Source organism: Marmota monax, unplaced genomic scaffold (genome assembly GCF_021218885.2).
Source record: "Marmota monax isolate L192 unplaced genomic scaffold, Marmota_monax_Labrador192_F-V1.1 WCK01_AAM20220418_F8-fsc00789, whole genome shotgun sequence".
Classification (NCBI taxonomy): domain Eukaryota; kingdom Metazoa; phylum Chordata; class Mammalia; order Rodentia; family Sciuridae; genus Marmota; species Marmota monax.
This window is the reverse complement of record NW_026694154.1, coordinates 34,042-155,134: the sequence shown is the minus strand read 5'-3', so window position 1 is coordinate 155,134 and position 121,093 is coordinate 34,042. Positions and strand designations below refer to the sequence as shown.

Here is a 121,093-nt window from a genome sequence, read left to right as displayed (position 1 = left end):
GCCTTGCATGCATAACGCCCTGGGTTCAATCCCCAGCACCGCAAAAAAAAAAAAAAAAGATGTTGGGTGACCAGGTTCTTTTCCATAGAACTGAAAGGATGTCCTACTTGCTAATACTGAGCCTTTTTGGTAGCCATGGTGCTAGGCAATTTCCTTAAGCATTCGAGGTGAATTACAAAGGTTCTAAAGGGAAATTGAGGGGGGAAATGACCTCTACTCTTACCTTGTAAAGGACATTGGGAAGAAGGGGTTTACCTACCTGGTCAGGACATCAAAGATACCCCATTCAGTACCATCCCTGCATGAACTTCCCATTTCTTGTTTCAACTCCAAGGCCTGATAGTCCATAAAACAAGTTCTGTCATCAGGATTGATTGGGCAGAGCTGGAGGATTAGACAGAGTCATGGTTTCTGTTTTGAAGTGTTGCAGGTCATGGATGACACCGGCCTCTCCATTCCTCAGTTGTGGGCAGAGCTGAGCCCTTGCATGGCTTAGGTATAGGGTGTTTTGGCAACTGGTCCTGCACCAGGGGTTCCTGTTCAACCTATCCTTCCCCACTGAGTGCCCATTTTCTTTTCTGCCTCCAGATCATCGATCCCAAGATGCCCCGGGAGGGTCTCCTGCACAATGGTGTCCCCATCCCTGTCCCCCCGCTGGACGTGCTGAAGCTGGGAGAGCAGAAACAGGCAGAGGCTGGAGAGAAGCTCTTCCTTGTCCTCTTCTTTGACAACAAGCGCACCTGGTGAGTGATGGCACCACTTGGGGCCATCAGGTGAAGGGAGAGGCGTTACCTACCAGCAGCTGTCCTGTATTGCTGTGTTAATGATAACTGGCTACTAGTATTAGTAGTAACTGAGGGGGTCACAGATGGGACTCTCTGGGAAGCACTCCGAGGTGAAGCTTTGCATTAGGAGGCAGGCTATAGAGAGAGCTGTGGGGTGAGGGGCACAGCACTGGGCAGAGGAAGAAGTCAAAGTGCAAAAACCTTGAAATGGAGGCCTCAGCTCATCCTCTGAGGAGCTTGGGAGGGCTGTTGGGAATTGGCACTGTGTCTTTGTACCTTCATGCCAATTTGTCCCTGAATGCCAGCTGTCCCTGGAGAGGGCATGACCTTGGGCCAGGCAGCTCCCTTGGTGGATGGTTCCTGGAGAGAGAGACTCAGCTGAGAGCCTGTCGGCTGCCAGCACTCCCTGCAGCTGTGGGAACACGCATCTCCATCCTGGAGAACATCTGGGTGATGTGAACCCTCCACAAGGGAATCACTTGCCATGGTTTATGAACACCTTAAGGTTCTTCTTAACACTAGCAGGAGAGTGTTGTCACCTCTGCTTTTGTAAAACAAGGAGGTGGAACTGGTTGGTAAAAATAATGATAGCAATAGCTGCTGTTTATTGAGTGCTTACTCCATGTTCTTATGCTAATTGCTTTACAAACATGATCTGGTTTATTCTCATTTAAATCCCAGTCCCCTCACAATTCATTTTTTTATATGAGGAGGCTGAGACTCAGACAATACCCCTGCTGGGCATGTTGTCTCACACCTGTAATACCAGTGACTCCGGGGGCTGAGGCAGGAAGATTGCACGTTCAAAGCCAGTTTCGGCAACTTAGTGATGCCCTAAGCAACTTGGCGAGACCCTGTCTCTAAGATATAAAAAAGGCTGGGAATGCTGAGCGCGGTGGCACACACCTGTAATCCCATGACTTAGGAGGCTGAGGCAGGAGAATCGTAAGTTCAAAACCAGCCTTAGCAAAAGCTAAGCACTAAGCAAACTCAGTGAGATCTATCTCTAAATAAAATACAAAATAGTTCTGGGGGTGTGGCTCAGTGGTTGAGTGCCTCTGAGTTCAAACCTTGGTACCTGCCCCCCCCACACACACAAAAAAAGAACTGGGGATGTGGCTCAGTGGTTAAGTGCCCTGGGTTCAATCCCTAGTACCAAAAAATAAAAGACACCTTGACCAGAACTGACATAGAAACCAAGATCTGAAGGCTGTGCTCTCAGCCACACATTAGATCCAACTAGGGAAGTGGGGATGGGGGTAGGGGGATAACACACACACACACACACACACACACATAAACACAATGTAGACACCAAGGAGGTCCATAAATTCCTGGCATTGCCTCTACTTCCTAACCACAGCTCCATTTCCTAGCCATAACTCCCTAATTCCCCAAAGCATGTGAGGATCAAAGTCCTCCAGGGTCACTCAGCCTGCCCTCTGGGACAGCAGATGGGCCTCTAATGGCTCTAGGGCCCTGACAACCCTCAGAGCAGAGTGAGGGCCCAGGGAAGGACCTGGCTGCCAAACAGATCCTATGCCCTCCTCCCCACCCCTGCATACTTGCTGCCCTGTCCCACCTGGTTCTTGGTGGCTCTTGCATGAATTTGTACCAATCTAACCTACTCTGCCCTGTAACCTCTCTCCAGCCTTGCCTGTTCTGGGCAAGTGGGCCCAGAGGAGCCCCTGGACCCATTACAGTCCAGCTTTTTAACTGTGCTTGTATTTCAGGCAGTGGCTTCCAAGGGACAAAGTTCTTCCCTTGGGTGTAGAAGATACTGTGGACAAGCTCAAGATGCTGGAAGGCCGCAAGACCAGCATCCGCAAGTCAGTGCAGGTGGCCTATGACCGTGCAATGATCCACCTGAGCCGAGTCCGGGGACCCCACTCCTTCATCACCTCCAGCTACCTGTAAGGATGAGGCTGGGTTTGCTTCTGGCTGCCCTGCCTGCCTCCGTCCCATGGGGCACAGAGAAGCCTCTTCTGCCCAGCCAGATGTATGGCCGGCAGTTCCCACTCATGGCAGGCCAGGGATTGGACTGTGTCCTCACTTAGGGCAAGGCCTCAGTTTTGACCAATAACATGGTTTCCCTGGAGGGCCTGCTGTGTGCCAAAAACTCCCACCTGAGGTCCATCAGGGCCATTCCACTGAAGAACCACTTAGAAGTAGAAACAGCTGTGGGGCTTGGGCCCAACAAGGAGATGGACCTGGCCCAGAAGGCGAGAGGTGCTAGGCTCCTTCTCAAGGGGCTGCCTGGCTCCTCCAGCCCCTTCCCAGCTAACTACACCTCAGGGCAGGCGAGGTTCTGACACTGATCCCAGAGATGCTGTGGATGCGCCAGGGTCCCTTGGGGAATCCCACTGAGCTCCCCTTCTCCCCCTCGCCAACCCATTCTCAACCTATCTTGTCTTCACCCTCTTTCCCTGTTCCTTTCCTTCCTTTCTCTCTTGTGCCAAACTGACAGAAACATCACCAAACTTGTCTTTTTCTTTAAAGTCTCATTCCCTTCCTGGCCGGCTGCTATGCTGGGTGGATGTCTCTGCCAGGCCCCTCAGGGTCCAGGCAGGGGCCAGCCCACCCGTGAGAACCCCACCCACCAGCACACCTCCCCATCCCACTGACCTCTGCTGCTGCTAATAGGGCTGAGCCTGGCCATCTGAGCATGCCCCAGGGTGAAGTGGCCCTCTTACCCTCTCCCTGTCTTGCTGTGTCATGGGCCCAGGCTGGAGTGGGCCCCTATCAGCAGACCAGGCTGATTGTGAGAGTATCCATCTGTCCCCTGAGATGCCATGGGCAGTTGGGATGGAGCGGTGCCCATCAGCTGGGTGTGCCCTCTCCCTCCTCCCCTCTCATGGGCTTTTTTGTTCTGTAACTGCAGCCTTAAAGCTCTCCACCACCGTGGACAGCATGGCGCTGCCTTCGCACATCCCCCTGCCTGCACTCTGCCCCATGGTTCTGCCCCATGGCTCTGCTGCTCCCTCCTCCCAAACCAGGGAACATAGCCCTTGAATTTCATCCCCTGTCTCCTTCCCTCTTTCTCTTCAACCTCCTCTCCACCACCTTCCCAAAAAATGGAAGGGAAAAAACAATACAAAACTGTGAATGGGGAATGCTGACTGACAAACCAACGCAGCTTTCAGAGGCTTCTATGTTTGTTCTCTGGACATTTCTTTTTTCCTCCTCTTAAACACCAAAGTCGCAGGCCAGCTTGCAGGCCACTGACCGCCATGTTGATTTTTAACTTGACGTTCTTTTTAATTGTTTTAAATTTTTCATAGGGGAGTTTTGGACAAAACAAAGTCACTGGGGAGATCACTGCCATTTGTACACACTCAACTTTTTAAAAATACAGCCAACCACACACTGACTTCTTATACATTTGGGACATGAGCCAGAGTTTAAAAGGGAACCAACTAAACTCAATAACATAAAGGATGGGATTTTGGATTTTGTACAATAAAAACAAAAAAACAAAAAACAATTCAGCATATGGCTAGGGAAGGACATGGTGTATATAATTGTAAAATACTGTTCTAAATTATTCAGGCCTATACTGTCCATTACTGGAGTCCTCCATTGTGTGGCCACACAGTGTGGTTTATTTAAAGGAGCCTACGCGTCCCCTCTCCCCGGGTAGTTGGTCAACTGTGGACTCTGTGACCTTTGTCTAAACCTGTGTTGTAAGATCTTGGAGCTCTCTCCCCACTCCCCCACTCCATGTCTGTCTCTCTCTTCTCTTCCCCTAGCACTTTCTTTTCTTAGTCTATTTTTCAACCTCTGAATCCTTCAGTCTCTCTCTGAGTCTCATTTTTAAAAATGCTCTTTTAGAACGCGAAACGGCTCAGATCCTGCTGTGGCATGGGGCCTGTGTGTCTCTGTCGCGTCTGCTGTGAAGCACATGATGCTCTATTTATTGTAGAAAGTGACTTTATTTGCTTTCTAGAATTGTTTATAACAGATGGTATAAGAGAGGTAATAAACAGAGAAAATCTATGCCTGTAAAGAATACAAAAGTTAATTTTACCTACTATAATATGACTGTCGGAAACTTATTTTCTCTCTGAGAAATAAATGTTCTAATGGGCAGCAATTGCTGTGTTTGATGTGGTCAGTGGGGGCCCCTCTTCCTAAGACCTACTCAGTTGCTCCTCAGAAGGCCAGAGCCCTTAAGAATGGGGGTTGTCTGGCTGTTGCAGGCCCCTGGCTGGAGAGAGCTCTGTCTCTTGAACCTTTGGGTAGGCATGAAGATGGGTGCTGACCTTGTTTCCCTCCCAGATAGTGCCACCTGGGAGCCACGGAAGGGCCAGCCCACCTTCCTATACCTCAGATTCTCTGTGGCCATGTTCCTGTAGGAGCTCTGCTCCTCTTCAGTGGGAGGAGTGGCCATCCGGACACCCACAGCACCTCAAGAGTTTTAAGACGCTCTCTCCTTTTGCCATTATTGCTGGTCTGTTCTATAGATGGGCAGCTGACCAGGCAGAGCCCAGCTCTTCTTAGATTTGGAAGGGATCCTTGAACCTGCCTTGCCCCCAATTCACAGAAACAAGGAACAAGGCCAGCAGGAGTGAAAGGCTTGACCAAGGTCCACGAGCTAAGGAATGGTGGCAGAGTCCTGGGAGGAGGATCTGGCCAGAGCGCCCCGTGGGCTCCACGGCATTTCAAGGTTGCAGTGGCCTCTTGTATTCCATGCTCCCCATTCTTGGTGGTTGTGGCCTCAGCCTTTCTGGAAAGGGCATTGAGAAGAACGGAAGCAGCAGGAGGATTCCCAGGAACAAACTGCTTGGTTGTTGGGCCTCAAATAGCTTTTCCCATCCCACCGCCTCTCTGGGCCTGCCCAGCTCCTGTGCCTGTCTAGTGTGGCAGAGGACATGGGTCTCCTGACTATCTTCTACCCAGGCCTGTGACATTCTTGATATTGAGGTTACTAATGTGTGAAAGTCAGTTCAGCTTAACACTAAAGAGGTTCCTCCTTTGTGCTGATGATCCTTGTGTTGCAAAGAGCCTGGGTCTCAAGGTTCTCACAACCTGATGATAAGACATCACAGAAATCTCTGAACGAGGCCAGTACCAGAGTCCCAGAAGCCTGGAGAAGTTTGGGAGACTTTTTTGGTTGGAGAATAATGAAACTTTCAGAAGAAATAAGCAATTCAAGCCTTGAAAAATTGTCAAAAAGTCCTTATTTATGAATTGAATTTTGAATTATGAAATAGTGTAATGAAATTATGAAGCCTATAAAATATTTTAGAAATAAGGAAAAATGGCCAAGTGGGTGGGATTTAATAGGCACACCTGAAGATAGATGAAGCAACTTGTCCTGGCTAAGGAAGGAATTGTGCATATACTGACTAGTGACCGACTAAAACCCCTTTTGACTGGAAGCCAATAAGGTGGTGAGGCAGTGCATCAGGCTTAAAAACCCTGTCACTCACTGGCTGTGTGACCTCAAGCATGACAGTCAACATCTCTGAGCCTCTCTGAGACTGGTGTAGTGGAGGACCCCCAGGGCAAGGCATCAGTACACAGAAAGTGGCAGCATCCACTAAGGACTTGAACAGGGAAGAGATGATCAGAAAGGAAAAGAAACAGGTGTTTGAGACAGGGTTGCTGGTTAACTGTGGGGATCAGGGAGCCTGGGAAGTTGGAGGGTGCATTTTGCTGCCTATGGAGCTTCTGAGAAAAACCTCTAGTATGCAAGTGGGAGTTGGACCCGGAGTTCAAGAAAAGGAATAGATGACGAGGAGGTGGGCAGTTAGCAGAACGGCCAAGGAAAGAGGAGGTGACAAAAGACTTGAGGAAAGTCCCATGTGTATATAGAAGGCAGGGAGAGGATGGAGACAGCACCCTCAGAGGGCCTTGGTCCCCAGGGGTCCCTGTGGAGAATTGGCAAGCCCTAGGGATCATCCCACAGGTGGGGATGGGGGGAAGACAGCCAGGTGTGCTCAGCATCACAAGGCAAGAAAAGGCGGTGCCGGAGCAGAGCCCAGAACCCAGCACCACCTACTCCGCAGACCCACCCCTCAGAGCCTTCCAGGGGAACAAACATGTCCTTAGTAAGTTCTGTTCATGGTGTGATTGGACTTCATGGACTCAAGTCTAACACGGTGTTTAAACCTTGGAGCATGCAGCAGGGGAGGTCTGACTTGGAACAGAGAATCCTGTTTTCCTAAGAAGTTTAAAAACACCATGAAGCCGGGCGTGATGGTGCACACCTACACCTGTAACCCCAGCGACTTGGGCTGCTGGGGCAGGAGGACTGCAAGTTCAAGGCCAGCCTCAGCAACTTAGCGAGACCCTGAGCACCCTGTCTCAAAAAATAAAAAGGACTGGGGAATGTAGCTCAGTGGTAAAACTCCCTGGGTTCAATCCCTGGTACAGAAAAAAATCAAAAAATTAAAATATCACTAAAAGCATTTGCCAAAAAACCATGGTGGGGGTCGGGGGCTGAGATTGTGGCTCAGTGGTGGAGCACTTGTCTAGCATGTGTGAGGCCCTGGGTTTGATTCTCAGCACCACATATAAAAAAATAAAGTTCTATTGACAACGAAAAAAAATATTAAAAGAAAAAAACAACAACAAACATGGTTGGCTTGGCCACTTCCGTTACTGTTGGCCTTACCACTTGAGCGTGAGTTTGCCTCTCAGAAGGGCTTGCCTGACCTGGCTTGGCTCAGCCTTGACTGCCGGGCTATGCAAGAGGGTGCTGAGGGGGACATGGACAGTGAGGCCTTCATGAGCCCCGGGGCTGCAGGCCTCCATCAATGCCTGTGGACAAGCATCAATCATGCGCATCTCTGGTCCTGCCAACTGCAGCCAATCTGGCCTTTACCGGAGTCAAGAGCAGGGAATAGTTTCTTTAAAACAAGGGGTAGAAGTTTCTAAATGACTGCAGGGGCCAGGGAGGTGTGTGTGTGCTGGGCCAGAGCAACAGGGAACTGGCTCCATCTTGGCACTTGGGGTGTCCTGTTTGCCCTTCCCCTTCAAGGGCCTCAGCTGGTAATTGGAGTGGACAGGAAAAGAAAAAAAAAGAAAGTGCTAAGGAGAAAATAAGAACTATCCTCAGCAATAACCATTTTAACATGATTCCTGAGAGTCTCTTGTTTTCTCTAGGTGAGCATGTGTTTTAGTTTCTTGTACTTGGTGGCTGAGAAATCATCGGCCCCGTTCTCCGTATGACTAGGATGCGAGCCTCCCAGCCTCCTCTGCCCACAAACGCCTCCTCCTCACTGGCCTTCTACTAAAACTATACACCCCAGACACTGCCTGTCATTGTTTTCCTTCATTTTGTTAAAATACCGGAAGTCTCCATGGCATTGGAAATCAGACGGGTGCAACACATCTCTGTCCCAACAACTTTGTACATTTCCATGGGAATAAGTCCTAGACCAAATTATGCCCCATTTCCAAAAGTCCATGAACAAGGAGGCATCACAAGACCACATCATCCTCTGATTCAAGAAACTCTCAATCTGCCCTTTAGTACAGCCACCAGCATCAAGAATGGAAGGTCATTCTCAGGTGGACACGATGCTCTTCCGAGGGCAAGACCTGGGGCTTGAGTGGGTGGGTTGGGAGCAGGAGCAACTGAGCTCTAAACTTTGAATCTTTTTTTAGATGTAACTTTACCTTGAGTCCCATGAATTTGCACATGTGCAGGTCAAAATGCAGAATATTTCCAGGGCCCCAGAAGTTTCCTCATGGCCCTTCCCAGTCAGTACCCCTGCTCCAAAGGTGACCGCCTATTCTTGAACTTGGTGTAAATGGCATCACACAGAAAGCGCTGCTTGTGTCTAGCTTCTTCCATTCAGCATCATGTTTCTGAGCTCTCTCCTGTTTGGCCTGTAGCTATAGTTTGTTTTTTGCTATTTCTGAGCAGCATTTCATTGTTCAGACACCCTGCAGTCTGTCTGTGTGTTCTCCTGCTGACGGACACTGGGGTTTCCATTTGGGGGCTGTTAGGCCGGCACTGCTAGGAACGTTCTTGTATGTGTCTTTGGTGGACATAAGCACTTGTTTCCCCAGGAGTGGCATCGCCTAGCGGTGGGGCAGATTCATGTTTAGCGTTAGTCCATTCTGCCGGATTTCCATTGGTTGTTCGTTTTACACTCCCCAGTGACACAGGTCCGCAGCAGAGGCACAAGTCCAGGTGTTCCCCATCCATGTCATACACGGCTCCTCGCCCAGGGCATTTGCTCTGGATCTGGTTGTTGAATGGTTTCCACTGAGCTCCAGCAGGCAGCCATTCTTCTTCCTTTACAGTGCTACCCTGCTCCAGGGTGTTTTCAACTGGGGAACCCCCAACTGAAGGGACTGGTGGGGAGGGAAGCTGAGCGGGTGCAGTCTGCAGACGCATGTGCCCACCCGACTGTGCTGCCCTCTACCCTTGGCACCCACCTTGCACCATGGCATCTCTGCACTGGCTCGTTGCAAAGTGAGTCATGCTGAACGGTCCCTGGCTCAGAGTATACAGCCCTTCCCTGGCTCTCCTCCTCACCCCTGCCCACGGGGCTCCAAAGGACACCAGCCTCCAGCACTTCAGTCTACCCCCAGCACATCGTGTCCAAATCCTTCCTTGCCCACAGGCTGATGTCCCCAGTTCCACCATTAGCACTCCGTGCTTTTACCTCTCGAGGCCATGACCCACTGGCTCGACCCCGGTCAGAGTGGGTCCATTTCCCTTTAAAGGGTTGGTGACCTGGATGAACAAAGGCAACCGGAGCAGGTCTGCATGAGGCCATTGACAAGGACACTCAGACCTTGAGGGAGGATTAAAAGGAGAGGAGAAGGGCCCATGTGTCCTTGGCTGACCGTGTTCAGAATCAAGCAGGAGAAGGCGCAGAAGTCTCTGAAGTGACTTCAAAGGACTCACTCAGATCTCTGGTGGGGTGAAGGTCATTGGAGATAAGAATGCAGGTCAGGGGAAGAGACTGGGCAGCCTCATGAGGGAGTCAAGCTCTGGACACACAGGACTGTGGATCCAGGGTTGACTTGAGCAACGCTCTGAAGCTGGCCTTGTCCTCAGGCTCAAGAGTATCATCTAGGACTGGGGGCAGGGGTGGGTCCTCAGAGGCGGGTGAGGCCACAGGCTTTCCTGAGCTGGATACAGGGCTCTGGACATATCCAGGAATGGCAGCCGGAGCCACAAAGCCAGTTCCCCTTTTCCTGCCCCCCAGCCTGGGACCTGGATTGGGTGCCTCCCCTCCACCCTTCATCTCGCCCTCCCCCTTGTCTCCCTCTCAATCTTCTCTCTTTATGACTTTTTTTTTTGAGAGAGAGAGAGAGAGAGAGAGAGAGAAAGAGATTTTTTAATATTTATTTTTTAGTTTTCGGCGGACACAACATCTTTGTTTGGGTGTGGTGCTGAGGATTGAACCCGGGTCGCACGCATGCCAGGCGAGCGCGCTACCACTTGAGCCACATCCCCAGCCCTCTTTATGACTTTTGATTTCCATTTGTTATATGATTCAGAATTCCAAAACTCCTCTCACCGTCCTCAGCCAGAGGATTTTACCAGCCACAGATGCAACCTTCCAGAGATCCTTTAGTATAAGAATGTGTGCGTGTGTGTATGCACACGCATGCGCACGTCTCCGTTTTGTGTACGTATTATAGCATATTGCACACACAGTTTTGAACCTCATTTTTAAACATTGGTCTCATTAAGTATTAAGCAGATATAACAGTTATATATAGAAATTTATTTTTTTTAATTTTTTAAAATATATATATTTTTTGAGATGGACACAATACCTTTATTTTGTGTATTTATTTTTATGTGGTGCTGAGGATCGAACCCAGGGCCTCACACATGCTAGGCAAGCGCTCTACCGCTGAGCCACAACCCCAGCCCATAAGATATATATAAATTTAAGAGACACCCATGATACAATGAACCCACCTGGTATCTGCAATCTGTTTTAGACAAAGAGGGCTGACTTTCCTTGCTTCTCTTTTCTCTTTCTCTTTCCTTCTTTCTTCTTTTTTCCTTTCTCTTTCTTCCTCTCTTTCTCCTTCCTTCCTTTTACTCCTTCTTTCCTTTTTTTGTACAGCCTATGTTGCCCAGGCTGGCCTTTAAAATGCTCTCTGTGCCCTTCCCCAGCCCCACTGCTCTTCCCCTGAACACCTCCCCAGTTTTATGCCTATTATGCCTTTTTCCTTTGTAATCTTGTCATTTATTTATAATATATTATAATAAATATGTATTTACTATAATCAAATAATCATAAAAAAGTAGTACATTCAGTAGATATAATAAACATAAGCACTGTATATAATAAATATAATAAAATGCTGCAAATACATACTGCATACTTCCTCAACCTTTTGGTAGCCCTCTCTGACTTTTATCCCAATCATGACTGTAGTCCCCAGACTCAGGGTGCTGAGAGGAAGCTGCAGACTGATCATTTTCTTTTTTACTTCCTTCCTTCCTTCCTTCCTTCCTTCCTTCCTTCCTTTCTTTCTTTCTTAGTTGTGGCCTTTGTTTTATTTATTTACTTGTATGTGGTGCTGAGGATGGAACCCAGGGCCTCACACGTGCCAGGCGAGCGCTCCACCACTGAGACCCAGCCCAGCCCATCTTCACTGTTGCACAGAATTCCATGGCATGGAGACACTGGGGTTCATTTCCGTCGTCTTGTTGGAGCACATTTGGGTTGCTTTCTAGCTTTTGCTTCTAGGCAGAGCAGGGGTATGCATGAGCCTAGTTGTCTCACTTGGTGTTTGTGAGGGTTGAGTCAGAACTTCTCCAGGACCTGGGCAGGGTCCTAGGGAATGAATGCACAGGTGACTTCAGTAGATGCTGCTGATCAGTTTTCTAAAGTGGTGGTGACTTTCCACACACCTGCCTGCGGTAAGAGTTCCCCTTAATCACCTTTTAAACCTGCCAGACAGATCCAGGTCAATCGTCATTAAGTGAGGTTAGGTTTTCATTTCCCTGATTACGCACCTGGCATTTTCTTTTACTTCAAATGCATGTTGGCAACGATTCCTGATCAGAGCCGTGAGGGCTTCCTCCTCCCATCTTGGCTGCAGAGGGTGCCATCATATGACATTCTCCTGACTGATTGCACCATTCCTTACGAATGGACACCTAGTGGCCTCCAATCTTTAACCATTGGGCAGCACGTGACTGGGGGTGTGGAGAACAAAGTGCACCTGCGCCCGAGGTGTGGGTGGGCAGGTCTGGACCGGGAACCTCTTGAGCAGTTTAGATGGAAGACAGTTTGCTTTCTTCTATGGCCTGTGCCTGCTTATTTTCAGCAAATTTCTTTAACTCCTGGAGCCCAGGGTCGGAGCCTCATCCACCTGCTCTCTGCAGGGCCACCCTGTCCCATTTGCCCTGCACCCCCACCCCTTTCTCTCAGATGATGAGTCTCAAAGGGGCCGGGGCAGCACATGCGCAGAAACAACCAAATATAGGACACGCCCTGGCCCCCCACCTATGTGCTGTGCCACCTTGGCTGAATTCTCTGCCCTCCCTGAGTCTCAGCTTCTCCCCACCATGAAAAGGTCAACAGCACTTACTTTTCTGGGGCTGGGAGTGGACCAGGCCAATGCTACTGAACCACTCTGTTCATGCGCTGGCTCCCTTGTCATCCAGGACCGTTCTAGTTCTAGGAAGCTGTGATGAAGCTGGAGGCTCTAGGGCTCCTGGAGGAGGCCCAGCAGAGCCCCAGATGGAGGGTTGCTTGGGGAGGGGATATTTGAGCTGCTTCTGTCAAGTCAGGCATCACTGAGGCAAGTATGAGAAAGGGCATTGATGGGTTGGGAAGTGAGAATCCTTGGACAAGACACCAGGCAGCCAGACTCAGGAGAGAGGGTGGAAAGGTTGGGATGTGCTTGGGGGCCGCTGAGTAACTGGGAAGATGTATTGGGTAAAGGATGTGGGACTTAGAGCCCTGAGTGCCTCTGGGGCTCCCTCTTGGAGAGCTCCGTGGGCAGAATGGGGTCCAGGGTGGGCCCAGGCTTCGCCATAGTGCCAGCAGTTCAGATGCCCGCTCCTACCTGAACTTGACAGCCATACTTGACAACTGCTGTTTTCATCTGCCTGGGGAGGTGCAGCCCAGGACAAAGGGCTGTGGGGTTCAGCAGAACTGGACCCCCTACCAGAGAGCTCAGTAGCTAGTCTGGGGTGTTTGCACTGGGAGAGAGCATGTTGGGGGGTGGCACGTGACTCAGACCAATGCCCTTTTCCAACTCAGCTGTGACCTGGTAACCTGCAGCATGGGATTCCCAAGGGCTGGGTGCCAGTGACATTGCCTGTGACTAAGCAGCATGTCCTCCAGGGAGTCTGGAAGCTGATCTGGAGAGTGGGAAGCCATGACTTCTACAACAATCACGTTCAACTTAGTGCTTGAAACTCGTTAGTCTCTAACTCCCAACAGACCAGGTAGATTGGAGGCATTATGATATTATCATGCCTCTTTCAGGCCCAGGCTGAGTCTCAGAGAGGTTGAGTAACTCAGGCAAGGTCACATAGCTGGGAAGTGGCGGACCTGCACAATTACACACTCTTCTGGGTGAACAGCTGGAATTCTTACGTCCGATTCTGGAGTCCCACTCTCTTCCTCTTCCTCCTTTTTCTTTATTCTCTCTCTCTTTCATAGATATTGCATTTAAATGGCTCCAAAATCAAAGGACACAAAGGATATGCAATGATATTCCTACCCCTATTTCCCAGTTTTCCTTCCTTGGAGACAACTAAGGGTGCTAGTCTGTGATAATTAGTTTTAGAACATTCTCTGCTCATATAAATAGGTATATTCTATAGATAGTCTTCCTTGCTTTTTTTGTACTGTTTTGGTCAGTTTTTTACCTCACTTAGTATCTCTTGGTAATCTTTTCACATTGGCTCACAAAGATCTTTTCCTTATTCTTCATGTAGCCTGTTTATTCAAGCCCCCTCTAACTAGCAGATATTTGGGGACTTCTGACCTGCACAATTACACACCCTTCTGAGTGAACAGCCTTGTGCTCAGGTCATTTGCATGAGCAGGTGTGTCTGTCATGTGATGCTCTGGAAGGGGAACTGCTGGGCACACTTGGTGCCATTCATTACCTTCTCCCCAAATCTGTCCATAGACTTCACCAAAAAAATGATTTTTCCTTCTACAAACGGACTCCCCTACGTGTTCCTCTGATTGTCCTTTCTCCTGCACACTGAGGCTCTCTGGGCTCAGGTCCCGGCTTCTGGACTCTGCAGGGAGGGGACAGGTGGCACTCCCCAGCCATGTGCCCAGCACAGTAGGAGGTCACTCAGCATGGTGAGCAGCACCCATCTTCCTCATGTGTCACCATTTCCTTAATTGGTCCTCAAACAGCCTTGTGTGAGCCTGGCAAGAATGACCATGCCCACTTTACAGGTGGGCAAGCTGAGGCTCCGGAACAACCTGACCTGCCCTCCACCTTGAGGCCGAGGAGGAATCCCAGGGCCTCCAGAGCGGCACAGCCCCTGCCCTGGGGCCACACCGCCTCCCAGTGGCAGCTGGGCAGCAACTAGCCCAGGCAGGAAGGCTCCTCAGCCTTGTTTGTCATTCCCCAGTCACAGGCTTTGAAATCGGCTTGTTTGTTTGCCAACAAAGATCAGAGAGATGGAACGGGTGGCAACGTTTGGGGTCCGCGCAGCTCCTCCGTTCCTCCCACCGGCAGGGGCAGGCGCAGACGCCCCCCCGCCGGGGTGGGGCGCGGGTGAGGGCGCAGGAGGAGCGGAGCCCCCCTCAATGCGTCCCCGCGCGGCCCTCGATGCAGGGCAGCTGACAGATCATCTCTGCTCTGGTGGCTGTCGAGTTGCCATTATTCCAGAGACGACCGGAAGGTCCTCACGCATAGAAAACGAGCCGTCACCTGCAGCTCAGTGCCGTGCGTGCGACAGGCACCATTTGCGCTCTGAGCCTCTGGCTTCGATCCCGGTGCCCACAGGGTCCTTCCCGGCGTTTCTCAGCGTGTTGGTGCCTAGGCAGCGTCTCAGGACGCAGGCGGCTCTCTCCTGCCTGTTATTATAAAAATGAAAAGGGTTTCCCCAGATGGAAAACGGCTGCGCAGCTCCATGCCTGCAGGGCTCCGCCTTGTTTTTTGGGGGGGGTGTGTGTGTGTGTGTGTGTGCTGGGGATTGAAACCAAGGCCTTGCGCATGCGCACTCTACCAACTGAACTATATCCCAGCCCCTGGGGTGCTGCTCTTGGTGTCCCTGTGACTTTCAGCTGCCACCTCATGGTGGTTGGTCCTGCCTGGGTCCTCAGTGGTTCTCTATCCACTTACCTCCCCAGCGGGTGTGGCCCTGGCCACCTGCTTCTTTGACCTCCTCTTCCCCAGTACTCGGCTTTCCCTGTCTCCCCACTCCATCCTCAATCAAGCCAGAGCTGTCCAAAGAAGCCAGTGTTAAACCTCTTTCTAGTTAGATCCTGCTCTCCACCAGCACCATGGTGATTTTTTTGTTTTCTTTTGTTTGTGTGTGTGTGTGTGTACCAGAGATTGAACCCCCCGGTGCTTAACCACTGAGCAACATTCCCAGCCCTTTTTATTTTGAGATCTTGCTTAGGGCCTCACTAAGTTGCTGAGGCTGGCTTTGAGCTTGCAATCCTCAGCTTCCTGAGCCACTGGGTTTACGGCATGTGCCACCATACCTAGGGTTCACTGTGTATTTTACTTCTTATTTTGCGTACCTCTGTCTACCCCCCTAGCACATGAGCCCCACAAGGGCAAGGACTATATCCACTGCTCTTTTCAGCACCTAGAGGAGTGCCTGGTACACAGTAGGTGCACATTTGTTGAATGCATTTCTTTCCGAGTGTGGAGAAGGCTCCGAGAGCCAAGTTTACACTAGTACCTAGGAAAGAAGTGGAGGGCGAAGTCACTTTCTATCCAAGAGGCTGGAGGAGGGTTATGTGTGTGGGGGGGGGGGAGGTGGCGCCAGGATGAGGAGGACAGACTCCAGCTCTTTGCCCAATTAGCTGTTCTTAGCTTGGGAGGTGATTTTGGGAGTGTTCTTCATTCTTGAACCCAAATTACAGGATTTACCTTTGCTAAATGGTTGCTTCCTCCTGTCTCAGTTACCTAAGGTTTCTAAGCAGATGATTGAATGGAACCCGCCCCCTGCCCCGTCACCTCCTAAATCTAAAGCCAGGGGCGACCCAACCCATCACCTCTTCCAACCCCTGAATTTTGCAAGCAGAGAACTGAAGCCTGGATGGGGTGCTGGGGGGTAGAGGCCGGCCTTCAGCCCAGGCCTCCTGCCCTGCAATTGTGTCTGCACCACAAGCTATGCTGCTTCACCCTGCTGCCACATGCAGTCATTTGCCCAAATATCCTCACCCCTAAAAGAGACAGAGAAAATGTGTAGCACAGCCCACACTGAAATGTGCTGTTGAAGAGGTTGACGGATGTAACCCAGCCCCAGGGTACCCAAGGGATGTGCTCACCATGTGGCAACACAGTTCTCGGTGCTCTACATGTGGCACCTTGTTGAATCCAGTGCCAACGCCAGAGGAGGGCACCGTCACTGTTACCTCCCTTGTATCGGGGCTCAGGAGGTCACATACCCACACACACTATAGGAAGTGACAGAGCCTAAATCCAAACCCCGCTGGGCTCCAGAGCCCCTACTTGCGTCTTTACTCTCTGTCTTACATTCCACACCAAGTGGCTTTTCCAGACAGTTGGAGTCAGCCTGGAAGAATTCAGTCCTTCTGCAACTTTAATTAATTAATTTATTTTGCGGTTCTAGAAAATACCCAGAGCTTCCCACATGCTAGGCCAGCCCTCTACCACTGAGCTACAGCCCCGGCCCCTGTCCTCCTCTGACACAGGATGAGGTGTTCTGCTCGAGGAATTGGATGCTGGCTGTATATCCATCCTAGAAGTCCCAAGGGAGGCAGCCGTGGAAGGGGACCCTGTCCCAGTTAGTGCCAGGTGCTTCTGTATGTTTGTTCTCCTCAATTTCCACAATGGACCTAGGACCTAGGATCTCAGAGCTAACAGGTGGCAGAAGTAGGACTTGAAGCCACACTTTTCTACTCAAGAGACTCCCCCAAGGCTTGTGTTAAACAGGATGTGACTGAACAGTGTTTCTGGGTCGTGAGCCTGGGCCTCAAAGTCATCTCAGTATGTTCCAGCTGAGGTTCTTATACTCTTCCTCTTACTCCTTGAGAACAGAAAAAAAGTCATGTAGACTGGAGTTTCCACTGAGATGGGTAACAGAATTTGAACCAAATTATCACCAATTTTTTTTTTTGTACCAGGGACTGAACTCAGGGGCACTCAACCACTGAGCCACATCCCCAGCCCTATTTTGTATTTTATTTGGAGGCAGGGTCTCACTGATTTGCTTAGTGCCTCACTGTTGCTGAGGCTGGCTTTGAACTTGTGATCCTCCTGCTTCAGCCTCCGGAACCTCTGAGAATATAAGCATGTGTCACTGCACCGGGCACCCATTTTTGACTCCAGAAAAGAAGACAACTACTTTGCCAAGCCTTAAATCAAATACATTTGTGTGTGTGTGTGTATGTGTGTGTGTGTGTGTATGTGTGTGTGGTGCTGGGGATTGAACCCATGGCCTTTACATGCGAGGCAGGCGTTCTACCAACTGAGCTATATCTCCAGCCCTCGAATACAATTTTTAAAAACCAAATTGTCTACAGTATGCCATGCTAGACATTTTGGTTTTTTTTTCAAAGATCAGCATATTAGTGTGAGGTGTCCAGATAGAGGCAGACCAGTGTGGACTGAAGGATCACCTAGGAGTGAGGGCTCTTGAGTTCTGGGTCTGGCTCTGACTTGGGCTTGCTGTGTGACCTTTAGCAGGTTGCAATGACTAACCAGTTTTGAGCACATCTTGAGCAGAGTCACCTTCTTTCCCTGGCCCTCTGTTTAAGCACCCTGGAAATAAAGGGCAGGGTCTGATGAGTCCTGAGGTCCCCTCTAGATCTGAAGGTCTAGGATAGGAAATCAGGTTCTGGGATTGAGATCACTGGTGTTCAAAGCCCTGTTTCATCACTTACCAGCTAGTAAATGAGCAAGTTAGACAGGTTGCTTAAGTACTCTGGGATTTAATTTCTTCATATGTAAATCAGAGATCAATAATAAGTCTGTCATAGAGTTGCAAAGATAGAATGAGAAAATTCATGTAACTTGCTTGGCCTGGGGCCCAGCACAAACTCAAGATGTGTTCAAAACTGGTTAGTCATTGCAGTGATGAGAGAGCTCTTTGTATGGTACTGAAAATAAATAAAGAATGAGATCACAAGAATCAGACCCTCCACAGATAGTTACTGAGCACATATTCTTCATTTGGGATGAACACATCAGTTTGCTCCAAAACCATTCCCAGGCCCTTCTTTGCCATTGCATAACACAGAGATTGAAACCCAGATGTCTTCTCCCCCAGCCTTTTTCTGCCATGTGAACCACGTTTTGGCTATGAAATGTAAGCTAGTGGGTGCTTCGGGGAAGATTTTTGTTACCTGCTAAAATGGACAATCACAGGAGGAAAGCCCTTGCAGCCTCTTCTACTGCTTCTTACCTTAAGTGTGAATATGCTATTTAGAGCTGTGGCAGCAGTCTTATGACCACGAGGCACAATCACAAGGAGAAAAACTCCAAAGCTGAGGATCTCCTAAGGCTAGAAAGAGTCTGGGTCCTGGGTGAATTTGCTGAACAGACAAGCCCAGCTGCAGTGGCTGCTGGATTTCTCACTCTGTGAAAATACAAACCATATTTGTTTAAATCAGGGTCAGCTTCTTGTTCCTGGTAGGTGAGTTCACCCTATCTCATGCACCACTCAAACAAACAAACAAACAAACATTAAGTTTCCACTAGTGCAAAGCACTATTCTAAGCATTAGGCTTGCGAGAAGGGATGAGACATCTTTCAGGTTTTGTCGTCTATTCAGATCCTTGTTGTTTTATTGCAACAAAAATGTAGGAGGTGGTCCATTGGAAGGCTTCATGTTAGCACAAGGGCACAAGGCAGATGGCAGACTTCTAGACTGGAAAGACTTTTAGCACTTCTCCAGCATCAGCCTTGCTTACAGTAGATGCTCAACCAATGCTTGGTGAAGCTGCCCGCCCTATGCAAAAGATGATTGTGTGCCTATGTCCTTTTTAAAGTTCAGTGTGGCCGTGTGACTTGCTTTAGCCGGTATGATGTGAGCAGAACTGATACATGTCAATTTCAGGTGGGGGCATTAAAGAGTTACTGTAGATCTCTACTCTCTCTTTCTGCTGCTGCCATGGCACAGAAAGTTCAGTTGATGCCCTGGCCATAAAAACACATCATTGTGAAACTCTTTGGTTGCAGAAGATTAATTGTTCCTGCAATATAACCTAGCTGAACCTAATGTAATGAGTGAGTGATTAATTAAATGAATGAATAGTGGCAGTGTCAGGAATGTATGAAAAGGCTGGCACGGGGGGGGGGGGTCGGTGCCAAGGCAGGGATGTTTGAGGCAGATAGAGTTGGATCCACAGTAGAAGCTGCCCCTTGACCTCTCTCCCTTCTTCTGGAAGAGTCTGTGTCCCGCTATGGTGGCTGTCCCAGCCTCCGCTGCAGCTAAGGCATGGACATGTGAGCCCCTCCCAACTGGCAAACCCTGAGGGAAAGTCTTCCCAAGGGCTTTCTAGACAGGATGCTTCCTAAATAGAAAGTGTAGACTTTCCTCACAGCACAAGCCACTCCATGTTGAGTTTTCTTTTACTTAAGGCTGCAAGTAAAAGATACAGCACTGATAGCTGCAATGGTGCAGTGGTCCCTGAGGGAGACAAGGAGGCCCTGGACAGAGGCCCTGAAGGGACAGGGAGTTCGGGAGAGCTGAGGAAAGCTGGGAAACAGAACCAAAGGGCCTGGTGAGTGATTTGGAACAGGGGCTGGGCATTGTGGAGCGCAGAACAAAGATTCCTAAAAACCCAGACACCGATGCACGTATGTGGGGGGCCCTGTGGAAGGGACAGGTGCTTAAAAGAAATTCAGCTCTGTCCAAGGACCAGAGTGTGCAGTAGGAGCTGGGAGAAGGGAAAGGAGGGTGGAATCAAGAGGCCCAGTGGAGTCAAGGAGGCCGGGTGGGGGGAGGCTGGAATTGAAGAATGGCTGGGCTCTCTGGATGGATGGAAAAGATCATACTAGTCCAGGTTCACCCTTCCTAATGTAGCTGAGGCCAATTTTTATAGCTGGTACGTCACAGATAATCTTGTCTTGCAATTTTCACTTTTAACTTTGTTTCAACATTTTTCATCTATTGAGTGGAAAGGCATTCAATACCAAATATACTTTGAGCACAAACATTTAAAATATGGCTACTTACTGTGTCACTAGCTGTATCATTAGGTATATCATTAGGTATAGCCGTGAACTTGGCCCGTCACAGGGGCTGAGGCCCTTGGTAAGCAGACAGAAGGGGCTGCTCATGTGCTCCTCAGGGACAAAAAGGCACAATCCTAACAGAGAATACAAAAAGATGGTCAGTGGGGTGCTAAGAACTTACCTCCCAGTTTGGACACCGAAGGTCTGAATCACTGAAAACCACGACACAGTATCAGAACAAAGAAGAGCACTGTCTTTCCATAATCATGTAAATGTCATTTTACTTCTCTGAATCTCATTTCCTTGTCTATAAATGGATTTTTAAAAATCTCTCAGTATTGCTGTGAAAACCAAATGAAATGATTCTGTGAAGGTCTCTGAGAACAGATTAAGAAGTTTTTTGTTAATTAGTGACATACAGCTAACACCTGTATTGTCACTTGTAGTTCTCAGGAGTCTTCTCAAGCTCCAGTGTGCGCGTGACTCACCTGGGCTCTTGTTGAAGTGCAGACCCTGATTCAATAGGCTGGGATGGGCTGAGACGCTGACGCTGCCCACATCACACTTTGAGTAACGGCAATTTGCAAACCTGAACTTTCTGGTAATGCATTCCCAGCAGACTTCAAGTCACCAATTTGGTCAAAATAGACTGTAGCCTTTGCTGTTCTACAGGTGATAAACTTGAATGATGCAGATTTAGAAGACAGAAACGAGGGTCTACACCAGAACTAAGCATGCTGGGTGTGTCGATAGATATTACTTGGAGAAGATGTGGTGACATACATTTAGTGAACTTTGGGGCAAGGGTTATGATGCTTTCTTTCTCATATAAGTAACATAGAACCCAAACAGAAATAGCTTAAATAAAGACATTTTCTTTTTCTCCCAATACAAGAAATCTGGTAGCAGAGAAGTCCCTCGGGCAGTTAATCTAGTGGCTTGATGACATCATTAAGGACCCAGGTCCTGTTCATTGTCTTGCTGTGCCATGTATGGCATAGTGCCTGGGCCTCGTTAGGCCAGCTGTCCTCATAACTGTGGCGAAACAAGCACCACATCCTGATGGTGGTAAAGGCAAAGAAAAAAAGGGCTATTTTTTCTTATTGGTCTCTTTTTTTCAATTGTCACATTCTTAGTTCCAGAATTTCCATTGTGATCTTTTTATAGTTGCTGATTCTCCCCTTGGATTTCCTATCTTTTCATTCATTATGAACATACTTTCATTTATGTTCTTGAACATGGTTATAATGGTTGCTTTAAAGTCTTTGTCTTTAATTCTTACATCTGGACCATCTTGAACTTGGTTTCCGTTGACTTCTGCTTCTCTTTCTATGGGTCCCATTTTCCTGTTTCTTTTCATGTCAACTACCTCTGGATGGTATCCTGAGCATTGTGTCTTTATAGTGCAGGGACTCTGGATTCCTTTCATTTTCCCAATGAATATACTGCTTTTTGTGTTTGTTAACTTGGCTGAATTCTCAGACTGGAAATGCTGTCTCCCCTCTGTTGGATAGGAGCTGAAATCTTAATTTAGATCTTCTAGACTTGGCTGTGCTGCTTGGAGTCTATACCACACAGGTGGGGTTCAGTGATGTACAGGGTCTAGACACAGAATCTGGAGTTACCTGTTTATGGCTTCATCTTTGCAGGGTTTCCTGTCTCACTGTCCAGCTTTGTGGTCACCAGAATTCTGTCCTCTGGTTTTTCATGCCAGGACTACTGTGGGCTTAAACATTCACGTAACCTTTGCTGGTGGCTTTCCTTAGGCAAAAAGCTCCAAGAAAATAAAAACAAACATCCAGTGCTATTCCCTTCCTCCAAGCTTTGACTGCTCCCCAGTATCCATGCTGTTTGGATCTTTCTCAAGTGTTTTCATAATTGCGTTTTATAATTTTGTCATGTGGGAGGTTTTGGCCCAATGGGAGCTACTCAGCCATCACTGGATGCAGAATTTTTGTGAGTCTGTTTTCAAAGAACAAAGACAGCTTTCTCATAATCCCCCAGCAGATTTCTTCTCTTATTGGCCAGAATTGTGTTTATCTGCTCTTTTTTTAATCTCCCTTGTTCCAGGGCCTGCTTTCCCTAAAGGACATAGCTGCCCCAAGAATGTAAACAGAATTAGGATTTGTTTAACCAGGAAAAAGGAGAAAGAATAAGCCAGAAACCAAGGCAAACTGCCACACAGAACTTTTTAGTGCCTTTAATATGGAGGATGGCATGGTGACTCTCCAAGGGCTTGTCTTTCTCTCCCTAGCTCTTGTGTGTGTGTGTGTGTGTTTTTCCTGGGAATCAAATCCAGGGCCTCTCACATGATGCTAGGCAAGCACTCTACCACTGAGCTGCATTTCCAGACCTTTTACTTTTTTTTTTTTAATTTTGAGAAAGGGCCTTGGTGAGTTGTCCTGGCTAGCCTTGAATTTGCAGCCCTCCTGTCTCAGCCTCCCATGTGCAGGTCACTGGATTGTGGGCATGCTCCACCATGGGCCAACTTCATCTGCATATTTCTGAACTGTATTCATTTGACCAATAGGTCCTTTATCCACAGAGCTTACGCAGAACCGTCTGAACTTCTGGAAGCCACAATCAATGTTCCAAAGCTACCTTTTGGTCACAATATTCAGTGGGCTTCCCTCATGACAATCTGACTAGCAGCCTCTTGTCTGAACCAATATTCCCAACTCAATACTTGTTTTGTGCATCAGAGCAAGAGTTGCTACCAAACTCAGGTGTGAACCAATGGCTGGAACAGACTCCCTGGTGACCACATATTTCTTTATTTTGGGTCAATCAACTCCTAGAAGATGGTGTCTCTTGAAAAACCCAAGGTCATGGAGTCTTTCCTTGTAACACAACAAAACATAGAGCCAGGGCCTTTGGGGTCAATTATTTAAGCTAAACTAAGCTGAGGAAATGGGGACTTTCATGGGGTTACTGTGTTGCCAATCATCTGTTCCCTGGGCCTAGGGAACTCTTCCCAAACTGTTGATGGATCCCTGAGAACAGTGTAAGTTTCATTTTAAGGAAAAACTGAAGAAATGATACAAACATAACAGTGAAGATCATTTTGAAAAAGAAAGATGGCCCAGTTGCCCCACACAGTGGTTTTCACATGCCCACCTTTTTTTAAAATCTACGATGTTTCCTTGATTCTAAAATACCACCTATTTGAAGACTCAGCCTCAATTTAGTAAAAGCTTTTTAGGGGGAGGAAAAACTCCAAACAGAGCTACCGCAACCTATTAAGAATGACTATTGACAGCAAGAAACCTTAAAATTTGAGGGTGGGGGCAGGACATGATTCTTAGACTTAAGGAACAGAGAAGAGAGAAACATTTGTTTTAAAACCAGAAGGCATTTTAAATTATTTAATTTTAAAATCAGAAACACATCTGCTTGGTTCTACATTGAGAAGGCAGAAGTATTATCAGGATTGTGTCTCCCTGCTGTCACCACCCTGTCCCCTTGCCTAGAGGACACCAACATTTTTGGTCTTTTGTGAATCTGTCAGAGGTGGCGTATGCTTATAGCTGCAAGTGGATTCTTAAATCCTTTGCTCTCTTTTACACAGATGGTGACATCACACACCCTCCTCTGAACTTTGCTTTATCACTCAAAATGTCATAAACAGAGATCCATCTCACGGCCTGACCATTTTGATTTCTTTTGTTTTTCTAAAATTACATCACAAGCATTTCTCCACCTTCCTATATCACCATTTTAATTGTCCTTTGCCATGATTCTTCTGTTTTGTGAGGTGATGGAACCACAATCTAATAACACGCTCTCTGCTGTTCCACATTTAGATTGTTTCCAGTCTTGCCTGTTGCAGAGAGCACCACAGTAACCATTTTCTCATGCGGCAAATATTCATGAACTGGAATCCTGTGGGACCAACTCATTTTAGAGGCGAGTAGCAGGAATGGCCCTGGACATAAGCAAGAATGCAGACGTGATCCTGTCCTGCAAGGGACCTCTGAGCACGGTCTGTGCTCTGCAGAGCAGGGATCTCAATGGACTTAGTGACACTCATGGGCAGCTTATTTATTGGGTTTGTGGGTTTGGTTAACGTGCATCCACCTCAGACACAGATTCAGTCTCTATGTGCTGATCATACCACTGTCCAAGTCCCCAGCTGGGCTGAATTTACAAATAAATAAGTAAAAACAAGTTAACAATTAATGTGTACCAGGACAAGTCCCTATGAGTACGTGCTTTTACAGAGGTATTATTATTCTCCCATTTTTTAATAGCAAAAACTTGCATCTAAATAACTTGCCAGGTGTGCCATTCACACGGCTATGGCTTGAGCTCAGACAACCCAGTTCCCAGACTGGCGACACTGTGCTGCCCTGGAAAAGCCAGCAGGACTCAACTGCATGTCTTGTTTTTGCTCCATGAGGCCGCCCGGTCCCTCTTCCTCCTTTAGTGTCAGCGGGGTGACCTTAGATGGCTTGCTGCTCACTCACTGGATGAGCACTTTCCCGGGTTGAGCACCACTTTTCTTCCTCTCCAGAATTGCCTGCCAGAACCTCCGAGGTTGGGCTCTCCTCCTCCACAGGGAGAGGGGTGCCCAGCTTCTTCCCTCCACACAGCCACACACTGCGAAGAGACCCCCATCCTAGAGCCAGCCCGGATCTCGGACCTCAGGAGCCCAGGTGGATGCTCTCAGCTCAGATCTTCAATCACGACCCCCTGTGCCCCACTCCATCCCATCCACCTCTGTGTCACAGACAACCCCCACAGAGGGAGGCTGTTCACCCTTCCTGCCCTCCCCAGACATCAGCAAGCCCAAACCTCATCAGCAGGGTCGCGACCAGCCCTGCCCTGGGACTGGCCCACAATGCACCTGTAATGACACTGTCTAGGAGACGCCCACTCCCCCGCCTGTTTCTAATGATTCGATTTCTTCTTAGCTGTTGGAACAAAAGGCCCCCTTCACCTCCGACTATTCCAAATGCCAGAAACAATAGCTACTGTGATCTTCCAGAGGTTCTTCTTTGTTTGCCAGAATGGAAGCCACAATGAAAACCACCCATGATTTTGGCAGTGGCAAATGGGTTTCCCTCCACCCTCAAGCCCTGTCCTCTTGTAGCCTCCTTCTCTCAGCAGTTTTATTTTTGAAATTTTACATGCATATACATAAAGAAAAAAGTTTCCCTTTTAGACATAAATGGTAGCATATTATACTTACTGCTTGGGTCCTTTTATTTCCTTCCCTACTTACCAATACATCTTGGAGAACTTTCCCTATGAGCACATCCAAATCAGCCTTATTCTTTTTTGTAGAGGCAGAGAATTACATTATGCAGCTATTCCATAATTCATTTAACCAGCTTTCCACTGAAACTCGGATTCCTTCTAGATCTTTGCTGTTACAAATGATGTTATTTAACAATCTTGTGCATACATTTGGTGATGGGGTGGGGGGCTCCTGTGAATGTTTCTGCTGTATAAATTCCGGCAAGTATTGATTTTTAAATAAACGGTGCCAAATTGCCCACCAAACTGCTGCTTTCCTATGGAGACAGAACAATAGCTTAGACTTTGATGGTTAAATTATTTAAAGTAACTGGGATTTTATTTTATACGGAGAGCATCTTAATGCCTTCCATAAACCATGAAAGAAAAGACTGATACATTTTATTATATTAAAATTTAAAACTTTAAGGGCTGGGGGGCTGGGGCTGGGGCTCAGCGGTAGAGCACTCACCTAGCATGTGCAAGGCGCTGGGTTCTATCCTCAGCATCACATAAAATAAATAAATAAAATAAAGATATTGTGTTCAACTACAACTAAGAAAATATTAAAAAAAAAAAAAAAAAAAAAAAAACCTTTAAGGGATCGGGCCACAGCTCCGTGGTAGAGTGCTTGCCTAGCATGTGCAAGGCCCTGGTTTCAGTTCCTAACATTGCAAAAATGAAAATTAAAACGTTTTGGACCACAGAAGACAACATCACAAAGTTGAAAGAGAAGCCACAAAGTGGGAGAGGATATTTGCAGTGCATTGAATGGAGCCAATATCAGTTCCAAAGTTTACACGTTATTAACAAAGACCAATTGGCTTCCCACCCAAATGGGAAGAGGTTAGCAAGCGACAAGAAGGGCAGAGTGAAATAACAGAATGACCACGTGGAATGATGCCTGGCCTCACAAATATGGTTATTTGTGGGAAATACACATTAAACACCCAGGAGGTAGTGTTTCACACCCCTCAGATTCGCAAATTGTTTTTCATCGAGTATTATCAAGAGCAGTGAGGCAATTCAACCTCAGCTAGACACTCGGGGGAACTGGTGCAGCCAGTGTAGACAGCCACAGGGCAACGCCCCGTCAAACCGAAGGGCCCGGATATGAACCAGAGTTTCTTATTCTGTGCGTTCTCCATGCTCTGGCACGTGTGGCCTCCCCGACTGGGGAAGAGACTGCCCCTCCCAAGGCTTGCCAATTCTTGGAGCTGGCAAAGGGCTCACGACAAGCCCTCCATGAACTAACCAATCAAAGTTCTCCTCTGGGAAACTAACCAATCAGAGCCCACCCCTGAGCCACCTCCTCCGGCGGGCGCCTACCCTCTGCCCTAAGCCCTGTGGCCTAAGCCCGCCCACGTCATTCCCACTAGCCAATCCTAAACTGCTCCCTGCCCCTCCAGGCCTTTCTCAACAGATTCTTCTGGGCTGTGCTCACCCCTTCTGCCTCCTGATCAAACTTGGTGAAAATGTAAACAACAAGATGTTTTATCAATGGCATTAGCCTCTCCGTGGTGTAACCCAGTCACTTCTGTAAGTTGAAACCCCAGGGGTACAACTGATACACCCACACTGGGACCAGAGAAATTCCCATACAGTGCAAAGTATGTTCTCTCTGGTGTCGTTGGCTGTAGCAAAGCACTGGAGACAACCCAAGCATCTATCATGATAAATATATTATCCCAAGGTTTCAAAAGGCAGGACTACAGAAAAAAGACCAAACCACATATCATAAGGCTAAATGAAAACAGAGTTGCAAAATAAATGCAATGTAGTCTGTTTATGTGAATGTAAAAATATTTATAAAACAATACTACATGTTGTTTATAAAATATTTATGGCTTTTTTTTTTTTTTTGTACTGGGGATTGAACCTAGGGGTGCCTAACCACTGAGCACAATCCCAGCCCTTCTTATTTATTTATTTTTTTTTTTGACAATTTTTTTTTAATTTTAATATTTATTTTTTAGTTTTTTCGGCAGACACAACATCTTTGTTTGTATGTGGTGCTGAGGATCGAACCCGGGCCGCAAGCATGCCAGGCAAGCGCGCTACCACTTGAGCCACATCCCCAGCCCCAGCCCTTCTTATTTTATTTTATTTTTTGAGATAGGTTCTTGCTAAGTTGCTTAGGACCTTGCTAAGTTGCTCAAACTTTCGATCCTCCTGCCTCAGCCTCCTGAGCGGCTATAAAAAAATTCATGTAATAAAAGTATGAAAACATGTAGCACATACCTATAATCCCAGCAGCTTGGGAGGCTGGGACAGGAAGATCACAAATTCAAAGCCAGCCTCAGCAAGTTAACCAGACCTTAAGCAAATTAGCAAGACCCTGTCTGAAAAATAAAAAAATAAAATGGGCTGAGGATGTGACTCAGTGGGTACTGGGTTCCATCTCTTGTACTTGAAAAAGAAAAGTGTGAAAACATGGACAAGAAAGATTCACTCACTAATCTGGAACCTGGTTTCCCATGGAGGAAGAGGTGAGATTGAGATCAGCAAAGAGTTCCAAGGAGGTTTTGCCTCCATCTGTGATGTTTCATTTCTTTAAAACCAAATAAATATTTGGTCAAAATGTAGTAAAATGTTACGATTCGTTTAATCTGTCTGGTGGCTACGTGGATGTTAGTTGTACTCTTTTGGGAGCTTTAATGTCTGTCTGAACTGTTTCACTAGAAGAAGAAGATACTGTTAGGCTGCATGGATGATTTCAGTTCATACAAAAGGACATCCTGATGGAAAGTTAGCAAGCTCTGTCCTAATCTCAACTGGGCCAAAGTTTGCCCCCCTCTCTCTCTTTAAGTCGTATATTTTTAATTTTTTTTTGTAGTTGTAGATGGACAGAATGCCTTTATTTTATTTGTTTATTTTTGTATGGTACTGAGGATTGAACCCAGTGCCTCAGCATGCTAGGTAGGTGCTTTGCCACTGAACTGCAGCCCCAGCCCCTTAAGTTGTACATTTTAAAATTCCTGACTTTTAGAAAAGTTTTGAACACTCGCACCTCACAGAGGATCCGCCTGTATGTTTGTTGATCAAGTATTCAAAAATTAATTTGCACACCTCAAAAGGCAAGTTACAGTTTTAGAGGGCCATTCAATTAATTGTGACAACCGTATTTTATTTTTCAGATAGGGGAGGAAAGAGAAAAGAAGGAAAATCTTCCTGAGGCACCATCGAGAGGGTTTTCTCCTAAAAGTGGATCTCTTCAGCACTTGTAATGGTCAATTTGAATTGTCAACTTGATCGGATTAAGAGATACCAAGGATTAAGAGGCTTATGGGTGTGTCAATGAGGGTGTGTCTAGGAATGTTTGGCACGTGGGATAGCCAATTGAAAGGGAGACCCTCCCTAAGTGTGGGCAGCACTGACCAATAGGATGATGGCTTGGATGGACTAAAAGTTGGAACAAGAAAGCAAGCACCTATGCAAGTTTGATTCTTCTTGAATGGTTCTTGATCGATGCTGGGATCATCGGAGGACATTGGACTCTCTGCTTCTTGATCACCATGATGTGAGCTGCTTCCCTGTGCCACACTCTCCAGCCATGATGTTTAGCTTCATTTAGAGCCTTGAGAAATGGAGCCAGCCTTATATGGACTTCTAAAACTGCGAGCCCGCAAATAAACTTTTCCTCCACTACACTTGTTCTGGTTAGATCCTTTAGTCACAGCAGTGAAAAAAACTGACTAAAACAGCACCCTTAGCTGCAAAGGAGGCTGGGGAATTGGGTCTCAGCCTTCTCAGTTGCTCTACAGAGATTCAGACAAGGAACAAGTGTGCAGGAGGCAGCTGCTGTGTAGCCAGCCATGGTTTCTGCCAGTCCTCCCCACAGTCTCAACTTGTCCAATTATTGGAACCCAGAAGCATTTAACTTGTTCCTTCATATTTGGTATATATTGGGAACAGGAAGTTAGGCCTCAGATTCAGGTTAAATATTTTTGTTAATAATATCGATTGGTGATGCTGTGACATTCACACTCTTGTATCAAGTAGCAACCAGGTTCTCCACTAAATTTCTGTTTTCAAGATGTGAGCAGAGGTGATGTACCATCTTTGAAAAGCCAACCTAAACACACCCTCCTTCCCAAGAGCAATCCCGCAAGTCTTCGAAGACCTTATGCGTAAGTCTCATATTTATGGCAGCTGCAGCCTCTGTGCATTGATTTTGGGTTGTCTTGGAATTATATGCAATAAGCAGTCTTGTTTCTTAATATGACCGATGGGTCATATGAGAAGTGAGAACTTGGTTTTAAAAAACACCTGAGAAGATCACAACACAACTCTTCAAATCAAATGCAGAAGTGTCGGGAAGTGATTCTTCCTCGATGTCATTCCCTCGAAGTTCTGAGGGCCTTGAGTGTGACACCAGGAACAAGGGGAAGTGAGCTGAACATTCTCCATGGTCTCACCCTGAGGGTCCAGGGTAACAGCCCGGGGGGCCTTCTCATGGGTACAGTCGTGGGTTCCTGGTTTACTGGCACGGAGGCCATGCCTCCCTGCAGCAGTGTTGAACACAGGCCACCGCAGCCGGGTAGAGCAGGTGGCCTTGCTTCTGGTTCACTGGGACTGTCAGGAGGACCTGGAAGGAGATGTTTGTCCATAGCCATCTTGCCTTCAATGGGACCTCGTGCTCACCTCCACCTGCCTCTCCACCCGCTTAATGGCAGTGTCCCTGTCCCTCACTCTGGAGCCATCCCTGCCACGTCTGGTTGCCAACTTTGGACAGTCTTATAAGTAAAATCACCCCCATCCCCCGCTCCCCACCCCCAGTTTCTCCAAGTCTGACAAAGGCTGCCTGCCCCTCCCTACCTTCGGGCCCAAATCCCCAAATCCTAGCATCAACTGTGACTCACCCTGCCCAGCCACCCAGCCTCCCCACTCCCGGGAGTCTTCTGTGGCAATGGCTTCACTAACTGGTCTTCCTTCAGCTGCCACCCTGGCCTGGCTGCCACGGCCCTCCTTCCTTCTCCAGCCCTGCTCTCACCTCTGTCCCAGGAGGCTCCAGGCTCCCCCTGCGTGTGGCTCCTGGACACAGCTTTCCTCTTTCAATCTGTTATTCCACCTTATCTCCAGGTCCATCGGTTCCAGAGGCTTTGGACTTTACTACTCTCTGATGACAGGCACACCACCTGCCAGGCATTTACAGCCATTATCTTTCCGCTTTACTACCGCGGAGCACAGGAATTATTGTCTCCTTAGCAGACTAGGAAAACCAGGCGTGGAGAATCAGAGGGATCCCACTGCCTGGAGACAGCGGAGCGGAGCCTTTCACCCTGTGACTCTGCGCCCCTCAACATTTCCCTCCTCTGTAAGGAGCTCATGATGATCCTTATCCCAACCCGTCCCTCCTCCCATCCTCATTAAGTCCCCCAGCCCACAGCTCCTCACACTGCTGGCTGATGGTCAGCCCACACTGCTCTCCTCCCCTCTTAACTGCCGGCAGCCTCCTCAGCCTTGCACAATTGAGTTCTTAATTACAGATTGCCTTGGACGGGGCTCTGGTTCTTCCACTTTTGTGTGCCTGTCTCTGAGCTAGGGGGCGGAGCTTCTGCTCGGGCTCAGGCCTTGCCCCACAGATTGCGGGGGGGGGGGGGGGGGCGGCTAACCTGACTTTCCCAGGAAGGGGGGTCTGCTGTTCTGAAAGCCAATGGCCACCTTGTCACACTCCCAGTCTTCATCCCAGATGTTTGCCTTGTATCTGCTGGCACGCGCAGGCACGCGGGCACACACACACACACACACACACACTTTCTCTGTTGCACACATGTCTCATCAAAAGCTCTCTTCCGAAACTGAGGTAATTGTATCAATACAAGACAGAAGATGCCCTCCTAACTGAATCCTAGCCACTGCCCTCAATGTGGAAGTCCGGTTTAGACCAGGAGGACACCAGAGCTGGTGAGGCTCCCAGGACCAGAGAAGGCATTGACCTCTCCTCCTCCTCAGAGGCTGGCCTCCATTGGAAGTGGGTGGGGACTTGCTGTCTCCACTGTAGTTCTGCCCCTGCCACTGTGGTCTGGGGGAGTGGAGAGGTGGAGAGATGTGGTCTTTCCACATTAGTGCTTAGTGGTGAAATCTGGGGGCCTTTAAAGAAGACCCATCCTCCAGGGAGGGAGGACACCCCTGTAGCTAACCTGGTCCCCACGCACCATCTCCCTTGCCAAAACATCTCTGCCCTGACCCAGGGGACCCACAGGGGACCTTCCAAGCTGTTCATCCTGGGGATTAAATATTGCCATCTCCAGCTTCTCATTTCAAAGCGGGAAGAAGAGCATCCCAAAGACTCAGAATGATCTGGATTTCAGGTTGGTTTCTTCCTGCACACTTAGAGGTAGCCTGAAAGATCAGTGAGAGAGTACTGCCCTAGAGCCAAGGGGTCTAGGACTTCAGAGGTGGAAATGTGTGGTGGTCTCAGCCCTGAAGCCAAACTTCTCTTCCTTTACAGTTTTGCCTGTGGCGATCCTAACATGAGAATGAGAATAAACAAGTGAATAAATAAAGGGATGCTTATGTAAGAACAAATAAAAATAATTATAAAGCACATCCCATAAACCACACAGCCTGGAGGAGCCAGGGAGGGGCAAGGGGCGGGAGGAGCGTGGGAGGTGGGTGTCCCACACGGGCAGCCTCGCCTCTGGGGGGAGGGGATGCTGTCCTAGAGGGAGGTGGCTTGTGACTCCTACACCACAGCAGCGCATCAAAGAGGGAGGCGCACGCGGATCCACTGGCAGAGGTTTTGCAACTGGGTGTGTAAAGCCTCTTGTGGAGGGTTGAGTGGCATCCTCCTGTTTGGGCATGGCCCTGTCAGGGAGCCGTGAACACTCCTAGGTGTTCCAGAGACAGGCAGAAGGCTGGGGAGCCGGTGCCAGAGATGGATCCAGCCAGGCAGTGAAGCCAGCCGCAGGGTCGCAGGACCAGGACCCTGCTCATGGATTTGGAGGACCTTCTGCACCTGATCCTGAGTTAGAGGCCCCTTTCCAACCTTTGAGACTGCCACCTGGCAGGGTTGAACAGGCCCGGGCGGTAGCTGTCTGAACCACCCGTGGGTTCCCCGGGCCAACCCAGTAGAGACGGCCACATTCCAGGCTCTGGGCTGGCAGGGAAGCTGACAGCGAGTTCCCACAGGGATTGGCAGGCCAGGCTGAGGCGAGCAGGCTCTGAACCGTGGTCCCTCCTTCCTGTGGAAGGCCGGAGGCTGAGGCAATGGAAGAGCAGGTGTTCAAGGGGGACCCAGACACCCCTCATTCCATCTCCTTCTCGGGCAGTGGATTCCTCTCCTACTACCAGGCTGGGGTTGTGGATGCCCTTCGGGATCTGGCGCCTCGGATGCTGGACACAGCCCATCGCTTCGCAGGGACGTCAGCAGGTGCTGTGATAGCAGCCCTGGTCATCTGTGGGATCGAGATGGGTAAGGGCTTTGTTCTGGAGGGAGGTGTCCAAGCAGAGCCTGAGGAGGCTTTGGAGATGCTTTGGGGACAAAGCCAGGCCTGGGAGGCAGGAAAGGAGGAGGTGGGTCAGTGGGACAGTGGGCAGTTTTGATGTCTGCGGGGTCACAGCCTTTGACCCGCTGGGTGAGTGTGGACCCAGCATCTCTCCTTCTCCTTCAATGTCCTTACCTGTGAGCTACCCTGTGACTCAGGGCCCAGGGTGAGGGAAAGACAGAATTGCTCTCAAATATCCTGTGTCAGAAGTCATGCCAAGGGCTGGGATAGAGCTCAGTTGGTAGAGTGCTTGCCTTGCATGCACAAGGCCTGGGGTTCAATCCCCAACACCATAAGGGAAAAAAGTGTGGGGGGGTTACAAGGAGTTATGCCAGGACACAGTCAGGTAGGGTTTTGTGGTCTCTTTTCAAATGTAAATACCTTTGGGAGGGGTGACAGGTCAGACCTATCAGGTGAGGATGGATCTTTCCCCTTTTCCAGGTGGCCGGAAAGATGTGACTTGAGGGTGGGGGCCAGGGCAGGAGGGGACCAGAGGGGAGAGACTGGAAATCAGGGGTCAGGGCAGAAAATGGAAGCTCTCACTTCACCCTCTGCCCTGCTGATCCATGGTCCTTAGAAGGAAGGGGCCACCCTGCTAACCCAGAGGGAGGACCACAGAGCCACGCCTGGAGCAGTCGCCTCCCAAGGGCCCCCTGGCCACTGGGCTGCAGCAGGGACATTTGCTCACCTTCCAGGTCCTCATGGAGCAGAAATTCTAGGAAAAAAAAAAGAAAGAAATATAATAAGCATTCAAACAAGAAAGCTTCTAATGTAATGTCAGGAAGTGATAGAATCTAGAATGAATTACAACAGGACAGGGACAGAGGATGAAGTGGGGACCATATTTCGTTTTACATCATTATTATCATTTGTTGTAATGGTAGTGCTGGGAATTGAACCCAGGGTCTCTTACCACTGAGCTGCATCCCCAGACCTTTTTATTTTTTACTTTGATAAATTATGAATTGCTGGCCTTGAACTTGTGATCCTCCTGCCTCAGTCTCCAGAAGGGCTGGGATTACAGGCTGCCACTGCACTTAGCCGGGGTCTATAAGTGGTTAGCGGGAGGTGACATCCAAGCAGTGACCTGCCGTAAAGAGAGAAACAGCCCAGAGGCTAGTGTTGGGGGATGGAGGAAGACAGTGGGAGGGGGGATTGAGGGGCATCTGGGCCAGCTCAGGTGGCCACTGCAGCCAGCTCTGACTTTATCTGGCTCCTGTGAGCACTGGCATGCTGGGATGCAGACAGCGTGGGCAGGTGGCAGAGAGCATGTGCATGTGCTCTACAGATGGGGTCCAGCCCTGCTGTTCCGGGACCTGGGACCTGGAAGAGAGTACTAGAGCTGTCCGTGCCTCCGTGTTTTCATTGTAGAAGGCAGATCTGAATATGGCTCCTTCCCAGGGCTGCTTAAGGATTCAGTGGGCTCACATGAGTGAACGGCCCATAAAAGCGCCTGGTATGTGGGCAGGCGCTTGGGACCTGTCCACTCTCTGAGCTGGGCAAGGTAGAAACTAAGTTGAGGGATGAGTGTGGCTGGCCAGGAGGACGGCTAGAGTGATTGGATTTGAAGGGACAGCCGTGAGACCTGCTGAAGGCCCAGCTGCACCGGGTGAGGAGGAAGGGGTAGCAGCCCTACCCCAGAGCAAGCAGGGCGCCTCCCTGCTAGGACCTCACTCTCTGCTGGCTAGAAGTATTTGCTTTTAGAACAGTAGCCATGCCCATTGACTGGGGACCTCGTGTGTGCAAGATGATATTTTATTTTTCACCTTTCACAAGGAATAAGTGAAAGTCAAACAACAGGAAAGTATATAGAATGGAGAGAAAGCCTCTGTTCAGTCTGCTGCCCCGAATCCCACTCCCCCTCCTGTGGCCTGTTCTGTCAGCGTGGATTGTTCCAGATCTTTTGTGTGTGTGTATGTGTGTGTGTGTGTGTGTGTGTGTGGTGCTGAGGGTTGAACCCAGGGCCTTGTGCATGCGAGGCAGGCACACTACCAACTGAGCTGTCTCTCAGCCCTCAGATCATTTTTAAGCACAGAGTTCTCTGTGAATCAGTTCGTGCCTCTGTCACCCAATGGACCAGCCTGTGACAACAGTGGGCCACAGGGACCCTTTTCACTGAAACCTGGGAACAGGCCTCCTCTCTGTGGGATCAAGGTCCAGAATGTGCGCTGCTCCTAATGATGCAAAGTTCAGGGAATGGGTGAGGTGCGGTGGGCCTCGCTCCCCCCACTCAGGGCCTGTGAGACTCATCCACGTCCCTCTAGCCTGGTTCAGGCACTTGAACTGCCGGGTAATTTACTAGTAACTGGCCCTTCCTTTGTATCAGGCGCTGTCCTCTGTCTCTGGCATATTAACTCATTCAGTCCTCACAACAACCTCTGCAGTGCAAACGGTTATTATCCCATTTTATAGAGGAGGAAACTGAATCACGAAATGCTCACATCACTTGCCTGAGGTCGTACGAGCAGGACTTGGAAAAGCTGGAATTTGAACCCAGTCTGGCCAGAGTCGACACTCTCCCCTTTAAGTCATGCTGGTATGTCAGGGCGGGCATGCTGGCTGTGTAGACAGCAGGTTCTGGATCAGCTCCATCTAGCTGAATGACTCTCCAAAATAATTGTACCAATTTAACCCCAAGAAGCCTGTAGGAGCTCTAATTGTCGCCCCCAGAGTCATTTTTCCTTGGTAGTGTCAGACTGGAAAGTTCTGTGTCAATCTAACACACCTGGAATGATCTCAGGGATTTGGCTTCCGGATTGCTCGTGAGGGTAAGCCTCTACCTGTTCACCGACCCTCCTCCTCTGTGACTTGCCAGCTCATGACCTTGCCCTGTTTGGGTTTTGCTCCTGAGTTACCCTTTTCTTTACCTTCTAGGTGTTCCTTATGAATTCTTACACTGGTTATCAGCTGTAGCCTTGCACCTAGATTCCCTACTATGAGGCTTGCCATTTTCTTTGTGCTATATTTTGTCACTCAGGAAATTTTCACAAAGTCAAATGGACACAGCTTTTCCTCTTACAGTTTGTATTTTTTAACCTTCATTACATGGTTGCTTCTACGTTGTCTTTCAAAAATTTTAAGTCTTTCCTATTTAGGTTCATCCATCTGGAGTTTATTTTGTATGTAGGATGAGGGAAAGACCCAATTCCTTACTTTGCTGCTCACTTAGAACACTGCCTTAGGTGTGTTCAAGTGCCTGCATTCCTATGAGACTGTCCTTGGAGTCTCTCAAAGTTTCTTTGTCTAAGTGGCCTAATTTCTGGACCAAATGACACTGTGTTAAACATCATAGCTGTATAATAAGGACACATCTCATATGGCAAGCCCTTCCTATTCCTTCTTCTTTATTTTGCAAATATTGCCTTCATTCTTTTTTTTTCTTTTTGGCACCAGGGATTGAACCCAGGGTTGCTTTAACCACTGAGCCACATCCCCAGTCTTATTTTTATTTTGAGACAGGGTCTCACTAAGTTGCGAGGCTGGCTTTGAACTTGTGATCCTCCCGCCTCAGCCTCCAGAGTGCTGGGATCTCAGGCGTGCGCCACCGTGCCCAGCTTCCTCTATTATTCTTGTCCTACCCTGAGAAACACTCTGCTGGGATCTTGATTGAAAGTGCTTCTTCCTATTTATAAATAGAATCTGTCTCTCTATTCTGGTCTTTTTGTCCTTCAGTAAAGATTTTGTGTCTTTTATTGGATTTGTTTCTGAGGGTCTTATAGTTTTTGTTGCCACGAGTTTTTTTTTTCTGAGGCATTTTCAGAGCTAATGGACTATCACTGATAAAAGGAAGGTTGACGGGTTTTGCATACTGATCTTGTTTTGAGGGACCTTGTTGAACACTCCCGAGAGTTCTGAAAGTTTGTCAGTAGATCATCTGGTATTTTATGCATAAGTAGTAATGCTATATGCCTGTAACCAGAGTTAGTGTCTCTCTCTCTTTCTTTCTGTGGTGCTGAGGATAGAACTCAGTGCCTCATACATGCTAGGCAAGTGCTCTGCCACTGAGCCACAACCCTAGCCCCTTAGTGTCTCTCTCTCTCTCTCTGGTACTGGGGATTTAGTCCAGGGACACTCGACCTCTGAGCCACATCCCCAGCCCTACTTGTATGTTATTATAGACAGGGTCTCATTGAGTTGATTAGCGCCTTGCTTTTGCTGAGGCTGGCTTTGAACTCACGATCCTCCTGTCTCAGCCTTCAGAGTCGCTGGGATTACAGGCCTACACCACCACATCTGGCTCTTAGTCTCTTTTTTTTTTTAACAAAATTCTTAAACTCCTGGTTCCAGGGACTATCCCCTCAAGGACACATCTCTGTCCTTTGTTCCCAGACTGAGCTCTTCTGTCCTGAGGCTGTTTGTCCCTGTGAAAGCTGACTCAGTGAAGGGTCCAACTCCTGACTGGCCGGTTCTGTGACAGGGCTGATTTGGAGGCTTGAAACCCTTGGTAAAGTGCTTAACACAGTGCCTGGTTTTCTTTTCTTTATTTTTTCTTTATACCTTTATTTTATTTATTTATTTTTATGTGGTGCTGAGGATCAAACTCAGTGCCTTGCATGTGCTAGGGGAGAGCTCTACCGCTGAGCCACAACCCCAGCCCTCTTTCTTTTTTACATTAGAGCAGTGTAGTCGTACATAATAGTTGAGTTCATCCTGACAAAACCATACATGCTTGGAATTCGATTTCAGTTCATGCCTGGTTTTCACCAGAGATGCAGCAAATGTCCATTCATTCATTCATTAACCTGATGACCACCTGATTAACATGGTGGTCTCCATGACAACTAGTGGGCTTCCAAAATTTCCAATCTGAACTAGAATTAAAAAAATATCTCCAACTTGTATTTTTCCAAAATACAACTTGTATCATTTTGAAAAATAACTTTTTTCTTACTGAAGAATAGATATTCGGTAGACTTGAAATCCCATTCTTATTTAAGCTACTGCTTGTACATTTCTTCCCATATAAATCGCATGGCAAGACCTTGCTCTCTCCCTCCCTTCTTTCCACAGTGATAGTTGAGCATATACTAGGTCCTGCCAAGGATGCAAAGATGTCAAACCAAAAGAAACTGCTTTGCCCTCAAGGCGATGACAGTCTACTGGAACTTGAAGGCAGCCACCAAATAAGCCCCCCCCCCCACACACACACACAACAAAGTTCCAACTGGATATTAGAAAATTAAAAGGCAAAGCAATAAGCAAACACCTCCAGTCATGGAAAGCCGCCTGGAATTAACTGATGAGCTAGTGATGGAGGGTGAGTGGAAGCTAGACAGGTAGAGGCAGGTTGGGCAGGAACCCAGGCCTCTGAGCAAGAACGCGGCAGGACAACATGACAAAGCCATTCTGTGCGGCAGCATGGTGTTACTGCGTGGGGGACAGAGCAGGTCAGCTGAAGTTGGGGTTTCAGGGAGGTGGGCTTGGGCCCAGGGACGGCTGCCCCAGGTGGGAAAGCCTCCAGAAAGAGAGCCACGCCCCGGAGAGGCCCGAGCAGGCTGCAAGGCCCCCTGCCACTGCTCCAGGTACCCGAGGTCTCCAGCTCATGGCCTGAAACCCACAGTGACAAAGCCTTGCTTATATTGTGACTGAGTAAACATAAGTCTAAACGGAGCCGTCATGACAGGATAGTCAGCATACTCTGGGTCACAATTTTGACATTCTTTTCATTTTGACACTGACATTCAATGGAAAACTGTTCATCAGGACCCTATATTGTTGCTTCTCAATCTTTTATTTCTTCTTCTCCTAGAGATTTTTAAAAATAGTTCTTAGTTGTAGATGGACACGATATCTTTATTCTATTTATTTATTTTTATGTGGTGCTGAGGATCGAACCCAGGGCCTCCCACATGCTAGGCCAGCGCTTTGCCGCTGAGCCCCAGCCCGATGCTTCTCCATCTTGACTGCACATAGAATCACCTCCACTGCCAGGGTCTCCCCTCACTAAGTAATCTGGGGCAGCACCGGCATCCCTGGCTACGAAGGCTCCCCAGGTGGTGCCCATGTGCGGTCAAGGGGGAGACCAAGTCCTTTTTGGAAAGCCAAGCTCTCTCACTGGGCGAGGTTCCGTGAGTCTGAGCAGGCGGTGGAGGTGAGCCGGTGGGGCCTCTCATGGAACAACCCATCACATACTGGACCAGCCACGTCTCTGGATCTGATTATTAATGGGAAGTGGGTTTTTTCAGGGTCGAGAAAAACAGCTTCTCTATAGCAGCGTTGGGTTGGATGGGTTTCTGAGAGGTCCTCTAGGTGAGCAGGCCCAATGGCTGGCCTCCAAGTCCCCTTAGCCCATCCCCACACAGCCCGCTTTGAGAAACTGTGGAGTCGTGTGGTACAGAGGCTCCTGTGGCTGTTTCTCTTTCTCTCCCCTTCCCCCACCACTTTAAAAAATAATTTGAATGAAATATAATTCACATACCATCCAATTCACCCCTTTAAAATATATAGCACAGTGATTTTTCACATATTCACAAAGTTGTGAAATCACGACTACAATCCATCTTAGACCATTTAAGTTATCCCCAAAAGAAATGTTCTTTAGCTGTCACCTCTTAACTCCTCCATTCCCCCAAGTCTCTGGCAGCCACTCATCTACTTTCTGTCTCTTCAGGTTTACCTACTCTGGACATATATTATAAAGGGAGTCATATAATATGTGGTCTTGTTTCTGGCTTCTTTGACTTAGCATAATGTTTTCAAGGTTCATCGGGTCGTAGCAGGGGTCAGTGTTTTAATCCTCCTCATGACTGAGTAATATTCCATTGAATGGACATACCACATTTATGTATCCTTTCATTAGATGATGGACATTTGCTTTGTTTTTACTTTTAGCTATAATGAACAATGCTTCTGTGAACATTCATGTCCATTTTTAAATTTTTAATATGGAAAATTTTTAAACATATTGCACAGAACAATATAACAAACCTCTATGTCCTTTATCACAGTTGACTATATTGAAAAACCAAATGTCATCTCTATGTACCCAACATTGCTTTGTTTTAGTAGAGAGGTTTTTAGATCATTTTTATTTGGAAATCTAAAAACCTAAAACTCACAAAGAAGTTGCATGTACCTTCTCTTGGCTTTGCTTCTGCAGAGCTTTCATTTCTCTCTCTATAGATAAAGGGGTGTGCCTGCAGAGTGGCCCCGGGGGGGCACAGGTTGGTTGGTGTGGATGCAGCACACAGTTGAGCAGCGCAGGCAGCTGTGCAGTGACTGGTCCCCTGCTGGGGGAGGGGAGGGCAGGACTGAGCTGAGTTTTAGTCAGTTTTTTGCTATGTGACTAAAAAAACATGACAAACACAACTGTAGAAGAGGAAAAGTTTATTTGGGGCTCACAGCTTCAGAGGTCTCAGTCCATAGGCAGCCGGCTCCATTCCTCAGGGCTCAGGTGAGGCAGAACATCATGGCGGAAGAGTGTGGGGGAGGGAAGTGGCTCACGTGATGACCAGGCAGCAGGGAGAGACTCCCCTCACCAGATACAAAATACATATGCCGGAGGCGCGACCCCAGGGACCCACCTCTGCTGCCACACCCGACCAGCCCTCAGTCACCGCCCAGTTAATCCCGTGGGGGGTTGAATCCACTGACCGGATTGAGACTCTCACAACCCAGCCATTTCTCCTCTGAACCTTCTCTAGGTCCAGAAGAAGGGCAAGATGTGTCCCCGTGTCTTTGTGCACGCTGTCCCCTCTTCTAGAGGTCTCATCCCCTCACTCCTCTGTCTTGGCTCCTTCTCTCTATCCTCAAGGCCCCCCTCCCGTGTCCCCTCCTCTCAGGCCCTCCCAATTGCCATCAGGCCCTTAATCCATCTGCTGTAGGGTGGCCGGTCTTTGCCCCAAAGACCAGAAGGGCGCAGACCTCAGGACAGCTCTCTGGATTCTGAGAACAAAAGCTACAGAATTTTCCTGCAGTTGGATCTTGTGCCCGACTGGCCACGCACATCACTCTCACGAGGGCTTCTTGGGGGAGTTTAGCAATGAGGGTGTTAGGGTTCCAACCTATGGTGGCCTGGCCCCAGAAGCCACGCTCCCTGCACCCCTTCTTCCCCCTCTGGTTCCAGGAACCCCTCGGCCTCCACCATCCTCAACTTAGCCTCCCCTCCCACAGCCTCCCTCTGGGAGGCAGTGGTGCCCCCAGGTTTGGGCTGCAGAAGCTCTCGGCATCAAACCTGAGGGGCTGATGGTCAACTGCCTTAGTTGGGTCCACAGAGGCTTCACCAAGACAGAGGGGGGCTCTTGGCCCTGGAGACTTTGTCCTCAGCCCCCCACAGCTGGTGTGGCCGCTGTGCAGTGTCAGGACCCAGTCCCCTCCCATCACCTTGCTCACAGGTGTGGCCTCTTCCTGGGGTCCCAGAGGGCCATGTCCTCATTCCAGCAGTCAGAAAGGGGAAAGGGAGGGCACACAGGGCACACCCCTTCCCTCCCTGGGCAGGACTCAGAGATGATGCGCATCCTGGCGGCCCACATCCCAGGGACCAAAGCTTAGTCACAGGCCCTACCTGACTGCACAGGAGGCTGGGAATGCAGATGTCGCTTTGGAAAGCCACGAGTCCAGCCAGCCATTGGGGGTTCATTGAAAGGCGGGGAGAATGAACATTGGGGACAGCTAGCAGTCTCTGTCACAAACCATAACTGGTCATCTAAAATGATGGAGACACTCTGTCCCCTTCCTGGGGCCAAGACTGTGACTCACGACCACAGGATCAAGTCAGTCTGTGGGCCAGCGGGGGCTGACATCACCCACCTCACCCGGCTCCTTCTCTCGTTGCTGTGATGTCCAGTTTGCCCACAGAATCCGTCCACGTATCCCCAGCACTGGCTGCTGTCCTGTTCTGATTGCTTCAAATGTTCTGTCTCGTTTCATCAACTAGATGAAGGGTTGGTCAGTCACATCTGCTGGGCCCCATGGCTCCCACGTGCTGCCCGTAGAACAAGACCTGCTTGATTGCTGTCTGTTGGCGGTGACAGTGAATGCATCGCTCTGATTCCTATTTTGGGGTTTGCCTGGCTCTTGGAGAATATTCTTCAGTTATAGATGTGACATATAACCCTAGGATGTTGAAGAAGGAAGGCCCATGGATCTGATTCCCTCGTTTTTCAGGTGATTGTATTTAGATTCTGGTAGAGGAAGTGACTAGATGGAAATGGACCTCACTTAGGTCAATAGTTTTCAAACTGTTATTCCAAGAAGTACCAGAGTTCTGTGCATGGGGAAGAAAATCAGGAGGAGGACACACCTGAAGCCCTGGCTTCAACTTAATATAGACCTGCTATTGTCTATCTCATACATGGAGTCTCTTTCTAAATTAATTTAAAGAAAATCTTTTAGCTTTTTTTTTTTTTTTTAAAGTTTGAAAACCATTTGTTTCGGTCAGGTTTTAGACACTGTGTGAGAACACTTGAGACTGAGTAATTTATAAAGAAGAGAGGTTTATTTGGGCTCATGGTTCTAGAAGTCTAACAGCATGGCACCAACATTTGCTTGGCTTCTGGTAAGGGCCTTGTATTGCTTCAACTTATGGTGGGAAGTGGAGTGTGTGAGAGAAAAAGAGACTGAACTCTGCAGATAGATAGCTAACCCATTCCCTCAATAAAGACATTAATCCATTCATAAGGGCTCCACCCCCGTGACGCACACATCTCCCACTAGGCTCCACCTCCCAACCCTGCTGCATTGAGGAAATAAGGTTCTGACACATGAATTTTGAGGGGAACAGTAAACCCAAAGCACCACTTTCTGAGCCCTAATCCCTTTAAGGTGCACAGAGGCTGGGGGTCGGTTTCTGTCTATCTGGCTGTGATGAAATGGGCCATTCATCCATTCACTCTAGGGATCCAGCCCTGAGCAGAACAGGTGGTTCCTGCCCTCAGGAGGCTGACCTTCTGTAGGTGAAATCAAGCCACAGACAACTAAACACACAGAAGGCCGGGGGGGGGTGCTAGGGAGACACCAGGCAGGGTGACAGTGGGAGGTGATGCCGGGTGCAGTTTCAGGTGGGCTGGTCGGGGTCGGCCTCTGGGAGGTGGGTGGAGGGAAGAGAGTTCCAGGCTGAGGCCAGCAGGTGCCCTCGCTGCCGGCCACACAAATAAACCTGCTTGCCTTCTCAGGAAGCCAGCTCCTTCTTCTGGACAGCAAACAGGCTTCAAATGGGCCTTGCAAAGTCAGGGGCAATGGGGGCCCCACAGGACCCAGCACGACTCCTTCCCTGGAGGCAGAGGACACGGCAAAGGTCTTAACCAGCCCCCAACCTGGCTCCGGTGCTGCCCAGGCAGCTCCTGGCATCCTAGGCCTCCCGGGGCCTGGAGCCAAGTGTGGCTGAAGTTACTGTCAATGGCTGGTGGCTCAGGTACACGCTGGGCAGTGCATCCAGTGGGCCTCCAGGGAGGGTGCTGGGAAGACCAGGTGACTCTTGAGGACCTTGGCTTTGGTCATTCCTCTCCCTGGTCATCCACGTGCCTGTCTTTATCACTCAGTTGGAGAATGAGACACCGTCAGGTCTGATGGAGAACCCAATTCTCAGGAAGGGAGAGGGCAGGGCTGGAGTTCTGGCCCTGCCACCGAGTGCCCAAGGTCCCTGAGTGGCCAGTGACCCGCCTCACCTTCTGTTTACCCATTGATAACTCAGACATTTCAGTGAGGGACAAAAAATGGGCACCCCTGGTGCCGTGCCAGGCCAATATCAGTCACAAAATAAGTCACAATAGGCTTTAGACACCCAGATGTTGAGTTCACGGGTCAGAAAGTGGAGAGACGATTATCTTGAAATCAAAGCACAGGTAAAGAACATTTTCAAACTGAACTGAACCATATCCTAGAAAATCTATTAAACACATTAAAACAAACCAACACGACTAGAATCCAACCTGGGCCCAATTAATGCGTTTCTGATTGCAACAGTGAGCTCATCTGCTAGAGGAGTTGGGTTTTCTGTAGGAATTCTGTGTGGCCTGAGCGGTGGAAGGCTGGATCAGAGCTGGCTTGTGTGGGCCTAGGCGGGGCACCCCAGGGTCATCACCAATTTGGGACCAAGTTTCCAGTTAATTCCTTCGGAGGTTGTTATTAGTTTAAGTTCTAAACTCCATGTAATGCTGGCATGCAGCTTTGGGGGGTTCCGTTTTGGGGGGTTGACTGGTTTTTCACCCAAAGCCACTGGTGCCTTTCAGTGGTCCAGCAGTGTGGGCAGGTCCAAGCAGAGGTCTGTTGGACCCCACCCCTCTGACCCAGCTTCCAACCAATGGTCCGGCCCTGCCAGTTTCTGGTCCGATCATAGCCCCATAGTCACCAGGCACGTCATTCCTTCTCTTGGCACCAGCTGTCTGGTCCGTCTTCATTTCTTTCCTTTCTTTATGAGTTCAACCATGACTTGCAATTTTATTTGCACTTTATTTTAATCTGAGCTTTAAGCTGTTTTCCCAGAAGCTGCGGAGGTTCCTTTTAGCTCAGCCCACCATATTGCTGAGGCTGAAAGTCTCTCCAGTGTTCTTTAAGACATGAATGAGAACCTCCATTTATTCCTGTTGAGTGTGTGTGTGTGTGTGTGTGTGTGTGTGTGTCCCAGATGTAACTTGGATTTCAGTCCTGGCTGCTGAGTACACTTTCAGAATCAAAATGTCTTCATTAAAAATCATCCCCAGAGCCAGAGTTATTTATCTGCCTGAGATGGCAGTGTTTTCCTGCAAAAAAGATATTCTGTTCCCATTCACATTCTACCGTCATGGTAATAATAGCTATTACCAAGTATTTAGAACCTCCAGCACTTAGAATGTGCCGGGTACTGTGCTAACTGCTTTAACGCACCATTTATTTTAATTCCCTCACAACCTTATTAAGCAGGTACCACATTTACAATCATTTTACAAATGAGGAAATAGGGATTAGAGAGATTAAATCATCTTCTCAGGTTGATACCACAGAGGCAGCCCTGGGAATTCCTCTAAATTCCTAGGGTTTACATCCTCTCTAATCACGATTTCAGAAGTTGCTTTGTTAAGCAACATGATTGCTTTATTTTGTCATATATATATATATATATATATATATATATATATATATATATATTAGATAGACAAAATATCTTTATTTGTTTTTATGTGGTGCTGAGGATCAAACCCAGTGCCCCACACTTTCGAGGCTAGTGCTCCACCACTGAGCCCCAGCCCCAGCCCCATGATTGCTTTCTTGCTAAACTCCAGAGGTCAAGCACTCCTTTACACATTGGTCAAGAAAGTGAACTAAAGTGGCATGACAAATACAACAAGGGCTTTTTATAAAATGCTATAGAGATGGTGTCACTGTGTGGTTATAACTACACTGGGTTCAGTGTCTTCCAACTCACTCATTTATACATTTATACATTTAAATCTCTCCAACCAAATGGATAAAGGTGTATTTCCCCCAAATAATCCTTTGTATGTATTAGGACTTGGATGGAAGACCTGGCAAAGCTCTGCGTATGTCGATCACACAGGAGGAACATCCATTTGGAAAGCACCTCCCTAGGGCACAGACGCTCCTAGCATGAGCCTCTGAGCACCAGGCACTGTGTGTATAACAGCCTTGCTTGTTATCTGTGGTTTTTGAAAATTTAATAGCAATTAACTTTTATATATCTGTGTATATATACATATATATTAGTTGTCGATGAGCCTTTATTTATTTATATGTGGTGCTGAGAATTGAACCCAGTGCCTCACACATGCCAGGCAAGCGCTCTACCACTGAGCCCCAGCCCCAGCCCATAGCAATTAACTTTTTATTTTGAAATAATGTTGGATTTACAGAAAAGTTAAGTAAGGATGCAGACTTCTGTATGTTCTACACCTAGTTTCCCTGAGTTCACACCTGAAATAATCACAGTACACCTGTCAACACCAAGACTCCAGTGCTGGTCCATTACTATTAACTATTCTGCAGATTTTATTAGAATTTCACCTGTTTTTCTACCAACAGCCTTTCTTTTTCCCTGGACCTAACCCAGGACCCCATACTGCATTTAGTGCATTCATTTTTAAACCAGTGCACTTAGTATTATAATAAAATTGTTTTCTGGGGCTGGGGTTGTGGCTCAGCAGTAGAGCGCTTGCCTAGCAAGCGTGGGGCCCTGGTTTTGATCCTCAGCAGCACATTAAAAATAAAGGCATTGTGTTGTGTCCATCTACACCTAAAAAATAAATATTTTAAAAAATTGTTTTCTTTGCTTCACTTTGGGATCAAATCTGAAAAGATAGTTGAGCTTCGTTTCCTATTCTGTGGGCAAAACACAAGTGGTAAAGAAACTTCCAGACTTCTTGGGTTGCTGTGGCAATTATGTTTTCACTCCTGGGTCCTGAGAGGGACCCAATGCCGTCCTCCTGACTCTGCCACATAAGGAAACCTCCACTTCCCAGCCCAACGCAGGGTCTATGTCCATTCACGTGGGGCAAGAGTTAGAAGCAGGCTTGATGGACGAAGGGCTCTGTGGTTTGCCCCACTGGACCCTGGCCAAGTGGCTTTCCGGAGCCCCCTCCCCCCGGCTCAGGACAGCCTGAGATAAACTGTGCAAATCACAAGCACCAGATGAATTGTCCAGGGGAAGTGGAGAGAGCCAAGAGTGGGGAGACCAGGGAAGGCTTTATGGAAGAGGCCGATCTCAAGCTGGGCTGAGGTTAAGGTCTGAGAGATGGCAAAAAAAAAAAAAAATAAAAGTAGTGGGGCAGGGATTTTGCACAAAGTGCTTTCTGATCAGAGAAGACACTGACCTGAGCTGGGAAAGGGCCTTAAGCCTGAGGAGCCCCTGTGAGGAGATGGGATTTGGGTTCTGGTTGGTGCTCTAGTGAGAGGTTCCAGGACCACTGTAGTCTAAGGAGGTGACCCTACCAAACCCTGGAAGAGCAGCTCCCCAGGGGCCGTCACCTCACAGTGGGAACGGGAGGCTCTGGGGGATGAAGGGAGTGTCCCTGGCGGCCGAAGCCCACCATCATGGGAACAGCGTTGGCTCTGGGGCCCTCGGGACATGGAGGCCAGCTCTGCAGCTTTCCCATTGCATAATCTTGGGCAGGTGATCAGCTGAGCCTCGGTTTCCTCATCTGTGAAGATGAGGTAACTGCAGTACTACCTGAAAGGAGTGTCATGAGGATTCAATGGGGTGATGAGGCCCCAGAGCCTGGCACAGTGGCAGGCACCAAGGAGGTACCAAAAAGGGGAGCCCTTGAGAGCAGCGAGCAGCCGAGGTAGGACCAAGGCCCGTGGTTTCATGAGGGCTGAAAGATGGGCAGCAGATCCCCCCAACAGAAGCTTCAGGCAGCTGTGGCTGTCAATCACTCCCATCAGCAAAAAATGAGCCCTAATTCTCATAGCTGTGGGAGAGGCGGAACCCTAGTTCCGCAGGGAGGCCTGGGCCTATCTTGGCAGTGGCACCTGATTAGAGAGACTCCCGGATGAGGAGGTGCTGGGAGTTGATGTCTTGCATGGCAAAGGTTCACCTGCAGGTCCCTGATTGCACACACGAGACCAAGGAATGCCAAGAGTAGGCGGGTGACGTGTTCTCAGCTGTTGCTTCGTGCCAGTGTCCCCTCAGGAGTCCGGGGAGAATCTGGGCCCAGATGGACTTCTGGGCCCACCAACCAAAACCAGGAGAAAATAAGAGGGGCAGTGGCCCTAAGAATATCATGAATTCCCAGAGAACTTTCTAGACACACTCCCTGTCTAGCTGGTTCGCTTTGGAGTGATCATTAAGACCCCGTGCAACGAATGTGGGGAGGTTGTGCCTGGATTCTGAGGAGGAGGCTCCCTGGGACAGGGTGGAACCTGAGGTAGGGAAGAGGCCTGGAGACAGGTTGCTGGAAACCCAGGAGGTGAACCTGCCAGAGGAGCTCCTGTTCCCACCGCAACCTGACAGGAGAATAATCCAAGTTTTTAAGCTCAATTCCTCAGTCAGGTCTGTGTGGAGGATTGTTGCTATCCACAGACACACAAAAAGTATTGCTTTGATTTCGTTTTGTTGTAAGTACTAAACAGGTCAGAGCTGTTTTACTTTTGACTAAAGCCTATGGTGCATTCAGAACAGAACAGGAGAATGTTAGTTTTCACACATAAATTCTAGTTCTGCTTCTGCCAACATAGACTGTGTAATCTAGGGTCTCTCCATCCTCCATCCATCCATCCATCCAATATTTATTGAACTCAACCTTCATTCTGGGCTGGATTTCCCACCTGTAAAATGAGAGAAATAGTCTGGATTAGTAGTTTTGACCTTGCTTCTTAAAATTATTGGCCTTTGAGGGACTTCCAAAGGAGGCGAGGGGGGCGATGGGACAGGGTGTAGGACCCCAGCTAGCTTCACCCCTGAAGTCATGTGCCCAGGTGTTCTATATATTGGGTTTCCATTTTAGATCTCTTTGAACAAAGGGCTCCCTGACTACTTGCTGCCCAGAAGGTGCTATGAACCTTCCAGTAGTGACACTGTAGCTTTAAGCCAAACTGTTTTTAAATCCATGCCTCTACAGTGTCAGGTAGAAATAAAATGTGAATAAACTGAGGTCACTGCCCCTCAGGGGCTAGATGTCACTGTGAGGATAAACAGATTATAAATGTGAAAGCCTGCTTGGGAAAACCACTGTTGTGAGGATATTAATAATAATTATTATTATAGAGGAGACGGGTAGTCAAGATATACCCACAGGAAAATGCAGACGAGAATTCAGCCTGCAATTTGGGAACAGGTAGGAACCGCAGCCTCCCAGGTTCTCCATGCAGGGATTCTGAGAATTTCCAGGGCTTTCCTGGGAATGCTATGCTCACAGGCACCTTCCCGTGGGGCTGCTGGGCCCGGACCTCCCCTGCGTGCATCACTGGCGCTGCTATCGGGGGTGGGGGTGTATGCAGAGGGTGGGGGGAGCAAGCGAGCCGGTGGCGTGGTGCCTTGCGGTGATTGGATGAGCTGGAGGCTGTTGCTAGGTTACCAGTCCGCCGAGACCTAGACCTGGGGCCCTGCAGCCCCATCCTCCACCGCAGATCCATCCCGCCCAGCAGACCTAATTCGGGCCCTGGGAACGGGATACCCAGCAGCTTAAATTGCCAGACTCTAAATGCCAGACTTTCTAGGATTTTTCAATTAGCAGGAGGCCAGGCCGTGTGGAGGCGGGGAAGAGAAGCCCTCGGTTTTTACCTTCTAACTCATCTCGAATAGTTACTTCTCTTTCCGGGCCTCAGGGTCCTTCGATTGCTGACATTTATTTATTCCCTATTCGTGCATACATCTGTGTTTATTAAGTGACTATCTATGTCCCAGGAATGCTGGGGATAAGAGGGTGACCAGACCGAGCCCATTCTTGCCCTTGTAGAGAAGAGAAGCATTGCACATTTAAAGAAGATAAACACATACCAGATTATTCCTATCCTTTTTCTTTCCTTTCATTGATTTTTCTAGCCCTCGCTTCCCATAGCAAGCCTGTACACTAGTCCCCCAGGTTGACAGAACAGGAGGTGCAGCCAATGCGGCTGGGCTGCTCTGACGAAGCACCCCCTCTGGGACTGGGACTAGACGGTCCAGAGTCAGAAACATCCAGCAGGCTGGTCCATGGCCATTTGGGGAATCACTGGCCTAATCAATATTGAATACTTACTAAAAACTGTCTGCCTCATCACCCAGTAAAGTGGGGATCCTTATCCCCCATTTTACTGAAAGCAAAATTGAGGTTGAATAAAATTGTTTAACCCAGATAGCATGTGGCGAAGCTGGGATTGGAACCAAATCTGCCTGAGCTCTTTCCAAGAAATAGATGTGGTCACAGAAAAGCATGAAACTTCCCGAGTGGTTGAAACCCAAGTGCCCTTGCAAATCTCCCTGCCCCGCATCTTCTTTCCTTATTTTTCCATTGAAGTTTCTTGGCACAATAGACTCATAAAACCTGGTGAGTCGGTCACACGGATCTATTTAGTTAATTCTGTTGCTTATCCATCTATCAGGGATGACCTTGCTCCAAGCTTTTATTGGGTGATTAAGTCAAGTATCTCTTCCCTGGGAACATCTCTGTCACCCTTAGGTGTTGTTTTTCCTCTGTTCACACACTGAGCACCCATAAAATGTCCCAGGACACTGGGTGGCACAGACAGCATGGCCCCTGGGGGATTCCCAGCCTGGAGGGAAGGTTTCTATGGGCAAAGCACAGTGGCGGCCATTGAGAAGAGAGGGAGTATCTCCTCTGAGCAGAAATGGACGTGACTAGTGTGGGCTGGGGCTGTGAGCAGCCAATCTTGAGTTTCCTGACCAGGACATATCAGGCCAGGGATGCTACTTTTGAATGACACCTTGCTGTGGTCACTGTGGGTCCCTGCATCCCACAGCCCGGAAGCCTGCAGCTTGGAAGGAGGCATTTTTAAGTGGGAGAAGGTTCTGGAAAGCACACAGATGCATAGAGAAGTGAGCTAAATTTATCCCTCCTCTCAGAACCCAGCAGTTACTGTGCTGAACACTTGCTTTCTACCAATGGAGAACTGTCTGACCAGAAGATTTCGTTATTTCTCCCCCAGGGGGGAAAAGAGAGGGGGAAAGGAAGGAGTAGAAGAGAGAGGAGAGAGAGAGAGAGAGAGACCCAGGGGATACAGTCAGAGACTCCAAAGATTGAGACAGAGACTTGGAGAGAAGCACAAAGATGCAGAGAGAAAGGTGTCCTTTGGTTCGTGGCTCAAGTAAACAGCAAGAAAGAATTTGAAGCCGAGCCCCAGACTGGGAGAATCAGACATCTTGCCTCTCTGTCCCCCCTTGGCCACCTGACTCGGGCTGTGGCATTGCTAATTTCCAGGTTGGACCATTTTCAGACATAAGTTCTTTGGGAACGTCAGTACTGTTTCCATTGTCTTGGCTGCTCCCTGTCACCTGCCCCCACCCCTGAATAGCTGAGAGTTGACAGGAAATGAATAATATACTAAGCCACAATTGAATAAGCCTTGCAAGGTATTAAAAATGCATACCTTTGACCCAGCATTCTAGGAATTCATCCTCAGGAAAACAATTAAGGACTTGGGCAAAGAATTTAGGTTGAGATTGTTCATCACGGCATTATTTAGAAAGGTCAAAAAGCCAAGAAAAAAGGAAACAAACTAATTAGCCAAACCCCCTGTAGGGGACCTGCTCAATAAATACTGGTATAATCTTATAAAGCTTTCCACACTGTTTTTAAAATTACATTATAAGTAGATATTTATTGACTGGGAAAAAACACAATATATTGGTTGGAAAAAGCAAATCATAAATAGTGGACATAGCATGGCTTCCTATAAGTTAGAATAAAAATAAAATCGAGAGTCTAAGAAGAGAGGCCAAGTGGTAATCTCTGAGTGGAGGAATTCTAAGACATTTTGGTGTTTTTTTTTTTTGTTTTGTTTTGCTTATCTACATTTTCTAAAATTATTTTTTCCACCATGAGCAGGTCTGATCTGTGTGTCAAGAACAAATATCATTTCAACCATCCCAGCGGTGCCTCTGTGCCTCTGCCAGAAGCCAGGCACGGCTGAATCAGGGTTCCTGGCCCCAGGCACTGGGAAAGGTCATTGACCTTTGCAAGGTGGTAGACGCTCATTAAGAATCCCCAAAACAGTGTCCCCATCCTGGTTTGACTCCCTATCCCAACCGGTCTTGCAGGAGAGATCTCAGTGACCCAACAGCTTGGTGTCCAAACCTGCTTCATAACCTGCCCCTGAGTCAGCGACACCCTCCCTGGGGGGAAACACTGCCGCTGAGCCAGCTGGCACTGCAGGGCTCCCCACCTCCCGGGAGCGCTGTCCCTGGTGATGGCTGCGATGTGGGTTGCTTGCTCAGGTCCGTCCCTACCACACAGATGCAGGTGCGATGCTGAACGCTGGCAAGAGAAGGGCGTCACCATGGCAACCCAGGCTCCCCCCAGCCTCTCCATCCCTGGGATCAGTCCAGAACCCAGGGGGTTTGCAAAGACTGGGTTTTGGAGTCAGAAAAACTACTGCCTGGTGTCTGGCCTCCCGCAAGACACTTAGCTTTTCTCTGCTTCTGTTTCCACATCTATAAAACGGTCTTGCAGCGTCTGACCTTGCCCACCCCCAGGACTGGCGCGGAATAAGCTGTGAATTGGAAATCATGAGAGGAGAAGCATCCCTGTTCGGTTTGTTCCCACGGCTGGGTCTGACCTAGGGCAACTCACTTAACCCCTCTGGCTCAGCTGCTCTATGGAGGAACAGGAGACTAAGACATACTGTGGGGACTTCCTGGAGACATGTTGCAAGGTGCCTTGAGAATCTCAAAGTTGGAAGGACTCCTCGCCCTCTGCCCATGCAGGAAGCCTTTCAATAAGCTCTCCGACAGAGGTGCTTATCCAACCTTTGCTTTGTTACCTCTTGTGACAGAGAGCTCACAACCGCACAGCTCCCCAAGTAGCTATTACATGACATTAACTTTAAGAAAGGTCTTCCGTGGAGGCCATCTTACCATCAAATATTTGTTGAAGGTCTGGCACTTTGGCTTATTGCACATATTGATCATGCACAGGGCCCTTTGAGGCCCCGGGTTCAATCCCCAGCACCACCACCCTTGTCATCCCCCCCCCCAAAAAAAAATAACTTGTTTAAAAAATTTAGCAATCCTTTTCAGAGCTATTTCCACCCTGATTCTAAGTTGAGAGAGTGTGAGAGAACGCAGCCTCTGATTGGAAGGTTTCTGGCATCCTCTACTGCCATGATCTCCCCACCTCCTGCTCCTACCAAGCCAACCATAGCCGATCCCCGTCAGAGAGCTGGAAGTGTGGGTCTGTCTCTGTCACAGCCTAGCCTTGGGCTCTCTGGGTCCAGGGGCTTTGCTCACACGCACAGTGGCCCATTCCTGAGAGCTCTGGCCTTCTCTGTTCTAGGCTCTCACATTATCAGAGGTCACTCAAGACCTCTCCTGGCCGCTGGCCACAGGCCCTGGGTGAAGCCGCCCCCTCTCCTCTGCTTCCTCCACAGAAGTGTACCTCAGGTTCCTGAACAAGGGTCTGGCCGAGGTGAAGAGGTTCTTCCTGGGGCCTTTGTCCCCATCCTGCAAGATGGTGCAGATGATGCGGCAGTTCCTGTACCAGGTCCTGCCCGAGGACTCCTACAAGTTCGCCTCCGGGAAGCTCCACGTGGGCCTCACCCGCTTCACGGACGGAGAGAGCGTGGTGGTCTCCGAGTACACGTCCAAGGAGGAGCTCATCGAGGCAAGGCCCGGGACTTAGGACGCCACGTCGGGTGGAGGAGGCCGCCCGGCTCTGCACAGCCCGGGTGACCCCCGACTTCCTTCCTTCCTTCTCCTCCCACCTCCCCGGTCCTCCCTGTCCTGCCCGTCTGGCATCTCCTCTGCCAGGAGCCTCGTTAGACGGACACAGAGAGACCTAAGGCCAGCCAGGTGGCCCTGTGCTTGACTCCCACGTCCCGGGGGGCTCCGCCGTCCTCGCCGCTGCGCGCCCAGCCGTCTGGGCTAATCCTGAGCTCCTTCAGGACACCCGGCCTGGTGGCTGCTCCTCCTGAATTACCCCCAGTTTGTGGAAACGGTCAGGCAGAGCTTCCCTCCGTGTCCCCCTGCACTATCACGTGGCAGGAGGTCATCACTGCCGGGTTCTCACTTGCAAAGTGCACACGCACCCCGACAGCCACTGCGCTGAGCTCACCAATTCAGATTTTAGTTATGAATCACTATTGCTGGGCTGTGCAGCGAATATGCCCAATTTTCTTTCAGGACAAAGGGGCTATGCCTCAGGGCCTTCCTTCTCCCAATCAGGGCCTTGCTACCGCACCCTCACTTCCCCTTCCTGGCCCGATCCTGGGGCGAACAGGCAGTGGACCGCTGGTGTCCCCCTGGGTTATCACCCTATTCTTCTAGTCCTGCCCTCTCAGGCCCAATTCCCACTTCATCTCCTACTGCCATGATCTTCTCTCCCTGTCCCCACCTCCTGCTCCTACCAAGACAACCATAGCAGACCACACCCAAACCAGGCCCCAGGGCCTTTGCACCTGCTTGCCCTTTGTCTGGGCTTCCTTCCTGCCTGCCTGCCCTGCTTCCCCATACAAGGGCACTTTCCTTCATCACCTCCTGCCCTGCCCTGCTCTGCAACCTTCTTTGGGGCCAAAAAGCTATGCTCACCTCCCTATGAAAATGCTCACAGACAGTGTCCTCCCTACTCCTCCCTGTCTGTGAGCATTTCCACCCCTCTGAGTTCAGGGCCTGGCCCAGGGCAGACGTAGATTAATGGTAACTGAATTCCACTGGATTCATGGAAGGTTGGCATCTGCTGGGATCCTGGTGATATTGAGGCCACTCTCTCCCTTTCAGGCTGGGTCATCAGGCCCCAATTGACCAAGGAGGTCACCAAGGACCCAGCTAGTTAGGGCCAAGCCAGGAATCGAACTTGGGGTTCTGCTTCCCAGGCTGGCACCTGCGCCCCAGGCTTAAGGAAGTGGGGCTGGGGGTGGCTAATTGACCAGTGGCCTCCAGGTGAGCCCCCCATTTCCAGGGCCTGTGGCACCTCAGCCCTGCTCTCCCCCCAGGCCCTGTACTGCAGCTGCTTCGTCCCCGTGTACTGCGGCTTCATCCCCCCGACCTACCGCGGCGTGGTGAGTGCTCCTAGTGCTGAGAGGGACGAGCGGGACCCAGGGTACCTTGGGGTCCGGGTGACCCACATCTGGGAAGGCAGAGGGGTGGTCTCCAGGCCCAGCAGGAGGCCTCGAGTTGCAAAGTGTCTCCCCTCTGAATTCCCCATGTGGGTGGTTTTGGGGTTTTAAGATGAGCCTCCCCGACGGGCGCGGCTGCTGTCTGGGCTCACCAGCCGTCCAGAGCCGGCAAACCAAGGCTCGACCTTGGGATTTTCCCAGACTCAACGGACGGATCCTGGGACTCTGGGACCTGGGAACTTGAGCGATGGGGATCTTTGGAGCTTTGTGAGCCGGTGCCCAGAGAGCCTTCCACGACCCTCTGAAATCCCTCGGAGGAGGATCTCATAAAACCAGCCAGACTCTGATCCATGGTGTTTGGGGAGGGCCGAGAGTCTGTGCCTCTAACCTGCCCCCGGGGACCTGGCGCTGCTGGGTCACGGGCCAAACTCTGAGCACTGAGGGCCCAACCCACGCCCTCCTCTGTCTAGAGAGAGGGAGGTTCAGGGAAGGCCCTAGGTGGCAGACAGCTCCTTCTCAGGCCCCCCCGTGTCCGAGCCTCTGTCCTTGTCCTGCTTTGTTCAGTTCATAGAAACAGAAGGCCCCAGAGAGAGGCGCATGAGGCTGGGCACCGCCAGGCTGTGCCGGGAGGCAGGGTCTCTAGCTTCCCACTCTCAGGCCTGGGAGCCCCATCTCAGCACCATTCAGATGACTGAGCAGAGGGTGAGCAGGGTCCGAGCACTGGGCTAGGAGTCCAAGGCCACCGTGTAGCCACAAGTGACCTTGGGCACATCACTGGCCCCAGGCATCTTGGTTTCAAGGCTTGTCCCTAAGGCTCTTCTGGCCCTGCTGTCCCATGGTCCCAATCCCTTGGCGCCCTCCTGGTGGAGGATGAGACTCGACGCCTCAGACAGCGTGTCTCACTCCCCCAGAGGTACATCGACGGGGGCTTCACGGGCATGCAGCCCTGCTCCTTCTGGACCGACTCCATCACCATCTCCACCTTCAGCGGGCAGCAGGACATCTGTCCCCGGGACTGCCCGGCCATCTTCCACGACTTCCGCATGTTCAACTGCTCCTTCCAGTTCTCCCTGGAGAACATCACCCGCATGACCCACGCCCTCTTCCCCCCGGACCTGGTGGTGAGGGGCAGGAGGGGTCTGGGGCGAGAGCGCGGGACCGGGGTGGGACGGCTGCGGGGTGGGCCACTCAGGGTCCACCTCCTCCCCTGGAAGAGCCACCCACTTCCTCCAAGAGCCTGCATCCTGGCCAGGGGCTGGCCACGGGCGGCCCCAGCCCCGAGCTCTTCCAAACCCAGCGTCCTCCCCTGCAGAGCAGCGTGATGTTAGCAGCACTGATGGGGGGACCTGATGGGGGGACCTGATGGGGGGACCTGATGGGGGGACCACCTGCGCTCTGACATCAGGGTGCCACAGCCGGGCTCAGCAAGCCGGAGCCCAGGTGGCCCAAACCAGCCTGTCCCTTGATTCTGTGCAGCCCGGGGCTGTGGGTGATTTTCCATTTTTAAAGTTCTGCTTAGAAAAGAATAATAATAACAGAAGGAGAGCATGTGGCAGAGACCATGCAGCCAGCAAAGCCCCAGAAATTAACTAGAAAAACCCTGATGGGCAAAGCCTCAGGAAATCAACCCTCCAGCATCCTCTGCATAGATGCTATGACTGTCGCCATGTTACAGACGAAGAAACTGAGGCTCTGAGGGGCTTCCTGTCACACAGCCAATAAAAGGCCGCACTGGAGCTTGAACCCAAACTCCAAATTCTGCTCTTCACGTGGCCTGAAGGCATCTTCTCTGTATCTCCCAGAAACTTTTCACCCTTTCTTTAAAAAATTTTTTTAAATTTGTTCTTTTTAGTTACACATGACTGTAGAATGTGTTTGACATATCAGACATACATGGAGTATAACTTCCCATTCCTGTGGTTGTACATGGTGTGGGTTACACTGGTCGTGTATTCATGTATGACCAGAGGAAAGTTCTGTCTGATTCATTCTACTGTCTTTCCTATTTCCATCCCCCAACCTTCCCTTTATTCCCCTTTATCTAATCCAAATTACTTCTATTCTCTCATTTAGCCTCAGACTTATTTCATAGTCTTCAGATTCATCTATTTACTGGCAAATGCCATGATTTCATTCTTCTTTATGGCTGAGTAATATTCCATTGTGTATATACACCATATTTTCTTAATCCACTCATCTGTTGAAGGGCACCTAGGCTGGTTCCGTAGCTTGGCTATTATTCTCACCCTTTCTTGCCAGGGGAGGCTGGTGATGTGCTGTGAGGGGAGGGACACCCTAACACGGCATCCCTAGGGACCAGGATCAGGAATTGCTCCTCGGTTCCTTGTAGATGGTGAGGGATGGGACACTGGATGAGTACATTCTGAAGAGCCCACAAGTAAAGCTCAGGAGCAATGCAAGTGGCTTCTCTTGGTGGGGAGGGGACCATGGCTCTGTCCATCACTGCAGCCTTGGCTATTTTCTGGTGCCCACCCCCAGATCCTGCAGGATTACTACTACCGAGGCTACGAGGACACAGTGATGTATTTGAGAAGGCTGAGTAAGTACTTGTGGGGCCCCAGGGGAGGGAGGTGGAGGACTGGAGAGGAAGGGCTGAGTTGAGGGACAGTGCCCCACCTTTGTGGCCTGGAGAGATGGAAATGGGGGCAAGGCTTGACAAAGGTCACTGTGGCCACAAATAAGGATCAGACCCCCGTGGAAAGGGGGCTGTGGGGCTGACTCATGGGACGGGGCCTGAGGCATCTCCAGGGCCTCTATGAGTCCAAGAACCATGTCTAGGAGCTGCACAGCCCAATCTCCCTGGAGAAGTTTCTTTTCATTCTATTCCTTCTCTTCCACTTTATTCTTTCCAATAAGGTCATGTTGTTATTGAGAACTAGAGGGGACTAGAGATATTCATGGAAGACGGAGCACAATCCAGAGAGGAGAGGCCTTGCCCTGTGCTGGTCCGGAAGGGTGGTCCCTGCACCCGGGTCCCTCTGTGCATCCTCAGGGTGGTGGGATGATTCCAAGGACCTGTGTGAAATGCTCTCGCCCCAAGAAGGCCACGACAAATGTCTTTGTTACAAGAAATGAAAAGAGCCAGGAGACTCAGGAGGCCAAGGCAGGAGGCTCCAGCCTTGACAACTTAGACCTTATTTCAAAACAGAAAATAAGAAGGAGTGAGGATGTAGCTCAGAGGCAGAGCACTTGCCTAGCACACACAGGCCCTGGGTTCTTTTTCCAGGACTGCAAAACCCAAAAACCTTCAGGGGTGAGATTAAGGGTTGAATGAAATTATCTTCCTAGGATTCGTTCACTTTTTTTTTCCCCTTCTTCAAAGTAGTTCCTACATTTTCCAGCAACTCTTGCCCTATGTCTTTACTTTATCCTGGATCCTTTCTCCTAACAAGGAGGCCCAGGAGGTTGGAAAGAACTGGACAGAACATGGGCTCAGGAGGCAAGTAGCCCTGGGTCCCTCCTATCCCTGCTCCCATGTCAAGCTGTGTGATCTTGGGAAAATCACTTTCCCTCTCTGAGCCTTTGCTTCCTAATCTTTTTTTTTTTTTTTTTTTAAAGAGCTTAGGGACTGAGGTTTTGGCTCAGTGGTAGAGTGCTTGCCTAGCATGTGTGAGGTACTGGGTTTGATCCTCAGCACCACCTAAAAATAAATAAATAAAATAAAATAAAGGTGTTGTGTCCATCTACAACTAAAAATATTTTTTTAACAAAGGGTAGAGTTTAGATCCTAGTGCCCAACACCTACTTGACTGTAGGATCTTGAGAAGGTAACTAATCTTCTGGGGCCTCAGTTTTCTCATCTGTAAAAGGAGGCTAATCTTGGAGCTTAGCTCAGAGACTGACTGAAGGATTAAAGGATTGGAGCACACAAGGCCTAAGCCCAGTGCTCAGATCGGTGGTGGCACTTACTGAGGACATCAGAGCAGCAGCCAATTAATCCCACTGCCCCCTCTGGCCTTGGTTGGTGAAAGGCCTGCTTCTTACCCTCTGCAGGACAGATGCCACCTCATGTGGACTCCCTCTGACAGCCCTCTCTTCCTCACACTTACTGTGGTGACAGCTGGGACGATTGGAGCCCAAGGGTCTGAACATAGATGACCCCAGGAGTATGGGTAGGGAATGGAAGGAGGCTCAGTGACAGAGCTCGGCAACAGGAGGGGTGGCCAGGCCCCCCCCAGGATCCCCACCCTTTCTGAAGGGGTGGTCGGTGTGGAGGACTTGGAGTTTGAAGACCCCCTCATTTGGGGCTTAGATCCTGGAGCAGATTCCAGTCCCCGGCCCTGGGAGCCCCCTCGACACCTGCCCATGGTGGCATCTCTCCCCTGGAATGTATTTTCTTTTTCTCTCAGGACGAGTCCTAGGGACAGTCACAAAGTGGCTCTGCAGCATCATTAGCCGCCCCCTTGTCGGTGGCCCTTCTTGCACCCTCTGGAGGGACCTCAGGCCCTCCACCCTCCTCACCCTCTGCCCATGGCTGGTGCGGACATTTGCACAGGTTTGACTGACAGCTTTAAACCCCACGGATGAAACCAACTGGTGGGATTCCAGGCGTCCCTGGAACGCTGGAGGCAGCGCAGTAGAGGGTGGCAGCGTCTCCAGTGGCCCTGGGATCACACCAAGTAGGAGCAGATTCAGTTGGAGGCAGGAAAACTTCTCACACCAGCTCCGGCTGAGTACAGGGCTCCCTCTTCCAGTGTGCGCATGCGCGCCTGCTCTCGGGCAGTGGGGCCCCCAGCTCCAGCTCCAGCTCCTCGGGCCGGGGCGGGACTGGGCTTTCCTCCTGGCCCTGGATGTGACCGGAGCCACGGACACGTCCGGAGACACTTCGGTTGGTGCCACCTGCCATCTGGGGAGCAGCCTGGCTGCTTTCTGGATAGGGATCACCTCTGGCAGGAAGCCACATCCCGAAAGGTGTCCCGGCCAACTCCCCATGTCACCTCCTCGCGTCCTCCTTCTCCTCCCTCTCAAGGGCTCACATCCTCCTCCCCATTCCTGCTGCCAGGCTCCCACCCTCGGCCTCCCCTGTAGCCGCCCCCCCCCCTGCGCTGGCGCGCTCAAAAAGCCACACTGTCACGCAGCCGTGGGGACAGGGCGCGGGGCGAGGTTGGCACTCCGTGGGCGCCACCTCCAAACGCCCATGGGACACCTGGCGCGCCCAGCCCTCCCTCGGCTTCTCTCCTCCTTCCTCCATCTCACAGTTTGATTCTCTCTCTCTCTCTCTCTCTCTCTCTCTCTCTCTCTCTCTCTCTCACACACACACACCACACACACACACACCCCTGTGGAAACATCACCACAATCAAGGCAGCGAGCCATCCAAGTCCCCTGGTGCCCTTTCAGGACTCCCCCCACCGTCCTTCCCAAGCAATCCCCGTCTGTTTTCTGTCATCACGGGGAATTTGCATTTTCTAGAATTTTGATAAATAGAATCTAATAGATCGAATTCTCTCTTATCTGATTCCTTCACTCTGCAGAAGTATTCCGAGGTTCACCCATGTTCTTGCAAATAGGAACAGTTCACCCCGCCCCCCCCTTTTTAACTTTCCCTTCCCACCCACCTTGTGAGCACACCCACAGCTCGCTCCTCCATTCGCCTGCTGATGGACAGTCAGGTTGCTTCCCGATTTGAGCTGTTGTGAACGAAGCTGCTTGAACACTCCGTGAGTGTCTGTATGGACACTCGTCTTCATTTCTCTTGGGTAAACAATGGAAAACTGGATTGTGTGGTATGTGTATATTTAACGCATATAGTTCTGTTGTTTTTTCTGGTACTGGGGATTGAGCCCTAAGCACTCGACCACTGAGCCACATCCCCACCCCCTTTTTTTAAATATTTATTTTTTAGTTTTCGGTGGACACAACATCTTTATTTTATTTTTATGTGGTGCTGAGGATCGAACCAGGCGCCCCGCGCATGCCAGGCGAGCGAGTTACCGCTTGAGCCACATCCCCAGCCCCCCACCCCTTTTTTTGTATTTTATTTAGATTCAGGGGTCTCGCTGAGTTGCTTAGGGCTTCACTAAGTTGCTGAGGCTGGCTTTGAACTCGTGATCCTCCTGCCTCAGCCTCCGGAGTCGCTGGGATTTCAGGCATGTGCCACATAGAGTTTAACTGTGGAAAAATAACTGTAAACCATTGTAAGTACACAGTTGAGGTTCATATTGTTGTGCAACAGAACGCTAGAACTTCTTCATCTTGCAAAACTGAAACTCCAAAGCCACTAGTCGCCAATTCCTCTGTTCTTCTCCTCCGGCCTCTGGCCACTGACTTTGCTTCTACATGTTTGGCTACTTTAGATATCTCATAGACGTGGAATCAGACAGTGTGACATAAGTGACTGGCTTATGTCACCTGGCACAGCGTCCTCGGGTTGGTCGTGTCGTGGGAGGTGCAGGGTTCCCTTTCACCTTTAAGCTGAGCCCATCATTTGTACCATATTGTCCTTATCCATTGATCTGCTGATGGGCCGCACGTGTTCCCCCTTCCTTATTGTGAATAAAGCCATGATGAACATGAGGGGTATGAATTTCTCTTTAGAATCCTGTTTTTGGTGCCTTTGGATCTATAATCAGAATGTGTGTTTGACTTTTAAGAGGTTGCCAAATTGCTTCCCAAGTCACTGTACCACCTTCTGTTCCCCACCCCCCTGCAGTGGGTGAGAGCTCCAGTTACTCCAAATTTTCTCAAGTTAGTATGGTGGGTCACTTAGCTTCAGCCACTCCAGTAGGTGTGCGGAGGTATCACTGGGGTTTGATTTGCAGTTCCCTAATGACTAACCATGTTAAGCATCTTTCATTTGCTTGTTTGCCATCCTTATCTTCTTGGTGAAGTGACTGCTCAGCTGTCTTCCCATACAGCTTCCCTTTTAATAATAATTTGTGTAATAGTTTAAGACTTATAGAAAAATTGTGAAATAGGTTAAGTGAGATTGTGCACACCTGTAATCCCAGCAGCTTGGGAGGCTGAAGCAGGAGGACCTCAAGTTCAAAGCCAGCCTCAGCAGTGAGGCCCTAAGCCACTCAGTGAGACCCTAAGCCACTCATTGAGACCCTGTCTCTAAATAAAATACAAAAAAGGGCTGGAGATGTGGCTCCGTGGTTAAGTACCCCTGGGTTCAATTCCAGGTATGAAAACAAAACCAAAAAAAAAAATGTGAAATAGTACAGGGAGATTCTGTGCACTCTCCTCCTCCTCCTCCTCCTCCTCCTCCTCCTTCTCCTCCTCCTCTTTTGATTATCATTATTATTTTTGGTACTGGGAATTGAACCCAGAGGTGCTTTACTACAGAGCTTCATCCCCAGCCCTTTTTATTTTTTTATTTTGAGTCAAGGTCTCATTAAGTTGCTCAGGCTGGCCTCTAACTTGTGATCCTCCTGCCTCAGGCTCCTGAGTCGCTGGGATTACAGGCTTGCACCACTGTGTCCGGTTCTACTATTGAAGTCTCACATCATTAAATGTTATAATATGGTATATATGTAATAGGGTACACCATATGTCACATTTGTTCCAATTAACCAATGGATATTGATACATCATTATTAACTAAGGGCCACAGTTTGTTTCTTAGCTTTTCTTAGACTACTTGGGCAGTGTCTGCCTCCCCACCCTAGACTGTAGACTCCAGATCCAGGGAGAATCATGCCTGTTTTTCTCACTGAGAGTTGAAGTAAGGAGAGAAAGGCCATTGAAAGCACTAGTCCCGTTTATGAAGATAACTTGGGGTCCGTTTTTGCAGATGCTGGGTGATGTCGGGGTTCGTCAGGCTGCCTGTGACCCAGGCCGTTGTTCTTCCCAGATGCTGCCTACCTGGATTCCCCGTCCAGGACAGTGTTGTTCCCCCGTGTGGAAGTGTACTGCCAGATAGAACTCGCCCTTGGCAATGAGTGCCCCGAGCGCAGCCAGCCGAGCCCCCCAACACGGCGGGAGGAACCCTCAGAGCTTGGTCCCCAGGGGGACAACGGGGATGGCCACCCGCCTGTGCCCCAACCTGTGAAGACTCCCCAGTCCACGTGCGAGTGCCCTGTGCAGTCATCTGTTTCTCCACCTGTCTCTACGTCCAAACATCCACCTGCACCACCAAAGACCTCATCACTGCCACTGTCTCCAAGTGATTTGCCACCTCTGCCACCAACCTCGGGCTCAGCTGGGCACTTATCACCCAGCCCAATACCTGGCCCGCCACTGCCTTTTGTACCACCTGAGCTGTCACCTGTGTCACCTGGGCAGCAGATACAACCATCTGGACTGCCACTCAGCTCACCACCCTCCCAGGCACATACATCACCCAGGCCACCCCTGGGGCCATCAGCTGCGGGGACATCACAACCATCGCCTGGAGGCTCTCCTTTAGTGTCGCCTGCACAACCACCTGTGGAAGAACTGGGCCCAGAACAGCCCCAAGGTAGGGACCCCTCTGGCTGCCCACTGCATTCTCCTCTCTGAGTTCTCAACAAGCTTTAGCCGCTCTGCTTGTTATGAGCTCAGACCACCACAAGGGGGCAGTGCGATCACCATCTCTTTGTTCCTTTGGTGCTGTGATTCTCAAAGTGGTCCCTCCAACCAGTTAGGAAAGCATCCTCTGAGAACTTGTTAGAAGTGACAGTTCTCAGGTCCAACCACAGACCTACTAAGTCACAAACGGGGTGGGGTTCAGCTGTCTGTCTTTTTCACCAGCCTGTTGTGATTGTGCCCACTCCCATTTGAACTGCTGCAGGGCTGCTTCAGTAGAATTTAATGGTGAAAGCCCCTGTGCAGTGCTGGGCGGTGATACTCAAGAGTGGTCCACAGATGGCGGCCAGCCTCCGCACCGTTACTAGGTCACTATGAAATGAGTGCAGAGCGCCAACTGTTTGATCAATTTTCTACTAATGCATTTGAATTGTAGTTTACAAGAATACAGCCCATTAAAGATTGCAAATAATTTTTAAATATTTATTTTTTAGGTGTAGATGGACACAACACAATGCCTTTATTTTTATTTGGTGCTGAGGATCGAACCCGAGTCCCACCCGCGCTAGGCGAGTGCTATCGCTGAGCCACAATCTCAGCCCGCAAATAATTTTTTAAAACCAATTGTTCACTACGGAGAGTTTGAGAAAACACCTTATGGGGCTGCCAAGATGAACTGGTTTTGATTCATTACCCCCATAAAATCTCTCCAGCCTGAGAGACAACATGTGTCCCCACAAGTTGAAAGCATAAGTAACAAAACCCACGTTGGAGGGTATTCATAGAAAATCTGACCACTTCTCTCTGGGGAATAAGGATAAGAGAGACTTCTTGGAGGTGACAGGAGCTAAATGGGCAGGTTTTTGACAATCGTGGTTTATGGGATGGAGAAGAAAGAGCTTTCAGATTCGTATTCAAGAGGCTCAGGTGCAGAGTAAGGAAGTGGAAGGCACATACAGGGTGAAGAGGAGATGCGTGTGACCACCAAGGGTGGCCTGGGTGTGGGCAGGAGGAGAGCAGCCCAGAAGATGGACTTCAGGTGGTCCTCACCATCCCCCAGCCAAACTTCCATAGTTAAAAGCCCAGATCAGCAAGGTTTGCTTCTTTGGGGCTCTACCCCAAGTCAGAAGTGACCCCTTTTCTCTGGAATAGATTAACCTTTATTCTTTTAATCACAATAAGACAAAAACACAAGAACATTAGGAGTCGAAAAATTGAAGGATTTTACATGCTTTCTAATTTCCTGTTAAAGTACAATGCATTTTGGGGAGAGGTACCAGGGATTGAACTCAGGGGCACTCGACCACTGAGCCACATCCTCAGCCCTATTTTGTATTTCATTTATAGACAGGGTCTCACTGAGTTGCTTAGCGCCTTGCCATTGCTGAGACTGGCTTTGAACTCACCATCCTCGTGCCTCCAGAGCTGCTGGGGGTGTGTGCTCCTGCACCTGGCCAGTATAATGCTTTTATTTGCAGCTGGTCACCCCTGAACATAAAGGTGGCTGTCTTCAGAGCCCGAGCAGACCTGGCCCTGAGTTGGCTTTCTTCACTCGTGCAGAGGAGGCATAGACAGGCCAGTGGTTGGTTCTCAGCTAGAAGTGATCCTATTCCCAGGAGGCATCTAGCAATATTTGGAGATATTTTTGGATGTCACCTAGTAGGCAGAGGACAGGGATGCTCTTACACCAAAGAAGTATCTGGCCTCAATGGCAAAAGTACCAAAGCTGAAAATCCGTCACAACCTACAGTGGAGCCTCACAGCAACATCCCCAGCCATCTGTGGGAGTTAGGCAGAGGGGACCCCCTTGGGTTCAGTGCCATCAGTGATTCAGTGATGGCTCGTGTGTTATTTGGGGACAGAATTGCAAATGGCCTTAGGAAAATCTATAAACAATGGGCAAGCTTCACTGCAAATAGATTGGGGACACCCAGGGACATCCCAGAGGACCTAACAAAGGAACTTCAGATAGGGAAATCTATATTTTATACTACTTATATTTATATCTACCACACAATTATCTTCGGCTAGCCTGCATCCCATCCTCATTGAAAACATTCAAAGAGCTTGCTTAAGAGTGATGGTCATGATGGATATTCTCCATTCTGAGAAGAAAGTGTTACGTGAAGCCGGTGATGGGAGTCCAGGCCCCTCTGAGGGGTTTTTCCTGAAGACTCCCCCTACCTGCTGCTTTCTGGGAGGAGTCATCCCTAATGTCCCATCAAGGGTCAGCCTCAGCCCTTCCACAGCTGCTGCCCTGGGTCTCTACCAAATCTAGTAACGTGATTTGGTCCTAAATATGGGAATTTGAGAACAAGAGAATTTACTGTTTTGGGTTTTTTTTTTTTTTTTTTTTTTTTTTAACACTCTTGCTTACTTACTGTTGTCATTTCAAAAGGACCAAGTGGCAATTGCAGTGGCACATGCCTGTAATCCCAGTGGTTCAGGAGGCTGAAGCAGGAGGATCACAAGTTCAAAGCCAGCCTCAGCAACTTAGGGAGGAGGCTCTGAGCCACTTTGCAAGACCCTTTTTCAAAATAAAAAAAAGAATAAAATGGGCCGGGGAAGAGGCTCAGTGGTTATGCACCTGAGTTCAATCCCTGGCATAAAACAAAACCCCAAGACCCGCCAGGGCCCTCTGTCACTCACGTCTCCGGTTTTTGCTTTGCCTGAAGCTCCCCTCGCCTCTGCAAATTCCGAAAGTGCGGTACCTCGCGTCCTCGTCCCCGGGAAGGAAACCATCAGCCGGCCTCACGGGACGTAAGTGCCTTCCCTGGGAGCGCCTTCTTTCCTCGGGTCAGGGCAAGGGGCCCCGCTAGGCGACGCGCCCCACCCCTTCAGCGGCCAGGGACGCGGCGACCCTGCTCTGGCTTGCGCGGTTCCCGTGTCCCTTTCTGTCCTCCGCCGTGTGGGCACCAGCCTGCTCGCGTGGAGGACGCTGTGATCCTTGGTTCCCTCCTTTGCACACCGGGGACGCCCCTGTGGGTGCAGCGCGCGGACGCGCCCCGTATTTTACTGTCGGTGGAGCCACAGTTCAAAGCGGGGAGCAGCACCCTGCCGGCCTCCGCAGCCCCTGCGCCGTCTGGTTGAGGGGAGCCCTTCTTACAGTGTGCGTGAATTGTCCAGTGTGTTCAGCAGACTGCATTTTTATCTTTACGGCAATTATGAGAGGGTCTGGGGTTCTAGACCCCCATATTTTTTTTAATGTCCCCTGGGGGCTACTTACCTGGGCTCCTGGCTGGCTGGATGGCAATTGGGTTCGCCAGGGGGAAATCAGAGGTGAGTCAAGCACCTTTCTCCCCGATCCTACCCACAACTCCATCCCCCGCTGGGACAGCCCTGACTGGCCAGGTCCAGGGTTGGCAGCTGCAGGTCTGGAGAGCAGGGCCTGAGCAGCCTCATTGGATCCAACTTACTAAGCCAAAGCCGACTCTGCCCGCCACATTATGCTCGATTTTAACTCTACAACTTTTTGACAGAGTTTGTATAAATGTAATAATTTTGAGCTTACGAATAGATTTTGCATTGCGTTCACATCACTTAAACGTCTGCATTTCCATCTAACAGTGAACACAAGTCTGAGTCTCAGTGCCTAGTTGGCATGATGTTAGGTAAATATTCATCAATATCCATCAGTGTTTGCTGGGCATCTCTGGTGCTCGGCCACCCTGTGGATCCTCCTCCTGAGCTACAGCAGGACCCTAGAATGATGGACGTGGGATGGGCCACTAACAAACCACCTATTTCCTGTCTTTGCCCAGGGAGAGCCCGGCTAAGGATGCAAACTGGGTGAATAAGGTATTCAAGAAGAACAAACCAAAACCAAGCAGCACTCGAAAAGGCTTTCCGAGGCAACCACGGGCCAAAAAACCAGGCAGCAAAGTGCAGTGAGCGTCTTATGTTTTTTTAAATCCCTGGGGACCAGCTCTGGAGACTGCCTCAGGAACATTCTAGAAGCATGGGGGCAGGGAGACTGGGCTTTGGAGACAAGAAATCCCTCTGCCTCAGCCTCACTCAGTGGCCACAGTCAGGACGCTTGGCTTCTCTGAGCCTTCATTTCCTGATCTGCCAAATGGGGGTGATACCTACCAGCTCATAAGATCAGGAGAGTTGAATGCAATCAACTATGTGAATCGCTTCTCAAAGCAACATCCTTCCTGATGGTCCCTGTCCCGAGTGGGGGTCCCCAGGGAGGCATGAGGATTTCAGCTTGATGAGGGTCCTTCTTACCCTCATAGCCCAAAGCCCATAGCCCATAGCAGAGTCTGGGTAAATATGGACTTAGTGGGTGGGGGGTGCAGGTGGTGGGAAGGGGATTCTCAGAGCTGCTCGGGAAGTGGGGCGCACCCTCATGTCCCTTTCTGGATTGCAGCGTGGGCAGGGAGCAGACAGGACTCTAGGCAGCTGGAGGTTCCTGGGGTTATGGAATCGGTGCCTGGGATTGTTCTCGCTCTGTTCCTTTGTCTCCAGCCTCAAGATTTCCCTGACCTTTGAGGGTTCATCTCTCTGTCTCTGGGAGCTCAAGGTCAAGTTCATTCATGAGAATTTAGGCAGGTCCATCATGGGTGTAGGGCACCCCTGGAGCTAGGAGGACCAGCCAGGCCGAGACTCAGGTTCCTTGATTCCAGGGCCAGTTCTCTTCCCACCGCAGCTGGGCAGGGGGACTGTGCGACCGGCCGGAGCTCCCTTGGTAGATGAACCTGCAGATGGAGGTGCCCTCTAAGGAAGCAGGCGGTCTGCTGCGGTCTCACAGACTGCCCTGGGCCAGGTGCCTGCAGCCTCCTTCACAGATGAGGACGAGCTGCCCAGAGGCGAGTTCCTCTTTGGTGATCTTAATTATAGGCACCTTCGCTGCTCTGAACTTCAAAGGCCTGGGTTAGGGCAGAAAAGAGAAGCTCCAGAGAAGCCAGGGAAGGAGAATGGGGAGGAATCTGAGAGGAGATATCTGCTCATTTCCTCCCAGGCTGCAATCACAAGCGGCACAGTCTCATACATGGGCTTGTTCTGAATAAACTCCTGGTCCCTGCCAGCAACAGGAGAGAGGCCAGAATAAACATTATAGGGCAGATGCCCCACACAGTCATCAGTGTGGTTGTTTAATCAGACGTGCAAATCCATGCTCTGATGCAGATTGTATTCGGCAGTTGTTGCTGCGTAACAAACAACACCATTTCAGTGGATTAAAATGACAAACATTTTTTTTTTCTTCCTTGGGTCTATCCGTTGACTTGGGTTGCTCTGCCTAGGCTGCAGGTCCACACTGATTCTGTTCCATGTCTCCTTCAGCCCAGGACCGCAGTCAGTCCAGGCATGCTCTTCTCCTAGAGCAGGTGGAGATGGGGATCAGCCTGGCTTTCCTCTGCAGCCTTGTCTCTCCTCCAAAATGTTCAGTAGTCTTCTGACTCTGGATTATAGAACTGGCCCCCCATTAAGAGACAGCCTGCAGGCTGCAAATGGAAAAAGAGGACAACTCTCCTGCCCCCAAATCCTCCTACTTATACCATGTCAGACTCCCCAGATTTACTGCATGAGAGAGCATGTTCTTGGGGTTTTCGTGGAATTTCCCCCATTCAAATCTGAATGTAATAATAATAATAATAAGTAAAATGTACACAGTACTTATGTTCCAGACACTGTGGCACAGACATTAAATAACATGCCCAAAGCCATGCAGCTGGTATGTGGCAGAGCCAGGATCCCATCCAAGTCATCTGTGCCCAGTGTCTTGATGTACAGGGTGGTAGGAACACCGGCCCGGGAGTCAGAATCACAGGGTTTGGCCCTCATTAGGCTGGTCACTTTACTCAATGGGAATCTCAGTTTCTCCCTGTGAACATCTACTTCATCCCTCAGTTATTTGGGACTTAAATGAGAAGCCGAATGTACAAGCATCCTGTGTCGTTCTGGCTACCGAAGACGCGTCAAGTCCCGTGATTAGTGCCCAGGCCTGTGTGGGACATTTGGGGAGACTGAGGCAGCTTGAAAACCTCGGGTGCCAACAGAAAGGAGCAGAGAGAGGGTCTCTGACCACGAGGAGGACACCAGAGACAAGCCACCCACTCAGACTCTGGGTGGGGGACTCTACTTTAGCACAGCTTAAGCGTCACTCGAGAAAGACATTATCCCTATTTTTTTAATACCTTCACTCTTTATAGGATGAGAAATTTTATTACTTTTTCTGGTTTTAAAAACAACATGCTCTCATTACAAATTTAGAAAAGCATAAATAGAAAGTAAAAAATCTCCAGAAACCCCACCACCCAGATGTTAATATTTTGGTGGAGAAAACTTCCACATTTTAAGCATATGCAGACAGACATGTACTTTTTATTTTTATGAAAATGGCATCATATGCTACATAATGTTTTATAGCCTGTTTTTGGACTAAATGGTATATCGCTGCTTCTTTCCATGTCAAATATAGATTTATCAAGTCTGTAGTGGATCTGTGGTATTCCATTGGTGTGAGTGTATCATTGTCTGTTTCATCGATCCCCTACAGATGGACATTTAGGTTGTTTCTATTTTGTGGCTCTTATGGACATTGCTGTGATAAATGTCCCCCTGAACACATTCTTGGACACACATACCCAACTGTCCCTTTGGTGTGTACCTTTCTAGAACTGGAATTGCTAGGTCAAAAGGTCTATATTTGGGGTAGGTTGACCAAATGACCAAAGGTTGACCAAATTGTCCTTGAGGGGATTATAATAACTTACACTCCCATCAGCAAATGAACTAGAGAGTAGATCTTCCTACATGCAAGCTCACCAATGCTAGGCATCCCAGGTCCACTGTCCCTTACCTACAATTCTGAAATGGAAGTTACTCTGAAAAAACAATCACCTGTGGTCATTCTTGATAGCAAAATCTTCACTGTTGCCAGAGGTCAAATTATCTGTGGCCTTTTTTCCACGTGGTATGAATTTTCATAACTTGCCTGTAGAAATGATAATGTGACTCATTGTGGGGTGCTCCCACACCCTATGGGGGAGTTACAAAACACTTGACCAAAGCACTATTTTTCTTTCTCTAAAGTTTGGAGCTTGGTTCCCAAGCCATCTGCCCACGAGGGCTTTAGATAAGAGATGTGCACCTGTCTCAATCTTCATTTATTTGTTTGTTTATTTTTTAATTTTTGTGATACTAGGGATTGAACTCAGGGGCACTCGACCACTGAGCCACATCCAGCCCTATTTTATATTTTATTTAGAGACAGGGTCTTGCTAAGTTGCTTAGTGCCTCACTGTTGCTGAGGCTGGCTTTGAACCTGCAATCCTCCTGTCTCAGCCTCCCAAGCGGCTGGGATTATAGGCTTACGCCACTGCACCCAGTTTGTCCCAGTCTTAATTTTTATTTCAAACTAACTGGTGAAAAGTAACACGCTTAAATTTTCCCCAAATTAGCTGATCAGTCATCTCCAAGTGACTTAGTTAGGCAACCTGTTCTCTCCCTGCTGATTTAAACAGCACCTATATTTTGTGCTGACTTGTCGTTAGTGTCTGGGCCTGTCCCGTTGGCCTGGCTGCCTGTTCCTGTGTCACCAGCACGTGTCACACCCACTGAGCTTCTCAAGTGCTTTCATGTCTGATGGGCCAGGCGCTGGCTTCCTGTTGGTGAGGATTTTTAAGAACGTGTTGAACGGTTATCAAGTGCCAGCACTCTGTTTCACACTCAATTATCTTAACCCTGTGGGGTGGGCGGGCTCAGAGGGGTGAAGGCATCCAGGAAATCACACAGCAGAGCTTCACGTGAGTAAAATATTGCAGGGCATCGCTTCATCCTGGACTAGGTCCAGAGGCACCTGCAGTACCAATCCTGCGCTGAACTTGACACGTGGTCCATATCCAACAGCGTGTGTTGAAGCCACAAGTCCACTTTAGCCTGTCTACTACAGGATACCGTGTAGTTTTCTTTCATAGCGCTCTCGGGCTTGTTGGCTTGTATTTACTCCAAACAACTTTCAGTTAATCCCTATTCTTTGGTGGACATAGAGGCGATGATGGTCTGTGCTCAGTTCATTGGAGGGAGATTGGCCTCTGTTAGAGGTCAGAGGTCCTGTGGATGACGGATCTCCGGGTCAGCCACGGCACCTGGGAGACCTTGGGTCCAGCCCAGACCTACTGGGCTAAGAACCTGGGGCTGCCCGGCAGTCTGCATGTCACCTGGTGAGTCTGAGCTCGATGGAGTTTGAGAATCGCTGGCTTAGGACGGGAGGGGACACAGAGGAGAGGCAGCCAGCTCATCCTGTCAGCTGCAGGGTCTCAGGGAAGGCTTCCTGGAGGAGGAGGAGGAGGAGGAGCAGCAGCAGAGGTCAGCCAGTCTGGGGATGGAGGACACAGGGGCCATTCCAGGCACACAGGGTGGCCCGAGCCAGTAACCCACAGTCCGTAAGCAGCTACTCCCAGCGCGAGGTTGGAGGCAGGGAGAAGCCTGGAGGTGAACTTGGAACCAGGGCAGGGGTAAGCCAGGCTGGCTCAGGCGCCTGCTAATGGGCTGGGCTTCCCGTGTGGTCCTGGGGAGTCACTGCAGGGCTCACCCAGCAGAACCACAGACTTGAAAATTATCCAAGAATATGCAAGTCTACGCCCGGGCATATCTCTGAGATGGTCTCTGCAGGAGTCTTTTTGCTGTTGCCCAGAAAGGGCGAGTGGCTTGCCCAGGGTCACACAGGTAAAGGCTTGGAACTTGGGTCTTCTACTTATTTCCCATCTGTATCTTGTTTCTTCTCACATGTGTTCCCCCAGGTCTGCACCCTGCTCCCTGGAATTCCCTCTGCTCTCCACATCCGACATAGTTTGGGTCACCTACAGGCCTCATCCCAGCCGGATCCAGGAACACAGCCGCCCTGAGGTGTGGAATCCCTCTGGGTGTTCCCCAAGGCCAGACCCTACCTGTCCTCTCCCAGGTTGCTCTACTGACCCCTGATCCTGTCAATCCAACTTCATTTCTGCCCCCACCTTCCCCTTCCTGGTCATAGTCAAGGACAACAGTAGTCTATACAGCACCTCGGAAACTAAAGAAATGACACCCCTTTCTGGAGAACCTGTCAGCAGATGGAATGTTGCTATATTGAATTTTGTTAAAACAAGATCTTGACTGTCAACTGCTAGAAAACTGTACCAATACCAAGGACATTTCTATGCCTATGAATTGCCTCCCTTCTTGATACGGCACCATACCCTTGCACAGTGTACGACCCGCACAACCGTATTCAGCTGTCTGGAGACCATTCCACCCCCACCTCTTCCTGAAACACCAAGTACCACTCGAACTTTTATAAACTGAATAATGTTTCAGACACCCTTTTATCACCTCCCAGGAGAGCCGCAGAGGACCCTTGAATAATAAAGTGAAGCTTCCCACGGACTTAGCATAAATCCACATTTCCAGTTTCCTTACACGAGGTTGGCCATCACGGGGCCTGGCCACTAGTCAGGGCTGCCCCAGGGGAATGAATCAGGAAGCCATGTCCTTGGTGGAACCCAGGCTAGGGAAGCCCACCCTTGGTGGTGGAGGGGGTTGCCCAGAAGTAATGGATCCCTTCCTTTCCCTAGGAAGCCGTGAACCCGGAGAGGAAACGGGAGCTGGAGTGGGAGGGGACCTGAGGAGCCCAGACCCGCCTCCCTGCTGCTCTCAGTGTTTGATTAACAAATCCTGGAATGCAAAACCCAGGGGCCAACCGTCCAGGGCCAGGAGCCCAGGGAGGGAGGGTGCGGATGTGAACTGAGATGGGGCCTGTGGGGGGGGAGCCCGGGTCCCTGGGACTGTGTGTCCTCTGCCTCCTTGGCTGCTCCTGTGGCCCAGACAAGGGAACAGCTGGGGGTCTGTGTGGCGGAGAAGAGGAGGGGCCCCCAGAGTGGCTCTCCTGGCCACCAGCCTTTCGCCCAGGCTAGCCTCTGTGTTCTCAGCAGTTGAGAGGCAGGTGATGCCCAGGAAGGGGGGTTCTGTCTTCTGGGGAACACTTATTCCTTGGTACATAGGAGAATTGAACTTACTGATGATTATTGTCTTCGTTCTGTATTTAGAGCCTAGACGCTTTCAATATCAGTTAAAGGATCAATAAATCCCCTTGCAGATTTGCCTTTGCTTTGATTTATTTCCCTGATTTCAAGATAATTAAGAGAATTATTCTCCCATCAATTTCAATGTTGCCAGACAAAATACAGAGCATGGTGTGAAATTCGAATTTCAGATTAACACCAAATAGGTATTTTTTAGAAGTCTGTCCCTACCGTGGCCATCGTGTGTTTATCTGGGACTCAGAATTACCTGGGCACCCTGAACTTTTATTTGCTAAAGCTGGTGACTCTCATTTGTTCCTTTCTCCTTTTTATCTTTTTTTTTTTTTTTTTGGAATCAACACTGGGTGCGGTGGCGCACACCTGTAATCTCAGCAGCTTGGGAGGCTGAAGCAGGAGGATCCCGAGTTCAGAGCCAGCCTCAGCAAGGGTGAGGCACTGAGCAACTCAGGGAGACCCTGTCTCTAAATAAAATACAAAATAGGGCTGGGGATGTGTGACTCAGTGGTCGAGTGCCCCTGAGTTCAATCCCTGATGCCCCCCCAAAATAAATTAAACAACACTCGTGGGTGGTGTGTGAAGCCCCCTGTGCTGTGCCTGGACATCAGGGGTCTTGCTAGGGTCAAGGCCGAGGCCAGGTGCAGTCTTGTCTTCCAAGGCTGCTGAGTGACACCCTGCCCAGCCTAACCCCGCTGCCCCTTGCCCAGCCCGTTGTCCAGGACTCACCATGGAGCACCGCCCCCCCGGGCATCTTCTCAGACACAAGTGTCCTGAGGTCACTCGTCCACCTTCTGAAGGACTCTCAAGGCAGCAGCATGTCCCATGCACTGGGTGCTCTCATAAAAGTGGCCATGGTGTACGGCGAGGGAGGCCCGTCCTTATACATCACCTCCACCGAGTCCACCCCCCCCGTATTCCTACTGTCACAAAATCCCATAACCAGTGGGTCCACGAGCATCCCGAGGACAGGGGCCACACCTTTTTGCGTCTGGTATTCCAGAGAGTCAGCATGGCGCCCGGTGCCTCAAAAGTGCTGAGTAACTGTGGGCTGAATTTATGATCTAATGGATCAGATGGTGGAGGGCACCAAGACAGGTCGTGGGTGGCTGTGTGACCTTGAACCAGTCACTCGCCCACTCTGAGCCTTGGTTTCCTCCTCTGTGAGGTGAGGATTTCAAAGCTGTCTTCTCCTGATCTCCTTAGAGTGTAGTTGAGCCTTCAAGGGTTTGAAGAGAAGTAGATCCTGTGTCGTCCGTCACAGAGGGAAAAGGAGATTGTATGGCTTTCTATGGAGACCATGTTTTCTAGACAAAAATTTTGGTGCTAAGTGACAGAATTTGGGCACCAGAGTGCAGGACGGATGAGAGATCATGTAGACTCGAGACCAACCTGGATCTTCCCAGATGCACAATGAGCTGCCACCGTGGGAGCCACAGAGTGGCAGAATGTCAGCTCCAGAGGGCACATGTCCTGCCCCTAAGGTCACCAGTCTGTGGCTGCTGGACTAAATCCCGGGTCTCCTGACACCCCAGCCCAGGACCCTTTATTTATCTGCCTCAGTGAGTTGTCACCCCAAGGACGGGACACCTGGAGAGGGTGCAGAGAGAAGCCTGGGGACAGGGGGCAAGTCCCCCGTCCCCACCCAACCATCAAGGACGCAGTAGGAGGGCATCTGCCTGGCCTCCATTGGAATAATCCAGATCACACTTCTGTGAAAACTTCTTTATTTAATCAAATAATATAGTACAAAAACGAGGCTCAGATGCCAGCATCAGAGACTCACACCAACCACTCGACAGCCCAAAGACATGGCTCCTGATGAGAAGCTAGATACAGAGGTTCCTGACCTCGATTCCAACTGGCTCTGCACACTGCACCGCGGGGTTCCTGAACGCTGCATAAATAATCCATAAATAGCCCACCCCACCCCCACACTCCTCAGAAACAACATAAAAACTAAAAACCTTCCGGACAGAATACACCTGGCTGAACTTCCGGAAACTTTGTCTTAGGTTTGAGGCCAGTCCCCTCCAAGTGTCCAGAGCCCCCCTACACTGGGCTTCCTCCCTCCCCCACCCCCCTCAGGCTGGGCCACAGGCCCAAGAGGGCTATTTGATCCACCAAGTTTGCTGTCCAGGTTTTAGTGTCCTCTCCCCATGGCCACGTGTTCCAGGCAATATCCAAGGGAGTCATATGGTCTCTGTTTGCAGCCCTGTCAGGCCTGCAGGGAGATATGGATGTGAAGCAAATGATCCATGGGACTCAAGCTTTGGATCTGTTCAGTTGTGTGGGATGAGGAGCCTCTAGCACCCCACACTTCATCATTGTGCAAATACAAAACAAGCCCCTTACAAGACATTTCACTTCCATCCGCTGAAAAACTGTCATCATGAATCTATAAATCCGCAGGCTCCGGCTGTGAACAGTACCTCCTGGGGTCTGGTCCTCTTGAGCAGTGCACACCTGGGTAACTGTCCATCTCAGTCCAATTCAAAGCCCTTCCCTTCCTGGAAATTACTCACATGTAGCTATAATAAAATAACATCTCAGCAGCTCAGGAGGCTGAGGCAGGAGGATTACAAGTTTGAGGACAGCCTCAGCAACTAAGTGATGCCCTGAGCAATTTAGCAAGACCTTGTCTCAAATTTTTTTTTAAAAGGGGGGAGAGCCATGGATGTGGCTCAGTGTAAAGGGCACCTGAGTTCAATCCCTGGTACCAAAAAAAAAAAAAAAAAAAAAATCCTCCATGAACACGGTACCATGTAATTTTCAGGACCCTTCACATCCATTTTCTGATTCTTAGCAAACCTCATGAGATGGGAGAGGTACAAGATATCAACTTCATTTTTTCTGGTCATAGAATTAATTATAGGACACAGGGTTGGGAGGATTCTGAGCGACCAGGGGTTCATCTGTCTATGGACCACCCCTATCTAGGGCCTGCAGAGCCCTCCTGGGAGGTGGTTGGAAATCCCCAAGAGCATTAAGCTACTGGTGAATGGAGTAAATGACATGCTACACATAAATGCACATTTGCTTAATGCATGGGGATGTTCTGGTTGGAGATTAAATAAAAACTATTTCCAAAAGTAAAACTCATTTAAAACTAATATCTTGGGGCTGGACGCGGTTAGGAGGCTGATACAGGAGGATCAAGAGTTCAAAGCCAGTCTCAGCAACTTAGCGAGGCCCTAAGCAATTTAGCAAAACCCCGTCTCAAAAACAAAGGATAAAGAAAGAGTGGGGATGTGGCTCAGTGGCTTAAGTGCCCCTGGGTTCAATCCCTGGTACCAAAAAAAAAAAAAAAAGAAAAGGCTAAAACTAATATCTGGGGAAACGTCAGTAGACCTCCTTCTTGGTAACTAGATCCATGGTGCACACAGGGCCTTGCCAGGTCGGGGGAAGGTTTGGCAGGCGGAGCCCAGGCCTCCTGACCCCCCCCTCAGGGCTGATTCCCTGATACAGCCCCCACCTCCAGCTCTGTGGATGAAGGCTCGGTACATTCTCAGACAAGAGTGCATGGTGCACAGTGTCGTCGGCTGCTGTCTCGGGCCTGCTGGTAAAGCATAGATCAGGGCGTCACGGAGCATCTCAGGGCCTCCAGTGGAAGCTGCCAATCATTTTGTTAGTTCGAGGGAATTTGAGCATAAGGCACAGCTTTCAATCTGGACTTTGACACTCAGGACTTGGCATGTTCTGGGAAGAGAAGAAGGACAGAAGTTTTAGCCATACCTCAATGTTGTGTCGGCCCCTCTCTGCAAACAGTAAACCACCTGCTGTCCACCAACACCCAGCAAGAGCTCCACCTCTGGGTCCTCGCTCCTGTAGCCCCTCCTGCCTCCAGAGCTGACCTATCCTCCCTCTCACTACAGTTTCCCCAGCCTCGACTCTCAGGAAGCCTCCCAGGACCAACTGGCTTCATTGACACTCTGGCTTCTGATTGCTACTTAATGTCGTCATCAGTCAACATTTTCTTTTCCAGGAGCATGTGAAGTCCTTGAAAGGCAGAACCTTCCCGAGCACCTCGCAGCCCTTAGCACAGCGAAGCACACAGGTCCCTGTCAACATCTGCTGATTGAGTTTAATACTTGCCGGTTGGATGAAGGATGAATGAATGAACAGTGAGTGAAACCAGAGGACGGGTTTAGGGCTACTGAGGATGTCAGAACCCATCTTCCCACAGTATCTTTGACAAAGAACTGAGATCATTCTGTATGAGCCATTGCCTAGCCCACCCTAGAGAGCAAATTCTCCAGAACATCCCACTCCCATCCTCCAGAGAAGACAGTGAGGCTGAGAAGAGAGGTCTAAGGTCACAAGGAGTCACCACCAGGAAAGTCAGCCACATGGAGCAGAGCGTTGGTAAGACTGGCCCTCTAGAGGGCCCTCTCCAGGGGCTTCTAAAGGCAACTCCAAGAGAGGATGACCGATGACAGATGCATTTTGAGTGACGGTGACATCACTGCAAAAAGGTCTGCTTTCCCAAGGGACCTCCAGCTAGCAGTTCTGGGCCGGTTTGTCCAAGACCAACAAAGACAACATCTGCTTTTTCCAAAATCACACCTTCGCTCAGTAGCTTCTACTGTCACTCAGTCTGGGTGGAGTGACAATAAGCGGGCAATCTGAAGGACCTTGGAAAAGGGGACGGGAGATCTGCTGATCAGAGGCCACCAGAGGGTGAAGCCACTCTTCCCTCAAACACCTGCACTCCTGAGCCCTGAGCAGCCCTCAGAGCCTTCTGGTCTACCTCAGGCACCCTTATCTGAAATTGAACCTCCCTTTTTGTTATTTAAATTTTATAACCCTAGAACTGGGAAGCCAAGCAGCAGAACCTACGAAATAATAAGACCAGCTAAGGGAGCAGACGTCATTAATTAAAACATGTGCAAAGGCACCTACAGTTGGAGCCCAGTGCTGAATAAAGACCATACTGATTATGGAGCAAAATCAGTGATTTTTTTTTTTTTTTTTTTGGCAGGGAGTCGTGTTTTAGAACTGCCTCAGTGAGGAGGTGACATTGGATCTGAATCCTGCAAGTTCTGAACAGAGTACACAAGGGAGAAGAGAGCAGGAAGATCCCACCTGAGGCCCACGCCCTGTCGTCCCTTGTCCTATTTGTCATTGTCTCCCCACCCTCTCTCACCGGCTGGGCCTCCCTGGACGGGAACTGGGTGAAGTTGTGCTGGACGCAGTGGCCTCGGGAACCCATGAGGCTGCAGATGGTGCGGCTGTGGCTGCCAGCGAATTTGTGGACCAAGCCAAAGACATATGGGGAGGGTCTCTGGGCGAGGCTCCTGGCCCCACCGGGCGAGTGAGTCTTCCGTCTGCGCAGGGTGGCCACCAGCTTCCTGAGGGTGGAGTCCGAGAACTTGTAAAAAAACCTCTTAAAGCTGGGGTGCCGCCCAATCTGGAAGCAGAAATGAAATCAGGCCATTAGTGCTGCCCGCAGGGACCGTCCCCAGCCCCGTAGCCAGGGTGGGCCCTTCGTGGCCCTGGTGAGCTCCCCTCAGTTAAGTTCCCCCGCCTCCCCTGCTGCCCCACATCCAGACCTGTCCACAGGTCTCTGGACACAGAATTGACCGATTAGTTGTGACCTCCTGAGCCAGTGGGGTCATCTGTAAAATGAGAGTAATATCCCTGACCCCCAGGATCCGTGGGAGGATGGAGACCTTGTCTGTAAAACGTCTAGTGCAGGGATGTTAGGTGAGTCCCAGCACCACCTCAAGGCTCCTTGAGCCAGTTACTTCTTCATGCTGATATATGGGAGCTGGGGTTCCCCCCAAGCTGACCAGAGACAAGGACTTGGGTACAGAGAGCTGATTTGTTAGGTGATCCCAGGATACACTGATGGGGAATGAGACCTGGGACGGGGTGGGACTTTGTAGAAGAGGAGGTCCCAGGGGCCGGAGGGACATGGGCACAAGGAGGCCTGCAGGGTGATGGGACGAGGGCTGAAGATCTGAACTAGGAAGGTCTTAGCTGGTGGGGGAGGAGCCACTGAGCACTGTGATATTTTAAACAGACACTGCCTCACCTCCTGCATTCTGGCATTTTCTCTGTAGGCAATAAACTTGGTCAAGTAGATAATTATCCCCCATTTTACAAAAGAGGACACTGAGGCTCAGAGAGGTAAAGAGACATGTCTAAGATCACCCAGAGATGGGGACTCAACCCGGGTCCCAGAGTGGGTAGATGAGACCTGGGGAGGGCTGAGGGGTGCTCACCTGGTCCCCCAGCTCGCCATCCACTTCCTGGAGCAGCTCCACTAGTGTGCAGATGATGCCCTCCTCTAGGGAAAGGAAGGGACGGTGAGGAACTGCATGTGGGCTGACACCCCGGTCCCCACAATCAAACGCTGCAGCAACTGTCCCCCAATATAAATAGTACATTATCTTAAAACGTGGCACACAGATGAGTTATGACAGGCAAAGAAAGTCTTTCCTTAAACCAGCACTGGCGTGAAGGAGCTTTATCTGCTCCAGAGAAATAGAAGGGCCTCTGACCTGTGCTGCCTCCCCTGTCACCACATCCAGCTCCATTTGACAGATGGGAAAACCGAGGCCTCCCAATGTCAGGATTGGAAGCTTGGACTAAAAGCAGCAGCTAATCAGCAGGGCACAGTGACACATGCCTGTAGTCCCCTCTCAGGGGGCTGGAGGATTGCAAGTTCAAGGGCAGCCTCAGCAACTGAGCAAGGCCCTAAGCAACTCAGAGAGACACTGACTTAAATTTAAAAAAAAAAAAAAGGAGCTGGGGATGTGGCTCAGTGGTTAAGTGTCCCCTGGGTCCGATCCCTGGTGCCAAAAACAAATAAATAAAGAAAAATAAAAGTAGCTGATCAGAATGCAAGCAGGGGACACACCATGGTTCCTGTGGCAGCAGGGACGCCCCCACCCACCCAGGTTAGTGGCGTGGTTGCCTGGGCGCCTCACACGGAGGTCACTGTAACTGTGCAGAAACTGATGGAGCAGTCATTGCAAACGGTTGGCAGCTGGAAATTGGCCACGGGGATTATTGATACAACCCAAATCTACAAAGGCCACAAATCGGGGCTTCCCCCCCCCCCCGTGGAGAGCCTGATTGCCAGGATATCACCCCCGGAGACCAGGGCAAGCTAGGACTTCACGTGACCACGTGAGGAGGTCAAGTTCCAGCTCGCAGAACAGCCTAGTGCTCTCCACCTGAGCCCTGCCCTTGCCCTGCTCCGGGGTCTCCTGGGTGGTTCCCAGCTGCCCCTCTGCTCCCTCCTGGGAACTGCTCCCTATTCAGCCTGTGAGTCCATGCAGAGGAGAAGCACCCAGGAAGCCGGCCCAGCTGAGAGCAGGTGGCACTAACTAGATTCACACGTGTCCTCCGGCGGGGATCCTCCTTCTGGCGTGTGGCTTCTGGTCTGGGAGGACGCTGCTGGGAACCCAGATGCTCCCCCTTCGGCAGCCAAAGGCTCCTGGAACTCGGGATGCTCTGGATCTAAGGGCAAAAGAATCGGGGTGAGTGTTTTGCACCCAAATCAGATCCCCCAACACAGAGCTGCATCCAGGCCCGCCAGAAGCTATGGTCATTGGGCCCTGCTCCCCGGGTCCTCAGGAAGTCCCCCGACCACCCCGCCCTGCGAGGAGGAGTTCACAGAGCTCCCTTTGCTCTCTCCAGAGAACTAACTCCTTCCACACACCAAGCCCTCGGCCTCCCCACGATCTGGAATGAAGCAATTGAGGAAAGAAGCCCGGGTTTCTGTCCAAACTGCACTTTCTCCATCTGTCAAATGGGGGTCCTAAGCCGGACCCCCCCCTGGGCTGTGAGCAGGTTACATGAGATATGCATGACAGTAACATACAGTAGGCACTCCATAAATGCCAAGGAACCCCTGTCTACCTACCAGTGGTCCTCACTCCTCTGCACCCCACACCCCTCTTCTGCCCAGAGCAGAGAGCAGAAGGCAAGATGGCCGTGGCCACACAGAGGCCACCCCTGCCCTCCAGGAAGCCTCTGTTACTATGGCAACGCCAGGCCTGCTCACCCGAGCTGCTGGAGATGGAGGACCGGTGGCCACCCACACACAAGGGCAGGTAGCTGGGCCTCTTGGGTGTCCCGGCCTCTGGGGCGGTCCCTGCCCTCCTGGGCTCCTTGGAGCTGTGCTTCTTGTGGGAAAAGGCTCTCCGGAGGCTGGACTTTTTCTCCTGGGATTTCTTCCTGCAGACTGGGGCCGGGTTCTCAGCCACCTCCACCTCCTGCACTTGGGGTTGCTGTGGGGGAGGGGAGGGAAAGTGAGTGGGGCCTTGACCTGAGGAGACTGCAGGTGAGCTGGGGAAAGAGACCCTTGGGCTGGAAAGGGGGACCCCGAGAAGAGCAGTGAGGGTGGTCTGGAGCCGGCAGGGGGCTGAAAGGAGCCGGAGGGGCAGCGTGGGGTCCTCACCTGCTCTCCCTCCTGCTCCTCGGCATCTTGGAGTAGGGCAAGGATCTTCTGGATGAATTTGTCTAAAAAAAAAGACCAAAGTGCTTAGAGAAGTCTTCTGAGCTCAGCCTCCATGTCGTCCACCCCAGGGCTCCCTGGGTGAACCTCTTGGTGAACCTCTTCCTCAGAAGGCAGAGCAGGCTTCCTGGGAACAAGTTCCCTTCTCCTTCACCAACCAGGGCCTCTGGACTCTTGAGAAGGCACCTGGGCCTGCTCCCCACACCCCTCACCCTGCACCCCCTCATCTCGGAAGAGCCGGGCCTTCCCAATTCCCTTCCGGGCAGGCTGGGCAGCAAAAGTAGAGATCCTAAAGGTATTTTCAGCATCTTCAGCTGCTCAGAACTGACCATGATACAAGCCCAGGCCTGGCTGCCAACAGTAAAGTCACAACAGCGCCCCCCCCCCACCCTCTCCCTATCCTTTTCTGTTCCCAAGCTGGCCCACCTAATAACAACGGACCCCGCTGACATGAATTGGCTGTGAGCAGGGGCTGCCCTGAAGGCCTCGTAGGCCTGAATTCATTTAGAACTACTAGAAACCCCAGGAAGAAGATTCTGTGATCAGCCCATCTCACAGATGAGAAAACTGAGTCAGAGATGAAGCAATCTGTCCACGTTCATAGAACTGGAAGGGGTCAGAACTCAGGTTGAAAGCGGGGCCTAAAGCTCACACCATCTGTGGAGCCCTTGCCACGGGCAGCGCTTTCCTCCATCGCCCACTGGCTGCCTCGGCCACATGCGTGTCCTCACTGCAGCTGTGGATGGTTGGGATGCTTAAGAGAGCACGTAACAGGAGCCTGGTCCAGGCCTGGGCCCTGGGCCCCGAGGCGGCTCTCATGGGAAGTCTGGGCAGGACACTGCCTCTCTCTGCCTCAGTTACTCTTCTGCAAGTGAAAGAGTCAGACCAGCATTTTCCCGAGGGGTCTCTGTGGAAAGGGGCAGGATACTGACTGGACTCTGAGGCCCCGTCCAGCAGCAGCTCCTCTACGGGTCCCTGGCATCTGGCGTGGGTGGGCGGTTCAGAGGGACTTGGGCCCTCCCCATCTGCAGACAGGGCCTCGTGGACCTCGGGTTCTTCCAAGCCTGGGAAGCAGAACGGAATGGTCGGGGTGTTGTTGGGTCTCAGGGATTGGAGAGGCCAGGACCTGGCCCTGACTCTGAGGTGGCGCCTTGGCAGCTGGCCCTGAAGCCCTGCTGCCACTCAGGTGAGCTGGGCGCTGGGCTGTGTCCCAGGGTTACTGGCCCAGACCAAGCTCCAAGCCTTTGTGCCTTCAGAGAGCGGGCCTTCCTGGTTTGGAGGCCCTGCCTCCCTCCCTGGGCTCCACCCCTCCACAGTGTTCACTTGATCCCCAGAGAGAAGGGGCCTAATTCTGTGGCATGAATCAAGGATCACAGTCAGAATCACTCTGCCTAAAGCTCCCTCCCCGGGGGCCTGGTGCCCACCTCTGGACCACTCCTTGGTGTTGAGCACCACCCGTTCCTCTCTGGGCAGTAATCCCCTGGTCCAGCACCCCCTATGAGGCTGGTCCTCTCCGACCCCCAGGAAGGACCAATCTGTCTGATCCTTTCTCCTGCTAGCTCTGACTCCACCGCTAATGAGTCAGGTGACCTTGAACATGACCTTGCCTCCCTAAGCCCCATTCTGTCATCTGTAAGATGGGGACAATAACCTCAATTCCTAAGATGGCTGTGAGGACAGAGACATGGGAGGACACGGAAAGCACTGCTCAGGCGCCCTGCCTCCCTGCTCCAGCCCCTTCCTGAACATCCTGCGCCTCCCCCCCCCCCCAGCAGGAGGAGGCGGAGGCTGCAGAGGCGTGAATGGCGGGTCCTCCAACACAGTGCCCTGGAGGGCTGAGTGGGCTCCGGACCTGAGAGAGGAGCGGTGGCCTGCTGGGGTTCCTCCTGTCCTCTGCAGCCCGTCCCACACTGCTCAGGAAAGACCGCGGCCCTCCAGCAGCCAATCCCAGCCCTGGGAAGGTTCCAGAGGCAGAGGCAGCTGCAGGGTTGCTATGGCAACTGCCAGAGTCTGCTCACCAGGGCTGCTGGAGACGGAGGACCGGTGGCTACCGACGACACACATGGGCAGAAAGCTGGACTTCTTGGGTGGCCGGGCCTCTGCACTGGGGACATCAGCAGCCCCTGCTCTCCTGGACTCCTCGGGTCCGGGGCCGTACTTCTTAAGAGAAAAGGCTCTCTTGAGGCTGGACTTTCTTTCCTGGGACTTCCTCTTGCAGATCGGGGAGGGGTTTTGAGGAACCACCTCTGGCTGAGGGACTTGAAGTTGCTGCTGGAAAGAAAACAGAAACTGAGTCAGGCCCCTAAGTACCAAGAGAAGGAGAGCTTCCCAGGAAAACTGGGGAGCAGCCAAGCACTGTGGGGGGGCCAGGGGGAGCGCTGAGCCGGAGAAGCAGATGGAGGCTTCAGACAGCGCAAGGGCAGACGGGAACAGGTGGGGCTGGAACCAGGAGAAGCAGATGCTCGCCCCTCACCTCCTCCTCCCACTGGTCTCCCACTTTTTTGAGCAATTCCACGATCCTCTGGATGACAGCATCTTCTGGAAGAGAGCACATGCCCTGTCACCTTCTCCAAATGCACAAAGAGCACTTTCCACGACCCTCTTGGACATGAGACCAGCTCGGGCCTTCTGGATCAGGGGAGGGGCCTCTCAAAACAGCTCCTCAGGTTGGAAGGGGAAAAGCACCACATTCCAGGAGCTGTCCTGAGTGAGAGTGGGAGGATCCCCAAGGGAAGGATTCTGCCCCAAAGCATGATATTATATGCAGGAAATTTCAAGTCAGCCTTCCAGGCATTCCACTTATGCCCTACTAACAAATCTGTGAACATCTACTTTGGGTTCAGCGAGCTGTGTGACCTTGGCTAAGTCTCTTACCCTCCCTGGGCCTTCTTCTCTTTCCTTGTGTAATGTTGACATAATCCCGGTTCTGCCTCCGTTAGAGGCCATCCAATGAGGGGCAGGGCTTGGAAACACTTTGCAAGCCTAATACTGACCTTCCTCCACCCTGGAAAATTCAAGTGGGGAAAATGATAATTCCCTATTCTAACTAAGGAGAAGAAAAGAAGGACATCAGGATGTGTAGCACAGACCTATGGATGCCTCCACTATATCTCAGCCCCCTCTTCCTTCCTTCCTTCCTTCCTTCCTTCCTTGGTACCAGGGATGGAACCCAGGGGCGCTTAACCACTGAGCCTCATCCCCAGCCTTTTTATGTTATTTTTTATTTTGAGCCAGGGTCTCAGTGAATTGCTGAGGCTGGCCTTGAACTTGCAATCCTCCTGCCTCAGCCTCCAGAGCCGCTAGGATTGCAGGTGTGCGTGCGCCACTGTGTCTAGCTCTTGGCCCAAGGCCCAAATCATTAAGGAGGAGCCACAAACGATGGAAATTATTTCCTTTGGTGACCTTGTTCAAGGGCAGTGTTCCCAGACTGTCCTCTGCTGGCTGCCAGCAGAGGGGTTTACACAGGAGATGGAAACAGGCCCCCTGGGCCACCTGCGGATCTCTCTCACCCCTCAGTCACTTCCCTCTCACTCATGAATCCCATTTGGCTTCTAGTTCATTTCCTCAATCAATCAGCTGATTCCCTCCAGAGTGAGAAAATAATTAGCTGTGAAATAACTAAATACCCTACACAATAACTAGCTCAATGTCTGCTAGCTATTCTTTGACAGATGACACGTGGGTGACTGTTCCTGTGACTTTCTTAATCCATTTGAGAAAACAGCACAGACTTGGCTCCATTTTCTAGCTTTTTAAAATATGGCCATTTTTAACAGGGAATTAGATGAACAGGGGGTCATTTTTGATTTATAAGAAGCAATAATGATATTGTAGGTGCCTAGGACACCACCCTTATTTCTTAGCGATGCGGGTTTAAGTCTTTAGAGATGAAGGATCATTTTGTTCTAAAATGGTTCCACAACAAAATCATACATACCTACACCTCCGAAGCCCACAGCCAGACAACTGTGGGAATACAAGCGTGCATTGAAATGTTCTCACCACGCTTCAATATATTTTAATTTAATTTATTTATTTCTCTATTTAGTTCGTTTTTATTTTTGTGTGGGGTGCTGGGAACTGAACCCAGGGCCCCTTGCATGCAAGGCGAGGTCTCTGCCACCCAGCTGCACCCCCGGTCCCTACTGTTCTATATATTTTTAAAATAAAATAAACTTTGAGAGACTAAAAACAAAGTCCCACACTCGTTAACACATAAGGCAGGAGCTTCTGCCAACAGCCTTTCCAAATCCCCAGGCTCCCTTCTGTGAGACTCTTAAAATAAGCAAATGTGGCCAGAAGCCGCAGAAGAAGCAAGAGAAATCAGCCACTGAGATCCGAGGTCTCAGTGACCACGCAGAGCCTTCCACCTCACTTGGTGACAGCCACCCTGACCACAGACCGAAAGGACACTATTGATGGACTCACGGTCGAGCTTCCTGAGGTGCTCTTCTGGCTGGGGACCCGCGGCTTGGGGAGAAACGTCTGAGAAGCCGGCACCACCCACTTCGATGGGCAAGGACGGGTGCAGATAAGAATCGTGTCCGCCTGGAATAGAGATGAAAGCCGGTGGGCGTGAGCGTGGGAGTGGACACGTGGGTGACGTTCCTGTGACTTTCTGAATCCATTTGAGAAAACAGCACAGAATTGGCTGCACAGGAGGCCCTGTGGCTGCCATCTGGGAGCTTAACCCAAGAATCTGAAATCTGCCAAGAGGCCACCTCCACCCAGGCGTCCCTCTCAATTGTCCCCCTCTAATCGGGTAATTGGGGATCTCCCTGGAGGCTCTTCTCCCCATTAAAAAAAAAAAAGGCAAAGCACCATTTCCCTCCAGGTATGGGTGACATTCAACCCCAGCGTCCTAGGAGTCGGGCTAGGAAGTCACCTCAGAGACCAGAACTCTAATTTCACACAAAAGGAAGAAAAGGCTCTGGAGGGGACGGCCACTGGCTCAAGCCCATCCAAGAACCAAAGTCTAGAAGGAGCACCCTGGTGGCCAGATAGGGACCAGGGGGGAGAGACATGCTCCCCGCCCCCACCTTCCCATTTGTCCTCATCTGTGATCCTCAAACTCAATAGTGCTTAATAATGACTCCGCTCACTGAGCACTTTCACAGGGGTCACGGCTGCTCCGTGAGATAGTATATTTTATCTCCATTTTGTGGATTAAAAAAAAAGGGAGGCTCAGAGGGGAGAGTCACCAACCCCAGGCCACCCGGTGGGGAAACAGAAGCCCCTCCAGGGATTTGACCTCAGGTCCTCAGCCACGGAGCTGAGAGCACCCTGGGGTGGAGCAGGGGTCACTAGGAAGAGGCGTCCGCTCACCCTTGCCAGCTGGGCCCAGGTCAGCCTCCTCTGCGGAGGCAGCCTCTGTCCTGGGCAGCCCTGCCTCCGGGTCCTCAGCATCGTGCTTCCTGTGACTGTGTTTCTTGCGACTGGCTTTCTTGTCGCGGGCTCTCGTCCTGAGGGCCGGCTCTCCTGGGCCGTCCGGGGGTTCTGTGGACTCCTCCTTCCCCTTGGGCCTCTTGCTGGCCTTTTCTCTGGGCTCCTCTGGGCCTGTCCTCAGGAAGAAGTTCAGCACGGCCTTCAGCCACCCCTGCTGGGCCCGCCTCTGGGCCTTGTCCTTCTTGGCGTCTTGCTGGGGCCTCTGCTCACTGGGGTGAAGCCCCCTCATCTCCTCCAGGGTGAGGGCTATGGTGACGGTGCCCTGGGCCTCTGCAGACTGAGCTGGGATCCCAGAGTATCTGGCCCTGTCGCTGGACGTGCGGCGAAGGGGCCTCCGGCAGGGAGTGGTGGAAAAGGAGAGGCACCGGCAGTTGCACTGACCCGACCCAGAGTCCTTCCTGGGCGCCTGAGGCCTGTCCAGAGACTGGGCTCTCCTACATGCCAAGGGCTTCTGTGGTCCCCTTGGGGTCTCCATCGGGCTACAACCAAAACAAATAGTCCCTTTAGGAAAGGCCAGAGGGAGATGGCAAGGTCAGCTAACAGTGCTGACAGACCCACGCAACCTGCCGCTCCTGTGGCCCGTGTCAGCCCCTCCAGGTGACACTTTCCCAAAGCTGCTGTCCTGCTTAAAGTCCTCAACAACCTCTAGGAGAAAGACACAACCAGACCTCATGGCTGGTCAGGGGCACCTGGAGGGCCTCCCCGGAGGACAGGGCCCCACCCTCGCCTTCATTCAGTCCACTGACTTTAGACTCCGGATTTGGACTCTGCAGACAATCCAGGTTGTCCCAAAGCCACTGGGTTAGTGGAATTTTGTTACAGCAGCAACAGGGAACAAATGCCGCTGGAGTCCGGCCAAGACCGGCTGCTTAGGCAGCTCACGTGTGCCTCGTGCCACGGCTGACTCATGTCCTCATCTGAAACATGCCCCAGACTTGCCGCCTGCTGTCAGGATTATCTCCCGGAACAGCTCAGTCAATGGTATCTCTGTGCTTCCAACTGCTCAGGCCCAAAATGTGAAATTGTCCCTGATTGCGCTCTCTCTCTCTCTCTCTCTCTCTCTCTCTCTCTCTCTCTCTCATTCCCACATTGGGCTCATCAGCAAAGCCTGTAGGCCTCACTTTCAAAGCACATCTGTCCAGCCCCCCATCTGTGCTGACCTGGACGGTAGCTTCCACCTCTGGACTGTCCTCTCAGCCACTTGCCCTCTGCAGCCAACAGGGCTTTAGAAACAGGTCCGAACATGTCCCTCCCCTGCCCCCAAGGGGCCTCCTTCCACCCTGGGACAAAGCAGCTGCCACTGGAAAGAAGAGAGACCCCTCTTCCTGGAAGCACCCTGAGCAGGGTGGGCTGAGCACACTGCACTTCATTTAGGTGTCTTTAATATGAAATTCCTGGGGCTTCCCAATTTTTCCAAACTTGCTCGGAACTCTTTTTGCCCTTTGGTGAAGTAAAAAGAAAAATAAGATACGGTTCTGAGTCCCGAACCTAAGCTGCCAGGGATGCCCGTGCATTTATGCCACATCCCCTGCCTTGACCAACTGATTCATTTACTCTAAAATGCCTTCTATGTACGTGTCCAGCAAGCACAGGAGCAAAAACAGGCTTCTACAACTTTGATTTCATCTGCACGGGAAGGTGACAGTGACATTCAGGGTGGCTTCCCTCCTTCCAGCCCCTGTCTGAGGAGCAAGGATTAGACGTTGCTTCAGCCCCAGAATGCCGCAGTCAGAGGCCACTGGGTATCCCAACATCGCTGGCCAACAAAAGTGGGTGACCACGTGTAATCCCAGCGGCTTGGGAGTCTGAGGCAGGAGGACTGCAAGTTCAGAGCCAGCCTCAGCAAAAGAGAGGCCCTAAACAACTCAGTGAGAACCTGTCTCTAAATAAAATACAAAACAGGGCTGAGATGTGGCTAAGTGGTTAGTGCCCCTAAATTCAATCCCTGTACCCGCCCACCCAACCAACAAAAAAGTGGATGACCTTGGAGAAAAATAAGAACTCAGGCCAGGGGAGGAGGCAGGCAATTTGGAAGGCTGTATTGGTTGTTTAATGTTCCTTAAAAGGAACATCTGGGGGCTGGGGTTGTGGCTCAGTGGTAGAGCGCTTGCCTCACATGTGTGAGGCACTGGGTTCAATTCGCAGCACCACATATAAGTAAGTGAATAAAATAAAGGTCCATTAACAACTAAAAATAAATAAATAAAATTTGAAAAAGGAACATCTGAACATCTGGGCTCCATGCAAGCCTTTAGCAACACAGGCCTCTGCCTTACATGGAAATTGATTAATGTTCTTGAACACCTTAGAGGCTGGCTTCCTTCTATTCCTCCATAATACAGTTCAGGTGTTCCCATTTATTTCTTTCAGCAAACATGTCCTGAGCACCCACAATGCACTGGGAATTTGCTTGGAGCTAGGGATACAATCCTGGTCAGGGTGCAGCATAAGGCCTCAAAGAGAATGTTCTGCTCTTCCAGTAGGTGATACTGGGGAGACAAGCACTGCAGAAGGCCATGCTCTGTCCCCTCCTGTCCATCCTCTTTGGTAATACATGGTCTTAAAAGAAAGTAAGTTTCGTTTGAAGAGCCATTTGATTTTAAGTTCAAATAAGCTGAAGTCAGGAATATTTACTAAAGAGTGTCAGGTTCTCTCTGCTTTTTCTCCATGTTCCTATAATCAGGGCAAATTGCACAGGGTTGGCTGAGGAGCGGTTCAATAATGAGATTATAAAACCAGCCAAACACACGGGACGTCCGTGCTCGGCTCAGCCCCTCTTTTCCCTGTGCTAACTTGGCTCAAGGGGGCCCATCCCACAGGGGGCCAGAGCATCCTTACCCCGCTCAGGGGAGGAGAGGCGCAGTGCTCTTTGAAAAGGCTGTCATCACCATGGAGACGTTTTTCACCATTGCTGGTGAGGGCAGAATCCTCCCACCTCCTTCAGAGCACATGATGCTACTTCTAATCTGAGCATCAATAAAATTCCACCCGCAAACGGTTTTCCTTCTTGATGTTTTTTCAAGAAAACCGCCTTAATTCGGCTACTGCTCCCTAATGTCCTAAACTCAGAGGGAGGTGAGAGAAGATGAAGAAAGAGCCCAGCAGGAGCTTCTGCAGCCCCAGACGCAGGGGGATCGCCCACAGCCCGAGCTACGCAAGTTCCCTGGTGACAAGGTGTCCCGGGATCTCCCAAGGCCTCCTTGATGCAGACCCAGTGACTTCTTCCCCTTCCTCATCCTCCCTCAAGGAGGGTTTCACATCCACTTCCTTCTCCCCAGGTGACTGTGACCAAGCTCAGCTCAGGTCTCTCCTTGCTCCTCCTCTGAGACCTCTCTTCTGTGTCCAAGGGGCTCATGTTCGGCCTGATGGTGGGGGAAGGCCACCCTGGCCCAGACCTGTAACCCTGAGACAGCAGCACACCCTCTGCTCTTGTAAACATGTTTATTGCCTTGGCGGGGAGTGGATTTCAGAGCAAAGTCCAAATCAGCTCAGAAATACCCGAGTGATCCACAGATCACAGGACTCCTAAGACATGACATCACACCAGTGACACGTTCAACAACAACAACAGACCAACAGAGAAACGGCCGACCTGCAGCAGGAAGTTCACCTATTTTTCTTTCTTTCTTTTTTTTTTCCCAAACACACAGCTGGGTTTCGATGATTTTCTATCTTAAGCGCTGACCTCATCCACACACTGTTGGCTGCTGCAGCGCCGGCCCGGCCGCTCTAGAACAACTGAAAGTCATTTTGTCACTCTCCCTCCACCCTGTCCTTTGACACAAAGACATGGGGCAGCAGCCGCCTTGCCACACACCCACACAGCTGCTCCAGAGGACTGCGTGTGGCACACACGTGTGGGCCAGAGTCTACCCTCCACACACGTGCATGGACTCAGAGCATCTCGGATTTTCTCTACCCCAAGTGTGATGGAATAATCACAGGACCAAGCTTGCCATCTGTCACCGCCCCGAGTTCCACCAGAGAGGCCCCACGCCAGCCGGGTTCCCTACTGTGTCCCCGGGCTGGGGAGGCCCCCACGTTTATAGAATGAATAAACCGCGCACAGACGTGTGCAAACAAACCAGCTCTGCCCAGGAGCCCTTTCAGCTCCGTTTTCTCATTTAATCTGTCAACATTGTGACAACAGCTGGCTGCAGTGGGAAACTGAGGCCCCGAGTGACGGAGATGTGCCCAAGACCATAGCTGGAAGCAGAGAGCTGGGACCCAAGTGCAGTTCTCCCAATTCTAAGTCCCATCTTAGTCCCTTGTACACCAAGGGGTCTCCTCTAGCTACAGATGTGTGTGCACACACACACACATACACACACGTGTGCACACACAGACTTAATGGGAGCAAATCTTCTATTTCATGGAGACAGAGAACCACATCCTCATACGTGTCCTGTGGAACCTGTGCACACAGTCACCTGTCCACATGTGCCCAGGGCCAGACACCTGAACCCCAAAGAAAAAGACTCTGGGCCCAGGGGGGAGCCTCACAAAGCCCCGGGCAGACACCCGGCACTCCGGGTTCCTTCTCAGGACCACAAGCCGCCCTCACTGTTCGTGCTCAGAACCCCCAGGGTGACAGCTGGGCTGGTCCAAGCACAATACCTTCAACCTGGGCTCCTGAGAGGGTGCCCCCATCTGCAGCTCTCACCCTCCACATGTGCAGGGGCTCCCAGGGGACCCCTCAGGCTCCATGGCAGACCCAGATGGTGGCAGGCTGTCATCTCTTCCCTCCACACCTGCTTCCCAGGTGTTAGATGATGACAATTGAGGAGACCCCCTCTCTTTTGTGGGCCCCTCATAGGCTCCCAGAGTTGAAAGGGACCTGTGCAGCATCCAGCCCCCACCCATAGGCGGGTGTCCTCCATGCCACATTCCTGGAGCACTTCCTGCCCTGGGACCTGCAGCCCTTCCAGACAGAGCGGCCCACGGCGGCCCACCTGGGTTTCAAGGTACATTCCCCTTAGGCTGTCAGTGGTGGCTGACTCCCTGGAGTCCTCTGTACCAACCCATCAACCTGATGGCCCCGATCTCTTGGTGAGTCCTTAATCGTTACCAGGCCCCTCAGGCATCTGTATTCCCTTTCCTAGAGACTTCCAGCTTGTCCCTGTCTACTGAAGCACCTGGGACCCCGACATGGATGGACGGAGGCTCCCGCCATCACCCAGCCTTGGCAGGACCAGTGGGACCTGCAGACAGCACCTCCCTGCGCACAGCCTCAGGGTGCAGGAAGCCTCAGAGCAGCCACAGGGCACTGTCAGGGGAAGGGGTTGGACTTTGGCCATCTGCCTGCTCCTGGTTGTCACCACTAAACACACTCATCACCCAGTGCTTGTTTTCCAAAAGATTTCCATCTCTTCAGGACCCTGGGATGCTCCAGAGAATGAATGTCTTACCAGCAAGAGTCTCTGGGCACTGTGGGGCACGCCTGGGATAGGGCTGGGGGTGTCATTCAAAAGCCAGGAACTCCAAAAAAAAAAAAATCCCTTTGCCCCTCCATCCAGCCTACAGGTTGGCTCTTCCATCCACCCCATCCCATGCCATCATGTCCTCTAAGTCATGGAGGTGCCATACTGCCTGAGGGGTGCACCAAGGTGATGGTTTAAAATCACCTCTGGTCCCAGATCCTGACACAGAACAGCAGGCCTCCCTGTCCTTGCCTGACTTCCAAGAACAAAAGAGACCACAGAACCTCAATGCAGCTGTAGGAACTAAGGGCCCCGCCCATGCACATGAGGTCCCCTCACGCCGTCTGTAGCTCCACCTCCGCACCACTCTCTGGGAAGCCAGCCGGAGAGGGATTCTGTGCTGTCCCCATTCTACAGAGGAGAAAACTGAGGCCCAAGAAAGTGAAATTCCTTGCTCAGGGTGACAGCTAATAGCAGGGTTGGCCCTTGAGCTCAGAGATTTCAAGTTCAAGTTAGTTCAGAGCTCTTTGAGTGACAGCCCATAGGCATCACATCATTAAACTCTGCTCCATCATTTTTACAAAGAAGAAACTGAGGGCCAAGAAGGACAAAGAAACCCAAGAAGTCAGACCCTGAGTGAGACCCAATTCTGCTTCTGAATTCCTAGTATATCCTCCTTTCAGGACCCCAAGGTATCTACCCAGTGCCCCGGCCCCCCGAGGAAACTGCATTGTTCAACCAACCTTGAACCACGGAAGTCTCTCCTCTGCTGAGACACCCCGGGCTGGGATCTGCAGACCAGAGGCTCTGTGTTGGCAAAGCTCCCTGTTAGCTGGAGTTGTATCCTATGAGGGTCAAGTTCAGCTCTTCTAGGGAGAAGATGCTGCTCTTGCGGCTGGCAACTTTTCCAAGATGCTTTGGGCATATATATATATATATATTATATATGCTATCTCCTGGGAGCTGAGCTCATGCCCAGCCAATCCCAAGAGCCAAGGGCCAGCCCACCTGCCTCCACCTGTTACCGCCCATCCCAGGGCTCCTTCCCGCTCTCCAGTGATTGGAGGCTTAACTCAGCTACCCTGGAAAAAAACAGTTTCAGTTGACAACTTCCTTATTGCACCCAAGTCCCTGTGAGAAGCCAGTGCCCAGGAAACAACTGACCTGGCTGGAGGCAGCCAGTCTGTGGAGTTGGGAACGAGCCCTCCTTGGGCACACAGGTGGGGATCAGGTGGAGGTGGCATTGCCACCTTGGTTTGCTCTGCAGACCAATGGAGATGAAGGATCTAGAAGGAAAGGTCACTGACACAAGGCATATATTTCTTAACCTGGAGGCGAAAACCTGGACTTGGAAGCTGATTTCCAAACCCTGCTATCCCTGGGCATGTTTCTGCCAGGAATCTTGATAGAACAGTCTAAGAAGAAGTCTTAAAAAGTTAAATCCACCTTCTGTAGTGTCGTTTTTTGTTTTTTTTTTTTTGAGTAGAGTGTATACAGGTTTCAGAAAATCAGAAGAGAAAAACTAGTTTTACTTACATAAAAGTTAAAACTATTAGAAATCTAACCCACCAGCCTGGCCATAGCTGGCGGGTTCCATTCCAGTGCCACAGCCTCTCCAGCAACACATGACTGACTGACCAGTGCTTTCAGTTTCAGGTCTTGGAGACAGTGTTAAAAATAAATTTAAAAGATAACTATTAGAAATCCCCTTCCAGTTAATTGTCATGGGGAGGCATTCATTGCAAAATGAATATGGAGGCACCAAGCTTTGGGGTGGCCCAAACCTGGAACCATCTGCCAGCTGTGTGAGCTCAGGCAGAGAACACTACATCTCTGAGCTTTTTTTATAAAACAAATAATTGCCTCAGCAGATAACTGAGGCACAGCCAGATGTGAAATTCTTTTAAGAAAAAGAAGAAATTGAGGGCTGGGGTTGTGGCTCAGCGGTAGAGTGCTCGCCTCGCAAGTGCGAGAGACCCTGGGTTCGATCCTCAGCACCACATAAAAAGAAGTGAATGAATAAAATAAAGGTATTGTGTCCAACTACAACTAAAAACTAAATATTAAAAAAAGAAAGAGGGCTGGGGATGTGGCTCAAGCGGTAACGCGCTCGCCTGGCATGCATGGGGCGCTGGGTCCAATCCTCAGCACCACATACAAACAAAGATGTTGTGTCTGCCGATAACTGAAAAATAAATATTAAAAAATTCTTTCTCTCTCTCTCTCTCTCTCTCTGCCCTCTCTCCTCTCTTTCTTAAAAAAAAGGAAAGAAAAAGAAGAAAATGAAATTATATTGTTACATCTTGTGCATGTACCAATATGAAACTACAAATCCCAACATTATAGACAACGATAATGCAGAAAGAAAAAAAAAAGAAATTGTATTGACTGCCAGACACTTTTCTAATCCTTTTTAAATATTAACAGTTCACAGCCAGTCATGGTGGTGCACACCTGTAATCCCAGTGGCTCAGGAGACTGAGGCAGGAGGATCAAGAGTTCAAAACCAGCCTCAGCGACTTAGCAAGGCCCTAAGCAGCTTAGCCAGACCCTGCCTCTAAATAAAAGATAGAAACAGCTGAGGATGTGGCTCAGTGTCTCTGGGTTCAATACCTGATACAAAACAAACAAACAAACAGTTCATATTTACATAAATGTTAAAACTATTAGAAATCTAACCCGTCAGCCTGGCTGTAGCTGGGGGGTTCCATTCCAGTGCCACAGCATCTCCAGCAACACATGAATGACTGACCAGTGGATTTCAGTTTCAGGTCTTTGAGACAGTGTAAAAATTAATGAATAAATAAAAAGTAATAAATACTGGGTAAGTTCTCAATAAAGGGCCAATATTTCATTATTGGTAGCAGTATTACTAATGCTTCATTCATTCTGTCAATAAACAGGTTTTAGATCCAGCTATGCTGGACACCATCTGAGCACAGAATTTAGAGTATTGACCCAGGCCTTAAACAGGGTTAAAAAGTACTACATGCCTTATTTGTTTAGTGAAACTGTATTGTGTTGGCCACTCCTTCCAGGCTCTGTGTGCTCAGTCTTATTCAGAGGGGAATAGGCCTGGCCCGGCCCTGCCCTTATGGAGTCCACAGAACCATGCTGAGAAAATCCCAGAAGCAGGTGGAAGAGAATAGGTGTTCACCATTAATGAGGACTGCATTTTTCAGTGTAGGAACCTGGGGAAGTTCTTTTTTTGGGTGGTGGGGTGGTGGTACCAGGACTTGAACTCAGGAGCATTGGAGCACTGAGCCACATCACCAGCCCTATTTTATTTAGAGACATGGTCTCACTGAGTTGCTCAGTGCCTTACTACTGCTGAGGCTGGCTTTGAATTCGCAATCCTCCTGCCTCAGTATCCCGAGCTGTTGGCATTATAGGCCTGCGCCACCGCATCCAGCTCCAGCCTGGACCAGTTCTGAAGAAGTCGATGAAGATGGTTGTACACAATGTGAATGTTCCTAACGGCGCTGGACGGTCAATTTTATGTCCTATGTATTTCATTACAAAAAATAAATAAATAAAAATGAAGCAGACAGAAGTGCAGAGGCCCAAAGCCGTGGGGGAAGTTGGGCAGCACCTTCCCTGTGACCCAGCAGTTCCACCTCCAGGCATGAGCACACCTCAATGCACAGGGGGAGGAACATCACGGCCCCAGAGGGCCTTCTGCACCCCCTTCTGCACCCTCTCTCATCCAGTCTACAGGGGCTTCACAGACCTGTCCTCCACACCTGTCAAAGACAAGTCTTGGTTCGGGGATCTAGAGACAGACCTGGCAGCTGCCTATCCCTGGGGCTAGAGCCAGCTACGTGATGCGCAAGACCCTGTGCAAAATGAGAACCAAGGACCCCTTGTTCAAAAAGTAGGAAAAATCCCAACCCGGTCACAGCAGAGCCCTGGAGCAAGCACAGAGTCCCTCTGTGCACCTGGGCAGGTTGCTGGCCACAGAGGGGACTCTAACGGGGGCAGTTCCCAACCAAGTTCTCTGAGGAAAGATGCAGAGGGAGGGAGGAGAGATTGAGAGAGGAATATTTTGTGTAATTAATTTAATTAGAATATATAGGGCCGGGTTGTGACTCAGTGGTAGAGCGTTTGCCTCCCATGGGTGAGGCCCTGGGTTTGTTCCTCGCACCACACAAAAATAAATAAATGAAATATTGTGTCCATCTACAACGAAAAACAAAATATTTTATTAAAAAGAATTTATGGGGGGATAGTTCCTTGGTAGAGCACTTGCCTAGCTAGTGTGAGTCCTTGGTTTAGATCCTCAGCACCATGAAATAATAAAAATAATAATATTTAAATTAAAATGCACTAAAGGGCTGGGGACTATGTCTTCACTCTCAGACTGACAGAGCCAGCCTTGGGGAGGAGGCAGGCGGCCTAGCTCCACTATGCTGGGGATGGAAAGTGATACCCTTACTATGAAAAATTGAGTGGCAAAAGCCCCCAGACAGACACCCACACCGTGACTCAGCAAGTCCACCCCTAGGACCCAGAAAGACCCACACCTGTCCCCAGACCACACTTCCTAGTGTTTGCCTCCGTGCTCTTTGTAACAGTCAACCTGAAACTAGCCAAAGGCCCAGTGACACGGAAATCAACAGTGGTCTATTCACAGTGTCACCCACTGCCCCCGCCTCCCTGCCCAGGTCCGTGGTTTTGTTGAGACACACTATTTGCCCTCTGCCTGTCCTGGGTGTGCGACAAGCAGGCAGGAGATAACCTTGGCCTTGAGTGGAAATGAAGGTATGGGGTAAGAGGACAGGCCCCGGGGGATGGGGCCTCTCAGGAGCAGTTCTGGGGATTTCACAAGGGACTCTCTCCGCCTCCCAGAGATCTGTCCCCATCCACGCAAAGGAATGTACACATAGAAATAAGGCTGAGGCCCTTGGCGACTCCAGAGCAAAGAGCAGGTCGGCGGCCACGCCCTCCCCGCCGGGGCCACAGTCCCTGCCCGGAATCCTCCCTGCGACGTGCAGCCCTCGCCTGGGACGCGCGCCCCAACCCGCGCAGCTTCCCGGAAAGGGGCGCGGGGAGCCTGGGACGCTGGGACCTTGGCCTTTCGGTTGCCGCACAAAGTGACCTAACGTAGGTCCCATGACCGAAGCGCTCAATGAGTCCCCACTTCGATCCAGGGCCTCGTGTCCCGGGATTGTCCCCGCCTGTGCAGCCGGTGGCTCCCCGAATCTCCCCTCCCTCGGCCACGCGTGGAGCCCGGCTCCCAGGGGCGTCTCCGAGTGGGGAAGCGGCGCGCCACCCGCCTCCACCCCCAGGGGGCGCGCCAGGCACCGTAACGAGAAGCGGCGCGAAATCTGCCGCGTCTCCCGCCCCGTGGAGCGGCCACGCACAGCTGCAAACGCGGGCTCTGTTCAGCCCCTTCAATATAAAGCTGGAGAGGAAAGGATGCGGATTTACAGGGGGAGAGTGTTTAGGCGCCTCTGCTAATAAATAATAATTAATAATAATAAATAAATAATAAATGAGACCTGACCGTCTTTACAAGGCATCCCACCACTCTCAACGCGCTACTGTTCTTCTGAACGGGAATAAATGGTGCCCTCTTTGTGCGATCGCTAGGAAGCTTCCATGAGGTGACTCCTGTGGGCACCGAGCCGGGGGCACTCGGGTACTGGGAGCTTTAGAGGCATCCACGGTGAGGTCTCACTGTGGGACTGGGGTGTGCACAGGTAAAGTGCAAGTTCTCCTGGAACTTGCCTCGCACAGGTAAAGCCTGCAGGAATAACTTTCTAACTCCTGTTTCCTGTGCCCAGAGGCGGACACTGTCCTGCTCACCTTCCCAAGTCTCTGGTCAAGCTCTCACACTCTGAGTCCACAAAGAATTCAGAGTTTGTACCCCTCCATTTTATTGACATTTCGGTAATTATTTGTTGGGGGCAGGGAACAGTCCTGTGTGTTAAAGGATATTTAGCATCTCTGGCCTCTACTCACTAAATGCTAGTATAAAACCAAAAGTGTCTCAACGCATTGCCAAATGTCCCCCAGAGGGTAAAAGTCACGTGAAGGTGAGAACTCCTGGCTTAAGCAGTAGCAACACATCATAAGGACTTGGTGTAGCTAGGAGACCCTGAGGATAGGTAGTTCCAGGTTTGGTACAGCAGTTCAGCAATGCCAACAAGGACCAATTTTGTCCAGATACTCATTACCTCATGATCATAACATGGCTGCCACAGATCCTACTTAGCCACCATCACAATCCTATTCAAAGACTGTCAAGAGATCCCTCTTGACAGTGATGGTATCCTTTGTGGACACTTTTTTTTTTTTTTTTTTTTTTTTGTGGTCCTTTACTCTGAAGAGCTTTCCTAGATGCTTCTCAGCAGATCTCTCCTGTTTTACTGGCCAAAAGTGAGCTATGTGGCCAGTCTCTGCTGCAAGGGAGGCTGGGAAAATGACCAGGTAGCTGGAAGGGAGGTGATTAGAAAGGAGTGGCAGTGCAGCCATTCATTCTGGTGGAAATCGGTTTCCTCTGTTGCCTTCCTCCCCAGCCCACCAGCACAGTAGGACACAGATCTGTATCCTCAGATCTTAGCCTGTGCTCAGCCCTTAGAGGTGCCCCAGTGGATGCTATTGAACTAACGAATCAGTCAATGACCTGGCCTCCCGTGACCCTGCCTACCAAGAGCACTGAATGGACCATTTCATTCCTATGCAAACTAAACTTGGTCCAACTACAAATGAGCCCAAGATGCAAATGTAATGCAAACACCTCCCCTGGGCCCTCTTACCAGCCCTGACCCTTTTGGCCTTGGACACTCTGTTCTCTGCCCAGAACTCTCCTCCTGCCACTCTGGCCTCCCCACCCCTCTCCCTGGCCAGCTCCTTCCCAGGAGCCTCTGGGCCGCCTTCCCGGATCTCCCGGGGCCGCTCAAGGCCTCAGCCAACCAGCGCTGGTCACCCAGTGTGTGACTGTCCCCCTGGCAGAACTGGGTGCCCCTGGGGACCAGAGCAGCCCGTCCTTCTCTATAAACATTTGTTGATTGAATCATTTATACCAAGAAGTTGGCAAAGCTTTACTGTCAAGGGCCAGATAATATTCCCAGCCGTGAGCTCTTGTTGGAACTGTCCAAGTCTGCGGTGGAGCCAGAACGCAGCCACAGATAACACGGAACAAATGAGCATGGCCGTATTCCAAGAAAGCTCTGTGTGTGGGTTCTGAAATTTGAATTTCATATGAATTTCACATCTTGAAATATTATTCTTTAAAAAACATTTTTTAACCATCTAAAAACATACAAGCCATTCCTTCTTTCTTTTTTTTAAGACAAGTTCTCACTAAGTTGTTTAGAGCCTCGCTAAATTGCTGAGGTGGGCCTCAAACTTGTGATCCTCCTACCTCAGCCTCCCGTGCTGCTGAGATTACAGGTATGCACCACCATGTCCAGCAAATGCCATTCTGAAAGGCTTACAGGCTATACAAAAAAACAGGTGAGGAATTATAGTTTCATGACCCTGATTAATACTGAGCTATGATGAGGTTCTCTAGGTCATTCTCAAGGATACAACAGGATCATTTAAAGTAGTAGTACACACTATTTATTAATGTTATACAGGAAATTAAACTTGAAAGTACATCAAATGACTCAGCCAGCACAAACCAGAAGACCATATTGTAGGAAATCACATTTTTCATTGCTGGTTTTCATCCCTGTCACTATCAGGGAACCACATCAATAGGTTCAAATGAAAATGTTTGACAATTTCTATACACCACCCTGATGGAAATTTTAAAAACTAGACAGCGAGATATTTCTATTCCATGACAAAAAAAAGTTTATCTTAAATAATATTCTAAACATTATTTAGATTAATGAGAGTGACCACTGTGAAAATGGAAAGGAAATCAACTCAGGAGAGAGTGGGGGTTCCCTGGAATGCCAGTATGGGCGAGGTTTGGGGTTTGGGATTTTTTCTTCTTTTTTTGGTACCAGGAATTGCACCCGGGGCACTTAACCACTGAGCCACATCCCCAGCCCTTCTTTATATTGTATTTGTAGACAGAGTCTTGCTGAGTTGCTTAGGGTCCATTAAGTTGCTGAGGGTGGCTTTGAACTTGTGGTCCTCCTGCCTCAGCCTCCTGAGCCACCTGCATTACAGGCATGTGCCACCCCCCCCCCCCCAGCTAGTTTGTTTGTTTTTGTTTGTTTGTTTTTCAGTTGTCGATGGACACAATACCTTTACTTTATTTATTTATGTTTTTATGTGGTGCTGAGGATCGAACCCAGCCTCATAAGGGCTAGGCAAGTGCTCTGCCGCTGAGCCGCAACCCCGGCCCTAGTTTCCTGTATCACTGTGTCGTGTCCAGGACATACGTGGGGACAGAGGAACTTCGGTGCGCTGCTACCCGGGGAAGGCCCATAGACAGGGGCAGTCATTCTGGAGAACACTCAGGCTCTGTTCGTCAAAACGGGTGTACTTTTCCCAGGATCCAGAAATTCCCCCTCTACGTGTGTGTCTCAGAGAAGTTTTCACCCAGCTCCTGCAGGGACCCGTCAGGTTCCACAGCAGCACTGTCTGTGGGGCAGGGAGGCCAGACGCTGTGGGGGACACGCACATCAGAGACGCCCAGCTGACGACGCACAACAATCTGGAAGTATCTAAAGGTGTGGTGGTCAGTAAAACAATGCAGGGAAAAAATGGATCTGTAACCCATGATGATGAAAAACACAGATAAGCCAACGAGCAATGCCCAGCTTGTGAGAACACATACAAACAACTCACCAAACACAGAGGAAGAGGGAGCTGTGAACTAAATGCATGCAGAATACACACAAGAGGGGGACTTGCATGGGCCAAAATGTTGCTGCGTGAACCACACTGGAAGTTCAGGGGGGGAAAAATGAACAAAACAAAAGCCAGCAAGGAAAGCAAATAAATGTTTTAAATTTGAAAGAATTATCAACTACTGGAAATATTCCAGTTGGAAACAGGAAAAGGATATAGTCAATTACCTCATCATTAGTTAACATTGTTTTTTGAATTTCTGACCAATGCAAAAGACACGAATTAGAAATAAAAGATACAGTAAAAGGTAGAAGTTCTTCCAAAAAAATTAAAATAGAATTACCACATGACTCAGCGATCTTATTTGGGGGTATTTATGTGAAAGAATTGAAATCAGGATCTCAAAGAGATAAATGTACTTGCAGAATTATTCATAATAGGGCTGGGGATGTGGCTCAAGCGGTAGCGCGCTCTCCTGGCATGCATGCGGCCCGGGTTCGATCCTCAGCACCACATACCAACAAAGATGTTGTGTCCGCCGAGAACTAAAAAATAAATATAGGGAAAAAAAAACATTAAAAAAAAAGAATTATTCATAATAGTCAATATGTGAAAACAACCTAAATATCCATTGATGGATGAATAGATGCAGAAAATGTTGTATGTGCACACAATGGAATATTATTTGGTCACAAAAAAGGAAATCCTGCCATGTGTGACAATACAAATACACCTTCAGAAATTAATGAAATAAACCAGGACAAATACTGTGTGCTTCTAGTTATGTGAGGTATCTAAAAGAAGTGAATCCATAGAAACAGAAATTAGAATGGTAGTTTCTAAGACCTAGAGGGAGAAGCAAGGACAGAGTTGCTGTTTAATGGGTATTAGTTTTGGAAGATGAATAAGATCTGGAAATCTGCTGTACAACATCATGCTATCATGGACAATGTTGTCCTGTATGCTTAGAAATTTGTCAAGGGTAGATCTCATGTTATTAGTTTTTAAGATGATTTTTTAAAAGACAGACAGTTACAGAAGCAGGAATAGAGATAGAAAAAGGCAAAATCACTATCATTTGCAAAATATAATTACACACCTAGAAAAATGGAATCAACTGAAAACTTTTAGGATTAATAGTACAAAATCTGTCTGCAAAATAAATACATTCTGAAAATTCACATTTTCTTATTCACTGTGGTTTACTAATATTTTTTATTTACTGATTTATTTCTATAGAACTAGTTTGAATGTGTGATGGCAAAACATATTATCACAATACCATTTTTAAAAACAAAATACTCCTAAAAATAAATGTGTAAGATAATAGAAATAGGAGACAAAGGTAGATTTGAGGAAATATAAAGAAATTCATATATTTGAATGGAAATTTTATGAAAAACATATTAATTCTTCCCTGATTATTTCTTAGTCCACCATATTCCCAGTTGAAATTCTAGAACAATTTAACACAATCAGAATTTGAATTGAGAAAATTTCCTTAATTATATGCCACTCAGGAAATTAACAGGTAAGATTACTATGAGATTTTTAGAGAGAAAAATAGTTGGGATGCAGAAGGGATACTTTCTCTGCTAGATAGTATGTGTACCAATAAACTAATGAAGTAAAACAGCTGTATTAACGAAAATGAATGAGCAACCTGTGGGGAAAAATAGCTCAGAAACCATTCCACATAATATATGAATTTCATGTAGGAGAAAGGAAGCTCATAAGCCAATAAGTGGAGATGGGTTGGCTGGGTGCAGTGGCACACACCTGTAATCCCAGCGATTTAGGAGGCTGAGGCAAGAGGATCTCAATTTCAAGGCCAGCCTCAGCAACTTAGTGAGGCCCTAAGCTCCTAGTGAGACCCATAAAAAATAAAAAAGGACTGGCATAGCACAGTGATACAGCACCCTGGATTTAATCCCCAGCACGAAGAAGGAGGAGGAGGAGGAGGAGGAGGAGGAGGAGGAGAGGATGATGATGATTGCACAACAAATCTTGTTGGAGAAATTGGCTGGAGGGTGGAGGAGACTGATCTTTTGATCCATACTTTATGCTAAACCTAAAAAATAATGTCCAGATGGACTAAAATATCACATGTGAAAATAATATCATGTCTTAAAACTTTAAACATGAAACATGAGTAAATAACTAAATTTGGGTGAAGGACTCTAGAATTAAAAACAATGAGGGGTACCACATGAGAAATGAACGAAAGACTTGACTAGATCCAAATACAAACTGGTGAGTATGAGCACTGTAACAAGCCAAAAAGGAAACAACCAAACTAGGAAAAAATATTTGCAACAAATAAACAGGCAAGGTGTCACTCTTCTTATTTTATAAAGAACTCAAAAATAACTAAGCAGAGGTGATGTGCACGTCTGTAATTCTAGCACTTGGGAGGCTGAGGCAGGAGGGTCTCTTGTGCCCAGGAGTTGGAGACCAGCCAGGACAACATAATGAGACCCTGTCCCAGAAAAATAAATAAATATAAGTGATGTACATTAACCTAGAGTCAAATATTTATTATATGCTTATTGCTTATTTTCATACATGGTTTACTTCTGGGGATAGATGCTTAACACCACATTAAGCAGAAACATTGGGATATAAAATTGTATATGCAGAATAATCCATATGATATTAAAACATAGATGTCTGTTTTTAAAATTCGGACCACAGGGCTGGGGATGTGGCTCAGTGGCAGAGTGCCTGCTCAACATGGGCAAGACCCTGGGTTCAATCCTCAACCACGAAAAAATACAGTAAAAATGGAAATATAAGCTGGTACACGCCTGTAATCGAGCGGTTGGGGAGGCTGAGGCAGGAGGATCTCAAGTTCAAAGCCAGCCTCAGCAACAACAAGGTTCTAAGCAACACAGTGAGACCCTGTCTCTAAATAAAATACAAAACAGGGCTGGGGATGTGGCTCAGTGGTCGAGTGCCCCTGAGTTCAATCCCCCGAAACCGCCTTCCTTTAAGATAAAAGGAAATATGATCAACTAAATATTTAAAAGGGCTTTGTTTGGAAAAGAATTACAGGTAACCTTTCTTTACTTTCTTTTTTAAATTCTTTCCCGAACGTTCTAAATTTTCCACGGTATTGACCCAGTTTTGATGTCTACTCCTTTCCCTGGTGTGGCGCCCCCTCCTGGTGAACTATAGAAACAGGCCCTTTGGGTCACAGTGGGTTTGAGGGAGGATTCCTGAATAACTCCAAGTGACAGCTCCCAGTCACTGCGCCCCTGGAAGGCTTCCTCCTGGCCCACGCTGGGCCTCAGTCACACTGCCTGGGTCCCCTGGGCGTCACACAGAGACTCCAGATTGCAGAGCCAGGAATTCCTGTTTTACAATGTGGGAAGGCCGGGCAGTCTGCAATTCTCTAGACACTGATCAACCCCGAATCCAGGGCTCTGGTTGGGGGATGGGGAAGTTCCCCACCAGCCTGGAAGTGATGAGAAGAGGGGAGGAGGAGAGAAGGTTCCAGAAGGCCCTGTTGCTCAGGAGCTCACCATCTGCCCCAAATACCATCTGCTTCTCCTGCCTCAGGCAGCTCCATCCCTTCAGCATTAGACACACCCTCCTGCCAGGTCCCAAGTGTCTGAAAGGGAGACACCTAGGCCTTAAGGGCTGGGACCTAGTTTACCAACGTGAGGTCATGCAAAGGATCAGGGGGAGACGTGCAGCTGCGACCACCAGCCCGCGGTGCCCAGCTGCAGTAGCTTGAAGGGTAAGGAGAGCAGCAGCCGTCCCCAGCTGTGTGGGGTCCCTCTCTGTAGCGGGTTGAATAATGGCCCCCAAAAGGGTATGTCCGAATCCTAACCCCCAGAACCTGTAAATGCAAACTTAATTTGGGAAAAGGGTCTTTGCAGACGTAATTAAGTTATGGTTCTCAGGTGAGATCATCCTGGATTTGGAGTGGGCCTTAAATTCAATGACATGTGTGATATTAGTCGTTTGTTTTTATTACTAGTGAAATAACCAAGGCTAGGGACTTTATAAAGAAAAGAGGTTGCCAGGCGTGGTGGCGCAGGACTGTAATTCCAGGAACTTGGGAGGCTGAGGCAGGAGGATCTCAAGCTCAAAGCCAGACTCAGCAACTTAGTGAGGCCCTGTCTCAAAATAAAACATAAAAAGGTCTGGGGATGTGGCTCAGTGGTTAAGCACCCCTGGGTTCAATCCCAGAAAAGAGGTTCATTCAGCCCACAGTCCTGGAGGTCACCTCAGCTCTCATGGTGGAGTGTGGGAAAGGCAGAAACCTATGGTGAGACAGGAGCCCCAGGGAGACTGGGGAAGGGCCCATGAGGACCTCCCACTAGGCCCCACCTCTTAGGGTTCCCCACCTCTCAATGTGCACACCTTGGGGGGTTACCCTCCTAGCAGGTGTCTATAAAAGAAAAGCAGAAGAGTTTTGAGATTCACAGAGACACACAGAGGAAAGATGGCCAGGTACACATGGAGGTGGGCTTTGCAGAATCCCAGGAATGCCAAGGATTGCCCCCCACTTCCAGAAGCCAGGAGAGAGGCGTGGGGTGGATTTTCCAGCCCAGCGTTCAGAGGGCAAAACGCAGGTCTCTCTGCTGAGACCTGGATTTCCGACCTCTGGCCTCTTTCCCACCCAGTTAGTCTGCAGTCTGAGTCTCCAGTCCTGGTGTCCCCAGCCTGCTAACTCCATCCGGGCTCCTGGCTCAGCTTCAAGTCCCCTCTGGGCCCAGCGGAATGGCCCCCTTTCGGCAGGGAAGGTGACCTCAGGAGCTCTCCACCTACACTGTCCTGCTGTCCAGCAAGGGTGGACTTGGGGCAGATGTGGGGCCTGAAGATCTCCCTCCTGTCATTTTTAAAGTATACCTCACGACCTCAAAATAAGCAAGCGAAATGACACAAACGGAACATAATCTTGAAATTAAAAAACTTAAAATCAATGTCAAGGAAACTGAAGCCAAAATTGAAATCCTAAAGCATTTTTCCGTACCGTTCCTGCCCTTAGTGACTTTCAGTCTTGGCTTTGACCTTCCCGTAGGTCCAGGGGAGGACCAAGTTTCCACCAGCGGAGGCTGCCCACAAGGTCAAAGCTGGGGGCTGGGCCTTCGAAGCCAAGCTCTCCCAGACCTGATAGATAGCGGATGGCGCCCGAGGCCCAGGCTGGAAGGAGCCTTGGTTTCAGAGACAGGGTCAGCCTCTGCAGGCGCCTGTCCTCTCAGCTGATAGGAACACTCAGCAATCAGAAAATAAGCCATTCAGGACAGGCTTAAAGGTCTTACCCAAAGAGCCCATGCTGGGGCTCAAACCTAGAGCCTCACACATAGCAGGCAAGTGCTCTAACCACTGAGATGCACTACCAGTCTTGCAATAAGGGCCTCCTGACAGGCAGGTAAGCACACCAGCACCACTTGCTGGGAGTGGAGCTGGTGCACTGCAACAATGATACATTCCTGGGTGGATTTGAAACACCATCCATAGCTGGGCACAGTGATCCCAGCTACTGGGGAGGCTGAGGCAGGAAGATCCCTTGAGCCCAGGAGTTCAAGACCAGCCGGGAGGGCATAGCAAGACCAGAGGACCCAGCCCACACAGACAGGCGGTGCTTTGAGTAAGACCCTCTGTCTCGCCGCTGAGCGTCCCGTTACTAGTGCCACGTGTACAGGTGGAGCAGTGGCTGGTGGTAATTTCACAATCAGCCCTGTCTTAAGGGACTGTGGTGCCACAGAGCAGGGGAGGCTTCCTTTTCTCTTCCAAGCATCAAAGAGACTTTTTGTTTGTTTTAAACTCAGTAAACAAAGGGTTGGAAACTCCCAGAGATGATCAATTCTAGGAGCAGGTCTGGCAAAACCCTTGCCACCGCCGTGGCGCTCAGGGCACGTGCACTTTGCCCCCACTGCTTCTCGCCTGGGCTGGTGACCTTTCTCCTTGGAAACTTGCAGGGTTCAGGTGGAACCTGCCGCCCCCACTCCCACCCCCACTTAGGCAGACAGGGACTGGGGAGAGGTCATTGATGGAAGCCAGTGTGGCCTCCCCGTAGGGTCGCTGCCAACTTCTCCTTTCTCAGGTGGAGTGCTGAGCAGCAAGTAAGACCCTAAGGACAGACAGATGGCACCAGGACTGAGGAGTGTCCTACGCTCTCAGCAGAATTCCTTGAAACAGTTTACAGAGGATATCACTGCAATGAGAGTGAGGAAGCCTTGCTGTGCCCTGTTCCCCTGGTGATGGCTCTGGTTCTGAAAGTTCACACACAAGGTGGCATCACCATGTAGCAGTGGCCCCAGCCCCCAGCCCTGCACCAGCAGGGGTGTCACATGCCCATTTCTCTTTTACTGGTTGCGTACTATTCCATTGCTTTTATTTTCCAAACCTCACTGCCAGGTACTTGAATTTTACCCACTTTTTTTTTTTTTAACTTTGGAGAACTTCTCTATAAATATATTTTTGTGTATTTGTGGGAACATTTCCGAAAGGTAATATTCTCAGAATAGAATGGAGGCATTTAAAGGAACATCACAAGGAGACATTTAAAATTCCCTTCCAGGGCTGAGCTCCATGGTAGAGCTTTGGCCCAAAGCTCAGGGTTCCACCCCCAACACTGTAAATAAATAAATAAGCTAGTAAAGTAAATAAATAAGTAACTAAAGGCCCTCCCACAATTCTCCACCAAATGCCCTCTCCACAGTGTGCCCCTTCCCCTGCCACCTGCTGTGCTCACACCACAGCCCCTGCCCACCTCAGAAGCTGCTCTTGCTTCCACTTGCCTTTAATGGTGTGATCACTGTGAAGTCAGTCATCTTCTTATCACTTCTTGATACCAGGATTATTCTTGAGCAGATTCCTTTTTTTATTTTTTTGGTACCAGGAATTGAACTCAGGGGCACTTGACCACTGAGCCACATCCCCAGCCTTTCTTTGTATTTTATTTAGAGACAGGGGCTCACTGAGTTGCTTAGCGCCTCACTTTTGCTGAGGCTGGCTTTGAACTCGTGATCCTCCTGCCTCAGCCTCCCAAGCTGCTGGGATTACAGTCATTCACCACCACACCCGGCTGAGCAGCTGCTTCTTTATTGAGAAAAACAAAATTCCATGTATAAGTGATATTGTTTTCTCCCAGAAGTTCTCATTTTGCTCCAGAGAATTCGCTGAAGATCTCTCCCTGCGCCACAAGGATGTTTCTCAGCTCACAGAGAGGAAGCTGTTGACGTCAGCCTCAACCAAATGCAAGGCCCTGGGAGCCGGATTCCAGGACCCTCCACCAGGAGCCGCCTCAGATTCCCAGGAATCAGGTGTCACAGACCGGGCTTCAGAGGCAAATGTGTAGATGCCATCAACAGGAAAGAAGTCATTCATACTGCAAATGTAATTCTTTCCCTCCTTTTTTTTTTTTTTTTTTTGTGTGTGTGTGTTGCTGGAAATCAAACCCGGGGCCTCTTGCATGCCAGGCACGAGCTCTACCTCTGACCTACAGCCCCTGCAAATGTAATTTTCTTAATGTATTTTTTTTTCATTGTAGATGGACATAATACCTTTATTTTATTTATTCACTTATTTTTATGTGGTACTGAGAATCCAACCCAGTGCCTCACAAGTGCTAGGTAAGCTCTCTACCACTGAGCCACAACCCCAGCCCCTGGAAACGTGATTTTTTTAATTTAATTTTTTATTTGTTCTTTTTAGTTATACATGACAGTAGAACGTATTTTGACATATCACACACATATGGAGTATAACTTCCCATTCTTGTGGTTGTACATGATGTGGAGTTACACTGGTCGTGTATTCATATATGAACATAGGAAAGTTCTGTCCAATTTATTCTACTGTCTTTCCCATCCCCATCCCCCCAGTTTCCCCTGTCCAATCCAGTAAACCTCCACTACCCACCCTCCACCATTGTAAGTCAGCATTTGTGTATCAGAGAGAGCATTCAGCCTTTGGTTTGGGGGAACTGGCTTATTTCACTTAGCATTATAGTCTCCCACTCATTTACCATAATGCCATAATTTCATTCTTATTTATGGCTGAGTAATATTCCATTGTGTATATATACCACATTTTCTTTATTCATTCATCTGTTGAAGGGCATCTAGGTTGGTTCCATAGTTTGGCTATAGTAAATTGGGCTGCTGTAAACATTGATGTAGGTGTGTCACTGCAGGATGCTGATTTTAAAACCTTTGGGTATAGACCAAGGAGTGGGATGGGATAACTGGGTCAAATGGTGATTCCATTCCAAGTTTTCTGAAGAATCTCCATATTGCCTTCCAGAATGGTTGCAATAATTTGCAGTCCCACCAGCAATGACTGAGTGTGCCTTTTCCCCCATCCTCGCCAATGTTTATTGTTATTTGTATACTTTAAAAAAATTGTTTTTTTAGTTATACATAGACACAATATATTTTATTTTTTAATTTTTATGTGGTGCTGAGGATCAAACCCAGGGCCTCACACGTGAGGGGCGGGCACACTTGTATTCCTCATAATAGCCATTCTGACTAGAGTGAGATGGGATCTCAGTTAGTTTTAATGCAAATGTAATTTTTAAACAGATTAAAAAATAAAAGGATTGTTGGTTCTCTCAAGTAAGTAGGGAACCAAATTAAAGGTCAGAATCTTGATGTCAGGAAGGCCGTCCTGAGGGGCTGACCTCTTTTTCCTCTGTCTCTTTGAGGCTGGGAAGCTGAGAAGGGCATTTCCCAGACTCCTTTGCAGCTCCTGACAAGGAGATGCTCTGGCCCAGGGTTTAGGAGGAGGAGGTGTGAAGAGGGCATCTTCCTGTGATCCGGCTTCTGCTGGAGCAAGCGAGGTGGAGGAGATGCTGCCTGTTCTCAGCACCGTCCCCGCGGGCTGGCTCTCCCTCCCGGGGTTCCCCGCTGTCTGCATCATGGCTGTGGTGGAGATTTCCTGCTCGTTCCAATGACTCCAGTCCCTTTGGAAGCCCCAGACGGACGCCCTTCTGCTCACATTGGCCTGTGTGGTTTCTGTTTCCTGCAACAGAACCCCAGCCGACCCAGCTCCCAAACACCCTTTATCTCCACCGGGAGAGATGGGAGAGAAAAGTCCAAAGGGCAGGACAACCATGAGTCATGCTGACTGCGGGTTTTCTAAGAGCATTTGAATCAGATACTTCATCCATTTGAAAAGCACACAGAGGCACAAGGAATAAAATTTTTTTAAAAAAATTTGTTATTCCACAGAATCAAATATTGATAAGAAAAAAAAAAAACACTCATTCCCACTGAGATGCTGGCCAGAGCAGGCTTGCTGCTGCCCTTCATTTGAATGCAGAATTACCAGGTCGCTGAGGGGAGCCCAGGCTGACCTGGGGGCTCATGCTTACACCTCATGTGAGACTCACAGCTCCTATAGCAATGAAATGGGATGATAATAGCTTGATTTGTCTCCTGGCAAAAAAACCCTAATACCAAACAGTCCAGCTCGAACCCACAGACCCAGCCACATGAGCCCTATGCTGTGTGTCCATAGTTTTTCTGCCTCCATCCCCCTCTCTGGAACCACTCTGACCACCTGTAAAGCCAGAACCTATCCATTTGTCTGCTTATTCAAGCTAGACCAATTCTTTCCACATTTAGTCCAAGGTCAAAGTCACCTTCCAAAAACCTCTTTCCTTTGTATCCAAGAGAAAATAATAGCATAAGTATCTATTGTTCACTGAAGGTACCAAACAGTTAATCCTCCTAAGAACCCTACAGAAAAGGAGTCATCGTCTATAGAGATCCGTAGTGTAGAAGGAGGAGAGCAAGAGGCACAGTGGAGGGATGGGAAAGAGAATGTGGAGTAAAATATTTAAAAATCATATTTACGGCTGGACACGGTGACACACACCAGAGGCTGAGACAGGAGGATCATGAGTTCAAGGTCAGCCTCAGCAACTTAGTGAGGCTCTAAGCAACTCAGTGAGACCTGCCTCTAAATAAAATATAAAAAGGGTCTGGGGATGTGGCTCAGTGGTTAAGTGTCCCTGGGTTCAATCCCTGGTAACAAAACAAAGAAAAAATTAAAAAAAAAAAGAAAGTTATGTACATATATAAATATACCACAGGGAATTTTATATGGATACATAATAAAAAGGACCAATCAAATATAAATAAAGATGAGTGAAAGAAAGTCTAGCGGACTGGAGGAGGGAGAATGGAGGATGGAATTTGGGGGGGCAGAAGGGAAAATGGTGGGGATATGAAGTGGAATTGAATTCCATGCACATATGATCATGTCATGATGACCCCAGCTACTGTGTGTAACTATAATGCTCTAACTAAAAAATGAGCAAATAAGGGCTGGGGCTGCAGCTCAGTGATAGAGCACTTGCCTAGCATGTGTGAGGCACTGGGTTTGATTCTCAGCACTGCATAAAAAACTAAATAAAATAAAGGTATGCTGTCCATCTATAACTATATTTTTTTTAAAAAAGAACAAATAACCTAGAAAAAAATGAATCATTTTCATTTTACAGATGAAAAGCTCAAAGAAATCAATCACTTTCCAACTTTCCACAATTCATAAGAGGTGGCAGCAGGATTCGAACCCACACCTGTCAGGATTCAAAGCCTGAGTTTTTCATCCCTTGTTTTACCTCATTCTTCCAGGCCTAGGGAAGCCCCCCAGACCTGCTGCCCTCTTTGGGGAAGGTATTGATCCCCACGGGTGGCTCTGGGGGCTCTTAAACTTTGTTTTAAATAACAGCTTTATTGAGATCTAATTCATGGCATAAAATTCACAGGCTTTCGGTAATTCACAGAGCCGTGCACTCACCACCACGAAGCTACTCAGGAACATTTCCTCACCCCAATTATTAGTGACTTGCTGGAGTTCTTCATGTAGCCTGGATACGGTCCCTAGGCAGACATGGGATTCGGAGATATATTCTCCCTTCTCGTGGGTTCTCTTTTCACGCTCTCATTTTAGAATGCTAAATTGGTACTTTATTTGAAAATGATATTTTAGACAAATTTCCAGTTTTAAATAACATTGTGGTGGCACACGCCTGTGATCCCAGCTGCTCAGGGGATTGAGGCGAGCGAGTCACTGGAAGGCAGGATTTCAAAAGCAGCCCTAGTCACACAGCGACATACACCCCTATGTCATAAAAAGACATTTTCACTGTCTTCCTATTGTCATTTGAAACACTAAAGTTTTTAATTTTGAGGTTCAGTCTATTTTTTCTTTTGTGGCTTGTGGTTGGTGTTAGGTTTAAGAAATGATTGCATAATCCCAGGTTATAAAGATTTACTCCTATTTGTAAGGGTTGGGGTGCTGGGGATTGAACCCAGGGGCACTTAACCACTGAGCCCCGTCTCCAGCTCTTTTTATTTTTTATTTTGAGACAGGGTCTCTCTAAGCTGTTTAGGGCCTCCCTAAGTTGCTGAGGCTGACTTTGAACTTGTGATCTTCCTGTCCCAGCCTCCCAAGCCATGGGGATTATAGGTGTGTGCCACATAGAGTTTTCTTCTAAGAGCTTTATAGTTTTAGCTCTTACATTTATATCTTTGGTATGTTTTTCGTTAATTTTTGTATATGTTGTGAGGTACAAATGTAACTTCATTCTCGTGTGTGGGTACCTAGTCGTCCCAACATCTTTTGTTGAAGGAACTATTCTTTCCCGATTGAATGTTATTGACACTCTTATTAAAAATTAATTGCCAGCTGGGCATAGTGGCTCGTGCCTGTAATCCCAGCCACTAGGGAGGCTAATGCAGGAGGATCACAAGTTCAAAGCCAGCCTCAGAAGATTAGTGAGGCCCTTAGCAACTCAGTGAGACCTTGTGTCTAAATAAAATATAAAAAAGGGCTGGGGATGTGGCTCAGTGGTTAAGCGCCCCTGGGTTCAATCCCTGGTAACAACAACAACAAAAAAAAAACCATGATGTGTGCACACGTTTGTTTCAGTCTTCTTTAATTTCTTTCAACAATGCTTTGTAGTTTTTCAGGGTGTATGCTTTGTACTTTAAGTTTATTCTTAAATATTTTATTCTTTTTTTATGCTGTTTGAACAGAATTGCTGTAAATTTCATTTTCCACTGTGGTGTGTAGACATGCATTGGATCTTTGTAGACAGAGCTGGAGTCCTGCCACCTCATGGGACTTAGTTACTGGTTCTCATAGACTTTTTGTGGACTCCTTAGGATTTTGCACACAAAAGGTCATATCACCTAGGAACAGAGTTTTATTTTTCCTTCCTATCTGGATGTCTTTGATTTCTTTTTTCTTGCTCGATTGTTCTGGCTAGAACCTTCTGGTATCAGGGGAAAGCACCCAGTCCCCCAGGGTTCCACAGGATGGCAGCTGACAGATTTCCATCGATGGCCTTGATCAGGTGGAGGAGGTTCTCTTCTGGTCTGGATTTGTTGAATATTCTTATCATAAAAGCATCCGGCTTCTGTCAAATGCCTTTTCTTTGTCCACTGAGACAATCAGTGGGTTTCGTCCTCCACTTTATTAGTGGAAGAGTGTATCGTATTTGTGATCATAAAATTGATTTATGGATTTGAGAGCAAACTAGAACCCTGTTCAAATGCCAAGTCTTTAACCCCTGGCAGGTGGAGGCGGCACACAGGGATCAGCGAGTGTCACTGGGAATACCCGGCTCCACCCCGTGGCGCTGTTCTGTGGCCATTCCTCTGATTCACCCCTCTGTTCCTGAAAACCTCCAGTTACAGGAACTCATCTCCCAGGACAGAGAGCGGTGGCGAGTCTGCAGGGATTTCGAGCGATGCCAATCAACCCTGTGACTGATAGTGTCCCCTCCTCAGAAAGCAGAGCATCTTAACTGCACGAGGCAGAAATCCCAGTTCCACCCAGTGTAAGGGGAAAGCAGATTTGTAGGCAGGCATTTTTACAGATTCTAGAATATAGTGGCTTATTTCTCTGTTGTGTCTTGGTGGAGTCTCTCCAGGGCAGGAACTTTGCTCCACTTTTATGAAGGACCCTGAGTGCTGGGAATGGCTGGCAGTAGAAGCTCCCCAAGACCCTGCACACTAACCCGCCCCTGCTGCTCCTCTGAGCCGGGCTATCAGGGCTGTCAAAGAGTTGAAAGAGCCAGGCACAGTGGCACACACTCAGGAGGCTGAGGCAGGAGGATCGCCAGTTCAAGGCCAGCCTCAGCAACTTAGCAAGACCTGTTTCAAAACAAACAGTAGCCAGTTGTATCGGCACCTGTCTGTCATCCCTGCAGCTCGGGAGGCTGAGGCAGGACTGATTGCCTGGTGTCCAGTCCACACACACACACACACACACACACACACACATGAGTCCCTGCAGAGAGGTCAAAAAAGCAGAGAGGAGGTCAGAGTAGAAGGGGATGGACAACTGCCACCACTGGAGTCCCCTTGTGCCGTGTGGGAAGGGGCTGCCAGGCTGGGCCAGGTTCACAGTCTTCCCTGGATGAGGCCTCACCCCCACAGAGATTGGCAGTGAGGCAACGTGGGTCCCAGCCAGCATCCTGTCGCCAGCCTCCTGAGGACCACGTCCCCATCACAGTCTCCTGACCTTGGCAATGGAGAGGGGCCTGGAATCCAGGCTGGGCCTATTTCCAGGGGCACAGCAACCGCCCAGGTGGTCCATGAGCCAGGACCAGACAACTAGAGCCCTTTCCTGGCATTAACTCTCTCTTTCTCCCTTTTTTTAATTTTATTTTAAACTGGGGATTGACCCCAGGGGCCCTGGGCTATAACCCCTGAGCCACACCCCCAGCCCTTTTTATTTTTTTATTTGGAGACAGGGTGTCACTGAGTTGCTTAGGACCTTGCTAAGTTGCCGAGAGTCGGCCAGGAGTGTGTTCATGAGGGTGCACCTGTGGGGAAGGAAAGGTGACGAGTGCAGCCGCCGCTCCCTGGGGCTAGTGACAACAGGGACAAGGAGCAGTGAACCACTTGGAGGGAATGGCCGTGTGGAGAGGGCGGTGGGAAGAAGCTGAGGCCCAGTGAGGAAGCGCAGCCAGCCTCTGGGGACAGCAAGGACACAAACACCTTGGCCAGTTCCAGCCGGAGACTTCCTTGACCAAAACTGACAGGGAACCAAAGGACACGCAGACCCATGACGTAATCCACAGGTGACGGTCTCCTGGCCACCAAGGAGGATGAGAAGGGTGGAGAGTGGTGTAAATCAGGACAGAAAGCCGTCCAGAAGGACAAGGAGCCCATTGGCTATGCCATGTGCCACAGTTCCCACCAGCAAGGTGGGCAGAGGCAATGGGTGCCCAGCCCATAACACTCCCCCTGACCCTCCCGCCTCTCCTCCCCCACCTGCTGGGCGGGTGTCACCCTCGCCAAGAAACCACACAGTGGACCAGGGGCACTTGGCTACCTGGGAAGCTGAAGCAGGAGATTCAAAAGTTCAGGGCCAGCCTGGCGACTTAGGAGACCCTGTCTCAAAATACAAAAAGAAAAGGGCTGGGGTGCAGCTCAGTGGTAGAGCACCCTGGGGTTCGACCCCCAGGACAGTAAAACAAGAATGAGAGAAAGAAACCTCATGGAGAAGACAGTAGTGCCTCCGCTGTCCTCGGTCCCCAAAGGACCTTCTGGAGAGGATCCTTCGTTGGCCTGTCAACCCACTGAGATTGCATCATATGCCACAGTAGAAGCAGATTAGCCCAGGGGCCTTTCTTTTTTTTTAGTACAGGGGATTGAACCCAGGACACTTACCCACTGAGCCATGTCCCCAGCCCTTTTTATATTTTATTTAGAGACAAGGTCTCACTGAGTTGCTTAGGGCCCCACTAAGTTGCTGAGGCTGGCTTTGAACTTGCGATCCTCCTGCCTCAGCCTCCTGAGCCGCTGGGATGACAGTGGCATCCAGCCCAGGCTGAATTTCTTACTGAGGAGGCAGAGTTTGATCTAGACGTGTCTCCCCTCCATAAAGTCAGGTGAATGAATTTGGATGATCATGAAGTCACTTCGTTTTGCTCAAAATAATGATACATTGGTGCTGCACGCTCCCTTCTGGGTTATTTCACGGGGACCTTCTGCCCTTGGCTCTGGTCCAGACCTCCTGCTCTGTGGAAGGCGCTTTTCTCCTTTATGGCTGATTAAGACCTGGGCTGGTGAATCACTCGCCGATCCGACAGGTAAACATGTCACTCTTTACTGCAACTCACTTCAGAGGGAGGGACAGAGGGACAAAGCTGACCAGGGCTATTTCAAAGTTTAGAAGGTCCCTGGATGACGTCCAGGCTCCCGTGACATCTCTGATCATCCCTGCACCTGGCTCAGTCCCTGACACGCGGGGGGGGGGGTGCCTGGGGAAGGTCCTAGAAGCCACCTGGTGACTCACACACCACACACAGCCCCTGTCCTCAGCCACCTCGTGAGCTTTGACATGCCATCCCCTTCCTGCCACTGGCCGAGAAGATGAGCATGTGACCCCTCCTGGGACAGAGGGGAAATCCCTTCCTGCTCAGAAATGCTGGGATTTCAAGACCTGCTAGAATCTGGGGCTTTCTAGCCACAGTGCTTTCCACAAAGCAGGGCGCTTCCTGGGTGAGGATGGTGGGCGGCCTGGCCTGGAGCCACGAGGGCTGCTCTGGGGGCTCTATGACCCCCGTGGCTTTAGCCTGTGACTCCCCCACAGGCAGAGGAGGGCAGCTGTGGGCCTCCTTGAGCTTTTCCGACCACCGTTCATACTTACCAGGCTTGCACTTGGTTGCACGTAACAGAAACTAACAACAGCGTCTGTCTTTCAGAGTGGGACCCACAGGCCAAGTGGAAGGAGAGGCTACCGGGCAGAAACTGAAGGAAAGGGGAAGATGGCGCGATCCTGCCTTCACAGGCTTCCCACTCCCTGACGGGTCAGTTTATAACTGGCCCCCTCATGTGACTCGGCTGTATTTTTCCCCATCACTTATTTTCACCTGACATTCCATTCTGTCTTTGTTTACTTGTCTGTCTTGGTCTCCACTGCCTTCCCTACTTTCCAGGACACTGAGCAGCAAGTAGTAGGTGCTCAATAAATACCTGTTAAATAAATGAATACATTGTATCATTTAAATTTCTCAACAATTTCAGGGGGCCAGCAGGGCAGAGTAGAAACTGAGGCCTGGAAACGGTTTCACTAAGTTACCAGAAAAAAACAGGAACTAAGGACTGTCAATCCCTAACCAGGGCCCACGTGTGCGGGAGGGCACAGAGGCTTCTGACACACACCTGGCATATGCCCCCGACCTCTAAAAGGTCTCATCCAGGCTCTGCTGAGAACTTTGATAAACTACCAGAGGATAAGGTGATAAAGAGGAAAGGAGATAAGCATTCCCAACGAGACCTGATAGGTAGGAATTTCAGAAAGCAGTGCCCTGCAGATTGGGAAAAGAAGGTGACAGTATCATAAACTTCAATTCCACCCCAGCACTGCTACTTAGCCTGCCCCTAGAGGTGGCTAGCTCCCGGTCACTGGAGGTATTCAAGCAGAGTCTGAATGACTATTTAGGGCATGCCTGAGTTGGAGAGTCCTCCACACCTCCCAGTAAGAGAGGACAGGTAGACTCGAGGCCTTCTAGCACATTCTTTGTCTCCTTCAGACCGTGCAGAATTGCTAGTGCCCCTCGAGGGGGAATAGTTATTTATTTTTGCTGTTGATGAAGATAAGTATGGGTGATGGGAACTGACTGTTCTATAAAGAATAAAACTGGGTCTGTAGGGTGTCACTCTGTAGCTAGCAGGAGACTTTTCGTAGAAAAGAGGCCTTGGGGTGTATGCCTCTGGATCCCCAGGGTTCCTCTGTTGACCTAGTCAGCCAGACAACAATGGGGACAGCTGAGAACAGTCCCCAGAGCTGGGACTTCTCCTCCTTTCCAGACCTTGATATCATATGCTTGGAATGGAGAGTTGCTAAAATTAGGTACTCTGCTGGTCCTTCCCAGCCCTGCATATATACCCCCAAACCAGGGCCTACTGGTGACTGACAAGAAGCCAGGGACTTTGAGAGTAAAGCTTTTGCTGGGAGGTGGGAGTGAGTCTTTAGTGTCTCTCAGCATCCTGGAGGTTTAATTCTTGGTAGCTACTGTGGTAGGGTTTTGTCCATATTATTTCATATACAGGTGTTTAGTGAAAGCACCAAAGGAAAGAACATCTGTTTCATGAGCATCCATGAGATATATATATATCTTCCTACCACCTTTGGTTTATGTCTACTCTTCATGGCTTCTAACTCCCTTCAGTCTCCCTCTGCCTTTAGCAAGTATTCTCTGGGGCCTGAGTATGTAGGTCAGTGGTAAAGCGTTTGTCTAGCACTAGCATGCTTCAGGTTTTGGGATCAATTCCCAGCATCACAAAGAAAAAGAAATTCTCTGACCTACCTGTTGGAATAGTAGGTCTTAAACCCTCATTCTAGAGGGATCCTTACTCATATCCTCAAGGGAGAAAAGCTGCTGAACAGACCAGCCTGGCTGGGTTTCCCCACCCAGTCTGTGAGTAATCATGTCTACACAAAGAAGTCTCCATAAAAATCCACAGGGGACTTGATGTGGTACACCCCTCAATACTTGCTTCTCAGGAGGCTAAGGCAGGAGAAGAGGTAGATTTGAAACTATCATGGGCCACTTAGTGAGAACCTGTGTCAAAAATTGTTTATAAAGGGCTGGGAATGTTGTTCAGTGTGGAGTACTTGCCTGACATAGGTTCAGTCACCAGTAACACCAAAAATAGCCAAGTGCAGTGTTACACACCTTAATCCCAGCTCATGAAGGCTGAGGCAGGAGGACTGCAAGATTGAAGCCAGCCTGGGCAATTTAGCAAGACTCTGTTTCAAGATAAAAAAAATTAAAAGGGCAAGGGAGGTAGCTTAGTGGTAGAGTACCCCAGGGTTCAATCCCTAGAATTAAAAAGAAAAAAAAAAGACTTATGTTCAGAGAGCTTCCAGGGTATGTGAATATGGCAGTTCCCCACAGAGCAGAGGCCAGCACACCCAGAGAGGCTGGAAACTGCAACTCCCTCCCCACCAAAGTCTCTCACCCTATCACTTTTCCTTCGTAATATACTTCATAATAAAACTGTAAACAATGAAAAAAAAAAGATTTATATTAAATCAAGTTGGAACTTCTGATTCTTACATAGTACTAACAATCTAATTGCTGAATTGAGGTTTATTTGTGCAACTTAAGGAAGTAATAGGATAGTATGTTATTTAAAATTGAAAAAAATTGTTCATATAATATGCTATAATTCCTATCTAGTGTCAAGGGAAATAGTTCTTTTAAACAAGAATCTGTAAAGGGACAATAACAGGCAAAATACCAATTTGATTAAGAATATTATTTAGTGTTTATCCAATATAGCAGTTATATCAGTTTACTTCAGATATCCTCAGAACACAAATATTAAACATAAACTATGACCAAGCAATATTAAAGGATTAGTGAGTAAATTTAAAATTATATAAATTAGATTGATTAGGACAGGAGATGTTTAAGCTCTTTTTCCTACACATACACACAGAGGCATATGCACTCGAACACATCTGAACTCCATTCAGGCCTCGATGAGGTTACATTTAGAATTTGTGCAGTAGGACATAATACTTCAGGTCTCTGTCTCATTTGAATGGTTGCATAAAATCTTTCCCTATTTCTGGAAGAGAGGCCATAAGAGGAGTCAAGGTGAAAGCACTTTTTTGGAAAATGAAAACAGTTTTGCATTGGAAATTTCTGCATCTTAACTGTCTACACTGGCTTTGGAATGGAAAGATGACAGACACAGTGGAAGCAACTCTGAAAACAAGTTGCAGAACATCTGCAGAATAGGAGGAGGTGCTGGGTGAGAGGATCGAGAGGTTGAAGGGACGCACGGGGCAGCTGTTGGAGGCAATTACTCTAAGGCTTCTTTGATGACTTTTCAAGTGAATCTTTTCCTTCACAGTCTCTCAGTTATAAGGTTCAGCTTGTGCATTTTAGAATAGACAAGAACATTGGGAATTTCTGTAGGGAAATATCCTGAGATGTGGGTTCAGAGTGTGTTGTGGGTTCAGAGTGTGTTCTCTCTCTCTCTCTCTCTCTCTCTCTCTCTCTCTCTCTCCTGCATTTCCTTATTTACAGAGACTACTCAAGTAAGGAAGTGTCACTTCACACCTCTGAAGGGCTGTGTGAAGAGAACTTGGATCTTTAAAACATTGTTTCAGGTAGAGGTGAACAGAGAATGAATCAGTTTCTTAACCTGTCATCCTCCCAGGTTCAAGATGAACCAAGTCACTATGGAGCCCTTTGTTCATACAGGTCACACTAGGAAGTCCCATCATCCAGCCACCCTAGCATATTTGCTTATACCAGCAGTTCCCGGTTTCCATTCTGATGGAGAATTTATTTCAGCAGATTAGCTTCTACTGCCTTTTAGGAAGTGGAGAAGTGACACAGAATTTCTTGAGTAGTGAGTTGGGAATGAAATGCTTACATAACATAACCTCTGCACTTCTCTGGGGAAGTCCTCAGTAGGGAAAAACACCATGAAGCACCTGAGTACCAAGGGAAAGGGGTCAGGAAAGGGAAGCTGTAAGGGGAATTGAAGGTTCTCAGAATTTAGACTACGCAAGTATGTAAAGTACTGAGGTCCCAGCTCAATGTGGAAGATCCTTCATTCCCAAGTTCTAACCGATTACTCTGCAAGAATATTTCCTCTGGTCTTAAGTATTTGATACTATGGGAGGGTCAGAGTGAGATAGTGAAGAGATGATAGATGGATAGAAGATATACAGATATTATATGCATTGACATTTAGTAATTTTTAATAAAATTTCCATTTATTTCTATGGTCCTGTTTGTATCTTACGGAACAAAAGCAAGAATATTACATCTCCCTGCTTCTGCTCAACCCAAATTTTCTGAACATACACTTTTCCAGTGAGACTCAGCATTGTGTGGAGCCACCTCACACAGAGGACCCAGGGTTTCAAGGACATGAGTTTTGGCAGCAGCAGACATGAGTGACAACCACAGCAGACATTCCACTCCCTGAGGGCTCTAGAGGAACTGAGATGGCAAGAGGGCTTCCCACAGGTTCCTAACCTCTTTTATTTTTTTATTATTTTTTTCAAATGAGGGCATTTTTTTATTTTTTATTTTTATTTTGTTTTTATGTGG

General features: G+C 49.5%; 3 protein-coding genes and 1 long non-coding RNA gene across 17 annotated transcripts; 2 read left to right on the top strand and 2 right to left on the bottom strand.

The window, feature by feature from the left end:
- Nucleotides 1-105: 105 nt before the first annotated feature.
- On the top strand, nucleotides 106-4,878 carry LOC124107607 (bromodomain and PHD finger-containing protein 3-like). Its single transcript, XM_046465772.2, has 2 exons — nucleotides 106-743; nucleotides 2,519-4,878. The coding sequence occupies exons 1-2, from the start codon at nucleotides 604-606 to the stop codon at nucleotides 2,700-2,702; spliced, it is 324 nt and encodes a 107-aa protein (XP_046321728.2). The 5' UTR covers nucleotides 106-603; the 3' UTR covers nucleotides 2,703-4,878.
- Nucleotides 4,879-11,204: 6,326 nt separating this feature from the next.
- LOC124107612 (uncharacterized) lies at nucleotides 11,205-44,836 on the bottom strand. 12 transcript variants are annotated; one of them, XR_009228760.1, is made up of 6 exons: nucleotides 33,495-35,241; nucleotides 30,932-32,716; nucleotides 30,310-30,454; nucleotides 20,080-29,904; nucleotides 18,304-18,477; nucleotides 11,205-14,776 (listed from the first exon to the last, which is right to left on the bottom strand). It is a non-coding gene; the product is annotated as an uncharacterized LOC124107612 (long non-coding RNA). The 12 variants fall into 12 exon arrangements; XR_009228759.1 differs by lacking the exon at nucleotides 11,205-14,776 and adding an exon at nucleotides 15,724-16,926; XR_006856476.2 differs by lacking the exon at nucleotides 11,205-14,776 and adding an exon at nucleotides 35,248-44,836 and having other exon boundaries at nucleotides 17,815-18,477; nucleotides 33,495-33,893.
- Nucleotides 44,837-52,727: 7,891 nt separating this feature from the next.
- Pnpla1 (patatin like phospholipase domain containing 1) lies at nucleotides 52,728-72,986 on the top strand. 3 transcript variants are annotated; one of them, XM_058585972.1, is made up of 9 exons: nucleotides 52,728-52,992; nucleotides 54,320-54,385; nucleotides 55,354-55,563; nucleotides 56,942-57,002; nucleotides 62,259-62,864; nucleotides 65,587-65,671; nucleotides 66,673-66,798; nucleotides 71,659-71,764; nucleotides 72,469-72,986. In XM_058585972.1, exons 1-9 carry the CDS (start codon nucleotides 52,840-52,842, stop codon nucleotides 72,517-72,519), a joined length of 1,464 nt encoding a protein of 487 aa, XP_058441955.1. In that variant the 5' UTR covers nucleotides 52,728-52,839; the 3' UTR covers nucleotides 72,520-72,986. The 3 variants fall into 3 exon arrangements, with proteins under 3 accessions (XP_058441955.1, XP_058441954.1, XP_046321733.2); XM_046465777.2 differs by adding an exon at nucleotides 63,117-63,122 and having other exon boundaries at nucleotides 52,760-52,992; nucleotides 71,659-72,986; XM_058585971.1 differs by having other exon boundaries at nucleotides 71,659-72,986.
- A 2,056-nt stretch (nucleotides 72,987-75,042) lies between these two features.
- Bnip5 (BCL2 interacting protein 5) lies at nucleotides 75,043-87,320 on the bottom strand. Its single transcript, XM_058585969.1, has 11 exons — nucleotides 86,726-87,320; nucleotides 85,829-86,008; nucleotides 83,874-83,938; nucleotides 83,419-83,671; nucleotides 82,333-82,464; nucleotides 81,344-81,405; nucleotides 80,948-81,173; nucleotides 80,269-80,400; nucleotides 79,158-79,222; nucleotides 78,077-78,340; nucleotides 75,043-76,629 (listed from the first exon to the last, which is right to left on the bottom strand). Exons 1-11 carry the CDS (start codon nucleotides 87,318-87,320, stop codon nucleotides 76,594-76,596), a joined length of 2,010 nt encoding a protein of 669 aa, XP_058441952.1. The 3' UTR covers nucleotides 75,043-76,593.
- Nucleotides 87,321-121,093: the final 33,773 nt, after the last annotated feature.

Coding starts and splice junctions, on each gene's coding strand:
- LOC124107607 (XM_046465772.2), top strand. CDS start 604: ATGCCCCGGGAGGGTCTCCTGCACAATGGTGTCCCCATCCCTGTCCCC. Junction 744..2,518: donor TTTGACAACAAGCGCACCTG/GTGAGTGATGGC, acceptor CTTGTATTTCAG/GCAGTGGCTTCCAAGGGACA.
- Pnpla1 (XM_046465777.2), top strand. CDS start 52,840: ATGGTGCAGATGATGCGGCAGTTCCTGTACCAGGTCCTGCCCGAGGAC. Junction 55,564..56,941: donor TCTTCCCCCCGGACCTGGTG/GTGAGGGGCAGG, acceptor GCCCACCCCCAG/ATCCTGCAGGATTACTACTA. Junction 66,799..71,658: donor AAACCAGGCAGCAAAGTGCA/GTGAGCGTCTTA, acceptor GTGTTCCCCCAG/GTCTGCACCCTGCTCCCTGG.
- Bnip5 (XM_058585969.1), bottom strand. CDS start 87,320: ATGGAGACCCCAAGGGGACCACAGAAGCCCTTGGCATGTAGGAGAGCC. Junction 83,939..85,828: donor GCACCTCAGGAAGCTCGACC/GTGAGTCCATCA, acceptor GCTCTCTTCCAG/AAGATGCTGTCATCCAGAGG. Junction 80,401..80,947: donor CTCCATCTCCAGCAGCTCGG/GTGAGCAGGCCT, acceptor TTTTGCCCTTAG/ATCCAGAGCATCCCGAGTTC.